The 144,179-nt window shown below is 40.2% G+C and overlaps 1 protein-coding gene across 3 annotated transcripts; it reads right to left on the bottom strand.

Annotated features, from left to right (window-relative positions):
* Nucleotides 1-39,364: 39,364 nt before the first annotated feature.
* Nucleotides 39,365-100,770, bottom strand: LOC128659971 (gastrula zinc finger protein XlCGF7.1-like). 3 transcript variants are annotated; one of them, XM_053713564.1, is made up of 3 exons: nucleotides 100,744-100,770; nucleotides 42,140-42,255; nucleotides 39,365-41,320 (listed from the first exon to the last, which is right to left on the bottom strand). In XM_053713564.1, exons 2-3 carry the CDS (start codon nucleotides 42,156-42,158, stop codon nucleotides 40,302-40,304), a joined length of 1,038 nt encoding a protein of 345 aa, XP_053569539.1. In that variant the 5' UTR covers nucleotides 42,159-42,255; nucleotides 100,744-100,770; the 3' UTR covers nucleotides 39,365-40,301. The 3 variants fall into 3 exon arrangements, with proteins under 3 accessions (XP_053569539.1, XP_053569540.1, XP_053569541.1); XM_053713565.1 differs by lacking the exon at nucleotides 100,744-100,770 and adding an exon at nucleotides 41,778-41,944 and having other exon boundaries at nucleotides 42,140-42,256; XM_053713566.1 differs by lacking the exons at nucleotides 42,140-42,255; nucleotides 100,744-100,770 and adding an exon at nucleotides 89,934-90,114.
* Between the last annotated feature and the right edge of the window lie 43,409 nt (nucleotides 100,771-144,179).

Here is a 144,179-nt window from a genome sequence, read left to right as displayed (position 1 = left end):
GAGGGGACAAATCTGTGTAATCCCCATTCCACTGACTGAGCATGCAGAGTTGCAGCGGTCTGAGATGTAGACGGGCAAACGGAACTATGTCCATTGCTGCTACCATTAAGCCGATTACTTCCATACACTGAGCCACCGAAGGGCGAGAAGTATAATAAAGAACAAGGCAGGAATTTAGAAGTTTTGACAACCTGTCCTCTGTCAGGTAAATCCTCATTTCTACAGAATCTATCAGAGTTCCCAGGAAGGAAACTCTTGTGAGAGGGGATAGAGAACTCTTTTTTTCGTTCACTTTCCACCCATGAGACCTCAGGAATGCCAGAACAATGTCCGTATGGGACTTGGCAATTTGGAAATTCGACGCCTGTATCAGAATGTCATCTAAGTAAGGGGCTACTGCTATGCCCTGCGGCCTTAGGACCGCCAGAAGTGACCCCAGAACCTTTGTAAAGATTCTTGGTGCCGTAGCTAACCCAAAGGGAAGAGCCACAAACTGGTAATGCCTGTCTAGGAAGGCGAACCTGAGAAACCAATGATGATCTTTGTGTATCGGAATGTGAAGATAAGCATCCTTTAAGTCCACGGTAGTCATGTATTGACCCTCCTGGATCATAGGTAGGATGGTTCGAAAAGTCTCCATCTTGAAAGATGGGACCCTGAGAAATTTGTTTAGGATCTTGAGATCTAAGATTGATCTGAAGGTTCCCTCTTTCTTGGGAACCACAAAGAGATTTGAATAGAAGCCTTGCCCTTGTTCCTCCTTTGGAACTGGGTGGATAACTACCATAACTAGGAGGTCTTGAACACAATGTAAGAATGCCTCTCTCTTTATCTGGTCTGCAGATAATTGTGAGAGGTGAAATCTTCCTTTTGGGGAAGAAGCTTTGAAGTCCAGAAGATATCACTGGGACACAATTTCCAACGCCCAGGGATCCTGGACATCTCTTGCCCAAGTCTGCCCCCTACTAGATCCGTTACCGGATCGGGGGCTGATCTTTCATGCTGTCTTAGCGGCAGCAGCAGGCTTCTTGGCCTGCTTACCTTTGTTCCAGGCCTGGTTAGGTCTCCAGACCAGCTTGGACTGGGCAAAATTTCCCTCTTGTTTTGTATTAGAGGAAGTTGATGCCGTGTTCGTCTTAAAGTTTCGAAAGGCACGAAAAACATAATTTATGTAAGAACTTACCTGATAAATTCATTTCTTTCATATTAGCAAGAGTCCATGAGCTAGTGACGTATGGGATATACATTCCTACCTGGAGGGGCAAAGTTTCCCAAACCTCAAAATGCCTATAAATACACCCTTCACCACACCCACAATTCAGTTTAACGAATAGCCAAGAAGTGGGGTGATAAGAAAGGAGCGAAAGCATCAAACAAGGAATTGGAATAATTGTGCTTTATACAAAATAATCATAACCACCACAAAAAAGGGTGGGCCTCATGGACTCTTGCTAATATGAAAGAAATGAATTTATCAGGTAAGTTCTTACATAAATTATGTTTTCTTTCATGTAATTAGCAAGAGTCCATGAGCTAGTGACGTATGGGATAGCAGATACCCAAGATGTGGAACTTCCACGCAAGAGTCACTAGAGAGGGAGGGATAAAATAAAGACAGCCAATTCCGCTGAAAAAATAATCCACAACCCAAATAAAAAAAATGAAATAATAAGCAGCAGAATCAAACTGAAACAGCTGCCTGAAGTACTTTTCTACCAAAAACTGCTTCTGAAGAAGAAAAAACATCAAAATGGTAGAATTTAGTAAAAGTATGCAAAGAAGACCAAGTTGCTGCTTGGCAAATTTGATCAACAGAAGCTTCATTCCTAAAAGCCCAGGAAGTAGAAACAGACCTAGTAGAATGAGCTGTAATCCTTTGAGGCGGGGACTTACCCGACTCTACATAAGCATGATGAATCAAAGATTTTAACCAAGATGCCAAAGAAATGGCAGAAGCCTTCTGACCTTTCCTGGAACCAGAAAAGATAACAAATAGACTAGAAGTCTTTCTAAAACCTTTAGTAGCTTCAACATAATATTTCAAAGCTCTTACTACATCCAAAGAATGTAAAGATCCCTCCAGAGAATTCTTAGGATTAGGACACAATGAAGGGACAACAATTTCTCTACTAATGTTGTTAGAATTCACAACCTTAGGTAAAAATTTAAATGAAGTCCGCAACACCGCCTTATCCTGATGAAAAATCAGAAAAGGAGATTCACAAGAAAGAGCAGATAACTCAGAAACTCTTCTAGCAGAAGAGATGGCTAAAAGGAACAACACTTTCCAAGAAAGTAATTTAATATCTAGAGAATGCATAGGTTCAAACGGAGAAGCCTGTAAAGCCCTCAGAACCAAATTAAGACTCCAAGGAGGAGAGATTGACTTAATGACAGGCTTGATACGAACCAAATCCTGTACAAAACAATGAATATCAGGATGATTAGCAATCTTTCTGTGAAAAAGAACAGAAAGAGCAGAGATTTGACCTTTCAAAGAGCTTGCAGACAAACCCTTATCCAAACCATCCTGAAGAAACTGTAAAATTCTAGGAATTCTAAAAGAATGCCAAGATAATTTATGAGAAGAACACCAAGAAATGTAAGTCTTCCAGACTCGGTAATAAATCTTTCTAGACACAGATTTATGAGCCTGTATCATAGTATTAAATACTGAGTCAGAGAAACCTCTATGACTAAGTATTAAGCGTTCAATCTCCATACCTTCAAATTTAATGATTTGAGATCCTGATGGAAAAATGGGCCTTGAGATAGAAGGTCTGGCCTTAACGGAAGTGTCCAAGGTTGGCAACTTGCCATCCGAACGAGATCCGCATACCAAAACCTGTGAGGCCATGCTGGAGCCACCAGCAATACAAACGAACGTTCCATTAGAATTTTGGAAATCACTTTTGGAAGAAGAACTAGAGGCGGAAAGATATAAGTAGGTTGATAATTCCAAGGAAGCGACAACGCGTCCACTGCTTCCGCCTGAGGATCCCTGGATCTGGACAGATACCTGGGAAGTTTCTTGTTTAGATGAGAGGCCATCAGATCTATTTCTGGAAGTCCCCAGAATTGAAAAATCTGAAGAAATACCTCTGGGTGAAGAGACCATTCGCCCGGATGTAACGTCTGGCGAATGAGATAATCCGCTTCCCAATTGTCTACACCTGGGATATGAACAGCAGAGATTAGACAGGAGCTGGATTCCGCCCATACAAGTATCCGAGATACTTCTTTCATAGCCTGAGGACTGTGAGTACCACCTTAATGATTGACATACGCCACGGTTGTGACATTGTCTGTCTGAAAACAAATAAACGATTCTCTCTTCTGAAGAGGCCAGAACTGAAGAGCTCTGAAAATCGCACAGAGTTCCAAAATGTTGATTGGTAATTTCACCTCCTGAAATTCCCAAACCCCCTGCGCTGTCAGAGATCCCCATACAGCTCCCCAACCTGAAAGACTTGCATCTGTTGAGATTACAGTCCAGGTCGGACGAACAAAAGAGGCCCCTTGAATTAGACGATGGTGATTCAACCACCAAGTCAGAGAAGATCGAACATTGGGATTTAAGGATATTAATTGTGATATCTTTGTATAATCCCTGCACCACTGGTTCAGCATACAAAGCTGGAGAGGTCTCATGTGAAAGCGAGCAAAGGGGATCACGTCCGATGCAGCAGTCATGAGACCTAGAATTTCCATGCACAAAGCTACCGAAGGGAATGATTGAGACTGAAGGTTTCGACAAGCTGAAACCAACTTCAGACGTCTCTTTTCTGTTAGAGACAAAGTCATGGACACTGAATCTATTTGAAAGCCCAAAAAGGTTACCTTTGTCTGAGGAATCAAGGAACTCTTTGGTAAATTGATCCTCCAACCATGTCTTTGAAGAAACAACACAAGTTGATTCGTATAAGATTCTGCAGAATGTAAAGACTGAGCAAGTACCAAGATATCGTCCAAATAAGGAAATACAGCAATACCCTGTTCTCTGATTACAGAGAGAAGGGCACCGAGAACCTTTGAAAAGATCCTTGGAGCTGTTGCTAGGCCAAACGGAAGGGCAACAAACTGGTAATGCTCAGAATCTCAGGAACTGATAGTGATCTGGATGAATTGGAATATGAAGATATGCATCCTGTAAGTCTATTGTAGACATATAATGCCCTTGCTGAACAAAAGGCAGAATAGTCCTTATAGTCACCATTTTGAATGTTGGTATCCTTACATAACGATTCAATATTTTTAGATCCAGAACTGGTCTGAAGGAATTCTCTTTCTTTGGTACAATGAATAGATTTGAGTAAAACCCCAGACCCCGTTCCAGAACTGGAACTGGCACAATTACCCCAGCCAACTCTAGGTCTGAAACACATTTCAGAAACGCCTGAGCCTTCACTGGGTTTACTGGAATGCTTGAGAGAAAAAATCTTCTCACAGGCGGCCTTACCTTGAAACCTATTCTGTACCCTTGTGAAACAATGTTCTGAATCCAAAGACTGTGAATCGAATTGATCCAAATATCTTTGAAAAATCGTAACCTTTCCCCTACCAGCTGTGCTGGAATGAGGGCCGCAACATCATGCAGATTTGGAAGCTGGTTTTGACTTTCTAAAAGGCTTGGATTTATTCCAGACTGGAGAAGGTTTCCAAACGGAAACCGTTCCTTTAGGGGAAGGGTCAGGCTTTTGTTCCTTATTCTGACGAAAGGAACGAAAACGATTAGCAGCCCTATATTAACCTTTAGATTTTTTGTCCTGAGGCAAAAAGGTTCCTTTCCCCCCAGTAACAGTTGAAATTATAGAATCCAACTGTGAACCAAATAATTTATTACCTTGGAAAGAAAGAGAAAGCAAAGTTGACTTAGAAGTCATATCTGCATTCCAATATTTAAGCCATAAAGCTCTTCTAGCTAAAATAGCTAAAGACATATACCTGACATCAATTCTAATGATATCAAAAATGGCATCACAAACAAAGTTATTAGCATGTTGAAGAAGTTTAACAATGCTATAAGCATTATGGTCTGACACTTGTTGCGCTAAAGCCTCCAACCAGAAAGTGGAAGCTGCAGCAATATCAGCCAAAGAAATAGCAGGTCTAAGAAGATTACCTGAACATAAATAAGCTCTCCTTAGAAAGGATTCAAGCTTCCTATCTATAGGATCCTTAAAGGAAGTACTATCCGCCGTAGGAATAGTAGTACGTTTAGCAAGAGTAGAGATAGCCTCATCAACTTTAGGGATTTTGTCCCAAAATTCTAATCTATCAGATGGCACAGGGTACAATTTCTTAAACCTTGGAGAAGGAGTAAATGAAGTACCCAGACTATTCCATTCCCTAGAAATTACTTCTGAAAAAGCATCTGAAATATGAGAAGTTTTAAAAGACCTTTTACGTTTACTGGAAGGAGGAATAACAGACAAGCCAAGTATGACGCAACATCCTCTGACGTCAAAAACGTCATTTTTGGCGCAAAAAACGTCTGTAACACACATACGTCAAAAAATGACGCAACCACGAACAAACTTCCGCGTCAACTATGGCGCCGAAAATGACAAAATTTCACGCCAAAGAAGTTCGCGCCAAGAATAACGCAATAAATTGAAGCATTTTCTGCCCCAGCGAGCCTAACAGCCCGCAGGGAAAAAAGTCAATTGAAAAAAAATTTTTAAGGTAAGAAAAAATTATTTATTCATATGCATTATCCCAGATAAGGAAACTGACAGTCTGAATGAAGGAATACTGATTATCCTGAATCATGGCAAATATAAGTTTAAACACATATATTTAGAACTTTACATATAAAGTGCCCAACCATAGCTTAGAGTGTCATAAATAAAATAAGACTTACTTACCTTAAGACACTCATCTACATATAGTAGATAGCCAAACCAGTACTGAAACGAGAATCAGTAGAGGTAATGGTATATAAGAGTATATCGTCGATCTGAAAAGGGAGGTAGGAGAAGAAATCTCTACGACTGATAACAGAGAACCTATGGAATAGATCCCCTAGAGGAAGACCATTGTATTCAAATAGGCAATACTCTCATCCCTCTGACATTCACTGCACTCTGAGAGGAAAACCGGGCTCCAGCCTGCTGCGAAGCGCATATCAACGTAGAATCTAGCACAAACTTACTTCACCACCTCCATGGGAGGCAAAGTTTGTAAAACTGAATTGTGGGTGTGGTGAGGGGTATATTTATAGGCATTTTGAGGTTTGGGAAACTTTGCCCCTCCTGGTAGGAATGTATATCCCATACGTCACTAGCTTATGGACTCTTGCTAATTACATGAAACAAATTAGTTTGTTTGGTCCTTAATTTATTAGACCTATCCTGAGGAAGGGCATGACCTTTTCCTCCAGTAATATCAGAAATGATCTCCTTCAGTCCAGGCCCGAATAGGGTCTGCCCCTTGAAGGGAATGTTGAGAAGCTTAGACTTTGAAGTAACGTCAGCTGACCAGGATTTAAGCCATAGCGCCCTACGCGCCTGAATAGCATAAGGTGAGTTCTTAGCCGTTAGTTTGGTTAAATGAACAACGGCGTCAGAAACAAATGAATTGGCTAGCTTAAGCGCTTTAAGCTTGTCAAGTATATCATCCAATGGGGTTTCTACCTGTAAGGCCTCTTCCAGAGACTCAAACCAGAAGGCCGCAGCAGCAGTGACCGGGGCAATGCATGCAAGAGGCTGGAGAATAAAACCTTGTTGAATAAACATTTTCTTAAGGTAACCCTCTAACTTTTTATCCAATGGATCTAGGAAAGCACAACTGTCCTCGACAGGGATAGTTGTACGCTTAGCTAGGGTAGAAACTGCTCCCTCCACCTTAGGGACCGTTTGCCATAAGTCCCGTGTAGCGGCATCTATTGGAAACATTTTCTTAAAAATAGGAGGGGGAGAGAACGGTACACCTGGTCTATCCCATTCCTTAGTAATAATTTCTGAAAACCTTTTAGGTATTGGAAAAACATCAGTGTAAACAGGCACTGCATAGTATTTATCTAATCTACACAATTTCTCTGGCACTATAATGGTGTCACAGTCATCCAGAGTAGCTAAAACCTCCCTGAGCAACACGCGGAGGTGTTCAAGCTTAAATTTAAATGTAGACATATCAGAATCAGGTTGAAGCATCTTCCCTGAGTCAGAAAAATCACCCACAGAAAGAAGCTCTCCTGCCTCAGCTTCTGCATATTGTGAGGGGATATCAGACAAGTGCTCTGTATTTTTTCTAGTCCCAGAGCTGTCTCGCTTTCCTTGTAACCCTGGTAGTTTGGACAATACCTCTGTAAGGGTATGATCCATAACTGTCGCCATGTCTTGTAAAGTAAACGCCATGGGCGCGCTAGATGTACTTGGCGCCTCTTGAGCGGGAGTCCCTTGAGCGGGAGTCAAAGGTTCTGACACGTGGGGCGAGTTAGTCGGCATAACTTCCCCCTTGTCAGTTTCCTCTGGTGATAAATCTTTTAAAGACAGAATATGATCTTTATAACTTAAAGTAAAATCAGTAAATTTGGTACACATTCTAAGAGGGGGTTCCACAATGGCTTCTAAACATAATGAACAAGGAGTTTCCTCTATGTCAGACATGTTTAAACAGACTAGCAATGAGACCAGCAAGCTTGGAAAACACTTTGATAAATGTAAACAAGCAAAAAATAAAAACGGTACTGTGCCTTTAAGAGAAACAAATTTTGTCCGAAATGGAAAAACAGTGATAAAAAGCAGTAAATCTTATGAAATTTTTACAGTGTGTATAATAGACTAACAGAGCATTGCACCCACTTGCAAATGGATGATTAACCCCTTAGTTTCAAAACCGGATCAAAAAAACGATATAAACCTTTTTCAACAGTCACAACAAACTGCCACAGCTCTGATGTGGCCCTACCTGCCCATATAACGATTTTGAAAGGCACAAAAACCCCTGAGAGGTCCCAAGTGTTCAGGAGACTCCTTCAGGGAAACTGGATGTCTCAAGCTGCAAAATCTGATGCGCATTTAGGCGCGAAAATAGGCCCCTCCCACCCTGTATTCACAGTGAGAGGGCCTAACAAAACTAACCCTAGGCAAAATCTAGCCAGCCATGTGGAAAAAACTGGGCCCCAATAAAGTTTTATCACCAATATGTATAAAAAAACGTTTAAAACACTTCCAGCAAACGTTTTATTTTTCAGCAATGTGAGAAAGTAATAAGAATATTACCTTTTACAGCAAGCATGATACAAGTCGTTATTAAATCACTGTAATCAGGCTTACCTTAAATAACTCCGGTATTAACAGCATTTTCTAGCATATTCTTTCTCTAGAAAAATTTAGACTGCACATACCTCATAGCAGGAGACCCTGCACGCCATTCCCCCAGCTGAAGTTACCTCTCTCTTCAGCTATGTGTGAGAACAGCAATGGATCTTAGTTACAACCTGCTAAGATCATCAAAGACCACAGGCAGACTCTTCTTCTATTTTCTGCCTGAGGCTAAAATAGTACAACTCCGGTACCATTTGAAAATAACAAACTTTTGATTGAAGATAAACTAAATAAACACCACATCTCTCTAGCTACTTCCTTTTTTGTCGAGAGCTGCAAGAAAATGACTGGTAGTGGCAGTTAGGGGAGGAGCTATATAGACAGCTCTGCTGTGGGTGATCCTCTTGCAGCTTCCTGTTGGGAAGGCGAATATCCCACAAGTAATGGATGATCCGTGGACTGGATACACCTTACAAGAGAAAAGGGGATCCCAGAGAAGCATTTACAACCATTTGTGCCATAATTGCACAAGCTGTTTCTAAATAATTTTAGTGAGAAAACTAAAATTTGTGAAAAAATAGTAAAAAAGTAAAACTATTTTTTTTATTTGATCGCATTTGGCGGTGAAATGGTGGCATGAAATACACAAAAATGGGCCTAGATCAATACTTTGGGTTGTCTACTACACTACACTTAAGCTAAAATTAACCCTACAAGCTCCCTAATTATCCCCTTCACTGCTGGGCATAATAAACATGTGGTGCACAGCGGTAATTAGCGGCCTTCTAATTACCAAAAAGCAATGCCAAAGCCATATAGGTCTGCTATTTCTAAACAAAGGGGATCCCAGAGAAGCATTTACAACCAATTATGCCATAATTGCACAAGTTGTTTGTAAATAATTTCAGTGAGAAACCTAAAGTTTGTGAAAAAATTTGTGAAAAAGTGAACGATTTTTTTTATTTGATTGAATTTGGCAGTGAAATGGTGGCATGAAATATACCAAAATGGGCCTAAATCAATACTCTGGTTTGTCTTCTAAAAAAATATATACATGTCAAGGGATGTTCAGGGATTCCTGACAGATATCAGTGTTATAATGTAACTAGCGCTAATTTTGAAAAAAAAATGGTTTGGAAATAGCAAAGTGCTACTTGTATTTATTGCCCTCTAACTTGTAAAAAAAAAAGCAAAGAACATGTAAACATTGGTTATTTCTAAACTCAGGACAAAATTTAGAAACTATTTAGCATGGGTGTTTTTTGGTGGTTGTAGATGTGTAACAGATTTTGGGGGTCAAAGTTAGAAAAACTAAATTTATGCTTACCTGATAAATTGATTTCTTCTATGGTAAGACAAGTCCATGGATTCATCCTTTACTTGTGGGATATTATCCTTCCCTACAGGAAGTGGCAAAGAGCACCACAGCAGTGCTGTCTATATAGCTCCTCCCTTAGCTCCACCCCCCAGTCATTCGATCGAAGGTACAGGAAGAAAAAGGAGAAACTACAAGGTGCAGAGGTGACTGAGTTTAAATCAAAAAATATAATCTGTCTTAAAATGACAGGGCGGGCCGTGGACTCGTCTTACCATAGAAGAAATCAATTTATCAATTAAGCATAAATTTAGTTTTCTTCTATAAAGGTAAGACGAGTCCACGGATTCATCCTTTACTTGTGGGATACAATACCAAAGCTACAGGACACGGATGAACGGGAGGGACAAGACAGATGGTTAAACAGAAGGCACCACTGCTTGAAGAACCTTTCTCTCAAAAATAGCCTACGAAGAAGCAAAAGTATCAAATTTGGAAAATTTGGAAAAGGTATGAAGCGAAGACCAAGTCACAGCCTTACAAATCTGTTCAACAGAAGCATCATTTTTAAAAGCCCATGTGGAAGCCACCGCTCTAGTAGAGTGAGCTGTAATCCTTTCAGGAGGCTGGGGTCCAGCAGTCTCGTATGCCAAACGGATGATGCCTTTCAGCAAAAAAGAAAGAGAGGTAGCCGTAGATTTTTGACCTCTACGTTTTCCAGAGTAGACAACAAACAAAGAAGACGTTTGACGGAAATCTTTGGTTGCTTGCAAGTAAAACTTCAAAGCATGAACCACGTCCAAGTTGTGCAACAGACGCTACTTCTTAGAGGAAGGATTAGGACACAGAGAAGGAACAACAATTTCCTGATTGATATTCCTATTAGTAACAACCTTAGGAAGGAATACAGGTTTGGTACGCAAAACCACCTTATCAGCATGGAAAACAAGATAAGGCGAGTCGCATTGCAATGCAGATAATTCAGAAACTCTTCGAGCCGAAGAGATAGCAACTAAAAACAGAACTTTCCAAGATAGAAGCTTAATATCTATGGAATGCATAGGTTCAAACGGAACCCCTTGAAGAACTTTAAGAACTAAATTCAAACACCATGGCTGAGCAACAGGTTTAAACACAGGCTTGATTCTAACTAAAGCCTGACAGAACGACTGAACGTCTGGAACATCTGCCAGACGTTTGTGCAGTAGAATCGATAAAGCAGATATCTGTCCCTTTAAGGAACTAGCTAATAACGCCTTCTCCAATCCTTCTTGGAGAAAGGACAAAATCTTAGGAATCCTGATCTTACTCCATGAGTAGTACTTAGAGTAGGCAAAGAGAATGACTGGGGTGGAGCTAAGGGAGGAGCTATATAGACAGCTCTGCTGTGGTGCTCTTTGCCACTTCCTGTAGGGAAGGATAATATCCCACAAGTAAAGGATGAATCCGTGGACTCGTCTTACCTTTATAGAAGAAAAGTGTGTTTTTTTCCATTTTTTCCTCATATTTTATATATTTTTTTATAGTAAATTATAAGATATGATGAAAATAATGGTATCTTTAGAAAGTCCATTTAATGGCGAGAAAATCAGTATATAATATGTGTGGGTACAGCAAATGAGTAAGAGACAAATTACAGCTATACACAAACACCGCAGAAATGTAAAAATAGCCATGGTCCCAAACGGACAGAAAATGGAAAAGTGCTCTGGTCACTAAGGGGTTAAAGGGACAGCAAAGTCAAAACTAAACTTTTATTAATTAAATTTAAACAACTTTCCAATTTCCTTCTATTATCAAATCTGCTTTATTCCCTTGGGGACCTTTGTGACATAGCATATAATGCACTATGGTGCGCTAGCTGCTGATTACTGGCACATACAAGCCTCTTGCCATTGGCTCACCTTATGTGCTCAGCTAGCTCCCAGTAGTACATTGCAGCTGCTTCAATAATGGATTCCTAGAGAATGAAGAAAATATCATAATAGAAGTGAGTTGGAAAGTTGTTGAAAATTATATGTTCTATTTAAATGATGAAAAACATTTGTGGTTTCTTGTAATTTTAAGGAAAAACAAAATGTATAGGACAGTGTCCCTTTAAGTCTGTGATCATGTGACATAAACAGCAGCAGCTGAAGGTGCAGAATATACTCACTAAGATCTTTACTAACAACAAGAATCAGTCACAGATCAGTGGGATAAACGTTCTGATGATAAACAGGTGCAGCTAATAGAAATAAGAAATGTATTATAAAATAACCTCATTAGAAATAAAATAATATGCAGATCACAAGATATTTATGATTAGATCAGTATATGTGATGAGACTGATACAACAGGGCCATAAGCTGAGTGCTATTTATTACTGGAGCAAATAGCAGCTTCAGACTAATATTAAATGAAAATGGTTTATCTGGGTTCTACAGTTAATTATAAACCTATAGGGAAATACAGGATTCTAATTGGCTGATACTTAAATTAAATTATTATGTATTAAATTGGGCTTTTTAAATGAAAGAACTTAATGTAAAATTCATTAACACAGCATGAAAAATATAGAAAACAAATTAAAGAAATTCAGTGGACTAAACTCAGTTTCTTATATTAAGTGAAATAATTTATCTTTATCATAACAAAATACAGAACAATATTTCTCATCATTTTATAAAACACAACAGTGTGAGGCTGTTAATAAAGATTTATGTCAGGTTTTGCATATTACCGTTTAGCAGAAGCTCTGTAAGTATGAAGTCTCTCTGGTTCCTCCTGTGATATCACTGAGTGTTACACAGATATTTATACTAATGTGGGAGTGTCACCTTTCTCTGTGTGACTCACATGAGTACAACTTGTCAGTTGGGAGACAATGAGAGGGTCACACCTGGACTTTTGTTCTCATATAGATGTCTATTGTCCCCTCTGGTGTCACATGAATACAGAGTCCCTGCCTCCCCCTCAGGGTGTGATTATCATATGGATAAGTAAGGAGGAAACAAATGGTTTATTTAAATGTGAGAGATTTTTCTGTTGTGTCTTAAAATATCTCAGGATACAGCATTATATTATGTTTTTATTGATCGAAATTGTTATTTTAACATAACTTAGTTGCAAACAGATGTATAATATTAACATGCTATTAGATATATATGAGATACAATGCTGAATATGTCAATACTAATAACTGACCCTTTTATTCTTTGTTAACTAACAGTATTATCTAATCTTCTCCTTTTTTAATCTTTCTAGGATAAATTATATTTCTTCTGACTATTTTATTCTACACATATACATTGCTGTACTCTGCAACTAACTGTGTGTTTTTGATTTTTTTTATTGTATTGCTATTATATTTAAATGAAGCCCCCATATGATATGGGATTTTTTTTAATGAGGTACATCTTGAGGCATACAAACAATATGTAAATCATATAAATCATTGCAATGTGATAAAGGTATCAAAACAAATACTACATCAGCACTGAGAAATTTCCACATTACTAGCTATAGTTATAAACATAAAATATAACAATTTTCACAGTTTCAAAGTAAAAGCTATAAGTCTGAAAAGAACTGTATATAAATAGTATGCCGATAAAATTCTAAACCCTCCGATCATCTGGTGAGGCCACTTATGGACCTCCAAAGCTTATAAGGCATTTTAAAATAGCGGTGGGTATGCTAGAAAAAAAGGAGACTACCCATGAGCCTCTAGTGAGAGATCTCATTTTATTTGTATTATGTTATACTGATAACAAGATGATAGAATAAAATGTTCTGATTAGAATGTGAAAGGTCCCCAAGAACAAAGGAGGTTATGATAGACCTCTTTAAGATAGAGATAGGCAACATTAAGGGGTAGTAAACTATGGTTATATAAAGTTGAGTTAAGATATTTGTAACTTGTATTTCAGGAGATTGTAAAGTATCTAGGTAGAGGATTTTTGTATGCAGATAAACATAAGGTTTACCTGCATGTGTGACCAGAGGGGAGTGATAAACAGCTCTAGGATAGTGGACAATTATGTAATAAGTAAGAAACGTATCATAGGATCAATTTGCACCAGGTAAATTAGAAATTAACCTAAGTGGTTCATATGTAATGTGAAGCCTGATAGAGTTGCGCCACATTTATCCTACATAAAAAACATCAGTTCTAGTTTAATAGGATCAGACAGGAGTTAGTGCGTGTAGGTAGTAAGAACTATAATGATTGTGTGATTAGTTCAGCTGACATGTCTTGGATGGAGGCTATGGATATACAAAGGACAGAGTACTTTGATGTGTCACAAGAAATATAAAGTATATGCCATATTAGCCTGGGATTACCGTATACAACTGGGAGTATTAAGCATTAAATAATCTCCAAATGTTAAATTGGTAACAGGGCGGGGCATAGTAGTTTATAAACCAAGATCATCATCCTACCACCCCAGGCGCAGGCAGCAGGACATGAAAATAGTCATTTAAGTTGTCGCCCTTTCAACTATTTACACTACTGTACCTTACGTTGTTAAACTTTATAGACAAATCATAAAAAATCATAACATATTCTGACCCCTCTTAAACTTGCAGTAAACAAGACTCTAAAAACATTTCAGGATCAAAGAACATCAATGAAAAGAACTTATTCTATGTCTCAGTAGCGTTTACTGTGCTATATAAAGTTATTTTTGGGACTGTTGCAACACACTACTATTAATACTTCAGTGACCCAAGAAGTAGGCTCAATAAATCTGAGCAAGATATGAGGCTACTTATTACTTGGAAGCCACGGTTGAAGAAACAGGCTTTGTATAGGATTAAAGCATAAGAACACAGAAGATCTCAGATGTTACCGAAAATAAACTGCTGATATATAAATAGCAATAAAAAGACATAATATATTATTTCAGCCAGTATATTGTACAGCCTTACAACAACAAAAAAGGAAACATTTAGTCTGAATATAAGGAGAGATATTATTCATCACGAACAGACATGAGGATTAGACTACCCCAACTATTCTGGTGAGGTGCAACCAAATCCGATGGCCATAACGCAAGTACAAAAGTAAAAAGATCAAAAAAATGTTAGCCTTAATCTCTTTGTAGGACTTGACCACAACCCGCCAAACTGGATCATCGTTAGTTAGGAGATTGTCAATAATCAAAATAATTTAAATACATCTTAAATAATTCCTATTTAAAACTAAATACATACTTACATATAAAATAAAACCTAAGTTAGCTACAATATACTATTGTAGCTATCTTAGCTTTTATTTTTATTTCACAGGTAAGTTTGTGTTTATTTTAACTAGGTAGACTAGTTAGTAAATAGTTATTAACTATTTACTAGTTATCTTGGAAGAAAAAAGGGGAAGAATTGCGCTAGCAAATGGGCTAGTTTATAATGCCAACTAGATACAGGTGATTTCTCCAAACACACCTTAAAAGACAATTTAAAAAGAATAGGAAAGCATAAATCCAGGAGATTATGCAATCTATAATTTGTGGCGCTAAAACAATTTTTAACTTAATATAAACTATCTGACTGAGTGATTGTAGATAATGTGCAATTAATGTGCCTATGTATACTTGATAAAATGTATAAAATATTAATAGTTTTAATTGATACAAAGAGGTATAGGGATACTTTGATCCTCACAGAGACTGTGGTATCTTAAATATCAAAATTCATATGGAAGATCTGTTCGCTATGTTGTATAGTTCAAAACATGCCTCAGAATAATTTATAACACAGTTCAAAAAAATATATTACATATAAAACACATTGATGATCATCTAAAAACAATTCATAAGTCACACATAAAAACCCTTTTCAAGCATAAAAACCTTTTTCAAGTGGTACAATTGGCATAAACATAGAAACCATAATATAAAAACCACAATGTATAAAACACAAAAAACAAAATTAACATGCAGAAATTAAAAAAGTCCGGTCTCCATAGAGGAGAAATTTCTTTAGATAAACTAAAGGTGTAGTAGACAAAAGACGATTCAGATGCACAGTATGTGTGCTGTGTAAAGAACAGAGAGTCTTTCAAATAAAAAGTCTTTTGGTTTTGAGACTCCAATCTCCCACGGCACAGATAACAAACTTCCTGTTGAACAAATGAAAGACAAGAGATCCTTGTCACAAGCAAATATAATCCAAATGTAAGGTATTTTATATTTACTTACACCAGAAAGGTTTGAGAATCTCCCGCAGTACGAAGGCTCACAGGCTCTGTACACTGCTTCCCTTTTTACAGCTCTGAGATTCAGTAACACTGTGGGATCGTCAGTCCTCTCTTAGGAGGTTACCAGAAACGGCAAAAAACAAACTTGCACTTCTCAGCGTCTACTGTTTCAACAGCTGATCTAGGTACGGTACGGGTCCTTAGAGGGACCAAAAAGAGCAACGCGTTTCGGCTATTATGCCTTTGTCAAGCTCATATCTTGCAGTGCAGTCCTATTCATTATATAGGGTGTTTAATTGATAGTTAAATCTATTAATGTAAACATATACGTTTGGTTGCTATTGCTATCTAGCAATGATCATGATGTTGTTGTTTATAAATTCATTGAAATAATATAAATTGATTTTTACTATTTACTAATTTAATGTTTTAGATGTTAATAAAGGCATAGAATTGGGACCGCTAACATTCTAATTTCATATAAAAGAGCACATTTCATGTAAATCTGATTTCATATAAAAGAGCATATTTCATGTATAGTAACCTATATGAAAAACAATGAAAAACACTAAAGAGGAAGATAAAAAATCGTAAAAATATATGTAACTCTATTTTGTTAAAAATGCCTTCTTATTATAGATACAGTCTTATTAAAAAATTCATATGGTCTGCTAAAAATATGAATACTATGCTTAAAATATTAACTAAAGAAATATATTAGTATTATTAATGAACAATCTTTCCTAAGAGAATTAATTTATATATAGTCATAAATAGTTTCTATTCTGAAAGAAAACAACCTAGGTCAAATTCTTGATTTAGCCCTTTAGGGGTTAGAGTCTGCATTTCAAAAATCCATTTTCTCTCTAATTTTAATAAACTTTTATGTATATCTATTCCTCTCCAGTTGTTTCTAACCTTTGTGATACCTGTATATTTTAAATGTTTAGTATTGGCTTTATTGCACTCAACGAAATGTTTCGGTATAGGGAGTTCCTGATTTCTTTCTTTATTATGATTCTCTATTGAAAGGATATGCTCCCTAATTCTATCCCTGAGGGGCCTTTCTGATTCCCCTATGTATTGTAAGCCACATTTGCATTCCAAGAGATAAACAACATTTTTATCTGAACATCTAATTTGCTGTGTAATTTTATAACTTTTTCCTGTGATATTTGATATTATTTCTTTTCTCTTTTCTGCATGTTTGCAGGATTTACATGTGAGGCACGGGAAAAACCCTTTTATATTTTTGCCTGTAAGATCTTGATCCCTATTAATTTCTTTCTTCTTTAATTCTGTTGGAGCTAGGATAGATTTGAAATTTTGCGATTTCTTATAACCCATGTTTGGATATTTAGTTAATAGATCCCCTAGTATTTAATCACTTCTTTGGACAGTCCAATGTTTCCTTATAATTTTTTCTATTAAATAATGATTTTGGCTAAATTTAGTTATAAAGGGAATAAACATTTCTTCACTATTTGTTGTTGTGTTCTGTATTGCATTATTTTTTATTTTTGTGTTAATAAGTCTTTTCTGTCTCTTCTTTTCACTTTTTCTTTAATTGCCACAATTTAATTTTCCTTGTAGCCTCTTGCTATAAATTTATCTTTTAGAAAATCTGCTTGTACTTCATAGTCTGTATCATTGCTGCAATTCTTTCGAATGTGTAGTAACTGTCCTTTAGGGATGTTCCTTTTCCATTTTTGGTGATGGCAACTTGTCTGATGTATGTAGTTATTTGCGTCGACGGTTTTGAAATGTGCTTTAGTATTTATAATGTTATTTGAGACATACATTTCTAAGTCTAAAAAGCTAATTTTCTCATTACTAATATCACTAGTGAATTTTAGATTTTTATTGTTTTCATTCATCTCTATCAGGAATTGTTCAAATTCCAAATGGCTTCCCTTCCAGACTAGCAGTATATCATCTATATACCTTCTGTAGAGGACCAAGTTTGCTAGTTGCCAAAAATTCTTTCTCCCATAGTCCCATAAAGAGATTAGCATAACTTAGGGCAAACCTGGTCCCCATTGCCGTCCCACAATGCTGTATGTAGAATTCTCCATTATAACTGAAATAATTGTGAGTTAAGATAAAATTAATACCTTCCATTATAAAAGATTTTTGCAATGGTTTCATGGTATCATCATTGTCTAAAAAGTGTTGTACTGCCTCTAGACCATCTTTATGGGAGATGCAAGTATAAAGCGAAGTTACATCGCAAGTGCGATCCAAAAATTGCTCTCCCATTTTTTATTTTCTAATAGTTTTAATACCTTGGTCGAATCTTTTAGATATGATGGTACATTTTTTACATACTTTTGCAGATACATATCAATATACTCTGATATATTCAAAGTTATATAGTTAATCCCTGATATTATTGGCCTACCTGGTGGGGCAACTAGGGATTTATGCATTTTGGGAAGGCAGTATAGTAATGGTATTTTAGGTGTTTGTAATAAAATATATTCTGTTTCTTTTTTGTTCAAAATCCCTAAAGGACAGTTACTACGCATTCAAAAGAATTGCAGCAATGATACAGACTATGAAGTACAAGCAGATTTTCTAAAAGATAAATTTATAGCAAGAGGCTACAAGGAAAATGAAATTGTGGCAATTAAAGAAGAAGTGAAAAGAAGAGACAGAAAAGACTTATTAACAACAAAAATAAAAAATAATGCAATACAAAACACAACAACAAATAGTGAAGAAATGTTTATTTCCTTCATAACTAAATTTAGCCAAAATCATTATTTAATAGAAAATATTATAAGGAAACATTGGACAGTCCTAAGAAGTGATGAAATACTAGGGGACCTATTACCTAAATATCCAAACATGGTTTATAAGAAATCACAAAATTTAAAATCTATCCTAGCTCCAACAGAATTAAAGAAGAAATGAATAGGGATCAAGATTTTACAGGCAAAAATATAAAAGGGTTTTTCCCGTGCCTCACATGTAAAGCCTGCAAACATGCAGAAAAGAAATAATATCAAATGTCACAGGAAAAAGTTATAAAATTACACAGCAAATTAGATGTTCAGATAAAAATGTTGTTTATCTCTTGCAATGCAAATGTGGCTTACAATACATAAGGGAATCAGAAAGGCCCCTCAGGGATAGAATTAGGGAGCATATCCTTTCAATAGAGAATCATAATAAAGAAAGAAATCAGGAACTCCCTATACAGAAACATTTCGTTGAGTGCAATAAAGCAAATAATAAACATTTAAAATATACAGGTATCACAAAGGTTAGAAACAACTGGAGAGGAATAGATATACATAAAAGTTTATTAAAATTAGGAAGCAAATGGATTTTTGAAATGCAGACTCTAAACCTTAAAGGGCTAAATCAAGAATTTGACCTAGGTTGTTTTCTTTCAGATTAGAAACTATTTATATATCTATATAAAACTAGAAAAATTGTCCCTTTTATAAAATAAATCCAAAATTAAAAGTAACATTCTCCTTCAGATATTCTTGTCTTTTTCATTATTATTATTAAATTCAAATAATAAAATACCCCAAAAACATCATTGCTATTTAAATAAATTAACTATCTTAGGAAAGACTGTCTATTAATAATATTAATATACCTCAAAAATATTATTGCTCTGATTTTCAAATAAATTAATTCTCTTACGCCTAGATTTAGAGTTTTGTCGGTAACGACCCGCGTAGCTAACGCTGGCTTTTTTCTGGCCGCACCTTTAAAATAACTCTGGTATTGAGAGTCCACAGAATGGCTGCGTTAGGCTCCAAAAAGGGAGCGTACAGGCATATTTAACGCCACTGCAACTCTCGATACCAGAGTTGCTTACGGACGTGGCCAGCCTCAAAAACGTGCTCGTGCACGATTCCCCCATAGGAAACAATGGGGCTGTTTGAGCTGAAAAAAACCCTAACACCTGCAAAAAAGCCGCGTTCAGCTCCTAACGCAGCCCCATTGTTGTCTATGGGGAAACACTTCCTACGTCTGCACCTAACACGCTAACATGTACCCGAGTCTAAACACCCCTAACCTTACACTTATTAACCCCTACTCTGCCGCCCCCGCTATCGCTGACCCCTGCATATTATTTTTAACCCCTAATCTGCCGCTCCGTAAACCGCCGCTACTTACATTATCCCTATGTACCCCTAATCTGCTGCCCCTAACACCGCCGACCCCTATATTATATTTATTAACCCCTAATCTGCCCCCCACAACGTCGCCTCCACCTGCCTACACTAATTAACCCCTAATCTGCCGACCGGACCGCACCGCTATTATAATAAAGTTATTAACCCCTAATCCGCCTCACTAACCCTATAATAAATAGTATTAACCCCTAATCTGCCCTCCCTAACATCGCCGACACCTAACTTCAAACATTAACCCCTAATCTGCCGACTGGAGCTCACCGCTATTTTAATAAATGTATTAACCCCTAAAGCTAAGTCTAACCCTAACACTAACACCCCCCTAAGTTAAATATAATTTAAATCTAACGAAATAAATTAACTCTTATTAAATAAATTATTCCTATTTAAAGCTAAATACTTACCTGTAAAATAAATCCTAATATAGCTACAATATAAATTATATTTATATTATAGCTATTTTAGGATTTATATTTATTTTACAGGTAACTTTGTATTTATTTTAACCAGGTACAATAGCTAAAATAATTACAAAATTACCTGTAAAATAAATCCTAACCTAAGTTACAATTAATGAGCAGTGAACAAGCGTGTGGACACACGCGAAACATGTCTGCAGTCAGTTACGCTGTAGCCTTTTTTCCTGTTTAATGGAGCCTCGTCTCCAACTTTGTTTTTATCCACTCCAATAAAGTTCCTGTTTTTAAGCTTACTGACCGATGTGTGTTTTCCCTTTATGGATGTCCCTGGACCGAGAGGTTGGTGAAGATTTGTGAAGACTCCTTTCTGTTAGCCAGGATCCTTTGTTTGGTATATACGTCATAAGTGTACGCCGGAAGCGGAGGCGTTAGGACCAGAGCTCCAGGAAGCATCACCGGACGAAGGACATGTGCCTACGCTGAAGCGAACGCAGCCTGAAGGCACGGATCCCTGGAAGTGGTAAGCGCCAACCTTCTTCTTTCTCCTTTTTGCTGTAAGTTACAATTAAACCTAACACTACACTATCAATAAATTAATTAAATACATTACCTACAATTAAACCTAACACTACACTATCAATAAATTAATTAAATACAATATCTACAAATAAATACAATGAAATAAACTAACTAAAGTACAAAAAATAAAAAAGAACTAAGTTACAAAAAATAAAAAAATATTTACAAACATCAGAAAAATATTACAACAATTTTAAACTAATTACACCTACTCTAAGCCCCCTAATAAAATAACAAAGACCCCCAAAATAAAAAAATGCCCTACCCTATTACCCTATTACTAAAGTTCAAAGCTCTTTTACCTTACCAGCCCTGAACAGGGCCCTTTGCGGGGCATGCCCCAAATAATTCAGCTCTTTTGCCTGTAAAAAAAACATACAATATTCTGTTCCGATCAGCCAATAGAATGCGAGCTCAATCTGATTGGCTGATCGGATCGGCCAATCGGATTGAACATGATTCTGATTGGCTGATTCCATCAGCCAATCAGAATTTTCCTACCTTAATTCCGATTGGCTGATAGAATCAGCCAATCGGAATTCGAGGGACGCCATCTTGGATGACGTCCCTTAAAGGAACCGTCATTCGTCGGGAAGTCGTCGGAAGAAGAGGACGGATCCGCGCTGGAGGTCTTCAAGATGGAGCCGGTCGTCATCGGATGAAGATAGAAGATGCCGCTTGGATCAAGATGGTTGCCGGTCCGGATCGCCTCTTCTTCCCAGATAGGATGAAGACTTTGGAGCCTCTTCTGGACCTCTTCAGCCGCCGGATGATGGATCGCCAGCCCCCGCTTGGGTTGGATGAAGATTTTGGAGCCAGGAACGATCGGTGATACCCGGTGAGGTGAAGATAAGGTAGGAAGATCTTCAGGGGCTTAGGGTTTATTTAAGGGGGGTTTGGGTTAGATTAGGGGTATGTGGGTGGTGGGTTATAATGTTGGGGGGGGGTATTGTATGTGTTTTTTTACAGGCAAAAGAGCTGAATTTCTTCAGGCATGCCCCGCAAAGGGCCCTGTTCAGGGCTGGTAAGGTAAAAGAGCTTTGAACTTTTGTAATTTAGAATAGGGTAGGGCATTTTTTTATTTTGGGGGGCTTTGTTATTTTATTAGGGGGCTTAGAGTAGGTGTAATTAGTTTAAAATTGTTGTAATTTTTTCTAATGTTTGTAAATATTTTTTTATTTTTTTAACTTAGTTCTTTTTTATTTTTTGTACTTTAGTTAGTTTATTTAAATTGTAGTTATTTGTAGATATTGTATTTAATTAATTTATTGATAGTGTAGTGTTAGGTTTAATTGTAGATAATTGTAGGTATTTTATTTAATTAATTTATTGATAGTGTAGTGTTAGGTTTAATTGTAACTTAGGTTAGGATTTATTTTACAGGTAATTTTGTTATTATTTTAACTAGGTAACTATTAAATAGTTCTGAACTATTTAATAGCTATTGTACCTGGTTAAAATAATTACAAAGTTGCCTGTAAAATAAATATTAATCCTAAAATAGCTACAATGTAATTATTCGTTATATTAGGGTTTATTTTACAGGTAAGTATTTAGCTTTAAATAGGAATAAGTTATTTAATAAGAGTTAATTTATTTCGTTAGAATAAAATTATATTTAACTTAGGGGGGTGTTAGGGTTAGGATTAGCTTTAGGGGTTAATACATTTATTATAGTAGCGGTGAGTTCCGGTCATCAGATTAGGGGTTAATGTTTGAAGTTAGGTGTCGGCGATGTTAGGGAGGGCAGATTAGGGGTTAATACTATTTATTATAGGGTTAGTGAGGCGGATTAGGGGTTAATAACTTTATTATAGTAGCGGTGCGGTCCGCTCGGCAGATTAGGGGTTAATAAGTGTAGGCAGGTGGAGGCGATGTTGTGGGGGGCAGATTAGGGGTTAATAAATATAATATAGGGGTCGGCGGTGTTAGGGGCAGCAGATTAGGGGTACATAAGGATAACGTAGGTGGCGGCGCTTTGCGGTCGGCAGATTAGGGGTTAATTATTGTAGGTAGCTGGCAGCGACGTTGTGGGTGGCAGATTAGAGGTTAATAAATATAATATAGGGGTCGGCGGTGTTAGGGGCAGCAGATTAGGGGTACATAAGTATAACGTAGGTGGTGGTCGGCAGATTAGGGGTTAAAAAAATTTAATCGAGTGGTGGCGATGTGGGGGGACCTTAGTTTAGGGGTACATAGGTAGTTTATGGGTGTTAGTGTACTTTAGAGCACAGTAGTTAAGAGCTTTATAAACCGGCGTTAGCCCAAAAAGCTCTTAACTACTGACTTTTTTCTGCGGCTGGAGTTTTGTCGTTAGATTTCTAACGCTCACTTCAGACACGACTCTAAATACCGGAGTTAGGAAGATCCCATTGAAAAGATAGGATACGCAATTGACGTAAGGGGATCTGCGGTATGGAAAAGTCGCGGCTGAAAAGTGAGCGTTAAACCCTTTCCTGACTGACTCCAAATACCGGCGGTAGCCTAAAACCAGCGTTAGGAGCCTATAACGCTGGTTTTGACGGCTACTGCCAAACTCTAAATCTAGGCCTTAGGAAAGATTGTTCATTAATAATACTAATATATTTCTTTAGTTAATATTTTTAACATAGTCTTCACATTTTTAGCAGACCATATGAATTTTTTAATAAGACATATATTTTTACGATTTTTTATCTTCCCCTTTAGTGTTTTTCATTGTTTTTCATATAGGTTACTATACATGAAATGTGCTCTTTTATATGAAATTAGATTGTTAGCGGTCCCAATCCTATGTCTTTATTAACATCTAAAACATTAAATTAATAAATAGTAAAAATCAATTTATATTATTTCAATGAATTTATAAACAACAACATCATGATCATTGCTAGATAGAAATAGCAACCAAACTTATATGTTTACATTAATAGATTTAACTATCAATTAAACCCCCTATATAAGGCATAGGACTGCACTGCAAGATATGAGCTTGACAAAGGCGTAATAGCCGAAATGCGTTGCTCTTTTTGGTCCCTCTAAGGACCCGTACCGTACCTAGATCTCAGCTGTTTTAAACCGTAGACGCTGAGAAGCGCAAGTTTGTTTTTTGCTGGTTCCGGTAACCTCCTAAGAGAGGACTGATGATCCCACAGCGTTACTGAATCTCAGAGCTGTAAAAAGGGAAGCAGTGTACAGAGCCTGGGAGCCTTCGTACTGCAGGAGATTCTCAAACCTTCCCGGTGTAAGTAAATATAAAATACCTTACATTTGGATTATATTTGCTTGTGACAAGGATCTCTTGTCTTTCATTTGTTCAACAGGAAGTTTGTTATCTGTGCCGTGGGAGAGTGGAGTCTCAAAACCAAAAGACTTTTTATTTGAAAGACTCTCTGTTCTTTACACAGCACACATACTGTGCATCTGAATCGTCTTTTGTCTACTACACCTTTAGTTTATCTAAAGAAATTTCTCCTCTATGGAGACTGGACTTTTTTAATTTCTGCATGTTAATTTTGTGATTTTGTTTGTTTGCGTTTTATACATTGTGGTTTTTATATTGTGGTTTCTATGTTTATGCCAATTGTACCGCTTGAAAAAGGTTTTTATGCTTGAAAAAGGTTTTTATGTGTGACTTATTAATTGTTTTTAGATGATCATCAATGTGTTTTATATGAAATATATTTTTTTGAACTGTGTTATAAATTATTCTGGGGCATGTTTTGAACTATACAACATAGCAAACAGATCTTCTATATGAATTTTGATATTTAAGATACCACAGTCTCTGTGAGGATCAAAGCATCCCTATACCTCTTTGTATCAATTAAAACTATTAATATTTTATACATTTTATCAAGTATACATAGGCACATTAATTGCACATTATGTACACTCACTGAATCAGATAGTTTATATTAAGTTAAAAATTCTTTTAGCGCCACAGATTATAGATTGCATAATCTCCTGGATTTATGTTTTCTTAAACTATTTACTAGCTACCTAGTCAAAATAAATACAAACTTACCTGTGAAATAAAACCTAACCTGCCTTACACTAAAACCGAACATTACAATAAAATAAATTAAATTACTAAAATACAATTTACTAAATTCCAAAAAAAACTAAACAAATTACAAAAAATAAAAAATGAAATTATCAAAAATAAAAATGAATTGCTCCTAATCTAACAGCCCTATAAAAAAAAAACCTAGTGTACACTAAAAACTGCCAATAGCCCGTAAAAGGGCCTTTTTGTGGGGCATTGCCCCAAAGATTTCAGCTCTTTTACCTGTAAAAAAAATCTAACACTAACCCCCAACGATCCACTTATAGTTATCTAAGTCCGGACATCCATCCTCATCCAGGCGAAGTCCTCATCCAAGCGGCAAGAAGTCTTCATCCAGACGGAATCTTCTATCTTCATCCATCCAGCACAAAGCTGGACCATCCTGAAGATATCCAGTGCGGAGCATCCTCTTCATAAGGTCGCTGCCATACACTGAAGGGTCCCTGCAAGTGACGTCATCAAAGATGGCGTCCCTTGCATTTCTATCAGCCAATAGGAATTGAAGGTGAAAAAATCATATTGGCTGTTGCAATCAGCTAATAGGATTGAGCTTTCATCCTATTGGCTGTTGCAATTAGCCAATAGGATTGAGGTCTCATCCTATTGGCTGTTCCAATCAGGGCATGTAATGAGACTGTCCCAATCATAGACTACTACAAACAAAAGACTGTGTGTATCACAATGTCCAATAAATGCTCTGTTAGTCCGGTAAGGAACAAGGCTTTGCCCCTTTTGTGATGTCACTACAATCGTTTCACCAATCACAGCTTGGCTTTTTCAAGGATGACTTCAAGATGGTCCTGATGACCTTTTATAGTCGTAACTCCACTTCTGATTGGGTCCTGGATTCTTATGCAGGTGTTTTGACAGAGTCCTCATGTCTTATTGATTTAATTAAGAAAAATACTTTTGCCACATAGCAAAAAATACATATAATTGGCATCTTGTCAAATACAATTCATTTATACATAATTAACAAACATAAAAATCAAATAAAACAAACATTCAGTAAAACATTATAAATCTAAAAGTACATGTGGGAATCAAACCTCTCTTCAGGGTTCAATTTAAAAAAAAAAATTATGTCTACATCCTGAGCTAACATGATAGTACTTAAGCTCCTTACTAGTCTTAGCAAATAAATAGGTTACACAGAAATATTCATAAAATGACATCTACCTGGAATTGAATTATGCTACTGTGATAGTCCGCCAGGATAGGCCGACCGGGAGTTCCAGGAGCTCGGCCAGCCTGAGAGGGGTTAGGCGGGTGTCTGTTGTGAGGCAGCCGACCGGGAGTTCCAGGAGCCTGGCCAACCTTGGAGGGTTTTCCCTGTCATACATCAGTTCTTCTCTTAACAAGTTTAGAACACAAAACAAGCAAACAAAAGCTTCCAGAGATTGTGGTTGCTCGGAGGAGCCCAAAACCACTGAGAAACAACAGGGGTGAGGTTGTAGGGGGGTAGGGGTTTAACGCTTGCAGCCCAGTATCCGTAACAACTCCCCCCTTCCATTTTAGCAGACCCGGCTAGATCCTTAATGGGTCACCCTGGGGCTGTCCGACGGTGGCCCCCCAACTTCTCGGATGATGGAGAAGGTTATCCCATCTCCCCTGCACTTGAGGCACCCTGGGGGGTTTCTGCTGAAATTTATCCCCCGCGCCCTGGGCGCAGGGATATTCACACAATCCAAAGTACCAAACAAGTTTGCCAAGGCCAGCTCCCAAACAGTTGCTCTCCCACAAGTTCCAGTGTCTTTAAGTTCCATGGCCATACTGCCTCCCTCTGTGACACTCTGTTGAGTACCGGCTGACCCAACCACAAACAAATCCAGTGCTGGTTTCCCAGCTATATTCCCACCCCAGACTGGAGGGTGAGGTTGCTCCTTGGTGGGGCAGGCAAAGCACAGGTGCCCAAACATGTGGCACCAACTGCATAAGCTTTTATCCTCCTTGCCCAAAGCAATGCCTGCCCCCGGTGAGAAATCCTCCTGGGCGCAAAAAGGGTAGAGATCATGCCCAGCTACTGGGGAGAGAGACAGGCTGTCTCTCCTCCTGGGAAGGGGATCTGCTGCTGGTGAGGGAGCCCGACTACCTCCGCTCCCTGAGAAACTGTGCTGCTGCTGGGGAGGGAGAATGGCTGTCTCTGCTCCCTGTATGGGGTTCTGCCGCTGGGGAGAGAGACCAACTATCTCTTCTCCCAGAAAGGGATTCTGCCCCTGGAGAGAGCTATCGATACCCGTCTCTCCCTGCAAGGCGTTCTGTGTAAGGGGAAGGAGGACGACTACCTTTGCTCCCGGGGGATGGATCTGCAGCTGGGGAGAGAAACTGACTGTCTCCGTTCCCTGCTCCTGGCTCTGCTGCTGGGGAGATAGACAGACTGTCTCCTCTCCCAGGAAGGGGTTCTGTGTAAGGGGAGGGAAGGACGACTACCTCCTCCCCCAGGGGATGGCTCTGCCGCTTGGGAGAGAGACTGACTGTCTCCTCTCCCTGCTCCTGGCTCTGCTGCTGGGAGAGAGACCGACTGTCTCCACTCCCGGGAAGGGGTTCTGTTGCTGGGGAGAGTTACCTACATCTGTCTCTCCCTGCAAGGGGTTCTGCTTAAGGGGAGGGAGGACGACTACCTCTGCTCCCAGGGGATGGCTCTGCCACTGGGGAGAGCGCCCGACTGTCTCCTCTCCCAGCTCCTGGCTCAGCTGCTTGGGAGAGAGATCGACTGTCTCCTCTCCCAGGAAGGGGTTCTGCAGCTGGGGAGGGAGGATGACTACCTCCGCTCCCAGGTGATGGCTCTGCCACTGGGGAGAGAGACCAACTGTCTCCTCTCCCAGCTCCTGGCTCAGCTGCTGGGGAGAGAGACCGACTGTCTCCTCTCCCAGCTCCTGGCTCAGCTGCTGGGGAGAGAGACCGACTGTCTCCTCTCCCAGGAAGGGGTTCTGAGTAAGGGGATGGAGGACAACTACCTCCTCTCCCTGGGGATGGCTCTGCTGATGGGGGGAGAGAGTGGTTGTCTCCTCTACTTGTACCTGGCTCTTCCGCTTGGGAGAGAGACAGACTGTTTCCACTCCCAGGAAGGGGTTCTGCCACTGGGAAGAGTTATTGACATCAGTTTCTCCCTGCAAGGTGTTCTGTGTAAGGGGAGGGAGGACGACTACCTCCTCTCCCTGGTTTACCAGAGCTGCTGCAGGGGCTGGGCAGAGGCCGGTGGCTCTCTGCCCTGTTGCCAGCACTTCTGCTAGGGTGGCCCCCTGGTCCAAGACCATAAGCCCGAAGCCAGACTGCTGATCAGGATCCAGCTGCCCTGGTTCCCTTTTTCTTTGTTGCCACTCCTCCATGGTTGAGCTCCATGAATCCCAGAGGGCTGCACCCCAGATCTGTATACCCTTGGCACGCTGCTTAATGAGATCTAGCAGCCTCTTGTATTCCTTGACCAGTGCCTCTTCCTGGTCAATTATAAAATCCAGATTGTCTAGTAGCCAGGATTCCTTCAAGAGATCCAGCAGTTCCTCTTGGAGCCCAGAGATATCCCCCAGACCCTGGTCCATCTCACTCCCAAACTGTGGGTCCTCTATCCTTTTTATAAATAGCAATCCAGGGCCACCGAAGCCAAAGCCCTCTGTGGGGGAGCCAACTTCCAGCCATGGCTGCGCTTGCATAGTGAGCTATTGGAGGGCCTGATAGCCGTCCTCCACCCACATCTCTTGCTGGACCAGTCTATGTAGAACAGATAGCCATTCCTTCTTTGGCTGTTTTCCCAGGAAATGTACTCTCACGGTCTGTCAAACCTGGAACCTTGTGTCATTCATGGGGAGGACCTTTCCATTGTCCCACTCCTATTGAATAGCCTCCCACCAGAGGTCCCGGTGGATCAGGTCCCTCTGTTCCAGCACGTCCTATTGGTAAATAGGACCATCCAGCTGTGCCAGCGCCTCCTGTACTCTCCTTAAAAATTTGACTTCCATAGATACCAGCTACTGTGGCCCTTCTCCTCTGTCAGCAGGAATTATGTGGAAGAAGCAGATCCCACTGCTGCCAGCCAATGTGATGGATACCATGGCTACCCCAACTGGGTAGCTCCGCCAAACAGGTCCTGCTTCCATACTAGTGACTGCAGCTATGTAGCTGGCAAGTGACCACAGCCTGTAGCCACCCCTGATGCCCAACAGCACCAGTACTCAGGATTCCACCCTGTGGCAGTCTCTGGCTACCCAGACTATGTAGCTCTACCAGAGGGTATTGCTCTGCCTGTAACAGGCTGCTATGTAGCCCAGGAAAGTGATTTTAACTGGAGCCCACCCAAATAACTAGACATACTAGCATTCAGGTGAAACAGGAACTCATTTTATTGAAAACACAGACTCCTTTTATACACAAAGCTCTTCTTGATAAGATACTGTACAATCCCACAATTTTCCCACCATTCCAGCCCCTCCAGACAGATCGGCACATCCATAGCAGCCACAGTCTCACAGAATCCCAGGACACAGAGGTGGCATTTCTGGGGTGATCCCGGGTGAGCGGTGGCACTTCCAGGGTGTCATTATAAAGTTATCTGTCCCCAGATGCCACAGTCCAAAAATCAGCATGATTTGTCACTGGGGACCGGAGATACAGCCCGTTGAAGTTATGGGGGTAGGGGTGTCAAAAAACCCTGGTTCCCAAAGGAGCTCCACTCCAGTAATTCCCCCACATCTTGTCCTCCCTAAGGGCTACTAATCCCCAAAAGAGCAGAGCTCTGGCGCACATGGTTGCTGGAGCGACCAGGGGTAAAATTAGCGTGTGTCCTGCTGTTCTGTGGCCAACCGGGAGTTCCAGGAGCCCGGCCAGCCTGATAGGGGTTAGGCAGATGTCTGTTGTGAGGTGGCCGACTGGGAGTTCCAGGAGCCCGGACAGCTTTGGAGGGTTTTCCCGGTCATAAATCAAATCACAAAACAAGCAAACAAAAGCTTCCAGAGATTGTGGTTGCTCGGAGGAGCCCAAAACCACTGATAAACAACAGGGGTGAGGTTGTAGGGGGTAGGTAAACTGTGGGTCCTCTATCCTTTTTATAAATAGCAATCCAGGGCCACCGAAGCCAAAGCCCTCTGTGGGGGAGCCAACCTCTAGCCATGGCTGCGCTTGCATAGTGAGCTATTGGAGGGCCCGATAGCCGTCCTCCACCCACATCTCTTGCTGGACCAGTCTATGTAGAACAGATAGCCATTCCTTCTTTGGCTGTTTTCCCAGGAAATGTACTCTCACAGTCCGTCAAACCTGGAACCTCGTGTAATTCATGGGGAGGACCTTTCCATTGTCCCACTCCTATTGAAGAGCCTCCCACCAGAGGTCCCGGTGGATCAGGTCCCTCTGTTCCAGCATGTCCTATTGGTAAATAGGACCATCCAGCTGTACCAGCACCTCCTGTACTCTCCTTAAAAATTTGACTTCCATAGATACAAGCTACTGTGGCCCTTCACCTCTGTCAGCAGGAATAATGTGGAAGAAGCAGATCCCACTGCTGCCAGCCAATGTGATGGATACCACGGCTACCCCAACTGGGTAGCTCCGCCAAACAGGTCCTGCTTCCATACTGGTGACTGCAGCTATGTAGCTGGCAAGTGACCACAGCCTGTAGCCACCCCTGATGCCCAACAGCACCAGTACTCAGGGTTCCACCCTGTGGCAGACTCTGGCTACCCATACTATGTAGCTCTACCAGAGGGTATTGCTCTGCCTGTAACAGGCTGCTATGTAGCCCAGGAAAGTGATTTTAACTGGAGCCCACCCAAATAACTAGACATACTACCATTCAGGTGAAACAGGAACTCATTTTATTGAAAACACAGACTCCTTTTATACACAAAGCTCTTCTTGATAAGATACTGGACAATCTAACAATTTTCCCGCCCCTCCAGACAGACCGGCACATCCATAGCAGCCACAGTCCCACAGAATCCCAGGACACAGAGGTGGCATTTTTGGGGTGATCCCGGGGGAGCCGTGGCACTTCCAGGGTGTCATTTTAAAGTTCTCTGTCCCCAGATGCTACAGTCCAAAAATCAGCATGATTTGTCACTGGGGACCGGAGATACAGCCCGTTGAAGTTATGGGGGTAGGGGTGTCAAAAAACCCTGGTTCCCAAAGGAGCTCCCCTCTGGTAATTCCTCCACATCTTGTCCTCCCTAAGGGCTACTAATCCCCAAAAGAGCAGAGCTCTGGGGCACATGGTTGCTGGAGCGACCAGGGGTAAATTTAGTGGGTGTCCTGCTGTTCTGTGGCCAACCGGGAGTTCCAGGAGCCCGGCCAGCCTGATAGGGGTTAGGCAGATGTCTGTTGTGAGGCGGCCGACCGGGAGTTCCAGGAGCCCGGACAGCCTTGGAGGGTTTTCCCGGTCATAGATCAGCTCTTCTCTTAACAAGTTTAGAACACAAAACAAGCAAACAAAGGCTTCCAGAGATTGTGGTTGCTCTGAGGAGCCGGGTGAGGCTGTATGGGGGTAGGGGTTCAACCCTTGCAGCCCGGTATCCGTGACAGACAGCTACCGGCTTCTATCGAATCCTCAAAAGTGAACTGTGATCTTAGGCCTGGCCTAAGATTACAGTGCACTTTTGAGACGTCGATACAAGCCAGTAGCCATTTAAAGACATATTTATATGATACAATCATATTCTTTTCATTGTCTATTGTTTAAGAAAATGAGTAGCCATTTACAGACTTATAGCCGGTAGCCATTTATAGACTTATATTTAAATGATACAATCATATTCTTATAGGTTCACAGAACATAGGTTGTAGTAAGTAGCCTGATATCCGTTAGTTATTGCAAAACAGGTATAGCTAGATCTAATCTACAAAATTACCAGTACATGAAAACCTAGCATCCTCACTGCTATTGCAAACAAACGGGTTAATTGCATTGGGGGGATTGGGGTGCATGGCTGTTTAGGGGACAGGATTTCAGAATGAGTTTAAAGGTTTTGGATGATGGTGATTAAAGGGACAGTCTACACCAGAATTTTTATTGTTTTAAAAGATAGATAATCCCTTTATTACCCATTCCCCAGTTTTGCATAACCAACACAGTTATATTAATACACTTTTTACCTCTGTGAATATCTTGTATCTAAGCCTCTGCAAACTGCCCCTTTATTTCAGTTATTTTGACAGACTTGCAGTTTAGCCAATCAGTGCCTGCTCCCAGATAACTTCACGTGCACGAGCACAGTGTTATCTATATGAAATACGTGAACTAACACCCTTTAGTGGTGAAAAACTGTTAAAATGCATTCTGAAAAGAGGTGGCCTTCAAGGTCTAAGAAATTAGCATATGAACCTCCTAGGTTAAGCTTTCAACTAAGAATACCAAGAGAACAAAGCAAAATTGGTGATAAAAGTAAATTGGAAAATTGTTTAAAATTACATGCTCTATCTGAATCATGAAAGTTCATTTTGGCCTAGACTGTCCCTTTAAGGGGTGCACCATCGTGAAAAAAAGCCCCCCCCCCATTTCATTCATTCTGGAGTCTCTGGCCTCCTGCACCTTTTATCATGCAGCAAAAACAGTAAAAAAAAGTTATTTTAAAATAAACATGGTTTCTGGCAACTTTGAAAACATAATTTATGTAAGAACTTACCTGATAAATTCATTTCTTTCATATTAGCAAGAGTCCATGAGCTAGTGACGTATGGGATATACATTCCTACCAGGAGGGGCAAAGTTTCCCAAACCTCAAAATGCCTACAAATACACCCCTCACCACACCCACAATTCAGTTTAACGAATAGCCAAGAAGTGGGGTGATAAAAAAGTGCGAAAGCATATAAAATAAGGAATTGGAATAATTGTGCTTTATACAAAAATCATAACCACCCCAAAAAAAGGGCGGGCCTCATGGACTCTTGCTAATATGAAAGAAATGAATTTATCAGGTAAGTTCTTACATAAATTATGTTTTCTTTCATGTAATTAGCAAGAGTCCATGAGCTAGTGACGTATGGGATAATGACTACCCAAGATGTGGATCTTTCCACACAAGAGTCACTAGAGAGGGAGGGATAAAATAAAGACAGCCAATTCCTGCTGAAAATAATCCACACCCAAAATAAAGTTTAACGAAAAACATAAGCAGAAGATTCAAACTGAAACCGCTGCCTGAAGTACTTTTCTACCAAAAACTGCTTCAGAAGAAGAAAATACATCAAAATGGTAGAATTTAGTAAAAGTATGCAAAGAGGACCAAGTTACTGCTTTGCAGATCTGGTCAACCGAAGCTTCATTCCTAAACGCCCAGGAAGTAGAAACTGACCTAGTAGAATGAGCTGTAATTCTCTGAGGCGGAGTTTTACCCGACTCAACATAGGCAAGATGAATTAAAGATTTCAACCAAGATGCCAAAGAAATGGCAGAAGCTTTCTGGCCTTTTCTAGAACCGGAAAAGATAACAAATAGACTAGAAGTCTTACGAAAAGATTTCGTAGCTTCAACATAATATTTCAAAGCTCTAACAACATCCAAAGAATGCAACGATTTCTCCTTAGAATTCTTAGGATTAGGACATAATGAAGGAACCACAATTTCTCTACTAATGTTGTTGGAATTCACAACTTTAGGTAAAAATTCAAAAGAAGTTCGCAACACCGCCTTATCCTGATGAAAAATCAGAAAAGGAGACTCACAAGAAAGAGCAGATAATTCAGAAACTCTTCTGGCAGAAGAGATGGCCGGAAGGAACAAAACTTTCCAAGAAAGTAATTTAATGTCCAATGAATGCATAGGTTCAAACGGAGGAGCTTGAAGAGCTCCCAGAACCAAATTCAAACTCCAAGGAGGAGAAATTGACTTAATGACAGGTTTTATACGAACCAAAGCTTGTACAAAACAATGAATATCAGGAAGAATAGCAATCTTTCTGTGAAAAAGAACAGAAAGAGCAGAGATTTGTCCTTTCAAAGAACTTGCGGACAAACCCTTATCTAAACCATCCTGAAGAAACTGTAAAATTCTCGGTATTCTAAAAGAATGCCAGGAAAAAAGATGAGAAAGACACCAAGAAATATAAGTCTTCCAGACTCTATAATATATCTCTCGAGATACAGATTTACGAGCCTGTAACATAGTATTAATCACAGAGTCAGAGAAACCTCTTTGACCAAGAATCAAGCGTTCAATCTCCATACCTTTAAATTTAAGGATTTCAGATCCTGATGGAAAAAAGGACCTTGTGACAGAAGGTCTGGTCTTAACGGAAGAGTCCACGGTTGGCAAGAGGCCATCCGGACAAGATCCGCATACCAAAACCTGTGAGGCCATGCCGGAGCTACCAGCAGAACAAACGAGCATTCCTTCAGAATCTTGGAGATTACTCTTGGAAGAAGAACTAGAGGCGGAAAGATATAGGCAGGATGATACTTCCAAGGAAGAGATAATGCATCCACTGCCTCCGCCTGAGGATCCCGGGATCTGGACAGATACCTGGGAAGTTTCTTGTTTAGATGGGACGCCATCAGATCTATTTCTGGAAATTCCCACATTTGAACAATCTGAAGAAATACCTCTGGGTGAAGAGACCATTCGCCCGGATGCAACGTTTGGCGACTGAGATAATCCGCTTCCCAATTGTCTACACCTGGGATATGAACCGCAGAGATTAGACAGGAGCTGGATTCCGCCCAAACCAAAATTCGAGATACTTCTTTCATAGCCAGAGGACTGTGAGTCCCTCCTTGATGATTGATGTATGCCACAGTTGTGACATTGTCTGTCTGAAAACAAATGAACGATTCTCTCTTCAGAAGAGGCCAAAACTGAAGAGCTCTGAAAATTGCACGGAGTTCCAAAATATTGATCGGTAATCTCACCTCCTGAGATTCCCAAACTCCTTGTGCCGTCAGAGATCCCCACACAGCTCCCCAACCTGTGAGACTTGCATCTGTTGAAATTACAGTCCAAGTCGGAAGCACAAAAGAAGCCCCCTGAATTAAACGATGGTGATCTGTCCACCATGTTAGAGAGTGTCGAACAATCGGTTTTAAAGATATTAATTGAGATATCTTCGTGTAATCCTTGCACCATTGCTTCAGCATACAGAGCTGAAGAGGTCGCATGTGAAAACGAGCAAAGGCTACCGAAGGGAATGATTGAGACTGAAGGTTTCGACAAGCTGCAATCAACTTTAGACGTCTCTTGTCTGTTAAAGACAGAGTCATGGACACTGAATCCATCTGGAAACCAAGAAAAGTTACCCTTGTCTGAGGAATCAAAGAACTTTTTGGTAAATTGATCCTCCAACCATGATCTTGAAGAAACAACACAAGTCGATTCGTATGAGATTCTGCTAAATGTAAAGACTGAGCAAGTACCAAGATATCGTCCAAATAAGGAAATACCACAATACCCTGTTCTCTGATTACAGACAGCAGGGCACCGAGAACCTTTGTAAAAATTATTGGAGCTGTAGCTAGGCCAAACGGCAGAGCCACAAATTGGTAATGCTTGTCCAGAAACGAGAATCTCAGGAACTGATAATGATCTGGATGAATCGGAATATGCAGATATGCATCCTGTAAATCTATTGTGGACATATAATTCCCTTGCTGAACAAAAGGTAAGATAGTCCTTACAGTTACCATCTTGAACGTTGGTATCCTTACATAACGATTCAATATTTTTAGATCCAGAACTGGTCTGAAAGAATTCTCCTTCTTTGGTACAATGAAGAGATTTGAATAAAACCCCATCCCCTGTTCCGGAACTGGAACTGGCATAATTACTCCAGTCAACTCTAGATCTGAAACACATTTCAGAAATGCTTGAGCTTTTACTGGATTTACTGGGACACGGGAAAGAAAAAATCTCTTTGCAGGAGGTCTCAACTTGAAACCAATTCTGTACCCTTCTGAAACAATGCTCTGAATCCAAAGATTGTGAACAGAATTGATCCAAATTTCCTTGAAAAAACGTAACCTGCCCCCTACCAGCTGAGCTGGAATGAGGGCCGCACCTTCATGTGGACTTAGAAGCAGGCTTTGCCTTTCTAGCTGGCTTGGATTTATTCCAGACTGGAGATGGTCTCCAAACTGAAACTGCTCCTGAGGATGAAGGATCAGGCTTTTGTTCTTTGTTGAAACGAAAGGAACGAAAACGATTATTAGCCCTGTTTTTACCTTTAGATTTTTTATCCTGTGGTAAAAAAGTTCCTTTCCCACCAGTAACAGTTGAAATAATGGAATCCAACTGAGAACCAAATAATTTGTTACCCTGGAAAGAAATGGAAAGTAAAGTTGATTTAGAAGCCATATAAGCATTCCAAGTTTTAAGCCATAAAGCTCTTCTAGCTAAAATAGCTAGAGACATAAACCTGACATCAACTCTGATAATATCAAAAATGGCATCACAGATAAAATTATTAGCATGCTGAAGAAGAATAATAATATCATGAGAATCACGATGTGTTACTTGTTGTGCTAAAGTTTCCAACCAAAAAGTTGAAGCTGCAGCAACATCAGCCAAAGATATAGCAGGTCTAAGAAGATTACCTGAACACAGATAAGCTTTTCTTAGAAAGGATTCAATTTTCCTATCTAGAGGATCCTTAAACGAAGTACCATCTGACGTAGGAATAGTAGTACGTTTAGCAAGGGTAGAAATAGCCCCATCAACTTTAGGGATCTTGTCCCAAAATTCTAATCTGTCAGATGGCACAGGATATAATTGCTTAAAACGTTTAGAAGGAGTAAATGAATTACCCAAATTATCCCATTCTTTGGAAATTACTGCAGAAATAGCATTAGGAACAGGAAAAACTTCTGGAATAACCACAGGAGCTTTAAATACCTTATCTAAACGTTTAGAATTAGTATCAAGAGGACCAGAATCCTCTATTTCTAAAGCAATTAGTACTTCTTTAAGTAAAGAACGAATAAATTCCATTTTAAATAAATATGAAGATTTATCAGCATCAACCTCTGAGACAGAATCCTCTGAACCAGAGGAATCATCAGAATCAGAATGATGATGTTCATTTAAAAATTCATCTGTAGGGAGAGAAGTTTTAAAAGATTTTTTACGTTTACTAGAAGGAGAAATAACAGACATAGCCTTCTTTATGGATTCAGAAACAAAATTTCTTATATTATCAGGAACATTCTGCACCTTAGATGTTGAAGGAACTGCAACAGGCAATGGTACTTTACTAAAGGAAATATTATCTGCTTTAACAAGTTTGTCATGACAATCAATACAAACAACAGCTGGAGGAATAGCTACCAAAAGTTTACAGCAGATACACTTAGCTTTGGTAGATTCAGCACTTGACAGCGATTTTCCTGTAGTATCTTCTGACTCAGATGCAACGTGAGACATCTTGCAATATGTAAGAGAAAAAACAACATATATATAAAGCAAAATTGATCAAATTCCTTAAATGACAGTTTCAGGAATGGGAAAAAATGCCAAAGAACAAGCTTCTAGCAACCAGAAGCAATAAAAAATGAGACTTAAATAATGTGGAGACAAAAGCGACGCCCATATTTTTTCGCGCCAAATAAGACGGCCACATTATTTGGCGCCTAAATGCTTTTTGGCGCCAAAAATGACGCCACATCCGGAACGCCGACATTTTTGGCGCAAAATAACGTCAAAAAATGACGCAACTTCCGGCGTCATACGTGAAACGGAAATAGAATTTTTGCGCAAAAAAAGTCCGCGCCAAGAATGACGCAATAAAATGAAGCATTTTCAGCCCCCGCGAGCCTAACAGCCCACAGGGAAAAAGTCAAATTTTAAGGTAAGAAAAAAGTTAAATTAAAATGCATTATCCCAAATATGAAACTGACTGTCTGAAAATAAGGAAAGTTGAACATTCTGAGTCAAGGCAAATAAATGTTTGAATACATATATTTAGAACTTTATAAACAAAGTGCCCAACCATAGCTTGGAGTGTCACAGAAAATAAGACTTACTTACCCCAGGACACTCATCTACATATAGCAGATAGCCAAACCAGTACTGAAACGAGAATCAGCAGAGGTAATGGTATATATAAGAGTATATCGTCGATCTGAAAAGGGAGGTAAGAGATGAATCTCTACGACCGATAACAGAGAACCTATGAAATAGACCCCGTAGAAGGAGATCACTGCATTCAAATAGGCAATACTCTCCTCACATCCCTCTGACATTCACTGCACGCTGAGAGGAAAACCGGGCTCCAACTTGCTGCGGAGCGCATATCAACGTAGAATCTAGCACAAACTTACTTCACCACCTCCATCGGAGGCAAAGTTTGTAAAACTGAATTGTGGGTGTGGTGAGGGGTGTATTTGTAGGCATTTTGAGGTTTGGGAAACTTTGCCCCTCCTGGTAGGAATGTATATCCCATACGTCACTAGCTCATGGACTCTTGCTAATTACATGAAAGAAATGACTGCCAAGCTCAGTCCACTGATGTCATCATGATCTGGGCTGCATATGGCATCCAATCACAAAAGGCTCACTAGTTGGATTGAACAGACTGATGCTATTCAGCAGAGTGCCTAGATGCAACCCAGATCATGATGTCATCAGTGGGCTGAGCTTGGCAGCCATTATTCATTTTAAATAACTTTTTTACTGTTCCTGCTGCCTGATATAGAAAAGGTGCAGGAGGCTATTTGCAGCTTAAACTAAGGTAAGACTTTATGATGACCAAGGTGAGTAGACTGTCCCTTTAACTCCTGCAAAGTCAGCTATAGAGCAGCAATTAACTACTGGGAGCTAGCTGAGCACATCTGGTGAGCCAATGACAAGAGGCACATGTGTGTAGCCACCAGTCAGCTCCCAGTAGTACATAAGTTTGATAACAAAAGGGAAATTAAAAAGTATCATAAAATTACACATTCTATCTGAATCATGAAAGTGTAATTTCTTATCAATTTAAGTAACAGAAAATGTCTGTGTATAAAGTCTTGCTGGTGATTATTAACCTGGGTTGGTGAAGATCGGGGGTTAATTTAATATTGTTTTACGTACTGTTAAAGGGACAGTAAAGTCAAAATTAAACTTAAATGGATTGTATAGGACATGACATTTCAATAAACTTTCCAATTGTCATTTATTATCAATTGTGCTTAGTTCTCTTAGTATCCGTTGTTAAAAAGTAATCCTAGGTGAACTCAGGAGAGTGCACGTATTTTTAGACAGCAGAGTTTGCAAGAACATTTATAGCTGTTATACAGTTACAAACACTGCTGTACAGTGCTAAATACACGTGCACGCCCCTAAGCTCATATAATATCAGCCTCCTAGGTTTACTCTATAACAAAGGATACCAAAAGAAGAAAGCAAATTAGATAATAGAAGTAAATTGGAAACTCATGATGTTTTCCTAATTATTCTGTGATATTGTGTGTTTAATTATACAAAAAACACAAAATACTGGTCTGGATTACAATCACTTTTTATTTGCATGAAAAAACATTGTATATCATTGTATAGTAAAAAGCAGCATTACATGATATATGCACACAATGGTATAAATATACCTAACACTTGTGCTCTTGATACAAAGGGATTTATCAGACATATAATGTTCCCTTTATATATACAGTATGTGCTATTATCAGTTCTTGTGGCTTCTAACTAACATGAAAACATCTAACAGACATAATATCAAGTTACAGAACATGACACACATATTACATACCCAGTATACATGTAGGTTATAGTAGCCATTTAAATTAAACTGATTATGATCACGTATGTACCGGTTATTGATATTGTGTCTCATTAAATAAAATCAGTTTCCCCTCAGTAATTCCTCTGGTAAATAACATGTACAATGCTAAGCATCTACTGCTATAAGAAAAGGTTTATCCACATAATGTGCATAGTAAATATATCTTCCAGATGTCAATCATTTGAGACTGATGTTCTTGTTTATATAATTGTCTAACACTCTATTCATATAAAGACTCCTTTATTCTGTAAATTTAATTATTTTCTCCTCTATGTAAATCAAACGTACAACTCCTAACACTGACATATTAATAAACAACACTGGGGTGCTTTGGTGGTGCATGGTTGTGTAAACTGGTCAGTATGAGGACAGATCTGTATATTCCTGTGTGGTATTTGGATTCTATCACATTTATATGAGAGAAATTGAGGTGCACAGGAGCACTTTAAATCTGGGGCTTTTATAACTGGGAATTAGAAAGTATTATTTACAATATCATCCTTTTTGATGCTTCTATTTAGAGAGTTTGTCCTCTTTAGGAAAACTGTAAACAGGTTTGTATACTGTGTATATATAAAGTTTGTATGTAAATATTTGGTGTTTTGTGGTACCGGATTTCAATAAAAACCTTTTTTCCACTTTCTAAACATGTGAAAGGTTTCTTCCCTTGTGAATCCATTCATGCTTTTTCAGATTTCTCTTTTCTGTAAAACTTTTCCCACACTCTGTACATGTGAAAGGCTTTTCTCCTGTGTGACTCCTTTCATGCATTTCCAGATTACTCATTTGTCTAAAACTTTTCCCACACTCTGTACATGTGAAAGGCTTTTCCCCTGTGTGAATCCTTTCATGAGTTTTCAAATGATTGATTCGTGTAAAACTTTTTCCACACTCTGTACATGTGAAAGGCTTTTCTCCTGTGTGAATCCTTTCATGAGTTTTCAGATTACTCTTTTCTGCAAAACTTTTTCCACACTCTGTACATGTGAAAGGCTTTTCCCCTGTGTGAATCTTTTCATGACTTTTCAGACAATCCATTCGTGTAAAACTTTTTCCACACTCTGTACATGTGAACGGCATTTCTCCTGTGTGAATCCTTTCATGCTTTTTCAGATCACTCTTTTGTGTAAAACTTTTTCCACACTCTGTACATGTTAAAGGATTTTCTCCTGTGTGAATATTTTTATGACTTTTCAGATGATTCATTCGTGTAAAACATTTGCCGCACTCAGTACATGTGTGTGGTTTCTCACCTGTGTGAATTTTGTGATGTTCTAGTAGATGAGACTTCCATCTAAAGCTTTTCTCACATTCTGTACATTGGAAAGGTTGTTCCTTTGTATGAATCATTTGGCTAGACTGTAGACTTTTCTCTTCTTTAATAGGTTTTGAAAACTCAGTAAATATATGTGGTTTATCCTCTGGGATAATAATTTCACTAGATAAGTCATAAATGTTGTCCTCTTGTTTGATGACTAAATTACTCTCTGTACATAGTGATTGCTTTCCAGTTCCTGCCAATTCACTATCTCCTTTAAATATCTGCTGTGATATCCCCAATGTTTGTGAATAGTCATTAGTGTGTAAGACTATTGGAGTTTGCGGTATCATTCTGATGCTTGCTGTAGTGAAGGATGGAGATGAACTACTGACGTGTTTGTCTACATAAAAAGAAATGGAATAAAGAAAAATAAGACTGTTTATTCTTTATAATATAATTGATCTCATTAAAAAAAAACATTTTTTATACTCAAAAATGTCTTCCGTTTTGTATTTTTAAATTCATTTACCTGTAAATCACAAATTAAAAAGGATGACATAGAATGTAAACATTACTACATCATAGTAACCTAAATTACTGATGAAAACAAGTTATAGGGCTGTATTAAACAAGGTGCGTGTGGATAATGGGAGCCAGGTTACATACAGTGCACATACAGTGCTGCCTGGCTCATGCACAACCAGTTGGGTGAGAATATGATGTCTTAATCATCACCGACTAATAATCAGTGTGAGATGTTTTGAGAAGCAGTGACCTAATGATAATCTTTAGCTTTTGACTGTGGTTCTTCTATTTATATAAACAGACAAAAACTGTATTAGTTTAATAATACTCACTGTAAAAATAAGCACACAAATCAGTGGTGGTTCTGGGGTGGGGAACACTGGGTGAGTTGTGGGTGTTCCATGAGCGAGGTCAGGGGAGGGGAAGGTGGAGTTGCCGGAGTTCTGAGTAATGAACCAGGTCTTGGGATGAGGTTAGGCAGTTGTTAGATATAATATGTCTAAAAGGACAGAAGGGGGAGTACTATTTATTACCCTGTTACTCAGCAAAATAGGAGTTGTTCCTTCTTTATAACGTCACTGACACAAATGTTCTAATAGATGCAGATATAAATATAATAGTTTATATTTGTTTAATGAGTGATCTATTCTATTTTCCCAGTAATTAAAGTTAGCATAATATCTATTTTACTCACCTAACACATATGAGTGCATGATGATATCAGGCTCCAATGTCTGTGCTCAGGAAGAAGGTTCCCTTATTCACTCCAGTTACATCAATACCTGATATCTCTCAGTGCTCTGGCCGTGTCTGTAAAAAGTATATTAAATGGTTTAGACAAATAATAATAAATAATGGTTCTGTTTAACCTCTTAACGACCAAGGATGTACCAAGTACATCCTGCAAAAACTTTGAGTTAGTGACAATGGACGTACCTGGTAGGTCCTTGGTCTTGAGCACTGGAAGCGATTGCAGTGATACCTCGATATTGAGGCATCCTGCAATATGCTTTTTTAAGCATCCGATGCAAAGAGAGCCACTCTGTGGTCCTCTCTGCACCTGTAGCGATGGTGCCGACCGTTGGTGGGTGGGAGCTTAGCAGGAAGGTGGGTAGGGGGCTGATCGCTACCCGGCATCCAGTTCCTGTATGTGCAATGTGCACGCTGGGTGTCGGGAACATGCAGGGGGCCTAAAGGGGTGTGTGTTTGCAGCAACCACTGCTATCAATGTTCCTTGGATTGTGAAGTGAGAGGCGGGGGGGAGAATAAATATCAAAGGCTCTGGAAGGGGGAGGGGGTATTGAGGGGGGGCAAAACCCAAGATGACAGCTAATAGGTAGCGGCGGAGGGTTAGAGAGCTGTTTGGGGGGAATCAGGGAGGTTGGGGGCTAAGGGGGGTCTATCATAGCTGAGCAGATATTAAAAAAAGAAACACTTTTATTTTAGTACTGGCAGACTTTCTGCCAGTACTTAAGATGGCTGGGACAATTGTGGGTGGGGGAGGGAAGAGAGCTGTTTGGGAGGGATCAGGGGGTGGGATGTGTCAGGTGGGAGGCTAATCTCTACACTAAAGCTAAAATTAACCCTGCAAGCTCCCTAATTAACCTTGTCACTGCTGGTCATATTACAAGTGTGATGCGCAGCGGCATTTAGCGGCCTTCTAATTGCCAAAAAACAACACCAAAGCCATATATGTCTGCTATTTCTGAACAAAGTGGGATCCCAGAGAAGCATTTACAACCATTTGTGCCATAATTGAACAAGCTATTTATAAATAATTTCAGTGAGAAACCTAAAATTTGTAAAAAAAATTAGTAAAAAAGTTAAACTTTTTTTTTTTATTTGATCGCATTTGGCCGTGAAATGGTGGCATTAAATACACGAAAATGGGCCTAGATCAATACTTTGGGTTGTCTACTACACTACACTTTAGCTAAAATTAACCCTACAAGCTCCCTAATTAACCCCTTCACTGCTGGGCATAATAAACGTGTGGTGCACAGCGGTAATTAGCGGCCTTGTAATTACCAAAAAGCAATGCCAAAGCCATATATGTCTGCTATTTCTAAATAAAGGGAATCCCAGAGAAGGATTTACAACCAATTATTCCATAATTGCACAAGTTGTTTGTAAATAATTTCAGTGAGAAACCTAAAGTTTGTGAAAAAATTTGTGAAAAAGTAAACAATTTTTTTTTATTTGATTTAATTTGACAGTGAAATGGTGGCATGAAATATACCAAAATGGGCGTAGATCAATACTTTGGTATGCCTTCTAAAAATATATATATATACATGTCAAGGGATATTCAGGGATTCCTGACAGATATCAGTGTTCCAATGTAACTAGCGCTAATTTTGAAAAAAAGTGATTTGGGGGACTTCCGGTGGGCGGAGCTACAGTGTGGAAGCATCTCGACAGAGCTCCGTGTTTAACTCTACACAAAACCTATATTTAAGCTCCACACTGGCTCCCAAACTTTTCCTTGGCTACTTTATTGCTTAGCCTGGAGGCATCGAGTACTACAGATGCAGTTGTTTGAGAGGCGCAACAACTTTTACCCTCACCACTGGAAGAACTACGCTGCAGACGCCGATCCCCATCTTGCCTACCCTCGTGGAGCTTGCGATCTTACCCGGCTGGTGTCCTGCTCACCTCTGCCTTTACCAACCCCTACACCGCTACCACTGAGGAGCGCACTACCATCTCTGGGGGACAAATAACTTTGCCAAGCTGCTGGCTGTCACTGGACCTCTGAGGGTGCTCTGGAGGGTCGGGGCTCCACTCTGGAGCAGGCCTCTAGAGACTCGCATGTGACACTGCTGAGGCTAGTGTTCGGAAGACCTGAGTTGTGTGCTGGGAGCTTACGCATCAGAGACAGAGCCACCTGTGTAGTGGCGAACCCCTCCCGACCCACAGAGACTCTGAATGTAAGTAGCGGCAGACGACAAAGTACGCAGTATTTTAATTTTTTTCAGCAGCCTGCTCACGATCGTTCACAACTACACTAAATGCCAGTGCTAACTTTGTAGATTGCAGCCTTCACTCATAGAGCACTGTGTGTACTGCCATACTGTAACTTTTAGCAATCTCCACATACTTTTCCTGCTGCAAGAGACTTTGCCATATACCCTAGGAACCCCAGCTCCTGTATTGCTCGCTTTTCTCTGCACCCCCTCTTCTTTTTTTTCATATCCGCTGACCAGATATCCAACGATAGAGGGGTCAATTTGTACCAAGTGGACAAGCAATAAGGGACTCTTATACTCTAAGGCCTGACCCTGCGCTGCTGCAACATTTACTCTGAAGGTGCTACACCAATATAGGACTACACTCTGCTGCGGTGCTTTTATACCGGGGCACTGAAGAGCTATACACAAAAACCCCACCTGTGCCATTTTGGGTTTACAGGAGGACTTCCGGTGGGCGGGACTCACGGCAAGCAGAGAGCGAATGTGTCGCGCAGACCGGGGAAAAGCTAATCCGCCAGTTCCAAGCCCTTGGCTGTTATTGGAGCCGGGCGTACGCGCCACAAGTCAGCCTGGAGCACCATTAGAGACCGGGTGCCGGTGCCGAGTAGCACACGCTGAAAGTGGCACACGAACATGAGTATATTGATACTCCGCCGAGCCTGTCATTTGCTTTGAAAGCTTTGTAGCTGAAGCAGCACCTTCTGACTGACACTGTTGGGGAGGAACACGCTGGAAACAAGCACATGAATGCTGCAAATAAAGATAATCTGATTCTGATTCTGTAATATACTTCGTGGTTGCAAAGTGTAAAGCTTAAAGTCTGGGTGAATAATATAAATAAGAGGTGACATTCTCTGCTTACTGGCTGTGGTAATAGAAGTGCCAGACAGCACATTAACCTGTATAAAACAAGGTTGTCAAGGATAAGGCTAGTTTTTCTAGCAACAAAGGAAGAGGAGGCTGCAAGGGTTAAGTGTTGCATGGAAATCTGGTGGCATAAATTGCACAAAGTGTATGTGGAAAGTATGATTGTTTTCATAGACCCCAGTGAAGCTGCACACTTTATAAGAGCAAACCAACAAACCCCTCCTTAAAGACTCTTGTATAAATTTGTCATGTTATTCTGCTGGCACGCTATGAAAATATGCTAATAACCTGAACTGTGTTAGCGTTGCTTGGAGTCCTAAATGATTCAGTATTACAGCACAGTACTCAGCTTCTACAAAAGTCCTAGTGAAGAGGCTCACAGTTATTTATTAGTGGCTGTTTTCTCTCTTTCCCCATTCTCTTGATGCTTATATATACCCCGTAAGGAACTTTAAATCACGTAACATTTAGCACAATGGCTAAGAAAGGAAAGTAAAAATAAGAAGCGAGGAATACAGGAAAAGCTTATAGAGCTGTGTGCGTGACTTTTATTGGAACTCTCTTAATTGAGACTGTGAAACTTGCTTTGTATAGAATCAATACTAGGAAAGATAAAAGGATAAATGTCTCAATAATTGTTGAAATCTTCCTTACTAAAGAAGAAGAAGTTCCACAATCTGGACATTCAAATTTCTCAGCCCCTAAGTCTGGGTGCACCAGGATTTAATTGTATAAGATTAAACCTCTTGTGGGACTGATAGTACCCAGTGAAAAAGCTGGCCATAGGCCTGTTTGATGCAGGAAGCTACAATAAATGTTTTGGATAAATAAGCCTTTGAAGTTACAGCTAAGATAGAGAGCACACAATACTGGAATAATGTTTTCTAGTCTAAAAAGCTTTTTGCAGTAAAATTCTAAAGTTATCTATACACTATGCATAGAATTATATTTTTATGTTGATGTTTATGGTTAATATTTTGAACAGTGTCCCATATATAATTGTTGACTGTTAATAGATTCAAACGAAAAGATTTGGGCCTCACTATAGTGGTGTAAAGAAGCCGATTAGTCTATGTGGGTTATCTTATTATAAACTGAGTATATATTCTTGAACTAAAAGGTCTAATCCTGATTGTTAAGTGATCTTGCTACATACAAACAAGAAAAACAGGATGTAGACCTGACTTATTACGGTTTACCTATCAGTAGGCCTAGCCTTTAAGATAATCCTGCTCTGAATAGATAGAAGAACTGCATTATTTGTATATATATTTTTGCCATTTATTTGGTCTCTACATAAGGGTTTATTACATTGTAAATATATTTTAGAGGCTTCACAGAGTGTGTCACTCATTTTCTATATAATATGCTATGCTGATCTCATGTACTATATCAAGATAGTGTAAATCTATGAAAAAAGCTATACAGAGGTTGACAACTATCGTATGTTAACCTGTGCATAGGCCTAGACTTTTAGGCCAAATACTTATTGTAATGTAACTTTGCTATCTGACCATAAGAAATCAAGGGCCTAGATTGCAAAGAGCTAAGGTTAGCTATTAGTAAATTTGCCTACTTTTCTATTAAAACAATGCAACAGTATTTGGTGCTTAAAAGTTACAAGATTTCCCCCTCACTACAATAGTGTGCACACTTTTTTTTCTTTTCTTTTTTTTCTCCACACATTTTTTTCTTTTTTTTTTTCTCTCTTACACTTTCCTCTCGAGGAACTGTAAAATCACCTATCACTATTAGACACTGTGATTCACCACTTCAGACACGCTGGTCAGAGGTTGTCTGCTGACCTTCAAATAGTCTACACCCGCTTTTTTTTTCCCCCCTTTTCGGGGGATTCCTCCCTTTCTTTTTCACTGTTCCACTTGTTTTTAACAAACATTCACTTCTTTCTCCCACATACACAGCCAATTCTCACCCAAGGGGAGTAGATCAACATAAATGGACAGATTTGTCCATAATTTAAAAGATAAATCACCAATAACTATGGCTAAAAATAGAGAGAGAAATAGGAACAAAAATGCTAATGAACAAACACAAGAGAGCTCAGAAAGCCTGAATGCAAAGCATGTTAATATAGATACACAATTGCTAATAAATCAGATATCAGCCCTAATGATGCCCCAGTTTGACACATTAAGATTAGAACTTTCAGTAGTTTCAAATGAAGTAAAACAATTTAATCAGAGGTTAGGAGAGGCAGAAAATCGAATCTCTGATTTAGAGAACCAATTGAGTATTAAAAGTAATATAATTGAGACACTCTCAGGGCAAATCACAAAATTACAAGAGAGAGTTGACACAGCAGAAGACAGATCGAGAAGGAACAATTTAAGATTTATAGGCATATCAGAAAAATTTGCAAATTCAGATCTAAAAGCATTAATTACAAAGGAAATTCCAAAACGGCTAGGAATACTAAGAGATGGCTCAGAAATTATAGTTGAAAGAGCACACAGATTAGGTTTCAACAAACAGTAGGTGACAGAAGATCGCCCAAATAGGTCTTTCTCCAGACCTGTAATAGCTAAATTTCTAAATTATAAAGATAAATTAGAAATCTTAAAACACTTTAAAAAAACTTTCAGAACCGCTAATGCTGGAGGATAGGAAGATTCTTATCTTCCAGGATTTTTATTTGGAAACTTCCAATAAAAGTAAAGTAATGTCCCACCTGTGCTCACAGTTTATCCAAAAAGGAATACAAGTGTTTGTAGTCTATCCTGCTATATTAAAGATAGGGGATAAGGAAGGTTTTAAATCTTTCCAGAACAGTGAAGAAGCTACACAGTATCTTGCTAAAAAATCATGAAAGTTATGATGATATATACCCAGATGGTGCTAAATGATATTTATTCCCCTTTGTTTTTCTTTGTCGTTTTTTTTTTTTTTTTTTCTCTCTCAGCCTTCTCTATTAATATAGATCTAATAATAGTAATAGGAGTAACTAAGGTGGTTATACCACCAATAAAACCTTCTAGAATAATAATATGGTTATTGGTTTAAAACAGTCACTTCATCTTACATCATGGAATGTTGGGGGGAATTGTTTCACCGATACAAAGAAAGATAATTATTAAACATCTTAAAAAATTTAATACTGATATTGCATTCCAGCAAGAGGTTAGATTATCCGCAGTGGAAGCAGCTAAATTGAAAATTAATTGGGTAAAAGAAATATTGGCCACACCATGCACAGAAAGGAAAAAAGGAGTCGCTATTCTGCTGAGTAAAAATTTGGACTATAAAATTTTAGAGGTCAAACTAGATGAAAATGCTTGCTTTCTTATAATGCAAATAGAAATTAGGAAGAAGATATACACTATATGTAATGTATATGGTTCAAATAATTTAGATATGGATTTTTGGGGGAAACTTCAGGCACTATTGCTGAACTACGTAGAGACAAATTTAATAATAGCCGGAAAGTTCAACCTAACGCCTAAATTTCCAATAGACAGGAAAAGCACAAAAGGCAGAGGGAAGGACTATAGAATAGCCAAGGAAATGAGAATTTTACACACATTTAAATAACACTTAAAGTATCTGATATTTGGCGAGTCCAGTACCCAGATGTTAAAAGATTTACATGCCTATCTAAATCACTATTATCACTCTCTAGGATTGATTATTTTTTAGTAGCTGATTGCATTCTTAAAATAGAATCTAAGACTGATATAAAGGACTTCGCAATCTCTGATCATGCACCCATCACACTAGAATTTTCTTTAGATGATATAAAAACTAGTAGCCATAAAAGAAACTCCTTTTATTTCCCCAAATATATGTTAAAAAAACTCATCCTTTGTAGCCATGTTAAAAGAAAAATGGCATATCTTACTAAATCTAAACAGAGAATATGAAGATAGATTAGAAAACCTATGGGAAACAGCAAAAGCTGTATTAAGGGGAGAAATAGTAAGTTTTATGACTAGATTTAGGAAAAAAAGAAAGGAGAGAGAAAAGCAACTTACTAACCAACTAACTAATATGTTCAATAGATATCTTCAGTGTGGCTCAAAGAATAATTGGTCAAAATATATCCAGGTGAAACAGGAGCGAGATCTATTCTATCTACGAGAAGCTACAAGAGAGGAACTTAAAAAGAAGGCAAAATATATGAAATTTGGGAATAAAACAGGTAGCTATTTAGCTAGACTAGTGAAATCTGAAAAGAAAAATAGTATAATATCCGCAATAAGAGTATATGACACACTCCTACATAACCCTACAGAGATTAATGAGATCTTTCATCACATATTCCAAAAATTTTACAGTGCATGTGAGGTAGATACTGTTAATAAGGAATGATTCTGGGAAACTATTGTAACCCCTAATTTGTCAGCAGATGAAATTGAAAAAATTAACTCACCAATTACAGAGGAGGAAGTAGAGGGAATAATAAATAAATCTAAATTAAACAAAGCCCCTGGACCAGACCAGTTCCCAGCCGAATTTTATAAAATATTAAATAAAGAAATCTTACCACATTTGACTAGATTATTTAACTACTACTACATAGAGAATAGTGCAATGTCAAGGAATTTTACTAGAGCTGTCACAATTATGATTTTTAAAAAAGGAAGGGATCCTGAGAGGGTAGACTCATACAGGCCAATCTCTCTACTTAATGTAGACTATAAGATTTTGGCTACTATAGTAGCAGAAAGATTAAAAAATATCATGGGTAATATTATACATCCCAATCAGGTGGGTTTCATGAATGGTAGAAGCTCTGTAGTAAATATTCGAAAAGCATGCATCATTATTGAATATTTTAAAGAAATATCGAATCAACCTGAAAAACTCCATAAACCAAATCAGGATGCAGCTATAGTAGCTTTAGATGCTGAAAAAGTTTTTGACGCAGTGCAGTGGGACCATCTTTTTACGTCTCTGCTTAAATTTGTTTTTTCAGGACCATTTGCGAACTTTATCAAAACTATTTATAATAATCCGGTTTCTACAATTTCGGTGAATGGGATAGAATCTGCAGAAATAACACTGGAAAGAGGTACCAGACAAGGCTGCCCCTATCTCCCTTTCTATTTAATTTATCGATTGAGTCGCTAGGGATTAAAATTCGCCAGGTGCTGCAAGGGGTTTTATGTAAAAATATAGAAGAATTTTTTTTATTATATGCGGATGATATACTGATTTTTCTAAGAAATAGTAAGTATAATATCCCAAAATTAATGGAAATAATAGAATTATATAGTTCTTTCTCAGGTTATAAAGTCAACGTTAATAAATCGGAACTCTTATGGCTCAACAAATATAAGGACTCGTATAAAAGCCCGTTCAAAGTCGTTGATCAAATTACGTATATAGGCATCAATCTAAGTAAGAATTCAAAATGTTGGTATGATATAAACTTAATTCCAATTCTCCAGAAAATATATCTCCAGCTAAATGCTTGGAAACATTTACCATTAACATTATCGGGAAAGATTGGACTAATTAAAATTATTATCTTCCCTAAGATCCTGTATAAATTACAGAACCTACCTCTTCTAAAGAAGGCAGATATCATATTGTTTAATAAAAATATAACAGAATTTCTATGGGGAAATAAAAGGAGAAAAATCTCATTAAAAATACTATCAAACTCAAAAGAATATGGGGCTATGCATTACCAGATATTGGGAATTATAATCTAGCATGCTTGGTCAAAATAGCAGCTGAATGGCTGATAGACAAAGGGCTCAATGATATATTGTTCGCCAGCTCAAACCTTCTTTTTCTCGCTGACACTCGCAGGGCTGCCCCGGTGCAATGATCGAAAAAAAGGGGCAGTCCCTGCGAGTTGCGAGATGGCACCTATTAAAAGTAATGGAGCTTGCTGGATAGGGAAACTTCGCTCCTTAGTGCGAAGTTAGCAGAGAGCAGGGGGAGCACTTTAAAATTAAAATCCTGCAGCCAATATAACTCACATTACGCTGCTTTCTGCTTATAGCATCTTACATTCGCTTATATGTTCGTATGCATTAGTTTTTCTATTGGGGTTATAAGTGTTCGTATTGTTTTGACAAAAGCTCGCCACCTTTTAGTTGGCGAGAAAAAACTGTGATATCTGCAATGCGAAAATCTTTATAGAATTACGCTGGGATTAGTGAGACATTTTCATATACGCCCATGGAACGCCCATGTTCAGCCCATTTTACGAAAAAACAACAATTACGCTTTGCATTTTGTATTTATAAATTCAAATTTCTGTGTGATTTTTGCACATTCAGTGTACTACAATTACGATTTACGCTGTGAATATTTCATTTGATTTATTCCTGTGTAAATTAGATACTAATTTTACGTTTTTGTTAACATACGATTTCTGGTGAAGAATTTTGTTACGATTTTGATGCACCTTAACAATACAATTTTTCCCTGCTTATTTTTGTGTGAATGATTCAAATATTTGTTTTGTATAATGTTTAAAATATGAATTTTGTTGTGCACATTTCATATGAAAATGCAGTATACGCCCCTTAGCGAGACACCCTGTTTTCAGGGTAAAAAATGGCTTTAGATCATTCCACAAGGGAAATAGAAGGACTGGCGAGCATTCTTTAATAATCTCGCCAGCTCAGAGAGCTTTCAATCATCGAGCCCAAAGAATATTTTACAGATAAATTATTAGAAGAAGAGATTGTGAAACCTTATATACTAAGAGCGTTATTACATACGCAAATTAAAGATATCCCACAGAATATCAAAAATTTCAGTTCATATTTTGGCATTATAAAAGCTTGGCAACAATACTGGAAGAAACTAAAAGTTAATTTTACAGAATCCAATTTTTTAACAATAACTGGCTATCCTCCGTTTCCAGAAGCATTAAAATCTGCAGTATTCCATAGATGGAAAAGAAAGGGTTTAATAAGTATTAGTCAAATGATCAACTTTACTTCAGATATAGCACAGATTAAAACATTTGAAGAGCTAAGAGGTGAATTTGACCTCCCTAGCAAAGATTTATTTGCTTACTTACAATTAAGAGACCTTGTCAATAAATTATTACATAATCAAAATAATGAATGGGGTTGGCCTTCACTTACTCATATTCTGGATCTATGCAAGATGGAAACATTTTCTATAAAAAAAAATGGTATAAGGAGTCATTAAAACAGGAGGGCAACTTATATCTGCAATTGATCACCAAGAAATGGCATCTGAAGGGATTAACAGAATTTAATGAAGAATATATACAAAATAGCATTATGAGAATTAATAAGATCTTCATCTCTACCAATTTTAGAGAAGCACACATTAATATACTAAATCAAACATATCTTACTCCTTCTGCTATGACAAGACGGATTAGCAAAACACAAGATGAATGTGTCAAATGTGGTAGCAGGGGGGCTGATATTGTGCATTACTTTTGGGAATGCACATTAGTTAGACAATACTGGAACAAAATGAGTTTCTGGCTATCGAGGATATTAAAAACAGAGAAGAAAATCTATCGAGATCTAGTATTCATTTTGTTCCCTCCGGATAAATTTTTTTATTAATAATAAGGAATTTATTGAATAAGCTATTGGGGTGGCTAGGTTCTTATTATTGAAAACATGGATCTAGAAAAAACTGCCTGCTATAGCTGAAGTAAATAATCATATCTTTAAACAAATGACTATAGAACAATGTTTACTGGAGATAGATAAAACCAATGAAGTTGAAAGATTCTTTAAAAAATGGGAAATATTTATATATTCACAGTCATTGGATATGAAAAAGAAAATTATTTACCCACTTAGATCTACAGAGTACGTAATGAATGCAATACTCAGAAATGAATTACCCCTGGTATACTAAGTTAAGAATAAGAGAAGGCTGAGGACATTGTAAATATTATTTTTTTCTCTCTCTTCTTCTTTCTTTTTTCGCATAGTATGTAACAACAATCTTATCCATTTAGGGAAGAATTAACTGCTTTTTGTGTTATTGAGGAAGGAATTGGGTTTGGGGGATTGAGATGTCATTAAATTTCTTTATGTAAGCCCGTGGTAAACTGGCTGGTGCATAAACCAGAAGGAAACTTTTATGTTATTATTTTATTAGTTCAAAATGTATATTTACAACCCCTAAATATGTAAACTTGAGATGTAATACCCCCCCACCCTTGACTATTTCCTTTGTTTCTTTTTTCTGTACCCTTCATGAATTTTTTCAATAAAAATATATATAAAAAAAACCCCACCTGGGCCTCCGCCTGCTTTGATTTACTGCCCTTTGGTGATACATCATACAACACAGCCTCTGGCAGGACCTATAACTTGCACCTCTGCTGTATGACACTGCAGCACACTGGGATACAACTTTCATTCTACAGGCTGGACTCTACACTGTGCAGGTACTATAGTTCTTCACTTGCCATCCACCAATAGCTGGATCTGCCCTTTTCCAAGGACTGTGACAACAGGAGATAGGAACCCTTGAAGTTCAGTGGTAGTGTCTCTACTCCCCCTTTCCCGCTCTATGGTCTGGAGCGGGTCATAACCTCCTTCCTTTTACCGTCAGTGTCCAGTAGTGACTTATTCCCTGAGGAGAGATACACTGCTGCCTACCAACGCATTGGCCTCTCTTTGATTGCCTTACTCATCTATATGGACAAATTTCTGACTGCTCCTAAAATGTCGAATAGATATAAATCTCAACAGGAGAAAAAACATAGGCAACCCCCAGACCCGAACCAGCATGTCTCTCCTACAAAATCTGCTGCTACCCAGGAGACTGAAAGTTCCAACTCGGGAGAGCAACACCTAAACTCTCTATTATTGTCCAAGCTAGACATCCTACAAAAGGGTATGGATAATCTAACGTCTGAAGTTAAGCAATTTAACTCCCGGTTGACAGGAGCAGAGCAGAGAATATCTGACCTGGAAGATAGCCATCACACCTCCTCCATCCAGGTTAAAGAATTACTCCAACAAAATAAATAGCTGCACCAAAAAGTGGATGATTTGGAGAATCGCTCACGCAGGAACAATGTGCGCCTGGTGGGACTTCCGAAATCTGTCCGGCCATCAGAACTACTGTATTTTGCCGAGCATTCTCTTCCTAACCTACTGGGTATCCCTGCAGAATATATTCCGATGAAAGAAGAAAGAGCTCACCGAATTGGTGGGGATAGACCATTGACAACAGGGAAAGACACTCCCCCTCGTGGGGCGATGATTAAATATCTCAACTTTCAGTCTAAAATCCAACTCCTCAAAGCATATAGAAAAGTTGAACTACTACTGTATGATGAAAAGAGACTCTACATTTTCCAAGACTATTCTTCAGAGGTCGCTAAGAAAAGGAAAGACTTTTTCCCATTATGCAGCTCCCTACATAAAGAAAAAAGTCAGGCTATCCTGCTTTTTTAAGCACGTCTAAAACTACGCGCCCGACAAGGCTTCAAATTCTTTGACTCACCCAGAGAGGCTCAAGACTTTCTGGACCAGGAAAGAGACATGTCTGACTGCCCCTCCCCAACTTGGAGAGACTCTCCTGGTTGACTTGACTAATAATTTTGCTGCCTACCTTCAGGTTGCTTAGTCTGGGTACTGATTTTATACCTCAGACTCTTCTTCTGACGAACTCAAGAAGATTTCTAGATGGATAGGTATTGTATTGCAATGTTCAGGACTGTTGCTGTTAATGTCCCGATTGTTATTTGTATTTTTGTTATGTTTTTGATGTATATGTTGCGGCTATGTGTCTCTTACTTACTACCTGACATGAATGTAGAACATTATCATCAAGTATGTCTCCCCCCCCTCCCTATTATAGCAACTTTTATAGGGGCAACTTATATGATGTTGATTATGTTGCTGCTATGTGTCTCTTACTTACTACCTGACATGAATGTAGAACATTATCAAGTATGTCTCCCCCCCCTCCCTATTATAGCAACTTTTATAGGGGTGACTTATATGATGTTGATATATCTATACCTTAACAGCCTGAAAGCTAATGCACCCTCTGGCCAGGCTTCATTTCTCCCCATGGGTGGATTTGGGTCACCTATCGGTGAGTTGAGAGGTTGTCAGTATCTACTCCCATTAAGGTTTAAATGTCCATAAAAATAATCTCGTGGAATGTGGGGGGAATTAATTCCCCTATTAAGAGGATAACCCATCTTAAAAAGTTGCAGGCTCATATCATGCTCCTGCAAGAAACCCACCTGACAGCTGTAGAGCATGATAAACTTAAAGCTAATGGGTATCAGAGGTCCTTAGTGCCCCTTACAATAGTTCTAGTAGAGGAGTAGCCCTTTTTATATGACAAGGCCTAGACTATGAGTTGGGAGATGTGATAACAGACCCGGAGGGTAGGTTTCTTATTGCTAGAATCAAGTGGCAGGGAGACTGGTACACCTTATGCAATGTATATGGCCCTAATCACAGAGCGCCCACATTTTGGAGTTCACTAACCTCCTTGGTGGCTCAACATCTAGACACTAAGCTCATCATAGCGGGCGATTTTAACTAGGGCTGCAACTAACGATTATTTTCATAATCGATTAATCGGCCGATTATTTTTTCGATTAATCGACTAATCGGATAAAAAGAGAATCAATAATAGTTTTCTATGTTTTAAATAAAATCCACATAATGAGTGTTACAAATATAAACTTCAGACTAAAACTTTACATTAACACAACTGTTTCTTCAATTTTTAAGCAGCAGAGCACAGTTTTATAATTAAACAAAACAAAACCACAAACTGTTTGAAAAGAGGTAGAACTAGAAAGAGTTAGACTATCACTGTTAATAACATTTTGTTATTCACTATTTCAGAAACTTTGCATTGAAATGCAAAAATCTCAACATGTCCACATGCTTCTGGCTAAGGCTGGTTCTCCGTATGCAGCTATAATTCCTGCAGCAGAGAAAAGGCTGTTTAGGTGTATAAGTAGGGTTTTGCCAATTTCACCAAAGTGGGATATTTATCTTTGTTAGCTCTTCGCCAATGCTAAGTGTTTTCTACCTTGGCAAGGGGCCTCTCAATAAAGTAACCCTTGACTTCATTCTAACATAAAAATATCTTGAATATCTATACACAATGGTAAATAACCAGCTATAAGGTTAGGGGAAATATCTAGTCCGCTCTAAAAATAACAAATATAAACTTATAAAGGTAGAATCTGGTACATATTATCACAATTTATTAAAAATATAAAAAAAACAATAAAAAACAAAATCAGAAGCGCTAAGGACTGTATATCAATAACTGGACAAAGCCTTACACATTTATTTATACAGTACATATAATCAGCAATAGCAAGCAATACGCTAATAATTGTGTAAACAGATAAAAGTGCACATCAATGTAAATAACTCCCATCAATCTAGGGGCAAGGTGTAAACAACAAGCTTGGCACTATATCATGAAAAGCATAGTTCCAAATCACCAGATTTAATATAAACAATCCAAATGATGACGATTATAGCTGGGTTGCACATAAGCCAGGGGTAGTTGTAAACGTATACTGTCCTGAAAAAGTGAAAAGTAGACGTCTGTAGATGTCCTTTAGGCTAAAGACATAACCATAAAACACAATACCATGTGCAGGAGCTCATTGGAGTGAAGCAGCTGGTGTTGTGCACAGACCAACTAATTGCAAACCAACTAATCGATTCATCGATTATGAGATTCGTTGACAACTATTTTCATAATCGATTATTATCGATTATGACGATTAGTTGTTGCAGCTCTAATTTTAACCTTACGCCAAACCCAGTCCTAGACAGATTTTGAGAACCGACCAGCTCCCGACTGCCCCAGAAAAAGAGAGAAATGACGGTTTACCCCACCAAAGTATTTAATACCTTATACAACTCATTAGGGGTCCAAGATGTATGGAGGAGACATAACCCTGCAGGCAGAGACTATACCTGTGCCTCTCGTGCACACAATTCCCTCTCACGAATAGACCTCTTCCTCACCTCCGCCTCATTAGAATTCCTGGTCACAGAAACTAAAATTGCCAACATTACCATTTCTGACCATGCACCTATTTATCATTTACACCAACCCCTCATCCGACGAATAAGAGACTATTCAGATTTCCAACTCACCTTATAAAATCTCCTGACTTTATAATGTACCTAACGAGACAATGGGACGACTTTTTATCTAACAATAGGGCGCACCTGTCAACCCCAATTCTTTTCTGGGAAACGGACAAAGCTGTTCTCAGAGGCGACATCATTGCCTACTTAACCAAACAGAATAGACTCCAAACTGGCAAAGACGAACACTACAACACCCAACTAACCAATACATATACTAAATATTGCCAAGTTCCTACCGCACAGAGTAGGTCTTCCTACTTTGCGGCAAAGAAAGAGAGGGGCACCTTACAAAATACCATACGCAGAGATAACAAAAATCAAGGCTTTTTTCTAAGGCATGGTAATAGGTCTGGTAGATTTTTGGCCTTGCTAATCAAGATCAAACAGGCAAACAGGGGAGTGCTGGTGATTGAAACCCAAGGCGACCTAACTAGTGATAAGACTGCTATAGTCTCAGAGTTCACAAGATATTATAGCAACCTTTATCAGTCACAACCACCTCAGGTAGATGCACAACACAAATTCTGGGAGGGACTTGTCCTTCCTAAAATCACGGAGGAGCAATTAGAGATCCTAAATGCCTCAATAACTCAACAGGAAGTGGCCCATACTATTAAATCTCTTGCTCTCGGGAAAACACCTGGCCTTGATGGGCTTCCGACTGAATTTTATAGGATGCTCTTGGACCAAACGGTCCCAGTGCTCACCAATCTATTTACCCACTACTTTACAGGCCAACATACCCCGTCGGCTAGTTTTTCGGCAGCCAATATCTCAGTAATACATAAAGAAGGTAGAGACCCCACTAATCCAGCGTTATATAGACCGACCTCCCTTCTGAATGTCGATTACAAGTTGTTAACCAAGCTCCTAGCTAACCGTTTAAAAACTATACTCCCTCATGTCCTGCACCCAGATCAGACAGGCTTTACTCCAAGACGCTCCTCTGTCACGAACATTCGGAAAGTTCTCCATGCAGTGTCACGCCATTGGCTGCCCAAGCAGGAAGGAACTCTTTCATCTCTTCCGGAGGCCTTCCTGCTATCCTTGGATGCAGAGAAGGCCTTCGATAGGGTAGAGTGGACTCATCTTTTTTGCTCCATGGAAACCTTTGGTATTTCAGGCCACTTTACCGCCTTCCTTAAAGATATCTACTCTAGTCCGGTGGCATATCTCATGATTAATGGTCTTTACTCTCCCCTGATCCCTCTGCACAGAGGGACTCGCCAAGGCTGCCCTCTTTCTCCCCTCCTTTTTAATTTGGCGCTGGAACCGTTGGCAGCTCGTCTTAGAGGTATCTTCCCGGGTATTTGCATTAACTCCCATAGACTCCAGGTATCCCTGTATGCGAATGATATGCTACTTTTTATTTCAAATCCCCAACTTCATGTACCAAATATCCTAGACATGATTGAATTGTTTGGACAATTCTCGGGATACAAAATTAATATCTCGAAATCAGAAATTTTATGGCTACACCATAAATCTAATGCCCACACAGACTTATATACCTTTCAAGCGGTAGACTCATATTTAATAGTGATGTCGCGAACATAAAATTTTCAGTTTGCGAACGGCAAACGCGAACTTCCGCAACTGTTCGCGATCGGGCGAACCAGGCGAACCACCATAGAATTTAATAGGCAGGCGAATTTTAAAACCCACAGGGACTCTTTCTGGCCACAACAGTGATGGAAAAGTTGTTTCAAGGGGACTAACACCTGTACTGTGGCATGCCGGAGGGGGATCCATGGCAAAACTCCCATGGAAAATTACATAGTTGATGCAGAGTCTGGTTTTAATCCATAAAGGGCATAAATCACCTAACATTCCTAAATTGTTTGGAATAACGTGCTTTAAAACATCAGGTATGATGTTGTATCGATCAGGTAGTGTAAGGGTTATGCCCGCTTCACAGTGACAGACCAAACTCCCCGTTTAACGCACCGCAAACAACCGCAAACAGTCTATTTGCATGACATCCATCCATTTTTCTATAACCCCTTAAGGACAAGGCCATTTTTCAATTTCTTTCCCTTAAGGACCAGGGCTATTTTTACATTTCTGCGGTGTTTGTGTTTAGCTGTAATTTTCCTCTTACTCATTTACTGTACCCACACATATTATATACCGTTTTTCTTGCCATTAAACAGACTTTCTAAATATACCATTATTTTCATCATATCTTATAATTTACGTAAAAAATATGAGGAAAAAAATGAAAAAAAAAAAAACACACTTTTTCTAACTTTGACCCCCAAAATCTGTTACACATCTACAACCACCAAAAAACACCCATGCTAAATAGTTTCTAATTCTTGTCCTGAGTTTAGAAATACCCAATGTTTACATGTTTTTTGCTTTTTTTGCAAGTTATAGGGCAATAAATACAAGAAGCACTTTGCTATTTCAAAACCACTTTTTTCAAAATTAGCGCTAGTTACACTTGGACACCGATATCTTTCAGGAATCCCTAAATATCCCTTGACATGTATATATTTTTTTTTAGAAGACATCCCAAAGTATTGATCAAGGCCCATTTTGGTATATTTCATGCCACTATTTCACCGCCAAATGCGATCAAATAAATAAAATCGTTCACTTTTTCACAAACTTTAGGTTTCTCACTGAAATTATTTACAAACAACTTATGCAATTATGGCATAAATGGTTTTAAATGCTTCTCTGGGATCCCCTTTGCTCAGAAATAGCAGACATATATGGCTTTGGCATTGCTTTTTGGTAATTAGAAGGCCGCAAAATGCCACTGTGCATCACACGTGTATTATGCCCAGCAGTGAAGGGGTTAATTAGGGAGCATGTAGGGAGCTTCTAGGGTTAATTTTAGCTTTAGTGTAGTGTAGTAGCCAACCCCAAGTATTGATCTAGGCCCATCTTGGTATATTTCATGCCACCATTTCACCGCCAAATGCGATCAAATAAATTTTTTTTTTACATTTTTCACAATTTTAGGTTTCTCACTGAAATTATTTACAAACAACTTGTGCAATTATGGCATAAATGGCTGTAAATGCTTCTCTGGGATCCCCTTTGTTCAGAAATAGCAGACATATATGGCTTTGGCGTTGCTTTTTGGCAATTAGAAAAGCGCTAAATGCTGCTGCGCATCACACGTGTATTATGCCCAGCAGTGCAGGGGTTAATTAGATAGCTTGTAGGGAGCTTGCAGGGTTAATTTTAGCTTTAGTGTAGAGATCAGCCTCCCACCTGACACATCACACCCCCTGATCCCTCCCAAACAGCTCTTTTCCCTCCTCCACCCCACAATTGTCCCCGCCATCTTAAGTACTGGCAGAAAGTCTGCCAGTACTAAAATGAAAAGGTATCTTTTTTTTAAAGCATATTTACATATGCTGCTGTGTAGGGTCTCTCCCTTAACCCCCAACCTCCATGATCCCCCCCAAACAGCTCTCAAACCCTCCCCCTCTACCTTATTTGGTGCCATCTTGGGTACTGGCAGCTGTCTGCCAGTACCCAGTTTATACAAAAAAATATTTATTTTTTTATTTTATTTTTTATTTTCTGTAGTGTAGCTTCCCCCCAAAAAAGAACATCCCCCCACCCCTCCCAGATCTCTTCGCAACTTATTAACCCATTCCCTCCCCCCTTTCTCCCACTTAGAAGTTTTTTTATTTTCTGTAGTGCAGAGGTTCCCACCCGCTCCCTCCCTGTGCACGCGCCCGCCCGCCCGCCACGAAACGCACACGTGTGAAGGAAACTGACTGCTATTATTTCACAGTCAAAAAAGTGTTGTTTTTTTTAAATGTACACTACTGTTACACCAGATATGAGTGGTGGCACTGGGAAAGTGGGCACAGTATACGCTGTGAGCCTGACACACACACGCTGGCAGGCAGGCAGGCAGGCAACTGCAATTAGATTACACAGGAAAAAAAAAAAAAAAAGCAGACTGATGTTCTAGCCCTAAAAAGAGATCAAATGAGTCCTTCAGGACTGTAGTGGACACTGAATACACTAGCCTAGCTATTGATTTCCCTATTAAATCAGCAGCAGCTACACTGTCCCTCCTCTCACTAAGAATGCAGCTTCCAAATTAATCTAAAAAGGATGCTGTCCAGGAGGTGGGAGGGTCTGGGAGGGAAGGTCTGTTGCTGATTGGCTGGAATGTGTCTGCTGACTGTGAGGTACAGGGTCAAAGTTTATGCAATGATGATGAATAGGGGGCGGATCGAACATCGCATATGTTTGCCGTCCGCTGCGGACGCGAACATGCTATGTTCGCCGCCGGGAACTATTCGCCGTTGAACTATTCGCGACATCACTAATATTTAACCTACCTAGGTATTCACATATCAGCAAATCCACAGCAATGGTATTCTCATAACTTTTCCCCCTTGATTAGGCAAATTAAGCAAGACCTGACCACTTTGCAAAACTCGCTATCTTTAATAGGTAGAGTCCACATCATTAAGATGATTCTCCCCAAACTTTTGTATCCTTTACAGATGCTCCCCTTACTACTCAGACGGAAAGACCTGGCCTACTTAAATGTTATAGTCCGAAACTTTCTTTGGCAAGGTGGTAAACCGCGTATAGGAATTCATAAATTATATCTCCCCTATTCGCGAGGGGGACTAGGCTTACCAAATTTCTTATATTATAATTGGGCCTCCTTAGCAAAATTGGCATTGGATTGGAAACTAAATACGCAGCACTTCTCTAGTACTCATCTGGAACAAGCCTTGCTGCCTCAAATATCTCCCTCCTTTTGCCACATGCTGCTCTATCTGAATTGCCAGTGAGTATACAGCATCACCCTATGTTTAGGGATGTGATTTTGGGTTGGAGGGCTATGACCAGTACATTGGCATGGGATCCTGCCCACACGAAATACTTCCCTATTGTTGGAAACTTGAGATTCCAACCTGGCGTGTTGTACCCCATCTTCCGTACTTGGAGAGATACTAAATCTGTTCTACCTTTTGATGTTGTTTGTAGAAAATTTCTAATTCCTTATACTAACAGATTTGCCTATTTTCAAGCATGACACTGCATAAACCACATTTCACATAACTGTAAGTCGTTCTGGCTGTCTTCGCCTCTGACTCGCACCATTGCACACTTTCAGGCACATGACTTTTCACCTATTTATCAGGAGCTACTAAGTATCAGGGCCTCTACTATGCTGACACCCCTCTTTAACACTTGGCATAGGAAACTACCTAACTGACCCTCAGAGAAAACTATACTTGACAGTCTTACTCTCACCTGGACTGCGATTCTAGCGGCTGACCTCAGAGAATCACAGATACGGGTTATATACCAAGACTACATTACGCCCATGAGACTTAGTAAATGGAGAACACACTTTTCAAATGTGCGTGGTAAATGCTCCTACCTAAACCCTGACTTTCTGCATTACATATGGTACTGCCCCAAGGTTCGCAAATTTTGGAACCAAGTTTCATTTTGGCTTTCCAAGATCGTAAAAATCCCCATTGCACTCACACCCCTGCAGGTGCTATTTTTAAATCAACTATCAGCCCCAAAACAAGATAGGAAATTCCTTATAAATGTCATATTGCTGGCAAGGAAATGTATTTTTAGAAAATGGCTTCACAACAGAGCCCCGTCCATTGGCTCTTTGAAACAGCTGCTATTGAAAACGCTGTTGTTTGAACAGTATGACACTTTGTATGATGTTAGGGTGAGGGTAGCTTGCTTCATTATGAAGTGGAGGCTCTTCCTAGAGTCTTTAGATCCCCGACCCCAAGACAGATATTATACCCATTCAAGAACACTATATATATGCTTGAAGCGAACCTCAGGGGCGAATGGAATGTCTGGTAGAGAAGATGGTGGAGCAGGGGGTGAGGGGAGATGGGAGAGTAGCTTTTACCTCTTTTCCAAGTTCACTTAATGTTCTTAAGGCTAGAATTGTTATTTGATGTGACACATGACAAAGTTTGTTTTGATGTTTAATTCTGTCATCTCGCAGATAATAGAAAAAAGTATTACCCTGGGATCCATGTTAGGCCTAGGGTACTTTATATCTCAAAGGTTTTATATAATAATTTTAAAAAATGGTGCAACAGGTACTACTACAACTACCTGCCCCACAGGTGGGGAATGTCTTTTGGGACTCTTAACCAACTAAGTATGTTTTCTGCAATTATGCAACTATGTAACGGATTTACTGTGACTGTGTAAGTTGGATTATACTTTTGTGTACCTGATGCTGAAAAAAATAAAAGTTAAAAAAAAAAAAAAAGTGGTTTGGAAAAAGCAAAGTGCTACAAAATTTAGAAACTATTTAGCATGGGTGTTTTTTGGTGGTTGTAGATGTGCAACAGATTTTGGGGGTCAAAGTTAGAAAAAGTGTGTTTTTTCCATTTTTCCCCCATATTTTATATTTTTTATAGTAAATTATAAGATATGATGAAAAACAGAATTTATGCTCACCTGATAAATTTCTTTCTCTTGTGATGTATCGAGTCCACGGATTCATCCATACTTATGGGATATTCTCCTTTCCTACAGGAAGTGGCAGAGAGAGCACCCACAGCGGAGATGTCCATATAGCTCCTCCCTTAGCTCCACCCCCCAGTCATTCGACCGAAGGCTAGGAAGAAAAAGGAGAAACTATAGGGTGCAGTGGTGACTGAAGTTTTTTAAATAAAAATATACTACCTGTCTTAAATAGACAGGGTGGGCCGTGGACTTGATACATCACAAGAGAGAGAAATTTATCAGGTAAGCATAAATTCTGTTTTCTCTTGTAAGATGTATCGAGTCCACGGATTCATCCATACTTATGGGATACCAATACCAAAGCTTTAGGACACGGATGAAGGGTGGGACAAGACAGGTACCTTAAATGGAAGGCACCACTGCTTGAAGAACCTTTCTCCCAAAAATAGCCTCCGAAGAAGCAAAAGTATCAAATTTGTAAAATTTGGAAAAAGTATTAGGCAAAGACCAAGTCGCCGCCTTACAAATCTGTTCAACAGAAGTCTCATTTTTAAAAGCCCATGTGGAAGCCACTGCTCTAGTAGAATGAGCATTAATTCTTTCAGGAGGTTGCTGGCCAGCAGTCTCATAAGCCAAACGGATGAAGCTTTTCAGCCGAAAGGAAAGAGAGGTAGCCGTAGCCTTTTGACCTCTCCGTTTACCAGAATAAACAACAAACAATGAAGATGTTTGACGGAAATCTTTAGTTGCTTGTAAGTAGAACTTTAAAGCACGAACCACATTAAGATTGTGCAACAGACGTTCCTTCTTTGATGAAGGATTAGGACACAGAGAAGGAACAACAATCTCCTGATTGATATTCCTATTAGAAACAACCTTAGGAAGAAACCCAGGTTTGGTACGCAAAACCACCTTATCTGCATGGAAAACTAGGTAAGGTGAGTCACACTGTAAAGCAGATAACTCAGAAACTCTTCGAGCCCAAGAGATAGCTGCTAAAAACAAAACTTTCCAAGATAGAAGCTTAATATCTATGGAATGCATAGGTTCAAACGGAACCCCTTGAAGAACTTTAAGATCCAAGTTTAGGCTCCATGGCGGAGCAACAGGTTTAAATACAGGCTTGATCCTGACCAAGGCCTGACTAAATGCTTGAACGTCTGGAACATCTGCCAGACGTTTGTGTAAAAGAATAGACAGAGCAGATATTTGTCCATTAAAGGAACTAGCTGATAATCCTTTCTCCAATCCTTCTTGGAGAAAGAACAAAATTCTAGGAATCCTAATCTTACTCCATGAGTAACCCTTGGATTCACACCAACAAAGATATTTGCGCCAAAACTTATGATAGTTTTTCCTGGTAACAGGCTTTCTAACCTGAATCAGGGTATCAATGACTGACTAAGAGAAACCACGCTTTGATAGAATCAGGCCTTCAATCTCCAAGCAGTCAGACGCAGAGAAATTAGATTTGGATGCTTGAACGGACCTTGGATTAGAAGGTCCTGCCTCATTGGCAGAGTCCACGGTGGAACAGATGACATGTCCAGCAGGTCTGCATACCAAGTCCATACATACATACTCAGAATCACTGAACCTCTTCCTGCTTGATTCTGGCAACCAGACGTGGGAGGAGAGAAAACAATGGAAATACATAAGCCAGATTGAAGGACCAGGGCACTGCTAGAGCACCTATCAGTACCGCCTGGGGATCCCGGGACCTGGACCCGTAACGAGGACGCCATCAGATCCAATTCTGGTGTGCCCCATAGCTGAGTCAGCTGGGCAAATACCTCCAGATGGAGCTCCCACTCCCCCGGATGAAAAGTTTGACTACTTAGGAAATCCGCCTCCCAGTTCTCTACCCCTGGGATATGGATTGCTGAGAGATGGCAAGAGTGATCCTCCGCCCATCGGATTATTTTGGTTACCTCCATCATCACTAGAGAACTCCGTGTTCCTCCTTGATGATTGATATAGGCTACAGTCGTGATGTTGTCTGACTGAAATCTGATGAATTTGGCCGCAGCTAGCTGAGGCCACGCCTGAAGCGCATTGAATATCGCTCTCAGTTCTAGAATGTTTATCGGGAGGAGAGATTCCTCCCGAGACCATAAGCTCTGTGCTTTCAGGGATTTCCAGACTGCACCCCAGCCTAGCAGGCTGGCATCTGTCGTTACTATGAGCCACTCTGGCCTACGGAAACACATTCCCTGAGACAGGTGGTCCTGAGACAACCACCAGAGAAGAGAATCTCTGGTCTCTTGGTCCAGATGCAGATGAGGAGATAAATCTGCATAATCCCCATTCCACTATTTGAGCATGCATAGTTGCAGTTGTCTGAGGTGTAGGCGGGCATAGGGAACTATGTCCATTGCAGCTACCATGAGTCCGATTACCTCCATACACTGAGCCACTGATGGCCGAGGAATGGAATGAAGAGCTCGGCAAGTGATTAAAAGTTTTGATTTTCTGACCTCCGTCAGAAATATTTTCATTTCTACCGAGTCTATCAGAGTCCCTAGGAAGGAAACTCTTGTGAGAGGGACGAGAGAACTCTTTTTTATGTTCACCTTCCACCCATGAGATCTCAGAAAAGCCAACACGATGTCCGTGTAAGACTTGGCTAGCTGGAAAGTCGACGCCTGAATTAAGATGTCGTCTAGATAAGGCACCACTGCTATACCCCGCGGTCTTAGAACCGCCAAAAGGGACCCTAGCACCTTTGTGAAAATTCTGGGAGCGGTTGGCCAACCCGAAGGGAAGGGCCACAAACTGGTAATGCCTGTCCAGAAGGCGAATCTGAGGAATTGATGATGATCTCTGTGAATAGGGATATGTAGATACGCATCCTTTAAATCCACGGTAGTCATATATTGACCCTCCTGGATCAGAGGAAGAATAGTCTGAATAGTCTCCATCCTGAAAGATGGTACTCTGAGGAAATTGTTTAGAATTTTGAGATCCAAGATTGGTCTGAAAATTCCCTCTTTTTTGGGAACCACAAACAGGTTGGAGTAAAAACCTAGCTCTTGTTCCGCTCTTGGAACTGGGCGGATCACTCCCATGTTATGTAGGTCTTCTACACAGCATAAGAACTCCTCTCTCTTTGTCTGGTTTGCAGACAATTGAGAAATGTGAAATCTCCCCCTTGGGGGGGAGTCTTTAAAGTACAGAAGATATCCTTGGGACACAATTTCTAAAGCCCAGGAATCGTGAACATCTCTTGCCCAAGCCTGAGCAAAGAGAGAGAGAGTCTGCCCCCTACTAGATCCGGTCCCGGATCGGGGGCTACCCCTTCATGCTGTCTTAGAGGCAGCAGCAGGCTTCTTGGCCTGTTTACCTTTGTTCCAAGCCTGGTTAGGTCTCCAGACTGATTTGGATTGGACAGAATTCCCCTCTTGCTTTGCTGCAGGGGAAGCTGAAGCGGGACCACCCTTGAAGTTCCGAAAGGAATGAAAATTATTTTGTTTGGTCCTCATCTTATTTGTTTTATCCTGAGGGAGGGCATGGCCTTTCCCTCCAGTGATGACTGAAATAATTTCTTTCAGTGCAGGGTCTTTCCTTTGAAAGGGATGTTCAACAATTTAGATTTTGATGACACATCAGCAGACCAGGACTTAAGCCATAACGCCCTGCATGCTAAAATGGCAAAACCTGAATTCTTTGCCGCTAATTTAGCCATTTGGAAAGCATCATCTGTAATGAAAGAATTAGCCAACTTAAGGGCCTTAATTCTATCCATAATATCCTCTAATGGAGTCTCCACCTGAAGAGCCTCTTCTAGAGCCTCAAACCAGAAAGCAGCTGCAGTAGTTACAGGAACAATGCATGCAATAGGTTGGAGAAGAAAACCTTGATGAACAAAAATTTTCTTTAGGAGACCCTCTAATTTTTTATCCATAGAATCTATGAAAGCACAACTGTCTTCGATAGGTATAGTTGTATGCTTAGCAAGCGTAGAAATAGCTCCCTCCACCTTAGGAACAGTCTGCCACGAGTCCTGTATGGTGTCAGATATGGGAAACATTTTCTTAAAAACAGGAGGGGGAGCGAACGGAATACCTGGTCTATCCCACTCCTTAGTAACAATAGTCACAATCCTCTTAGGGACTGGAAAAACATCAGTGTAAACAGGAACCTCTAAATTTTACACAATTTCAAATATATCTCATCTACTAACTGACTGGTCTAGGACACGTATAGTCTTAGCAGGAGACTTTAACATAGATATACAATCACTGATGAAACACACAGCTAACCTGCAATCTAAAAAGAAGAATAGACAGAAAGGGGTAGCTAAGAACATAGGGGGGATGCTCGAGCAGCATACGCTGCAGGACACTTGGCAAGTACTTAATGGGGATGCTAGAGACACCACATTCTACTCATCGGCACACAACAGTTACTCGAAGATAGATTATGTGTATACGAGTCAGATACTGCAACCGATATTACAACATATAGAAATTCTTCCGTGTGTATGGTCAGACCATTCAATTACTAAACTATGTCTAGGGGACCTACTGGACCCAAAGAGAACAAAATCATGGACTTATGATCCGTCTTGTATTAAAAATCCGCTCGTAAAAGATAAAATTCTTAAGGATCTAGAGGAATATTGGCAGATTAATGTAGATACCACGAATAACCCTATCATACCATGGGCGGCACATAAAGCAGTGATTAGAGGTATATTAATTAAAGAAAAGACAGCAGCCAGGAGACAGCACACCCTACTCCTGAAACAATTATACTCGGAGATTACTTCATTAGAGAGGGCACATAGAATAACTAAATCCCAAGCCACATTGACGCAATTGCAGAACACTAAAAATAAGCTACAAACCATACTAAATGAACAATCCGTCAAAGCGGCACACAGACTGAAAACAAACTACTTTATCTTCTCAAATAAACCTGATAGATATCTAGCGAAAAAAATCAGAGACAATTATCAGGCCTTATCAATACCGAACATACAAAACTCGAAGGGACGCATGACATCCCACCCACAGGAAATTGTTGACACATTTGCTCACTTTTATAGCGACTTGTATGATGGGACTAAAGTGCAACACTGCCCTTTGACGGAAAAAGTATTTGATTCTTTTTTACATAAAGCAGACCTGAAACCAATTTCTGAGGAAGATAGGGAGGCCCTGAACGCTAAAATTACACCTGAGGAGGTACGAGCTGCCATTAAAGATCTTAAACCTAGCAAAGCCCCAGGTCCAGATGGATTCCCAGGGGAATATTATAAAGCTTTTAGAGATATACTACTGCCTCACTTGGTGGTATTTGCCAACCACATTATGGAAGGGGGAGAAATACCTATAGAACTGCTTCAGGCTAGGATAGTGGTGATCCCAAAACAGGGAAAGGACCCCCATTTTTGCGCTAATTATAGACCGATTTCCCTTATCAACCAGGACCTTAAGATAGTTACTAAAATACTAGCTAATAGACTGAAACACATCCTGCCCTCAATCATACACCCTGATCAAGTTGGATTTATCAAGGACAGGGAGGCCCCCGACAATATACGTAGAATGGTGTCGGTTATTAACTTTCTTCGGGACAGGGGGATGCCTTCTCTGATCCTATCTTTGGATGCGGAGAAGGCATTCGACCGAGTCGACTGGAAATATATGTTGAGAGTGCTGTCACTAATGGGTTTTGAGGGACGGTTTATGAAAGCTATTGAGGGATTATACTCGACACCCACGGCTCAGGTCAGAGCAATCGGACACCAGTCTGAGACTATACATATACTTAATGGTACACGACAGGGATGCCCTTTATCACCCTTAATCTTTTCGCTATGCATAGAACCCTTAGCTGCATATATACGCAATTGTCCTGATATCTGGGGACTGGAAGTAGGGAAGATACATCATAAAATTACCTTATTCGCAGACGATGTGTTGCTCACCATTACGAAACCACTCATCTCGTTGCCACACGTATATCACGCCATACAATTATTCTCCCAGATATCGGGGTATAAAATTAACGCAGACAAGTGCGAAGCACTCCCCCTATCGTTACCCAAACATACCATGAAGGCAATTGAATCAAATTTTGACTTCAAATGGGTATTAGACGGGCTCAAATACCTGGGGATAAAGCTGACTACTCACTCTTCTAAATTGTATGCCACAAATTATTTTCCCCTTTACAAAGCAATTAGGTCAGACATAGGAAGGTGGAGGAAAATGGGATTCTCCTGGTATGGAAGGCTGTCTGCTGTCAAGATGACGATCCTACCCAGAATCCTCTATCTGTTCAGGGTCCTCCCAATTAAAGTTATCAGTTCAGACTTAGAGAATCTCCAAAAAGACATACACAGATTTCTGAGGGATAATAAACACCCGAGGATCCCACACCAAATCCTGACAAGACATAGACAACTGGGGGGGGTGGGAGCTCCTAATTTGCATGATTATTATACAGCAGCTAGACTAGCGCAAAACTCAATACTTGGGAGAAGACAAAAAGATGTTCTCTGGCCTGCCTTGGAGGCTGCTATGGGGGCAATGGAGGGACCCGAGGATATCCTCTGGGGTAACATAAAGAATAAGGACCCAGAGATCTATCATAATAAATCCACAAAATTGGCCAAACAACAATGGACCAAGATACAGCGGATAGGGAAACTGATGCCCAGACAAACCCTGATAATACCACTAAAATACTTGATAAATGAAGAGTTTATATACCATATCAAAAAATGGGAAAATAAAGGCTTATACAGGGTGGCAGATATATATTCACAAGGTAAATTACTGACCTTCACACAGCTTAGACAGAAGCTAGAACCTATTCAGATACACTGGTTCCTCTACTTGCAGATCACATCAGCTATACAAACATATATCGGTAGGGCCACAATACACAGTCAAAGAACGACTCTCGAAAATTTATGTTTAGCAATCAACAGACCCAAGAAAGCAATATCTAGATTATACATATCACTACAGGAAACTAAATACACAACTAAATCTACATTGCTACTAAATTGGGAGGAAGATATTGTAAGAGAGCATACGATTGACGACTGGAATGATATATTTCATTACGCTAGTAAGGGCCTCATTAGTGCAGACCTCAGAGAGAATGTACTGAAGACAACCTTTAGATGGTACTTAACACCAATGAAAACATCTCATATGACATTAGGAAACTCTAGATACTGTTATAGGGGATGTAAAGTTAGGGGATCATATCTTCACATGTGGTGGGATTGCCCTAGAGTCCAAAACATTTGGAAGAAATTGTCTTTAATGCTCAGCACCCTGTTAAGCGAAAGGATCTCTCTTACACCAGCTCAGGCGCTGTTGCATGAGACACTTCCGAGACTAAACCCACATATAAACACTTTCATTCGAATCCTATGTACCACCACAAGAATAGCTATAGCTAAATATTGGAAAAACGAGGCGCCAACATGGGCAGAGGTCCTCAACAGAATACAGATGGTTTATTCGATGTACGAGACAGCAGCATTTATTCAAGACACAGGGCCTACATTCCAGAAGATCTGGTTTTACTGGATAATCAGGGAAGGTGAGGGGACAGGGTAGAGGAGAAAGGCGAGAATTTCTTGGAGGCAGACTGGTGCTGATTTGACATAGGAGACTACCCAACAAAAGGAAAATTGATGAGAGAGCTACTAATAGCCATATAAATAGGTACTAGGTTGGGGGGCACCCGTGACTCCATTAGTTTGATTTGTTGTAATACAGGAGTTATTGAATTGTGTTTATTTGTTCTATTTAGATAAATGATATTACTGAAATTATAAGAATATTACCCCCCAAGATTATATACTTCCAATATGAACTGCAATAGCCAAGGACATATAAAAGAAGTAATTGAGGGAAAAATATGAAAATGAGAGAAACCTCCATATGCTTTGAGATAGACTGCAGCAAAGGTAGTAGATTAGATTGACTGTTGATATTTTATGAATAAATGATTAAGGCCAAAGTTAGAAAGCTTCAATGGCAAACCTGCTCAAGGAATGGTCCCTAGGAGAGTACTACGAGATCCTTAGAATACAACTATGAGTAAGGTACTAGCTACTCTGCTGCTGAAAGCTCCTTATATTCTTTTTTATGAATCTTATGCTGTTTCTTTTGTCTTTCTCATTGTATGTCACATGTAATGTATCAGATGTATATGGAGGAGGTTTGTGGTTTAATAAAGAATATTTTATCTAAATTTTACACAATTTCTCTGGGACCACTATAGGGTCACAATCGTCTAGAGTAGCTAATACCTCCTTGAGCAATAAGCGGAGGTGTTCAAGCTTAAATTTAAAGGCCGTCATATCAGAATCTGTCTGAGGGAGTGTCTTTCCTGAATCAGAAATCTCTTCCTCAGATAACAAATCCCTTACCCCTACTTCAGAACATTGTGAGGGTATATCGGATAGGGCTAATAAAGCATCAGACGGCTCAGCATTTGTTCTTAACCCAGAGCTGTCACGCTTTCCTTGTAAACCAGGCAGTTTAGAGAAAACCTCTGTGAGAGTTTTATTCATAACTGTGGCCATGTCTTGTAAAGTAAATGAATTAGACGCACTAGAGGTACTTGGCGTCACTTGTGCGGGCGTTACTGGTTGTGACACTTGGGGAGAGCTAGATGCTAAACCCTCATTTCCTTCTAACTGAGAATCATCTATTGCAATATTTTTTAGTGCTAAAATATGCTCTTTATAATTTATAGACATATCAGTGCATGGGGATATTGCCAGCCTTTTCTAGAAATAACACAGTCTGTCTAGAAAAAAATAGACTGAACATACCTTAATGCAGTTTAGCCTGCAAACTGTTCCCCTAACTGAAGTTTTCCTGTACTCTTCAGCCCTTGTGAGAACAGCAGTGGATCTTAGTTACAAAATGCTAAGATCATCATCCTCCTTGCTGAAATCTTCATCCCTTTTCTGCCAGAGAGTAAATAGTACACACCGGTACCATTTAAAATAACAAACTTTTGCTTGAGAAAATATAAACTTAACATTTTTGTCACCACACTCACTTTGCCCTTCGTAGCAGTTAAGCAGGCAGAGAGAATGACTGGGGGGTGGAGCTAAGGGAGGAGCTATATAAACAGCTCTGCTGTGGGTGCTCTCTCTGCCACTTCCTGTAGGGAAGGAGAATATCCCATAAGTATGCATGAATCCGTGGACTCGATACATCTTACAAGATAAATAATGGTATCTTTAGAAAATCCATTTAATGGCGAGAAAAACGGTTTATAATATATGTGGGATAAATGAGTAAGAGGAAAATTACAGCTAAACATAAATATACACCACAGGGAAAATTTTATCTTATATCATAAAAAGTGGTTACTACACAAAAGGCTGTTGCTATGTAATAGACTATACCATTATGAGACTATGTCAGAGTCACAACGAATAACATATTAGAATATTGTCATGTTCCAAGTAAGACACTATTTTTTGTTGTCTTTGGTAATTGATTGCTTATATAGCATACTATAATAGGTTCTGCAGATTTTTAGAGAATTTTTTAGAGAATTTAATTAGTTTTAAAACAATGCTATAAATAAAAATTGCTGTTCATCACATTAAATGTACAATGGTATACCCCAATTAGGGTGTGGATTCTGTTCAGATTGTTGATTAGGTCTTGTTTATTTTAAATATGGCAGTTGAGAGTATGTTTGTATAGCCTGATGAAACAGTGTGAAACACTGAGAAACGCGTTGCTGTTGTTTTAAATTTGGAATAAATTTTATTATATTTTTACTCTCTACCTGCTGCATCATCATTTTTTTGGCCTAGGCCAATTTTATATCACTACCATTCATTTGGCTTTTTTGGGACTTTCTGGTATGAACCACATTGGATACTGACTGACTCCCATTATACCATCTTGGATTTCCCTGGACTCTCCCTGGTGAGACGAGGAATCCCACCTGACGACATCCCTTGAAAGAGGTCTACCGGACGACGTGGGGTTCCGGTCTGCGAATACTGCACATTAGTGCCTCACACTGTGTGAGTAAGATTCTTGTGACCCAATTGTTGCTGTTTTTATTATCTTTATGATCTGCACCATGTGGCGCCCTCTATCCTTTTCTTCCTAAACATAAACACAGCAAAAATGTAAAAATAGCCTTGGTCCCAAACAGTCAGAAAATGGAAAAGTGCTGTGGTCCTTAAGGGGTTAAACTATGAAAATTGTGGGTTTTCCCATCAATAGAATTATAAGTGCACACTACAGGCTTCATAAACCTGACCCTGCTACATATCTGCCCCTAGTAAGTCTGCGCAGGGTTGATAAGATCATATAAAACAATACAACAAACAATTTTTATGCAAACTATATTTTTATTTAAAGTGAAGGTAAACTTTGGTGAATGAAAGCCCGTTTTTTAAAAATACTATTAAAAACAGGGGCACTTTAATTCATCAAAGTTTACAAAGCAGCCGTTTTGTAAAAAAATTACTTTTTTTTCTTTTCACTGCTACAGCAGCTTCCCCCACCTAGAGATTCTCTATTCACACGGCAGCAATGACTAATCCGGCTTCCTCCAATCACAGCATGGCCTCAGGCAATGATTACCCTGGGGGGGAAGCTGTGATTGGAGGAAGCAGGATCTTTATGCCCCAGATTTCTTTTGATGATTTGCAATTCCTGAATCAAAACTCTATCTATAAAAGAAATGCAGACGTTGATTAACCCCTTAGTGACCGAGGACGTGCAGGGTACGTCTGAAAAAAAAGGCAGTTAACGCCTGACGACGTACCCTGCACGTCCTCGGCTAAAGTGAGTGCTGGAAGCGATCAAGATCGCTTCCAGGCACTATTACAGTACTGCAGGGATGCCTCGATGTCTGGGCATCCCTGCAGTGCTGTTACGGAGTGCCGGGACCGGAGCGATCACTCCCCCTTGAGTGATCACTTCCGGTTTTGCTCCACGTGGAGCCCGGCAGTGCAGCAGAGCATCGGAAGCGATCGGACACGCTTCCGATGCTCTGCTAGTGTGCTAAGTGCCTCGGTGGGTCGAGGCACTTAGTTAGTATATAAATAAAATAAAAAATGGGAAAAATAAAATAAAATATAAAAGCCCCACATATAGCGCCCCCCCCCCCCCCATGAGGCTTCCAAAATGGCGATGCCCGGTGCATCATGGGGCATCTGGGGGTGTCCCTAGCCTGTCTCACCATAGGGGCAAGCTAGGGTCACCCAATCTGAGCCTTCTTAGAAAAAAAAAATAATAATAATAAAATACCCCATTTGTCTGATCATGTCAATATTTGTAAATATTGACTCTGATCAGTGTGGATCTCCCTCCCTCTCCTCACTTGCCATTTTGTTGGAGAAAGAGAGAGACCTGTATTTTAGCAGAGAGAGATTTATTTCTTTTATTTGTTAAAAATTTTTAAATCCAAAGGCTCTTTTCAGAGCCATTAACCCCTAGCTTGCCAGTGATCACTATAAATCACTGGCAGTAGCACAGCTGCACTTTTTTTTGCTGTCTGTGCATTTTTTTAGGGGTTAATTTTTGTTGTTGTATTTTTTTTTAAAAACTCAAAGGCTCCTTTCAGAGCCATTTAGCTAATTTAATTTAATTTAAAGACTATTTAACCCCTAGCTTGCCAGTGATCGCTATACATCACTGGCATTAGCATAGCTGTACTTTTTTGCTGTCTGTGCATTTTTTTAGCGGTTAATTTTTGTTGTTGTAATTTTTTAAAAACCCAAAGGCTCCTTTCAGAGCCATTTAGCTAATTTAATTTAAAGAGTATTTAACCCCTAGCTTGCCAGTGATCGCTATAAATCACTGGCATTAGCATAGCTGTACATTTTTGCTGTCTGTGCATTTTTTTAGGGGTTCATTTTTGTTGTTGTCATTTTTTAAAAACCCAAAGGCTCCTTTCAGAGCCATTTAGCTAATTTAATTTAATTTAAAGAGTATTTAACCCCTAGCTTGCCAGTGATCGCTATAAATCACTGGCATTAGCATAGCTGTACTTTTTTTTAAAAAAACCCAAAGGCCATTTAGTTAATTTAATTTAAAGAGTATTTAACCCCTAGCTTGCCAGTGATCGCTATAAATCACTGGCATTAGCATAGCTGTACTTTTTTTAAAAAAAAACCCAAAGGCCATTTAGTTAATTTAATTTAAAGAGTATTTAACCCCTAGCTTGCCAGTGATCGCTATAAATCACTGGCATTAGCATAGCTGTACTTTTTTTAAAAAAAAAACAAAGGCCATTTAGTTAATTAATTAATTTTGGTTTTCTGTGACAGATACAAAAATGTCACAGAAAAGATATAGTGTTGAGGAGGCGTATGCCATCCTTGCGTCAGAGTCAGATGCCTCTATGTCTGACTCAGACCCCAATTTTGACCCTGCCATATGCTCAGACACATCATTAGATGCAGTCTCAACTGATAGTGATGTATCTGTGGCTGCTAGCCCCCCTGCCAGCCCCCCTGCTAGAAGGAGGAGTGTTGCTGCCATTGCCGCTGAGTGGGTAACGCCTCATCTCCAGAGGCCAGATATCCCACCCTTCACAGCAAATGCTGGCATAAATATAGATGTGGCAGGTTTTAGCCCCCAACAGTTTCTGGAGGTGTTTCTGGGTGATGATGTATTGGGGAACATTGTTGCCCAAACTAATTTATATGCCCATCAGTACCGTGCTGCAAAGCCTGAAACATATTTGGCAAAGCAGCAATGGGCCCCCATCAATGTGCCAGAATTTAAAAAATTCTGGGCATTGACTATGCTGATGGGCATCATAAAGAAACCCTCCGTTCGCTCCTACTGGAGCAGTAGCCCCATCTGCTCTACCCCCATTTTCTCCCAGAGTATGTCGAGGCAGAGATATGAAATGATTCTTCATTTCATGCACTTCAGCGACAACAGCCTGTGCCCCCCTAGGGAGCATCCCCAATTTGACAGGCTGTATAAAATCCGCCCCCTGATTACCCACTTTTCTGCCAGGTTTGCAGAGGCTTATACACCTGGAAGGAATATATGCGTTGATGAATCCCTGATGAAGTATAAGGGAAGGCTGGGATTCAAGCAGTATATTCCTTCCAAGCGCTCCAGGTATGGGGTAAAGGTGTATAAGCTCTGTGAGAGCGAGACTGGGTATACTCAGGCCTTCCGGGTGTATGAGGGAAAGGATAGCCACCTTGACCCTCCAGGTTGCCCAGAACATATGGGAACCACTGGCAAGATTGTCTGGGACCTGATATTACCCCTAATGAACAAAGGGTATCACTTGTACTTAGACAATTTTTATACAAGTGTCCTTTTGTTCAAGCTACTGTATTGCTTTGATACAGTAGCTTGCGGTACTATTAAAAAGAACCGCAAAGGTTTCCCAGGACAACTTGTACGCACCCGGCTACGAAGGGGGGAGACCTCTGCTCTGTGCCAAGAGGAGCTGTTGGCACTGAAGTACAGAGACAAGAAGGATGTATACCTTCTTACCACCATCCACACAGAGAGGACGGTGGCGGTCTCTGTACGTGGCAGAGCTGAGATCATAAGGAAGCCAGTGTGCATCAAGTCTTATAACAGACATATGGGTGGGGTTGATCTGGCAGATCAGCTGCTGCAGCCCTACCTAATTATGCGGAAGACAAGGGCCTGGTACAAAAAGGTTGCAATTTACCTAATGCAGATTGCAACCCACAACGCTTTTTTGTTGTTCAAAAAAGCAAACCCCGGAATGAAACTGACTTTTTTACAATTTCAGCTCCAGATCATTTCGGGGATTTTGTACCATGATGCACCTGCTCCCCGGGCGGTGATGGGAGAGAGCAGAGTTGGGGCTACTCATTTTATTTTTAAAATCCCCCCTACTGCCGCAAAGCAGAGACCACAAAAAAAATGCAGAGTCTGTACCAAGAGGGGGCAGAGAAGGGACACTGTATATCACTGTCCTGATTGCCCTGGACAGCCTGGACTCTGCATTGGGGACTGCTTCAAGCGGTACCATACAATGGTCAATTTTTAAAAAATAAATACATTTGCTGTTATTTTTTTTTTTGTTATGTTTACTGTTAAATTTTTTGTTATTTTTTTACTTTTAATGTGCCAGATTTTTACATTTCACTAATATATTTTTTTTTCTAAAATGGGGCTGTTCTTTTTTTTTTTTTTTACAAAAACCCCTGTCAAACCTATGCATGGGGACATAGGTGTACTCAGGGTGCCTAGCAGAAAACAACCTGTAGTATTTTTTTTGCACTAACTTACAACAGTCTCTCCTAAATCATAGTCAAAAAGCAATGTGTGTGTAAAAATGAAAATTGAAAAAATGCCACCATACACTTTCTCCAATTTTTTTAGCTAAAACAGTTACTTCAAATGCATCAAAGCACACCATATACAATACCTTGGGGTGTCAACATTTCAAAAATATGCACATTCATGGCAATAAATAAAAGTGGGGTTTACAATAGGCCCCAAACTAAAGATAGGCCTATCAGAAGAAATACTCTCACTTAATAACTAAAATCACAAGTCATAAAATTGTAACATAACCTTCCCAAAATCCTGGCAAACCTATGCATGGGGGGCATAGGTGTACTCAGGGTGCCTAGCAGAAAACAACCTGAAGTATTTTTTTGCACTAACTTACAACAGTCTCTCCTAAATCATAGTCAAAAAGCAATGTGTGTGTAAAAATGAAAATTGAAAAAATGCCACCATACACTTTCTCCAATTTTTTTAGCTAAAACAGTTACTTCAAATGCATCAAAGCACACCATATACAATACCTTGGGGTGTCAACATTTCAAAAATATGCACATTCATGGAAACAAATAAATTGGGGTATGTTAAAATACCCCCAAAAAGACAATAGGCAAAGAAAATATGTTAAATGTGAAAAAAAAATCACAAACGCATGTTGGACATTTGGCATTACACCCCCCGAACAAGCCAAGAAACTTATGCATAGGTGGTATCACTGTACTCAGGAGATGTTGGTGAACACATATTGGGGTCTTCTTTGGCAGTAACACATAACAGGAGCTGAGAATTCATGTCTAAAGTACAATGTGTGTGAAAAATAACACACAAAAAATGACTGCCTAATAGTCTGACAAAGAATTAGTGCATGGAAAGTGTTAAAATACCAGCATTTGAAATACCCTAGGGTGTCTACTTTTCAAAAATATATGGTTTGATGGGGGTAAATTACATTGGCCGGCTTCAGAAATGTCCTACATAGGACATGGGTGCATGGGATGTGAAAATTCCAAGTTGAAAAACTGGAATGCGCCCCCTAAAAATAAGGCCTTTTAGCCCCCAGAGAACCCGACACACCTATACATGGGGGGTATCACTGTACTCAGGAGATGTTGTTGAATACATATTGAGGTTTTTTTTGGCAGTAACACATAACAGGGACTGAGAATATATGCCGAAAGTACAACGTGTGTGAAAAATAACACAAAAAAAATGACTACCCAAAAGTTTGACAAAGACTAGTGGTTGAAATAGTGCATGGAAAGTGTTAAAATACCAGCATTTGAAATACCCTAGGGTGTCTACTTTTCAAAAATATATGGTTTGATGGGGGTAATTTACATTGCCCGGCTTCAGAAATGTCCCAAATAGGACATGGGTGCATGATGACAGATGTGAAAATTCCAAGTTGAAAAACTGGAATGCGCCCCCCTAAAATTAAGGCCTTTTAGCCCCCAGAGAACCCAACACACCTATACATGGGTGGTATCACTGTACTCAGGAGATGTTGTTGAATACATATTGAGTTTTTTTTTGGCAGTAACACATAACAGGGACTGAGAATATATGCCTAAAGTACAATGTGTGTGAAAAATAATGCAAAAAAATGACTACCTAAAAGTTTGACAAAGACTAGTGGTTGAATTAGTGCATGGAAAGTGTTAAAATACCAGCATTTGAAATACCCTAGGGTGTCTACTTTTCAAAAATATATGGTTTGATGGGGGTAATTTACATTGGCCGGCTTCAGAAATGTCCCAAATAGGACATGGGTGCATGATGACAGATGTGAAAATTCCAAGTTGAAAAACTGGAATGCGCCCCCTAAAATTAAGGCCTTTTAGCCCCCAGAGAACCCGACACACCTATACATGGGGGGTATCACTGTACTCAGGAGATGTTGTTGAATACATATTGAGGTTTTTTTTGGCAGTAACACATAACAGGGACTGAGAATATATGCCTAAAGTACAATGTGTGTGAAAAATAATGCAAAAAAATGACTACCTAAAAGTTTGACAAAGACTAGTGGTTGAATTAGTGCATGGAAAGTGTTAAAATACCAGCATTTGAAATACCCTAGGGTGTCTACTTTTCAAAAATATATGGTTTGATGGAGGTAATTTACATTGGCCGGCTTCAGAAATGTCCCAAATAGGACATGGGTGCATGATGACAGATGTGAAAATTCCAAGTTGAAAAACTGGAATGCGCCCCCTAAAATTAAGGCCTTTTAGCCCCCAGAGAACCCGACACACCTATACATGGGGGGTATCACTGTACTCAGGAGATGTTGTTGAATACATATTGAGGTTTTTTTTGGCAGTAACACATAACAGGGACTGAGAATATATGCCTAAAGTACAATGTGTGTGAAAAATAATGCAAAAAAATGACTACCTAAAAGTTTGACAAAGACTAGTGGTTGAATTAGTGCATGGAAGTGTTAAAATACCAGCATTTGAAATACCCTAGGGTGTCTACTTTTCAAAAATATATGGTTTGATGGGGGTAATTTACATTGGCCGGCTTCAGAAATGTCCCAAATAGGACATGGGTGCATGATGACAGATGTGAAAATTCCAAGTTGAAAAACTGGAATTCCCCCCCTAAAATTAAGGCCTTTTAGCCCCCAGAGAACCCAACACACCTATACATGGGGGGTATCACTGTACTCAGGAGATGTTGTTGAATACATATTGAGGTTTTTTTTGGCAGTAACACATAACAGGGACTGAGAATATATGCCTAAAGTACAATGTGTGTGAAAAATAATGCAAAAAAAGGACTACCTAAAAGTTTGACAAAGACTAGTGGTTGAATTAGTGCATGGAAAGTGTTAAAATACCAGCATTTGAAATACCCTAGGGTGTCTACTTTTCAAAAATATATGGTTTGATGGGGATGCTGCTGAAGACATATTGGGGTGTTATTTGGCAGTAACCCTTAACGTTCTCAGTAAATGTATTCTTGAATTGCTATTTTGTCAAAAAATCACCACTTTTTTTTTTTTTTCAAACTTTGGCATAGATTGGTGGTAAAATAGTTGCATGGAAAGAGTCAAAATACCCCATGTTTAATAAAGTGCTACTTGTACTTATTGCCCTATAACTTGCAAAAAAAGCAAAGAACATGTAAACATTGAGTATTTCTAAACTCAGGACAAAATTTAGAAACTATTTAGCATGGGAGTTTTTTGGTAGTTGTTGAAGTGTAGGAGATTTTGAGGGTCAAAGTTAAAAAAGTGTGTTTTTTTCAATTTTTTCGTCATATTTTATAAAATTTTTTATAGTAAATTATAAGATATGATGAAAATAATGGTATCTTTAGAAAGTCCATTTAATGGCGAGAAAAACGGTATATAATATGTGTGGGTACAGTAAATGAGTAAGAGGAAAATTACAGCTAAACACAAACACCGCAGAAATGTAAAAATAGCCTTGGTCCCAAACAGACAGAAAATGGAAAAGTGCTGCGGTCATTAAGGGGTTAAAGAAAATGTAAAAAGCATCTGGCCAGAGTAACTCCATATGGAAGTTTACAAAATGATGCCAGATGTCATTATATCTACCTTAGTTACATGAATACTACTGTGATCAGGATTTAAAATCTTTATATTGTTCATCCTCTAATATAATTACCCTTAAATATTAATCTTCCAGATCTATACAACATAATGGTAGAAAATCTCTTTAAGTGGGGCCATATCACAACGTTACAAATATATTATAATCTTTATTTTCTATCATTTATATGAAACAATATTTTCTCCTGAAATAAATATTAAATATCAGTTGTTTAAATAGAAGTTACATTGGATACTGCAGTATTGGTATTGTACTTCCTACTAATTCTCACTGTCAGACATTTTGTCATGTGCTCTACCCACAGTCCTTTAGCTTCTCTTGGTCAATACTGAGTCGTCTTAAAACACATTGCAAGGGGGTGTGGGAGAGAGAGGCCCTAAAATGTTCATTTCAATTGGTATATTGGTTAGAGATAAGGAAAGGAAGCCTGTTTAAATAGAGCAATAACATCATTAGTTATGTTCTACTGGCAAAGCTCAGTCCATTTAAAAAAGGACCATAAAATATAAAATGTGAATTTCAAAAGATCAGTAAATTATTTTTCCTGATATTTTTTTCTGCCTCTGTACCATGTGACAGCTATCAGCCAATAACAGACTCATATTTTTATATAACGTGAACTCCTGCATATGTTAAGTAGGAGCCGGAGCCTCAGGTCATTTAAAGGCTGTGTACAATTTAATAATGAAAATAAATTACAAACAGCAAACAGTTATTTTACATAGAAATAAAGCTAAAGCTGAAATTTCCCATACACTTTATACTATTTTATACACCGGTAAAACAAGTCATTAGAAACACATTAAAGGGACAGCAAAGTCACAATTACACTTTTATTATTCAATTTAAACAACTTTCCAATTTCCTTCTATTATCAAATCTGCTTTATTCCCTTGGGGACCTTTGTGACAAAGCTTATAATGCCCTATGGTGCGCTAGCTGCTGATTAGTGGCACATACAATCCTCTTGTCATTGGCTCACCTTATGTGCTCCGCTAGCTCCCAGTAGTGCATTGCTGCTGCTTCAATAAAGGATACCTAGAGAATGAAGCCAATATCATAATAGAAGAATAGTGGAAAGTTGTTTAAAATTATCTGTTCTATTTAAATAAATAAAATACATTTTGGGTTTCTTACCTAAGATGGCAGAAATTATTTAAAAGGTGGAGGGTTAGAGAGCTTTTTGGGAGGGATCAGGGAGGTGGGAAGATAAGGGGTTAATCATACACTGAAGAAAATAATAAATAAAAAAATGGTCTAAAACTGCAGACTGTCTGCTAGTACCTTAGATGGGGCGACCAGTGGGGGGAGAGGAGGAAACAGAGCTGTTTGGGAGGGGTCAGGGGGTGGGAAGTATCAGGCGGGAGAGCAATTTCTACACTAAAGCTAAACTTAACCTTACAAGCTACATGATGTAAATAATTTTAGTGAGAATCCTAAAGTTTGTGAAAAAGTTTTTTTTTATTTATTGCATTTGGCTGTGAAATGGTGGCATTTACTATACGAAAAGGTGCCTAGAACAATGCTTTGGGTTGTCTACTAAAAATATATAGTTTTATATAGGTAAATAAAAAAAGGCTCTATTTCTGTTTAAATGTAGTGATGGCAAAATTGCTAAAAATGCTCTGGTCTTTTGGGGAAGATTTAGTCTGAAATGACCGGTCCTTAAGAGTATGTATATATAGTGGTAAGATTGTGCAATCCTATATATATATAATTGCACAATCTTACCACTTCCAAATGTGCCACGGTGCACTGCTAACAAATGTCCATATCCTCCAAAAAGCAGGCACTCACTGGGCTTTGTAAAAAATATATTTTATTAGTCCATATTAAAAGACAAACGTTTCGGCACTAATTTGCGCCTTTGTCAATGTCACAAAAATCAGCAAAAAAGGTGCAACTAAGCACCCAAAATCAAGGAACATACATTTAAAATCTTACCCCTTAAATACATCAAGTACTCACAAGCTGTGCCGCCATCCATTAGCACGCTCGTTCAAACATCCAACACTGACGTCACGCTGACACGCTAGACGTGCCTAGCGTGATGATGCATAGCACGACGTTGTCATAGCAACGTCAGGAACAACACATCGGCGCGTCTACCATATGTCAGGGACACCCGGAGCGATAATGCGCATGCTTAGAGACAAGTTTCTCATAGGGCGCAACAATAGCTAATGGCAACAAGGAAGTAAATAACAACATTGCCGCTAAATAGTCACTACGAGTGTTACCAACATATGGATGGATGGGGGCTACTTAGATTGCATGCTTAATGTCACTGCAACAAATGCACGATCACATTTAATAATGACGGCTCATAAAATAAAGTAAACTTATATAAGGCCATCAAATCAAGCCAATGCGAATACTGATAATCAGTTAAAAAACTGATAATCAGTTAAAAAACATGGCTAAATTGTGAAGCACAAAAACTGCAGGAAGCCTATATCAGCAGGATCTAAACAATGATGGCTCAGTGCTGCAGACTATAATGTAAAAAAATGCTCAACAGCGTGTGCTGATGACAAACAATACCACATATTTCAGTTTGGTTATACCTCAGGCCCCTAGGAGTATGGTAAAGATTCATTGCAGAAGTGGACACCCTAAGACTCTCAATGTTACGTAGGCAGAGGGTCAAAAAATCATTAGTAAAAAGGGCTAAAATCCAGTGAAGTATTCAGACATCGTGGAGCCAGTGTATCTAACCTGTGTATCCACCTGCTTTCACATTGGAGTAATTCTTTAGCTCTGTCTCCACCCCTCGGATTGGGTGGTACGTGATCTATTAGCATGGATCTGATGCTGGACACTGGATGTTTAAAGTGTACACAGTGGTGTGCCACTGGCTGGTCAGATTCACCACTCTTCAAGGCCTCGCGGATGGCGTAACGATGATTGGCCATCCTGTCGCGGAAGGAGGTGGTCATTTTACCTATGTACACATTGGAACACGGACATATAAGCATATAGACCACGAAAGTGCTGGTGCAACTGAGGCAGTGATTAATCTTGTACCGCTGGTTCCTGTGAGGATGTTGAAAGGAATCTCCTTTAAGCATGCTGTTGCATGTAGTACAGCTTCCACAAGGGAAGCAGCCCTTCTTTGACGACTTTAACCAAGTCTCTTTTTTGTAGTGGTCAACTGGGTCAGATTTAACAAGGATATCCCTCAGATTTCTGGCTCTACGATAGACCAGTCTAGGGGCAGTCATCTTCCGAAAAGGTAACATGGGATCAGTCCCAACCACAGGCCAGTGGCGACGTACAGCTCCAGTAAGACGTTCACAGCCAGGTGTGAACGTGGTGATCAAATTAAGTTGTTCCGCCTTGTCCTTTGTTGAAATCCTAGTATCATGTGTAATATGAGAGTTCAGTAATTTATCCTGAATTCCACTTATCTCGTCTTTAGGATAGCCCCTTCTACTCAGTTTTTTGCCCATTTCATTGAGTTGAATCATTTTTAGGGGTGTCTCGCTGTTGTTTCTCAGCACCCGGGTGAGTTTGGAGGTGAGAACATCCTTACACATATATATATATATATATATATATATATATATATATATATATATATATATATATATATATATATATATATATATATATATACATATATATACACACATATATATACACACACACACACACACACACACAGGTGGTCCTCGGTTCGCGCTGGATCAATTTACGCCATTTCAGAATAACAACCTTTTTTTCCAGTCAAATGACTGCTTTTGAAATGCATTGAAAAGCAGTGCACTAATTAAAATAGCCAGTAGGTGGAGTTGCCCGCTTGTGTTGAAGCAAAGTTAAGCAAGCTTAACAGCCTGAAATGAATCTGTGTACACAGAGCAGACCAGAGCTATCGAGCAACAAGATCTAGCAGCCACTTCCCTATTATCTATCTGTCCAGCTGCTTGAGGTGAGGGTGCCTAACTGCCTATTAATCACTGCAGATTCAAATGCATAGAATAGTTGCAGACCCAATATTATCTAGAAAGAAAAATCAGAAAAATACAAGTAAAAAAACGTTTTTGTTCATTAAACTTAGTTTGATGATACAGTCTGTTGTGTGATTAATAGCAAATGTTTTTGTTCATCTTACAGTAATTTAAATAATATTATTCTGTGTTGTGTAATTATTTGATACTGTTTATCAGGTTGTTTAGCATTTAAAGTCTTAATTTCAAAGCTTTAAAAATAATGTATTAGATGTTACTTATGACAATTTTGAGAGGAGCCTGGAACCTAACTCCCTCACTTCCCATTGACTTACATTATAATTTACAACTGTTTCGATTTACAACCATTCCTTCTGGAACCAAGAAAAAAAAAAAAACAGGCAAAAAATAATGCCATTTTCGGCCAAAATATTTCTGCGACCAAAATTTTGGTGCATCCCTACTTAAAACAATTATAAATATCAATATACTGTATTATTCTTCATTTAGTTCTATGTAACAGAATCATATTTAACAGGGGTTTTTTTTTTACCAATTATCCAAATAAAGTATAGTCCTAGAAAACTCATTATATGCAGAACAGTAAGTTAAGTAATAAACTTAAACAGCAGCTCTAGGCAAGCATCAAATTTGAAACATGCTACACAATAATTTTACCGAAAATAACAGGCAAAAAAACGAAAACCGAAATAGCTAAAAATGCAATTTTCGGCCAAAACTTTCTGCGGCCCAAATTTCGGTGCATCCCTAGTTATCAGCTAAAGCAAAAGGCCATTACTCCTTACTAATTCTTCTTGACCTGTCAGCAGCTTTTGACACAGTTGACCATCCTCTCCTCCTAAAAATACTACATTCATTTGGCATCTGAGACACAGCCCTCTCCTGGTTTGCATCATCTCTTTCAAACCGCTCGTTTTCAGTTTCCTTTAACAACATATCTTGTGATCCTATGCCTCTCTCAGTTGGAGTACCACAAGGCTCTGTCTTGGGCCCCTTGCTTTTCTCTCTTTACACATCCTGCCTTGGAAAACTTAGTGTCTCCTTTGGATTCCAGTATCACCTATATGCTGATGATACCCAAATCTATCTTTCCTCTCCTGATATCTCTCCCTCTTTACTCAACCAGATTTCTGACTGCCTCTCTGCAATTTTCTCTTGGATGTCTTCACACTACTTCCAACTCAATCTGTCCAAAACTGAGCTGCTTCTTATCCCCCCCTCTTTGAGACATCCAACACCTTACATTTCTCTGATAGTTGAAGACTCTATTCTCAACACCTCATCCCAGGTCCGCTGCCTTGGGGGTCACACTAGACTTAGAACTCACATTCAACCCACATATACAAGCGCTTACCAAATCCTGCCATTCACACCTACGCAAGATTTCCAGAATTCGTCCCTTCCTTACTCAAAAAACTACAAAAATACTTATTCATTCCCTCATCCTGTCACGCATTGATTATTGCAATCTACTCCTAAATGGCCTTCCAAAACACTGCCTCTCCTCCCTCCAATCTATTATGAATGCTTCAGCTAGACTCATCCACCTAAGTTGACAATCTACATCAGCTGCCCCACTCTGCCAGTCTCTACACTGGCTCCCCATACACTCCAGAATACAATTTAAAGTATTAGCCTTAACCTACAAAGCACTCAACAGTCTAACTCCCAACTATATTTCCTCTCTCATTGTGAAATATTCCCCATCCCGTCCTCTTTGATCAACCTCTGACCTACATCTCTACACTCCTGTTACCTCTACGTCCCACTCCCGCCTCCAAGACTTCGCACGTGCTGCTCCTGTCCTCTGGAACTCTCTCCATTAGACTGTCTCCAACCTTGTACAGCTTCAGACGATCCTTGAAAATCCACCTATTCAGAGAGGCTTACCATCTCTCCTCCATCCCGCATCCGAACCAAACTAATACATGAACTGCCTGACTCACTGCTGCAAATACAACCGATGTGACAAGCTACCCCAACCTTATGTCTCTGCACCCTAAACCTATAGACTGTGAGCTCTCCGGAGCAGGGCCCTCTTCCTCCTGTACTAGATTTGTTTTGTTAATTTTTGTATTTTATCACAAATCTTTGTCATTGTATACCCCTATCACTGTACCCAGCACTACGGAATTTGGCGGCGCTATACAAATAAATAATAATAATAATGTATAGGGGAGTATAGAGCACAGAGGCAGTAAATGACATAAAGTGCTATTAGACACAATGTATTGTCTGTACCTGATCACATATAACAGCCAATGACACTAAATACTGAGCATGGGATAAATTAGCATCACTTTCTCTGGTCTCATTTATACTAATAAAGGGACCGCGTAAAGCTGCACAATATACAGGGCACTACACAACTGGCTGAATGCTGCTGTAAACACAATATAGTAACACATTTGTACATAATAAATTATTAGCAAGAGATCTGCTAAACTAGATTATTCCATCAGTTCAGTAGCCCAGAGAGCTGAGTGTGCCAGGGTGTATATATCTATAGTTACACTCTTATATCAGGGCATTATAGTGACAGGATCATGTAGTATTATCACTATACACCCTGCAAATCTATGTGTTTAAACCTCACAAAAGGGTTAAATCCACAGGTTCCTATGTAGCAGTTAATGTTGATTTAATCCTCCTGTAGCCCATGTTTAATGCATATATGTTTTTTGTTCAAAATCACTTTTCATTCTCCGGCTGATTTGAAATGGCCGCTAGACCCCTCCTTTCCCTGACGTCATCCTAAATGAATGCCCTCTTGAAAATAACTGCTCCGTGTCAAGCAAGCTCGTGTACGTCTTTTGTGCATGCGCATTGTATTTAAGAGTTTAGTCTCACAGCGCCAAGTGCAAGCTCCTTTGAATTCTCCCTTGACTTCTAACTTGACTGCATAACCCCCCTCACAATTACTCTGCCATACGGTTCCTCCCTACAAAGCAGCCATGTCACGTAACACACAATACTTGCAGCTATACAAATGGCATGAGCCAGACACCATGGGGGGAGCTTAATAATATTGCCAGTAATTAATGCAAATGTCAGAATTCACACACTGGTAGCGCCAAGTGCAAACACCTTGCACATCAATAGAAAATAAAATGCAATGCATGTACTGGTGTCTTTAGTACTAGATACAGAACTGCACAATGTCAGACCACACACAGCCCAACCACTATAGTGTAATGTTACACCAAGATATTTCTGTCACAGCCTCAGTCCCCATACATAATTCTATAAATGACATTAGGACTGCAACTAACGATTATTTTCATAATCGATTAATCGGCGGATTTTTTTTTTTCAATTAATCAGATTATTAAAAAAAATCCTATATTTAAAATAAAAAACACATACTGAGTGTTATAAATATAAAATTCAGACTAAAACTTTACATTAACATAACTGTTTGTCCAATTTTTGAACCTGCAGCAGAACACATTTTTCTAATCAAGCCAAAAAAACCACAAACTGTTTCAAAATAGGTAGAACTACAAAAAGGTAGACTATTACTGTTAATAGCATTCTGTTATTCACTCTCTCAGAAACTTTGCATTGAAATGCAAAAAATGTCAACATGACCACATGCTCCTGGCTGAGGCTTGCTCACTTTTTGCAAGCTATTTGGCCTGCAGCAGAGAAGAGGTGCTCAGATGGTGTTGAGGTGCCTGAGATGCATAAGTAGGGTTTTACCGATTTCACCAAGGTGGGATATTTTGTTAACTCTCCACCAATGCAAGGGGCCTCTTAACAAAGTAAGCCTGGACTTCATTCTAACATAAAAATATCTTTATTATTTATATGCAATGGTAAATAACCAGTTATAAAAGGTTAGGGGAAAAAATATCTAGTCCGCACTTAAAATAACAGCTATATACTTATAGAGCTTGAATTTGGTACATATTACAATTAATTCAAAATATATATATATATAGAATTAAGTAGAATGTTACCATTCAGTGTCAGTGAGTGGAAACAGGCGTTACTCAAGTAAATGCGCTAGTCAGAGGTATGAAAATCTCATAGAGCAGCTATGAAGGTACAAATATTGTATGATAGACTAAGTCTATACAATATAGGAAAAATAGGAGTCAAAGGGTAAACAGCGCTTATGGAGATTCTTAAAAACTGAATAATATTAAAATCTCGGCAGTGTTGGTGGGTAAAGAAAACAAAAAAAAAAAAAAAAAAAAAAAAAAAGGGAAGAGAAGTATATGAATATACGTATATATATTAGAGTCTTTGATAGGATATTGGAATCCTAGTGTAATGAAGGCGTAATAGATACCCTTACCAAAAGTTACCTCAATCCTATGAGGTAAGTTTGCCGCATTGGAGGATGTATCTAGTGGTTGAATGAATCCTGGATGTTCTGGTCTGTATAAAATCGCTGCCTCTTGGAGTAGAATGGGATGTGGGTCCCCTTTGTGCTGGTTTCTTTAGGAAACTTCCTAAAGGGAAATTTTTTTGTATCTGCTGACACAACTCTAAGGAAAATGAAGAAAAAATAAGAAAAGAAAAAAGAAATAAGTACCCTGTAACCACGTCACCTGCTCTGACATCCTAAAGTTCATACCAAGACAAGAAAACCAAGCTCCAAGAGGCAATAAATACAGGAAGTTTCCTAAAGAAACCAGCACAAAGGGGACCCACATCCCATTCTACTCCAAGAGGCAGCGATTTTATACAGACCAGAACATCCAGGATTCATTCAACCACTAGATACATCCTCCAATGCGGCAAACTTACCTCATAGGATTGAGGTAACTTTTGGTAAGGGTATCTATTACGCCTTCATTACACTAGGATTCCAATATCCTATCAAAGACTCTAATATATATACGTATATTCATATACTTCTCTTCCCTTTTTTTTTTTTTTTTTTTTTTTTTTGTTTTCTTTACCCACCAACACTGCCGAGATTTTAATATTATTCAGTTTTTAAGAATCTCCATAAGCGCTGTTTACCCTTTGACTCCTATTTTTCCTATATATATATATATATATATATATATATAAAAAAAAAAAATCAAAAAGCACTAAGTACTGTATATTAGTAACAGGACAAAGCCTTACACATTAATCTATACAGTACATATAATCAGCAATAGCAAGCGATTCGCTAATAATTGTGCAAACAGATAATAGTGCACATCAATTCAAATAACAAATCCCATCAATCTAGGGCATGCCTCCCAACATTTCAAAATTCAAGAGGGACAACCCCCCCCCCCGGCAAAAAGTTTAAATGTGGTGGGCGGGGCTTAAAAAATCATAAGACCAAAGTAATATAAATAAAATTCTAAATAAAGTCATATATTTTAATACACTTAGGCAGCAAATCAAACACAAGCTCAAACCATTGGTATGGCTATGTGAGCTATGTATTTAATTAGCCTTTGCAAAGTCATTGCTAAATATTTTTATCTTAATTGGACATTTAATAATACATTCTTTAAAACTGCTCTCTGCATTCCCCATTAATATTCTAGATTCTGGCCTTTAAAGTCAGCAAAAATGCACAGTAGCACACTACATAGCATACACTTATACAGGTAGATACACACACACACTACATAGCATACACTTACACATGCAGATACACACACACTACATAGCATACACTTATACATGCAGATACACACACACACTACATAGCATACACTTATACATGCAGATACACACACACTACATAGCATACACTTATACATGCAGATACACACACACTACATAGCATACACTTATACAGGTAGGTAGATACACACACACACATTACATAGCATACACTTATACATGCAGCATACACTTATACCTGCAGATACACAGACACTACATAGAATACACTTATACATGCAGATACACACACACACACACACTACATAGCATACACTTATACATGCAGATACACACACACTACATAGCATGCACTTACACATGCAGATACACACATTACATAGCATACACTTATACATGATGCAGCATACACTACATAATATACACTTAAACATGCAGACACACACACACACTACATAGCATACACATACACATGCAGATACACATACACACTACATATCTTACATTTATACATGCAGACATACACACACTACAGAGCATTAACTTATATGCTATGGCAAGCACATTAGCTGTCAGTCTGCAGATGCCACTGTTCGTTACCCTGGTATTAGCACTGCTCATTGTATAAAACTGAAGGCATGCTAGTATTATCACCAGTTAGACGTCATCACTACCAAAGGTAAGTTAGAGAGGTCACCATTACCCGTGGTCAGAGTGTATATAGCCTTCTTACTCCTGCTTAGCCCACACACCACTCCTTTTTTTCACAGGGAATCTAACAGGTATCTAACCCTGTGAGAGCAAAGCCAGCTGCTTTTTTTTTTTTAATGCCTGGGGCAAATCGGGACAGATGGCTAGCAACCCGGGACAGGGGGACAGACCCCTAAAATCGGGACTGTCCCGCGAAAATCGGGACAGTTGGGGGGTATGATCTAGGGTTAGGTGTAAATAACAAGCTTGGCACATATCATGCAAAGCATAGTAAAAAAATCACCTAATTTAAAGTGAAGGTAAAGTTTTCCTGTTTTTTAAGCTTTATTACATTACGCATATGCTATATAGTATGATCGCTATTTTTTTTTTAAGTATTGCAATATATATGATGGTATATAAACTATTCTTATTTACTCACGCTTCCATTATTAGCTCCTCCCTCCATGAATTTCCTTGTTTTTCACCCTATTACGTACAGAGTGGTCCCACCTGCTCTATACGTACTTCAAAAGCGCGTTCTTGCTTGCCGGAGAATTTGCGCATGCGCAAACGCTTCTCCATATATTCTATTTGCGCCTGCGTGAGTCACATTCTATTGCGACCTTATGCTTGCTTTAATCTGCGCAGGCGTGAAACGGGAGCGAACCCGGCTTGAAATGTAGAGCAAGTAACCCAAAACGCATGCGCAGAAGGACAAGAACCCCAAACGCATGCGCAGAAGGACAAGAACTGTTGTGACGTCAAATGACGGCCGCCTAACGGCCAGAGTTACCATTGGATGATGCACAAACGTGACCGGAGAGTTAAAAAAAACAAAAAAAAAACGGGTTGTTTGGGAAACGGAACGATATAGAAAGAAATAAGGTGAGAACTGTGTTAATATATTAAATTATAAAAAATCATGAATTAAAGTACCATTATTTTTATTAGTATTAACATTAACTATAATCGAATCCTGCTAAGTTTACCTTCACTTTAATATAAACAATCCAAATGATGACTCCTATTTTATTTCTGGTTTGCACATAAGCCGAGATTAACTGTAAATTTATACTGTTCTGAAAAAGTGAAAAGTAAAGTTCTGTAGACGTCCTTTAGGCCAGTGATTTTCAAACTTTTTTAAATCACACACTGTAGCCTAATACTGTATATATATATATATATATATATATATATATATATATATATATATATATATACACACACACACACACTGTAACTGTGTGGTCATGCCATGCCTCCTACAAACTATACATGACATATTGACATTCATTCACAATTAATCATAATGATTGTCTGTGAATGAATGTCAATATGTCATGGTTGTAAATGATGCCTGATGAGCCTGTCACAAACCTCCCAATATTTCAAAATTTGAAAGAGGGACACCCCGCTGGCTGGAACTGTTCTGGAGGAGGAGCCAAGCTGCGCCAGCATGCATGGGGGAATGAAGTGTTGTGGCGTACAGAGCCGGCACTAGACACGTGTCGTGGGGGTTCCTTCCAAGTGTGAGCACGGGTCGGTGAAAGCGAGCTGCCACTGCGCTGTTACCCTCAGTCATCATCTCACTCAAAACAAAAAAATGGCCCAGAATAAAAAACAAGCAAAATTTAAAAAATATGTCACACTGTTGTCAGTCTGCCGCGGCACACCTGAGGATCTCTCACAGCACACTAGTGTGCCACGGCACACTGGTTGAAAAACACTGCTTTAGGCTAAGGGCATAACCATAAAACACAATACCATATGCAGGAGCTCATTGGAGTGAAGCAGCTGGTGTTGTGAACAGATCAACTAATTGCAAACCAACTAATCGATTATGAGATTCGCTGACAACTATTTTAATAATCTATTATTATCGATTATACTGATTAGTTATTGCAGCTCTAAATTACATTGTGCAGTTCTGTATTTAGTGTAACACTGAATAATGAAATAAATATATTAGGTTTAATGTCCCTTTGAAACCGACCCTGCTACACAACTGCCCCTAGTTAGTCTGAGCAGGGGTGATAAGATCATGTAAAACAATACAAGTGTTGCTAACAAACTAATATAACAACCCCTACTCAGTAACAAGGTCAGATTGGCTCCTACAAATAAGGCAAACTATGACTGGGCGCCACTCTGCGCTAGTTACCGGGCGCCCCTCGATAAAGCAGGGATGATAATGTTCGGATTGGGGGTGCAGTGTGTATTAACCCTTCACTGGAACAGAGCGCCACACAGTATGTATTAACCCTTCACTAGCACAGAGTTTATTAACCCATTCACTAGCACAGAGAGCAGCACAGTGTGTAATAACCACTTCACTATTATTATTTAACCCCTTTGCTAGCACAGAAATCTGCACAGTGTAACCCCTTAACTAAGAAAGAGCTGTACAGTGTGTATTAATTCCCTTAACCATCACAGAGAGCTACATTGTGTATTAATTCTTCACTAGCACATAGAGTTGCAAAATCTTTAGTAACACTTCACTAGCACAAAGAGCTGCACAGTCTGTATTAACCCTAAATTAGCATATACAGCTCAGTGAGTATTAACCCTTCACTAGCACAGAGAGCTGCACAGTGTGTATTAACCCTTCACTAGCACAGAGAGCTGCACGGTGTGTATTAACCCTTCACTAGCACAGAGAGCTGCACGGTGTGTATTAACCCTTCACTAGCACAGAGAGCAGCACAGTGTGTATTAACCCTTCACTAGCACAGAGAGCAGCACAGTGTGTATTAACCCTTCACTAGCACCGAGAGCTGCACAGTGTGTATTAACCCTTCACTAGCACAGAGAGCAGCACAGTGTGTATTAACCCTTCACTAGCACCGAGAGCTGCACAGTGTGTATTAACCCTTCACTAGCACCGAGAGCTGCACAGTGTGTATTAACCCTTCACTAGCACAGAGAACAGCACAGTGTGTAATAACCCTTCACTAGCACCGAGAGCAGCACAGTGTGTATTAACCCTTCACTAGCACAGAGAGCAGTACAGTGTATATTAACCCTTCACTAGCACAGAGAGCAGTACAGTGTATATTAACCCTTCACTAGCACAGAGAGCTGCACAGTGTGTATTTACCCATTCACTAGCAAAGAGAGCAGCACTTTGTAAATAAACTCTTCAATATCACAAAGAGTAACATAGTGTATTATCCCCTTCCAGAGTTCATTAACCCTTCATTAAGACAAAGAACAGCACAGTGTGTATTAACCCCTCCACAAGCACAGAAAGCAGCACAGTGTATATTACCCTCTTCCCTAGCATAGAAATCAGCAGTCTGAATTAACCCCTCTACACAGAGATCAACAAAGTGTATATTAACCCATTCACTAGCACAGAGAGCTGTGCAGCTTGTATTAACCCCTTCGATAGCACAGAAATCTGCAGTGTATAACCCCTTCACTAAGAAATAGCTGTACAGTAGCTCTTTAAATTCCCTTAACCATCACAGAGAGCTACATTGTGTATTAACCCTTCATTAGAACATAAATATGTAGTTGGTATTAACCCTCCACTAGCAGAGAGAGTAGCACAGAGTGCATTAACCCTTCCCTACCACAGTGTGTATTAACCCTTTCACTAGCACAGTGTGTATTAATTCCTCACTACCACAGAGAGCAGCACAGTGTGTATTAACCCTTCACTAGCACAGAGAGCAGCACAGTGGGTATTAACCCTTCACTAGCACAGACAGCAGCACAGTGGGTATTAACCCTTCACTAGCACAGAGAGCAGCACAGTGGGTATTAACCCTCCACTAGCACAGAGAGCAGCACAGTGGGTATTAACCCTCCACTAGCACAGAGAGCAGCACAGTGGGTATTAACCCTTCACTAGCACAGAGAGCAGCACAGTGTGTATTAACCCTTCACTAGCACAGAGAGCAGCACAGTGTGAGTTAACCCTTCACTAGCACAGAGAGCAGCACAGTGTGTATTAACCCTTCACTAGCACAGATAGCAGCACAGGGTGTATTAACCCATTCACTAGCACAGAGAGCAGCACAGTGTGTATTAACCCTTCACTAGCACAGATAGCAGCACAGGGTGTATTAACCCTTCACTAGCATAGAGAGCAGCACAGTGTGTATTAACCTCTTCATTAGCACAGAGAGCAGCACAGTGTGTATTAACCCTTCACTAGCACATAGAGCAGCACAGTATGTATTAACTAGGGTTGCCACCCGTCCCTTAAAATACAGAACACTTATAAGTTACACATATTGCAGGGTGTGCAGGGAGGATATGAATAGTGCTGTCCAGAAACACAATAAATGTTCCTCCCTGCACACACTGCAGCATGTGTAACTCATAAGTGTCCAGGAAAACATGGCTGAGGTGGCAAACCTAGTATTAACCCTTCACTAGCAAATAGAGCAGCACATAGTGTATTAACCCTTCCCTACCACAGAGAGCTGCTCAGTATGTATTAACCCCTTCATTAGCACAGAAAGCAGCACAGTGTGTATTAACCCTTCACAGAGTTAAACAGCACATATTATCCCATTGCCTGGCACAAGCAGGTAAATAACATACAATAAAAGAATAACAATTATAAACTCTTTACGAAGACTAGAAAGTAACTAAAACGTTTTATCACACAATTACACACAGCCTGACTCACTCACCCAGCAACAGCTGCACAGGAAGTAAATGGGAGGGGAACAAAGGCCAATTCAATACTGAACTACATCTCCCAGAACACATGCTGAGAAGTCACATGTTAATCAGCAGCCAATGAGACAAAAGAAAAGATGCAACCATTTCAAAGACAAATTGGATGCTTTTTAACTTGTTTAAATGCTGCAAATTCATAGAATTAGTAACTGAGCACATTGTCACTGTCATATCCTCTACTAGTGCATTACAGCTACACTATATACATAAAGCTACACAATATACATACAGCTACACTATATACATAAATAGGCTTACCATAATTTTTAGAGGTGAAACTGGGACCACCTGGTGCGGTGCCAGTGGGGGTGTGGTCAGGAGCGTGGTCAAGGGGGCGTGGCAATTACCGGTCCTTTTAAAGTAGTAGCTTTTATGTGTGTAATGTTTGTGGATACTCTACCCTTCCTCAGTCAAACAAGTGAATCACACAGTTTAAATAGACCATAACACCACCCCCTTGTGAAAAAGGCACCATTACGTTGTCATGGCAAATAAATCATTATTCTAAATTTCAGATTCTAAATAATGCCAAATATCAAACATAATTATCACTTTCATAATTATCAATTTCACAATTTAATATCTGCAGTGTAATATGTGTTTTATGTGTCTAATTAAGGAACAGAGCCAAATACTCATAAGGCATAAATACAACATTGAATGAAAGTAAAAAAGAAACACCTGCTAAAGCTGTTTAAGAGGCTACTCTATACCATAATGCAGGAAGATTACAGCCAAAATGATATCCTGCATGAAGTAAAGCAAGATCCAGGCCAAAAATCCTGCCTGTCTGTACTTCCTAGTCATACCCATATGATTCCCCTAAAGGTGTATTACCGGCAATGTCACCAGGGGTCGGGGGGTGGGGGTGGGTGTTAAATTCTTAGAAAAATAAACCAAGTAGTACTACAAAATTAAAAAAAACCTATGCTGCTCACTCAGCCTGTATTACTAAATGTAAACTTTGAAGGACACGAACGTTAAGCTAAGCAGGGCTGTATGTAACAAAGTACCAGCACTCAACTATACTGGAGAGCCACACTCCAGTCATTTTGAATAATGTGTCCGGGTTTCAGGCGGTCTGAAACCCGGACACATGATTTGAAACCTGGAGGTGGCAACCCTACTGGGACAGAATGAACAACTGGGTGGGACACTGGGACAGCGCCTCCAAACCGGGACAATCCCAGTAAAAGTGGGACTTCTGGTAAGCCTATACATAAAGCTACACAATATATATTAGCACTTTCACTAGCACTGAGCAGAACTGCAGTTTGTATTAACCCTTCACTAGAACATAATATGTAATGGGTATTAACCCTCAACTAGCTCAGAGAGTAGCAGTGTGTATTAACCCCTTCACTAGCACAAAGAGCAACAGTATATTAACCCCTTCATTTTCACAGAAGGCAGCACAGTGTGTATTAACCCTTCACTAGCACAAAGAGCAGCACAGTGTGTATTAACCCTTCACTAGCACAGAGAGCAGCACAGTGTGTATTAACCCTTCACTAGCACAAAGAGCAACAGTGAGTATTAACCCTTCACTAGCACAGAGAGCAGCACAGTGTGTATTAACCCTTCACTAGCACAGAGAGCAGCACAGTGTGTATTAACCCTTCACTAGCACAGAGAGCAGCACAGTGTGTATTAACCCTTCACTAGCCCAGAGAGCAGCACAGTGTGTATTAACCCTTCACTAGCCCAGAGAGCAGCACAGTGTGTATTAACCCTTCACTAGCCCAGAGAGCAGCACAGTGTGTATTAACCCTTCACTAGCACAGAGAGCAGCACACAGTGTGTATTAACCCTTCACTAGCCCAGAGAGCAGCACAGTGTGTATTAACCCTTCACTAGCACAGAGAGCAGCACAGTGTGTATTAACCCTTCACTAGCCCAGAGAGCAGCACAGTTTGTATTAACCCTTCACTAGCACAGAGAGCAGCACAGTGTGTATTAACCCTTCACTAGCACAGAGAGCAGCACAGTATGTATTAACCCCTTCACTGGCATAGAGAGCAGCACAGTATGTATTAACCCCTTCACTGGCATAGAGCTGCACAGTGTATATTAGCTCTCTTAACCAGCACAGAGAGCATCACTTTGTGAATCGACTCTTCAATATCACAAAGAGTAGCAGAGTGTAGTATCCCCTTCCAGAGATCATTAGCCCCTTCACTATAAAAGAGAGCTGCACAGTGTGTATTAACCCTTCACTAGCACAGAGAGCAGCACAGTGTGTATTAACCCTTCACTAGCACAGAGAGCAGCACAGTGTGTATTAGCCCTTCACTAGCACAGAGAGCAGCACAGTGTGTATTAACCCTTCACTAGCACAGAGAGTAGCACAGTGTGTATTAACCCTTCACTAGCACAGAGAGCAGCAGAGTGTATTAACCCTTCACTATCACAGAGAGCAGCACAGTGTGTATTAAAGGGACACTGTAGTCAGAAATTAAATCATTTTAATATTGTTATATACATAAAAATATATATTTTTCTAATGTACATTATTTACCAAATATCTTGCCTTAATTAACAATCGCTGTTTAAAAAATTAAATTTTTCCCAACCTACTTCTAGCTCTTCTCAATCCGTGCTGACAACTGCAGTTGGAACATGGCGTCTTTGGTGAGTATTGCGCATGCGCGAGTTAGCGCATCGTCCCCGCAAATGTCAGCATATGAAGTGAGAACAACATTACTGCTTTCCTTCAAATGCACATGCCTCAAATTAACTGGTGTGGGTAACTTCGGCTTCTAGCGTTAGCAATGCGCATGCGTGACTTACTAGATTTGATACGCAGGCTTATTAGGTAGGGTTAGGTGGCTAATTATATGCATGACATTGATCTGCAATTGGTCAAAGTGTTCGTATACAGACAATGCAGAAAACAGTGGGCTGGAAAAGGTGACGTCATGGCCGGGTAATGTACATTAAAAATATAAGGTTATAATGCTTCGTTTTTGAAAAAATATAGATTGGCAGATGTTATTAGATAAATCTTAACCAAAATATGTGACTATTGTATTTTGAAAAACGGAAAAAACAGTAATCCTTTAACCCTTCACTAGCACAGAGAGCATCACAGTCTGTATTAACCCTTCACTAGCACAGAGAGCAGCATATTATGAATTAACCCTTCACTAGCACAGAGAGCATCACAGTCTGTATTAACCCTTCACTAGCACAGAGAGCAGCACAGTGTGTATTAACCCTTCACTAGCACAGAGAGCAGCACAGTGTGTATTAACCCTTCACTAACACAAAGAGCAGCACAGTCTGTATTAACCCTTCACTAACACAAAGAGCTGCACAGTGTGTATTAACCCTTCACTAGCACAGAGAGCAGCACAGTGTATATTAACCCTTCACTAGCACAGAGAGCAGCACAGTGTGTATTAACTCTTCACTAGCACAGAGAGCTGCACAGTGTGTATTAACCCTTCACTAGCACAGAGAGCAGCACAGTGTGTATTAACCCTTCACTAGCACAGAGAGCAGCACAGTGTGTATTAACCCTTCACTAGCACAGAGAGCAGCACAATGTGTATTAACCCTTCACTAGCACAGAGAGCTGCACAGTGTGTATTAACTCTTCACTAGCAGAGCAGCACAGTGTGTATTAACCCTTCACTAGCACAGAGAGCAGCACAGTGTGTATTAACTCTTCACTAGCAGAGCAGCACAGTGTGTATTAACCCTTCACTAGCACAGAGAGCAGCACAATGTGTATTAACCCTTCACTAGCACAGAGAGCTGCACAGTGTGTATTAACCCTTCACTAGCACAGAGAGTAGCACAGTGAGTATTAACCCTTCACTAGCACAGAGAGCTGCACAGTGTGAGTTAACCCTTCACTAGCACAGAGAGCTGCATAGTGTGTATTAACCCTTCACTAGCACAGAGAGCTGCATAGTGTGTATTAACCCTTCACTAGCACAGAGAGCAGCACAGTGTGAATTAACCCTTCACTAACACAGAGAGTTGAACAGCACTAAGTATCCCATTGCCTGGCACAAGCAGATGAATAACATGCACTAAAAGAACAACATTTATAACAATTATAAACTTTTTAAGCAGACTAGAAAGTGACTAAAAAGTTTTATCACACAATACACACAGCCTGACTCACTCACCCAGCAGCAGCTGCACAGGAAGTAAATAGGAATGGGAGGGGAACAACAAAAACCACGGCAAGGGTCTAGCTGCAGTCTGGAGCTCCACTCAGACAGGAAATATGTGACCTCCACTCAAAGCTTTTTTTTTTCTTTGCTTTTTTTTTTAAATTAACTTTAATGTAACAAACAACCTATAGACAATCATTCTGAAAATGAAACATTTTACAGCTTTCTTGTTCTTATTCAGAAAAGGTAAAATGTATGAAGTGGCAAGGATGGCACCAGATTGTTTGCCTTAAAAAGCATTAGGTCAAGCTGAAAATTTGTCTATTTTATAAATGGGATTAAAGCCCTGTATGTATCTACACAGAAATGAGTGACCCAAATAATTTTAATCCTTTTAAAATACCAATTGCTTATTCAGAAAAGGTAAAATATATGAAGTGGCAAGGTTGGCACCAATTTGTTTGCCATAAAGAGCATTGGACGAGGCTGATAACGACTGTCCCATGAAGAGGCTCACGCCTTGTATATTCCACACATAAATGAGTGGCGCAAAGGATTTTAACCCTTTTATAATATCAGTTACTTATTAGAAACAATCAAAATTGTGCCAGGTTTGCCATCTGTTTATTGCAATATAAGATTATTTTTTTTATAAAATGTAAGTTTGTTTAGGTTTTTGGAAAGTGTATTATTTTATTTAAACTAAAAATAACTGTAGATATCTTTATTTTACAAATTGTAATCAGTTGCTGAATAAGAAGCTGACTGATTAAGAAGACAACTTCAGCCTTGTACATTTTGCAGCTTTCTTGTACTTAATGTTCATTCACAGTGGTTACCTTATAAATGACAGTCACAGTGCTTACCTTATAAATGACAGTCACAGTGGTTACCTTATAAGTGACAGTCACAGTGGTTACCTTATAAATGACAGTGACAGTGGTTACCTTATAAGTGACAGTCACAGTGATTACTTTATAAATGACAGTCACAGTGGTTACCTTATAAATGACAGTCACAGTGGTTACTTTATAAATGACAGTCACAGTGGTTACCTTATAAATGACAGTCACAGTAGTTACCTTATAAATGACAGTCACAGTGGTTACTTTATAAATGACAGTCACAGTGGTTACCTTATAAATAACAGTCACAGTGGTTACTTTATACTGACAGTCACAGTGATTACCTTATAAATGACAGTCACAGTGCTTACCTTATAAATAACAGTCACAGTGATTACCTTATAAATGACAGTCACAGTGGTTACCTTATAAATAACAGTCACAGTGGTTACTTTATACTGACAGTCACAGTGGTTACCTTATAAATGACAGTCACAGTGGTTACCTTATAAGTGACAGTCACAGTGGTTACCTTATAAATGACAGTGACAGTGGTTACCTTATAAGTGACAGTCACAGTGATTACTTTATAAATGACAGTCACAGTGGTTACCTTATAAATGACAGTCACAGTGGTTACTTTATAAATGACAGTCACAGTGGTTACCTTATAAATGACAGTCACAGTAGTTACCTTATAAATGACAGTCACAGTGGTTACTTTATAAATGACAGTCACAGTGGTTACCTTATAAATAACAGTCACAGTGGTTACTTTATACTGACAGTCACAGTGATTACCTTATAAATGACAGTCACAGTGCTTACCTTATAAATGACAGTCACAGTGGTTACTTTATAATGACAGTCACAGTGATTACCTTATAAATGACAGTCACAGTGATTACCTTATAAATGAGTCAGTGGTTACCTTATAAATGACAGTCACAGTGGTTACTTTATGACAGTCACAGTGATTACCTTATAAATGACAGTCACAGTGGTTAACTTATAAGTGACAGTCACAGTGGTTACCTTATAAATGACAGTCACAGTGATTACCTTATAAGTGACAGTCACAGTGGTTACTTTATAAATGACAGTCACAGTGATTGCCTTATAAATGACAGTCACAGTGGTTACTTTATAATGACAGTCACAGTGATTACCTTATAAATGACAGTCACAGTGGTTACTTTATAAATGACAGTCACAGTGATTACCTTATAAATGACAGTCACAGTGGTTACTTTATAAATGACAGTCACAGTGATTGCCTTATAAATGACAGTCACAGTGGTTACTTTATAATGACAGTCACAGTGATTACCTTATAAATGACAGTCACAGTGATTACCTTATAAATGACAGTCACAGTGGTTACTTTATAATGACAGTCACAGTGGTTACCTTATGAATGACAGTCACAGTGGTAACCTTATAAATGACAATCACAGTGGTTACCTTATAAGTGACAGTCACAGTGATTACCTTATAAATGACAGTCACAGTGGTTACCTTATAAGTGACAGTCACAGTGGTTACCTTATAAATGACAGTCACTGTGATTACCTTATAAGTGACAGTTACAGTGGTTACCTTATAAATGACAGTCACAGTGATTACCTTATAAATGGCAGTCACAGTAGTTACCTTATAAATGACAGTCACAGTGGTTACCTTATAAATGGCAGTCACAGTGGTTTCCTTATAAGTGACAGTCACAGTGATTACCTTATAAATGACAGTCACAGTGGTTACCTTATAAGTGACAGTCACAGTGGTTACCTTATAAATGACAGTCACAGTGATTACCTTATAAGTGACAGTCACAGTGGTTACTTTATAATGACAGTCACAGTGGTTACCTTATAAATGACAGTCACAGTGGTAACCTTATAAATGACAATCACAGTGGTTACCTTATAAATGACAGTCACAATGGTTACCTTATAAGTGACAGTCACAGTGATTACCTTATAAATGACAGTCACAGTGGTTACCTTATAAGTGACAGTCACAGTGGTTACCTTATAAATGACAGTCACTGTGATTACCTTATAAGTGACAGTTACAGTGGTTATCTTATAAATGACAGTCACAGTGATTACTTTATAAATGGCAGTCACAGTAGTTACCTTATAAATGACAGTCACAGTGGTTACCTTATAAATGACAGTCACAGTGGTTACCTTATAAGTGACAGTCACAGTGGTTACCTTATAAATGACAGTCACAGTGATTACCTTATAAGTGACAGTCACAGTGGTTACCTTATAAGTGACAGTGACAGTGGTTACCTTATAAGTGACACTCACAGTGATTACTTTATAAATGACAGTCACAGTGGCTACCTTATAAATGACAGTCACTGTGGTTACCTTATAAATGACAGTCATAGTGGTTACTTTATAATGACAGTCACAGTGGTTACTTTATAAATGACAGTCACAGTGGTTACATTATAAATGACAGTCACAGTGGTTACTTTATAATGACAGTCACAGTGGTTACCTTATAAATGACAATCAGCATAATCCACTGTGAATGAACATTAAAGTGAAGGTGAAGTCTGGCATAGTCGCTCACAACGTTATACAGTAAATATAAAATGAGATAGATGTTCATTCATGAATTTTCATACTACTTGTCTAAAATTGAAATTTTCACCTTACAAATCGCCGCCGTTTTAATTCCATAGTCCGCCTGCCATCTTTCTAATAATGATTGACAGTTTTTAACGCTGTTATAGCCAATCATAGTTTGCACCCCGGGGCATTCAGCCCTCTTTTCCTCACGTCACTTGTCACTACTGCGTATGCGCTCTACAGATGCTTTCGTCAACCACATCATGCTCGTGCACAATATGCACATGCGTTTTATGGCTTCAACATTCTTTTGATAATTTGAATCACATACTACGATTGATCGCATTCGCATTTGGCTTCATGTATTGTGCACAAGCTTTTTAGTGATGTAGAATAAGGAAGTGGTGGAGGGGAGGAGTCCCAAGAACAAACGGAGGTATTATATTTTTACTAATTATAAATTTTTTAATTTTTTTTATTGAAAACTGAGTTAGCGACTTGAATAAATACATGTCACACTTCACATTGATGCATTCCATTTGCATTAGATTTGACCTTTACTTTAAGAACAAGAAAGCTGCAAAATGTTTTGCTTTTAGAATGATTGTCTATAAGTTGTTTGTTACATTAAAGGGATCCTAAACACCTCGTCATTCAAGAAATCCTCAAAATAAATATAAAGTGTGTGCAGCAACAACCTCCATACTCACAATATAATGGGCATCTGATCTGTTATTATACTATTTTACCCTTTGGAACTTTTCCTCTAAACTGTAGCCTATGTGTTAGATAGGGAGCCGCCATGTTGTAACGCACGTTAAGAGGAGATATGCGGTCACGTGATGCGCTCGTCTGTGTTGCCGGAAGAGCCTGTGCATAGGAGGTTTTTTTTTCTTTGAAGTTGGTTTACATTAAGTGATGGTAAATTCGTATGTATTGCAAAACATATTCTAGATGCTCTTACTTTAACTAGCAGATCGATGTGCTTACATTTAAAAAATAAACTTTTTTACTTTGTTATTCCGTTTTTATTAGGGTAACCGTACAGTCTAATAATCTGCCTCTCTCTATATTTTTCACAGGGGCAGCTGTGATTGACATTGGTTTTAGCCAATCATCAGCTCACCATGCGCCCCATGTGAAATCGGACCTGCACGCTCCCGTGCTCTCAACTAACTCATTGCTATGGACTGCGCATGTGCAATTCTTACGCTAATTGCGCATCTCTAAATGATAACACTAATAATAATAATGAGTATTATCATTTAGAGATGCGCAATTAGCGTAAAAATTGCGCATGCGCAGTCCATAGCAATGAGTGAGTTGAGAGCACGGGAGCGTGCAGGTCCGATTTCACATGGGGCGCATGGTGAGCTGATGATTGGCTAAAACCAATGTCAATCACAGATGCCCCTGTGAAAAATATAGAGAGAGGCAGATTATTAGACTGTACGGTTACCCTAATAAAAACGGAATAACAAAGTAAAAAAGTTTATTTTTTAAATGTAAGCACATCGATCTGCTAGTTAAAGTAAGAGCATCTAGAATATGTTTTGCAATACATACGAATTTACCATCACTTTACTTCAGAAGCGCTTCCTCTCAGACTAAGCTACAGACCCATAGTACAGGCAGCTTAGAGAAATGAGCGACTGGTTCACACAGCACCTCTAGTGTACAGCTCAGCAAGGGATAAGCACTTTCTCTTGATAGTGAACTGAGTGCCAGTGAGGGAAAATGTTATTCACATATGTGTGCTCGCTCACAGGGGGGATGACGTGCGAACCAAGAATGTGCCCAGCCTCCTTGTCACTGTCTGGAAGCGATCGCCATAGGAGGGGGAAGATCGCCTTTAGATTTAAAATATTAAGGTAGACATCATTTAAATGCAAAATGGTCTATGCTGTATTGCTCAGTATTGGCAATTATATATGATAGCAAACGTATGTTTAGTTCATTGATGGCAAGTGTTAAAGGTCCCTTTAAAGTTCATTAAAAAAAAAAAAAGCTTTGAGTGGAGGTCACATGTTTCCTGTCTAGAGTGGAGCTCCAAAGTAGTGATGTCCAGTTCATGAACGAATCGTTCTTTTGAACCGGATCTTTTCAGTGAACTGTATGAATCAGTTCACCAGACTGAACTGATTCGTTTGCAAACAGTTCACTTCCTGAGTCTGCAGCAGCACTGGTAATACGATCCTAGAGTGAGTTCTGCTCTGCTAACTCCTCCTTTGCAATGAATCACACAGCAGAATCTCACTCTAGGATCATATTACCAGTGTTGTTGAATCAGTGAACTGTTAGCTAACTTTTTTGCAATGAATCAGTCTGTTAACAGTTCACTGATTCAAAAGAGTATATTTTGTTGTTCAACCCATTCAGCATCCCATGTTTGTTTATATATATATATATATATATATATATATATATATATATATATATATAATTTGTTGTTCTTCCTCTATATCTAAGCTAACTTTTACTTAGCAACAGCTACAAATTATATATATATTTGTAGCTGTTGCTAAGTAAACATTAGCTTAGATATAGAGATAGCTTGTAGTCCCAGTACACAGGAGTCGACTGTCACACACTCACACAGTCAGTGACTCATGATTCAGGAATGAATCAGCACTGCAGGAAACGGATCTGCAAATCTGCGGCTCTACAGTTCACCTACTGAACATGAGGTAGAGCCTCTACCTCATGTTCAGTAGGTGAACTGGTGAATCGGTTCATGAACCGGTTCAGTTAATCGAACCATTCAAAATGAACCGATTTACTCAGAAGAACCGAACTTCCCATCACTACTCCAAAGTAGTCTAGCTGCAGACTGGAGCTCCACACTAGACAGGAAACATGTGACCTCCACTGACTCTAGACAGGAAACATGTGACCTCCACTCAAAGCTTTTTTTTAAAATCAACTTTAATGTAACAAACAACCTATAGACATTCATTCTGAAAATAAAACATTTTGCAGCTTTCTTGTTCTTCTTAATGTGCACTCACAGTGGTTTATGCTGATTGTGATTTATAAGGTAACCACTGTGAGTGCACATTAAGAAGAACAAGAAAGCTGCAAAATGTTTTGTTTTCAGAATGATTGTCTATAGGTTGTCTGTTACATTAAAGTTGATGAAAATAAAAAAAAGCTTTGAGTGGAGGTCACATGTTTCCTGTCTAGAGTGGAGCTCCAGTCTGCAGCTAGACTACTTTGATGTATTCTGGGAGATTGAGTTCAGTATTGAACTGCTCTTTGTTCCCCTCCCATTTACTTCCTGTGCAGCTGCTGCTGGGTGAGTGAGTCAGGCTGTGTGTATTGTGTGATAAAACGTTTTAGTTACTTTCTAGTCTGCTTAAAAAGTTTATAATTGTTATAAATGTTGTCCTTTTAATGCATGTTATTCATCTGCTTGTGCCAGGCAATGGGATACTAAGTGCTGTTTAACTCTTTGTGTTAGTGAATGGCTAATACTCACTGTGCAGCTCTGTGCTAGTGAAGGGTTAATACACACTTTGCTGTTCTCTGTGATAGTGAAGAGTTAATACACACTGTGTAGCTCTCTGTGCTAGTGAAGGGTTAATACACACTGTGCTGCTCTCTGTGCTAGTGAAGAGTTAATACAAATTGCACAGTTCTTTGTGCTGATGAATGGGTTAATACAAAGTGCAGCTCTTATCAGTGCTAGTGAAAGTGCTAATATATATTTTGCAGCTTTATGTATATAGTGTAGCTGTAATGTACTAGTAGAGGATATGACAGTGACAATTTGCTCAGTTATTATTTCTATGAATTTGCAGCATTTAAATATGTTAAACAGCATCCAATTTCCCTTTGAAATGGTTGCATATTTTCTTTTGTCTGATTAGCTGCTGCTTAACATGTGACATCTCAGCTTGTATTCTGGGAGATGTAGTTCAGTATTGAACAGCTCTTTGATCCCCTTTTATTTACTTCATGTACAGCTGTTGCTGGGTGAGTGAGTCAGGCTGTGTGTATTGTGTGTTAAAGTAAAATAACGTGAAGACAGCTGTTCCAAATTAATAAGGTTATAATTGTACAATTAAACATATTACAACAAAAATGACAACCAGTCACTTTACAGTAATACAGAGTGTGTGTGGCGCGCAGCATTAGATAGCAACAATGTCTCTCTTTTTATAGGCCATGTTGGGTGTTTCTGAGAATCTTCACATTAAGCACTTCGTGGTCTTCTTCTTATCCTGTCCATACAGACTTGGGTGTTGTTCCTAAGACTGAAAGACTTAGGCCTAGATTTGGAGTTCGGCGGTAGCCGTCAAAACCAGCGTTAGAGGCTCCTAACGCTGGTTTTGGCCGCCCGCTGGTATTTGGAGTCAGTGATTAAAGGGTCTAACGCTCACTTTTCAGCCGCGACTTTTCCATACCGCAGATCCCCCTACGCCATTTGCGTATCCTATCTTTTCAATGGGATCTTTCTAACGCCGGTATTTAGAGTCGTTTCTGAAGTGAGCGTTAGAGCTCTAACGACAAAATTCCAGCCGCCTGAAAATAGCAGGAGTTAAGAGCTTTCTGGCTAACGCCGGTTCATAAAGCTCTTAACTACTGTACCCTAAAGTACACTAACTCCCATAAACTACCTATGTACCCCTAAACCGAGCTCCCCCCACATTGCCGCCACTCGATTAAAATTTTTAACCCCTAATCTGCCGACCGCCACCTACGTTATACTTATGTACCCCTAATCTGCTGCCCCTAACCCCGCCGACCCCTGTATTACATTTATTAACCCCTAACCTGCCCCCACAACGTCGCCGCAAGCTACTTAAAATAATTAACCCCTAATCTTCCGACCGCAAAGCGCCGCCACCTACGTTATCCCTATGTACCCCTAATCTGCTACCCCTAACACCGCCGACCCCTATATTATATTTATTAACCCCTAATCTGCCCCCCTCAACGTCGCCGACACCTGCCTACACTTATTAACCCCTAATCTGCCGAGCGGACCTGAGCGCTACTATAATAAAGTTATTAACCCCTAACCCGCCTCACTAACCCTATCATAAATAGTATTAACCCCCTAATCTGCCCTCCCTAACATCGCAGACACCTAACTTCAATTAGTAACCCCTAATCTGACGACCGGAGCTCACCGCTATTCTAATAAATTGATTAACCCCTAAAGCTAAGTCTAACCCTAACACTAACACCCCCCTAACTTAAATATAATTTACATCTAACGAAATAAATTAACTCTTATTAAATAAATGATTCCTATTTAAAGCTAAATACTTACCTGTAAAATAAATCCTAATATAGCTACAATATAAATTATAATTATATTATAGCTATTTTAGGATTAATATTTATTTTACAGGCAACTTGGTATTTATTTTAACTAGGTACAATAGCTATTAAATAGTTAAGAACTATTTAATAGTTACCTAGTTAAAATAATAACAAATTTACCTGTAAAATAAATCCTAACCTAAGATATAATTAAACCTAACACTACCCTATCAATAAAATAATTAAATAAACTACCTACAATTACCTACAATTAACCTAACACTACACTATCAATAAATTAATTAAACACAATTGCTACAAATAAATACAATTAAATAAACAAGCTAAAGTACAAAAAATAAAAAAGAACTGTTACAAAAAATAAAAAAATATTTACAAACATAAGAAAAATATTACAACAATTTTAAACTAATTACACCTACTCTAAGCCCCCTAATAAAATAACAAAGCCCCCCAAAATAAAAAATTCCCTACCCTATTCTAAATTAAAAAAGTTACAAGCTCTTTTACCTTACCAGCCCTGAACAGGGCCCTTTGCGGGGCATGCCCCAAGAATTTCAGCTCTTTTGCCTGTAAAAGAATAAATACAATACCCCCCCCAACATTACAACCCACCACCCACATACCCCTAATCTAACCCAAAACCCCCTTAAATAAACCTAACACTAAGCCCCTGAAGATCTTCCTACCTTGTCTTCACCATACCAGGTTCACCGATCCGTCCTGGCTCCAACATCTTCATCCAACCCAAGCGGGGGTTGGCGATCCATCATCCGGTGCTGAAGAGGTCCAGAAGAGGCTCCAAAGTCTTCCTCCTATCCGGCAAGAAGAGGACATCCGGACCGGCAAACATCTTCTCCAAGCGGCATCTTCGATCTTCTTCCATCCGGTGCGGAGCGGGTCCATCTTGAAGCAGGCGACGCGGATCCATCCTCTTCTTCCGTTGTCTCCCGACTAATGACGGTTCCTTTAAGGGACGTCATCCAAGATGGCGTCCCTCGAATTCCGATTGGCTGATAGGATTCTATCAGCCAATCGGAATTAAGGTAGGAATTTTCTGATTGGCTGATGGAATCAGCCAATTAGAATCAAGTTCAATCCGATTGGCTGATCCAATCAGCCAATCAGATTGAGCTCGCATTCTATTGGCTGATCGGAACAGCCAATAGAATGCGAGCTCAATCTGATTGGCTGATTGGATCAGCCAATCGGATTGAACTTGATTCTGATTGGCTGATTCCATCAGCCAATCAGAAAATTCCTACCTTAATTCCGATTGGCTGATAGAATCCTATCAGCCAATCGGAATTCGAGGGACGCCATCTTGGATGACGTCCCTTAAAGGAACCGTCATTAGTCGGGAGACAACGGAAGAAGAGGATGGATCCGCGTCGCCTGCTTCAAGATGGACCCGCTCCGCACCGGATGGAAGAAGATCGAAGATGCCGATTGGAGAAGATGTTTGCCGGTCCGGATGTCCTCTTCTTGCTGGATAGGAGGAAGACTTTGGAGCCTCTTCTGGACCTCTTCAGCACCGGATGATGGATCGCCAACCCTCGCTTGGGTTGGATGAAGATGTTGGAGCCAGGACGGATCGGTGAACCTGGTATGGTGAAGACAAGGTAGGAAGATCTTCAGGGGCTTAGTGTTAGGTTTATTTAAGGGGGGTTTGGGTTAGATTAGGGGTATGTGGGTGGTGGGTTGTAATGTTGGGGCGGGGTATTGTATTTATTCTTTTACAGGCAAAAGAGCTGAAATTCTTGGGGCATGCCCCGCAAAGGGCCCTGTTCAGGGCTGGTAAGGTAAAAGAGCTTGTAACTTTTTTAATTTAGAATAGGGTAGGGAATTTTTTATTTTGGGGGGCTTTGTTATTTTATTAGGGGGCTTAGAGTAGGTGTAATTAGTTTAAAATTGTTGTAATATTTTTCTTATGTTTGTAAATATTTTTTTATTTTTTGTAACTTAGTTCTTTTTTATTTTTTGTACTTTAGCTAGTTTATTTAATTGTATTTATTTGTAGGAATTGTGTTTAATTAATTTATTGATAGTGTAGTGTTAGGTTAATTGTAGGTAATTGTAGGTAGTTTATTTAATTATTTTATTGATAGGGTAGTGTTAGGTTTAATTATATCTTAGGTTAGGATTTATTTTACAGGTAAATTTGTTATTATTTTAACTAGGTAACTATTAAATAGTTCTTAACTATTTAATAGCTATTGTACCTGGTTAAAATAATTACAAAGTTGCCTGTAAAATAAATATCAATCCTAAAATAGCTACAATGTAATTATAATTTATATTGTAGCTATATTAGGATTTATTTTACAGGTAAGTATTTAGCTTTAAATAGGAATAATTTATTTAATAAGAGTTAATTAATTTCGTTAGATGTAAATTATATTTAAGTTATGGGGGTGTTAGTGTTAGGGTTAGACTTAGCGTTAGGGGTTAATACATTTATTAGAATAGCGGTGAGCTCCGCTTGGAAGATTAGGGGTTAATAATTGAAGTTAGGTGTCGGCGATGTTAGGGAGGGCAGATTAGGGGTTAATACTATTTATGATAGGGTTAGTGAGGCGGATTAGGGGTTAATAACTTTATTATAGTAGCGCTCAGGTCCGCTCGGCAGATTAGGGGTTAATAAGTGTAGGCAGGTGTCGGCGACGTTGAGGGGGGCAGATTAGGGGTTAATAAATATAATATAGGGGTCGGCGATGTTAGGGCAGCAGATTAGGGGTACATAGGGATAACGTAGGTTGCGGCGGTTTACGGAGCGGCAGATTAGGGGTTAAAAAAAATATGCAGAGGTCAGCGATAGCGGGGGCGGCAGATTAGGGGTTAATAAGTGTAAGGCTAGGGGTGTTTAGACTCGGGGTACATGTTAGAGTGTTAGGTGCAGACGTAGGAAGTGTTTCCCCATAGGAAACAATGGGGCTGCGTTAGGAGCTGAACGCTGCTTTTTTGCAGGTGTTAGGTTTTTTTTCAGCTCAAACAGTCCCATTGTTTCCTATGGGGGAATCGTGCACGAGCACGTTTTTGAGGCTGGCCGCGTCCGTAAGCAACTCTGGTATCGAGAGTTGCATTTGCGGTAAAAATGCTCTACGCTCCTTTTTTGGAGCCTAACGCAGCATTTGTTTGAACTCTCGATACCAGAGTTAATTTTATGGTGCGGCCAGAAAAAAGCCCGCGGAGCGTTAACAGCCCTTTTACCGCCAAACTCCAAATCTAGGCCTTAGTTTGCACACACAGCAGTAAAATAGCTGAACACAAGTGAAATGTAACTGCTATAGTCAGCCCATATTCTAACACATGAGAAATATATACAGAATTAAAAATATTTTTCCTTAACATGTGTGATAAAAAGTTTTAGTCACTTACTAGTCTGCTTAAAAAGTTTATAAATGTTGTTATTTTAATGCATGTTATTCATCTGCTTGTGTCAGGTAATGGGATAATAAGTGATATTCAACTCTTTGTGTTAGTGAAGGGTTATTACACACTGTGTAGTTCTCTGTGCTAGTGAAGGGTTAATACATGCTGTGCAACTCTCTGACCTAGTCTAGGGTTAATACACACTGGGCAGATTTCTGTGCTAGTTAAGGGTTACTATTTAGTGGGCAGATTTTTGTGCTAGTGAAGGGTTAATGCAAACTGCTGCTCTTTGTGCTAGTGAAGGGGCTAATACAAGCTGCACAGCTCTGTGCTAATTAAGGGGTTAATTCTTGCTGGGCTGCTCTCTGTGCCAGGGAAGTAGGTTAATAAACACTGTGCTGCTCTGTGCTAGTGAAGGGTTAATAAACACTGTGCTGCTCTGTGCTAGTGAAGGGTTAATACACATTGTGCTGCTCTCTGTGCTAGTGAAGGGTTAATACACATTGTGCTGCTCTCTGTGCTAGTGAAGGGTTAATACATACTGTGCAGCTCTCTGTGCTAGTGAAGGGTTAATACATACTGTGCAGCTCTCTGTGCTAGTGAAGGGTTAATACACACTGTGCAGTTCTCTGTTCTAGTGAAGGGTTAATACACACTGTGCAGTTCTCTGTGCTAGTGAAGGGTTAATACACACTGTACTGCACTGTGCTAGTGAAGGGTTAATACACACTGTGCAGCTCTCTGTGCTAATGAAGAGTTAATACACAGTGTGCAGCTCTCTATGTTAATGAAGGGTTTATACACACTGTTCAGCTCTGTGCTAGTGAAGGGTTAATGCACACTGTGCTGCTCCCTGTGCTAGTGAAGGGGTTAATACACACTGTGCTGCTCTCTGTGCTAGTGAAGGGGTTTATACACACTGTGCTGCTCTCTGTGCTAGTGAAGGGTTAATGCACACTGTGCAGCTATTTGTGCTAGTGAAGGGTTAATACACCGTGTACTGCTCTCTGTGCTAGTGAAGGGTTAATACATACTGTGCTACTCTCTGTGTTAGTGAAGGGTTAATACACACTGCTGCTCTCTGTGCTAGTGAAGGGTTAATACACACTTTGCTGCTCTCTGTGCCAGTAAAGGGTTAATACACACAGAAGCACAACTGTAGCACAAGTTATGTTTATGAGTTAGTCATTTACAGCAGCTAGACACAGGGGAATAAGATAAAACGTTATATAAATCAGTATTAGACACTGAGGGGGCGATTTATCAAGCTGAGGCGGACAGGGGCGCACATACATGTATTCAGTATCTAGCACAGAGGGGCGCACAGTAACTAGTAACCTCCCATAGTTTGCCTTATTTGTAGGTGCCAATTTGATCTTGTTACTGAGTAGACAAAACATTATGTTAATTTCTTAGCAACACTTTTTAATTTTTTTACATGATCTTATCCGCCCTGCTGAGACTTACTAGGGGCAGATATGTAGCAGGGTCAAGTTTATAAAGCCTATAGTGTGCACTTATAATTCTAATAATTTGGAAAACCCATCATTTTCATAGTTTAACCCCTTAAGGACCACATCACTTTTCCTTTTTTTGACCGTTTGGGACCAAGGCTATTTTTACATTTTTGCAGTGTTCGTGTTTTAGCTGTAATTTTCCTCTTACTCATTTACTGTACCCACACATATTATATACCGTTGTTCTCGCCATTAAACAGACTTTCTAAAGATACCATTATTTTCATCTTATGCGCCCTGCTGAGACTTACTAGGGGCAGATATGTAGCAGGGTCAAGTTTATGAAGCCGGTAGTGTGCACTTTTAATTCTAATGATTGGAGAACCCACAATTTTCAGAGTTTAAAGAACAGTCTAGTCAAAATTAAACTTTCATGATTCAGATAGGGCATGTCATTTTAAACAACTTTCAATTTACTATTATCATCAAATTTGCTTTGCTCTCCTGACATTCTTTATTGAAAACAATTTCTAAGCCCTTGAAAGCTGCCTCTTATCTCAGTGCATTTATATAGGTTTTCAAAGCAAGACACTGCTAGTTTGTGCATGCCATATAGATAACACTCAGCACTGATTGGCTAAAATGCAAGTCTCTCAAAAGATCTGAGATAGGGGGGTGTTCTGCAGAGGCTTAGATACAAGATAATCACAGAGGTGAAAAATATGGAATTAGATATCTGTCAAAAAGGCAGGTGTGTGTGTGATTCTTTATCATTGTACCTAAATTGTAACATACAAATATTTAAATGCAATTTTTTCCCTTCTTAATATAAGGAGAGTCCACGGCATCATTCCTTACTGTTGGTAAATACTGAACCTGGCCACCAGGAGGAGGCAAAGACACCCCAGCCAAAAGCTTAAATACTCCTCCCACTTCCCTCATACCCCAGTCATTCTTTGCCTTTCATCACAGGAGGTTGGCAGAAGATTCAGAGTAGTTCCTTAGGAAGGGCCCTTTGTTATGGGACTGGAGTTTTAAAGGGCCATAATACCCAAATGTTTAAACACTTGAAAGTGAGGCAGCATATTAGTATAGCAGCATATTGTCTGTCCCGGGACAGCTGAAAGGATGAGCCTCGTGCACTCTCATGTTATTTCCTTATTCAGTGAGAGAGAGAGAGAGAGAGAGAGAGAGAATTAACAAGTGCATAATAAAAATACAATATCACCTACTCTGAATTCCAAATAAGCAGTAGAGTTTTTTTCTCCCATTTCCGGCTCCCTATCATGTGACAGACATCAACCAATCACAGACTATGTATAGCCTGTGAGCTTGTGCACATGCTCAGTAGCACTTTGTTCCCCAGAAGGTGTATATATAAATATTGTGCAATATTTGATAATGGAAGTATAGTGTCTAGAAACTGCAAGTTCTTTTTTTTCTTCTCTTTTTTGTGATTGTAAACAACTTTCTAATTTAATTCTGTTATCTAATTTATTTTGTTCTCCCGATATCCTTTGTCAAAAAAGGATACATAGGTAGACCCAGGAGCTGCCGATTGGTTGCTGCACATTTATGCCTCTTGTCATTGGTTCACCAATGTGTTTTTTTAGTAATAATATACATGTATATGCCGGTACCCAGTACACATTATCCAAATGTAAAAAAAACAGTTTTGAATAGGGTTCGGCATGAATTTGGAACACCATTGATTAACAATCTCTAAGCCATATGGTATACTTTATCAGCAATATTCTCAAATAACATTACATTTAAAAAAAAGAAAAAAGCAGACCTATTTCACCTTATAACCTATTACATCATTCTCCTTCAGGAGTATTCTCCCGAAGAAAAGGTGCTTAAACATATTCAATCATAAATAAACCAACTAAACTAGAGGTAGCTCGACCTTAAGTTTATCGGAAGGGTACAAGGAACCACTTATTCTAGTTCTCTTATTTGTAAGAAGAGTGGGAGAAGAGTGAAATTACATTGAAACCTTACCAATTAGAGTACAGGTGGGTCGGGGGAGAATAGAGGGAAAAAAAAGAGGGGAAAGGAACATACAATCCTCTGTATCCTATTCATTTATTCCTAGATTTTGTAGGGGGATCAGAAGCTGCTTTTGTGAGTTACTTGTATATAATTTAATAAAATCCAACCATTTTAAGGCAAATCTGTTTTGCTGCGTTTCTGACTTGTTAGCATTGTCGAACTGTTCTATTATAAGTTGTGATTGTAATAGAAACGTTAAATTGTTAATAGTTGGTTCCCTATTCTTCTTCCGGTTTTTTAAAATAAATCCTAAATCGTTGTGTGAATAAAGTCAGCATTGTATATCTTGTCTCTTGCATTCATTAAGAACAGGATGTGTTGTAGCTCTATCATGATATGGGTGGATAGCACCTTATTTAGCCAAAATTGTGTACATTTCCAAAATTGTGGGATTTTCAGACAGCTCCAGAACATGTGGACCAGGTCAGCCTCAAAAGAGCTATACCTGGGGCATAAATTTTGTGACATGGGATACCATTTATTAATTCTGGCAGGAGAGACATATATTCTATTTAGAATTGTAGAATGAGATTCCCACCACATTGTGGAAAGAGTAGCATTCTCTACAGATATAATACTATGTTTCACTTTATCTACATCTAATATTGGAATAGCTACACACCATTTTGAACAAATATCAAGCACATTAAGCTCACCCAGTTCTGATAGAATAATTTTGTACCAATAGCTGATAGAGTGCAATACCCTATTTATATAAAGAGAGGCCCATTTTTATGCCTAGGTGTGTCCATTCCATATTACAGTCTTTTATTATTTCAAAATACCAATCCCAAACTTGCAGATATGCATAGAAATCTGTATACCTAAGTTTAAAGCGTTCTTTAAGGTCTTCAAAAGTGTGTACCCTAAAATTTTCAACCTCCTTAAAATGAACTAGAAAGGATAGCCCAGAGGAAGCCCATCTGTTAAATAGTTTATTATTGAGGCCAGGTATAAACCATGGATTTCTCGTAATAGGTAGTAAGTCAGAGATAAAAGGATTACATTTTAAAATAATCCGGATTGACTGTCAAGCTTTAATGATATGGTATATAGTACATTTTTTCTTAATCTTGTTCGTGATAGATTTACTGGGGCAGTGCAATAAGGCACTTAAAGGAAAGGGTAAGTTAACTTTTGTTCCACTTCTAATAACGCAACATAGTTCCCACCTGTGAGCCAATCCATGGCTACTTTTGCTAGACAAATGCTATTGTAGATAGGAAATATAGGAAGTGCAATCCCCCAAATTGTCTTAATTGAGCTAGTTTATACAAAGCTATACGCTTTCTACCAGTTCCCCAGATAAATGCCCTAATACAGTGATCGAGGAATTTAACATCTTTTTTGTTATAAGAATAGGAATATTTTGCATCAAATACAAAATTTTAGGTAACACAATCATCTTGATTAAATTGATTCTTGCAGTAATCGTCAGTGGGAAGGATGGCCCATTTCATCAGATCTGTTTTAATTTTTGAAAATATAGGAGGATAGTTCATATTGTACCAATTTAAAGAATTTATGCTAATTTTGATTCCAAAATATGTTAGAGGGTTTTCTGCAATTTTAAAAGGGAGTACATAATCCGTCTGTAATGGCTTTCTTAGCCATAGTAGCTCTGACTTGGTTACATTAATTTTGTATCCAGAGAGAGATCCAAATTCGGAGATTATATCTAAAATCTTAGGTATCTCTACTTGGGTGTTGTCGAGGAATAATAGCAAGTCATCTGCATAGCGTAATAATTTAAGACACTTATCTCCAAGAGGGATCCCTTTTAATTTTTCCCTAAGCATTATAGCCAATTGTTCAATTGCAAGGTTAAAAAGAAGGGGAGAGATTGGGCAACCTTGTTGCATTCCCGTGGTGACAGGGTAGGGTTTTGTGGTTGAGCCATTTACCAGTAACATTGAAGATGCATTCGCATATGTAGCCCTAATACAATTTAAGTATTGATCTCTAAAGCCGAACATTCTCATAGTATAAAATAAATGGTCCCAGGTGATTGAGTCAAACGCCTTTTGAGCGTCGACAGACAATATGGCAAAATCATGGCAACCTTTACAATTGAGGATGGTGAGAAAGTCTAGCAAAATAATTTGTTTTTGTATATTTGCAGAAAGATTCCTTTGTGACATAAAGCCGACCTGATCCACATGAATCAAAGAGCCAAGGATTGGTTTAAGCCTATGCACTAGAATAGTTGTGAATATTTTATAATCAGCATTTAGTAATGATATTGGGTGATAAGAATCAATTGCTTCAGGATCTTTGCCCTTTTTAAGAATCAGAGTAATTTTAGAGGCAGAAAAACAGGCTGAGGGAGTTATTCCATTGCAAAAGTAATCATTAAATAAATTCACAAGGGGGGTGTTTATCTCATTTCTATAAACTGCAGGTTCTTTCGGAATCATAAAGGTTTATTTTGACTTGAGTGTCCCTTTTTAAAGATGCCTGATTCAGATAGAGCATTTCTTTTTAATACACTTTAAATTAACTTATTTTATCGGATGTGCTTTGTTTTCTTTGTATCGCTTGTTTAAAAAGAATATGCACATATCCTACACTAGTGGGAGCTAGCTGCTTATTGGTCTGAACAATAGAGAGGAAAGAACCTCCCAAAAGGCTGCACATATAGCACTCTATGCCTGGACTTGTTTATAGAGAAAGTGGGAAAGTTAAAACATAACTTTTAATAAGATATTTTAAAATAAAGGATCAAATTAAAATCAAACCAAAGAACTGGAGGCCCCTTTCCTCTTATTGATAATTAGCCTTTGATATGTAGATAATAATGATAGGAAAGTGCACAGGTAGGTTAACTAACTCCAAGACCACTAGCTGGAAATTCCACTGAGAATAGAGTTACTGGTAGAGAGCTATCTATATTTCTACAGACAATATTATTTTTTGTTATTAATATAACACAGATCAGAGCTTATAGTATTGTATCAGGTGATACTGTCATGTTGTGTAACATAAGTTAGAGGTATCAGTAGTGTTTATACAATTTTGATGTTAGTTTGTTTATACAAACAAAAACCTTTTATTTATATTGTCTTGGTACTTAACATCGATTCAAGCCACTTTAGAATCATTGTTTTATAGCAGTGTTAGTCCTTATATGTGCTTGTACTGTAAAACCTAGCTGTTTTAGACTGCGGTGTTAAATACTTAGGTATTGGGTGTCTAAACTTTATTATATTTTGTTATTAGTATAACACAGATCAGAGCTCATAGTATTGTAACGGTGATACTATCATGTTGTGTAACATAAGTTAGAGGTATCAGTAGTGTTTATACAATCTTGATGTTAGTTTGTTTATACAAACAAAAACCTTTTATTTATATTGTCTTGGTACTTAACATCGATTCAAGCCACTTTGGAATCATAGCAGTGTTAGTCCTTATTTGTGCTTGTACTGTAAAACCCAGCTGTTTTAGACTGCAGTGTTAAATACTTAGGTATTGGGTGTCTAAACTTTATGTTGCTGCAATCAGCATAATCATACAGTTTAAGTAATCATAATTATGTCAGACTTGGACTCCCCAGGTGAGAAAGTGCTCGTTTTAACTTTCTCTGGTTTTAATTATATTAACACAGGCACAATAATAGCGCTGTTCTAATAATAGAGCTACGCTAAATATTAGCGTCCCTTTATTGCCAGAGTTAAGTATACATAATGTGGGTTTGAAGTTACTGAAACCTTCCTTTTCTTTAATTATCTTGTTTTACCGGTATGTTTTCCGGTTCATAGGTTCCAGCCAACAAGCTGCTCTATATGTTGTAAGCTGATTTGGCAACGAATATTTGCCAGTTCGTTTTTTATTTGTTATAATTTTCCTAGATGGTCTGTTATAATACCGGTGTGTGTGTGTGTCCGGTGTATATTATATTCATAGGAAAATATTAAGGATTAATTTTAACCCCAAACATATATAGCTAACTGTTAACTCTAATGTTGGTATCACAAATAAATATAACCACTTGTATACTGATAATAATTAAGGTGGAAATATACTAGTAAATAGCTCAATAATATTTTGAGATTAGTAAAAGCGTAAAAATAAGCATTATAGTTGCCGCTTAATGCGGTCTCAGTATTACAGCTGAATTTGTGAGCACCCTGGCTGTAGAGATCAGCGGTCTGAGCGTTGCGGTAGTCACAACAACTAGATAGATTAAGCTAGTAAGTTCACTATTTTACAAATTTGTATAAGATTTGCCCGCCTGTGCAGGCCAACAGTTCTGGTTAAGATTTAAAATAAATAGAGCTCCCCTAAGCTCTATAACCCCCTGACGCGTTTCGCCCGTATAGGGCTTTTTCAAAGGCCTTAATAAATGCCCTAATACAGGCCTAATAAAAGGCCTTTGAAAAAGCCCTATACGGGCTAAACGCGTCAGGGGGTTATAGAGCTTAGGGGAGCTCTATTTATTTTAAATCTTAACCAGAACTGTTGGCCTGCACTGGCGGGCAAATCTTATACAAATTTGTAAAATAGTGAACTTACTAGCTTAATCTATCTAGTTGTTGTGACTACCGCAATGCTCAGACCGCTGATCTCTACAGCCAGGGTGCTCACAAATTCAGCTCTAATACTGATACCGCATTAAGCGGCAACTATAATGCTTATTTTTACGCTCTTACTAATCTCGAAATATTATTGAGCTATTTACTAGTATATTTCCACCTTAATTATTATCGGTATACAAGTGGTTATATTTATTTGTGATACCAACATTAGAGTTAACAGTTAGCTATATATGTTTGGGGTTAAAATTAATCCTTAATATTTTCCTATGAATATAATATACACCGGACACACACCGGTATTATAACAGACCATCTAGGAAAATTATAACAAATAAAAAATGAACTGGCAAATATTCGTTGCCAAATCAGCTTACAACATATAGAGCAGCTTGTTGGCTGGAACCTATGAACCGGAAAACATACCGGTAAAACAAGATAATTAAAGAAAAGGAAGGTTTCAGTAACTTCAAACCCACATTATGTATACTTAACTCTGGCAATAAAGGGACGCTAATATTTAGCGTAGCTCTATTATTAGAACGGCACTATTATTGTGCCTGTGTTAATATAATTAAAACCAGAGAGAGTTAAAACGAGCACTTTCTCTTGTAAGGTGTTTCCAGTCCACGGATCATCCATTACTTGTGGGATATTCTCCTTCCAAACAGGAAGTTGCAAGAGGATCACCCACAGCAGAGCTGCTATATAGCTCCTCCCCTAACTGCCATATCCAGTCATTCTCTTGCAACTCTCAACAAGCATGGAGGTAGTAAGAGAGAAGTGGTAAAAGGTAGTTGTTTTTTTTTCTTCAATCAAAAGTTTGTTGTTTTTAAATGGTACCGGAGTCGTACTATTTTGTCCCAGGCAGAAAATAGAGAAGAATCTGCCTGTGATTTCTATGATCTTAGCAGGTTGTAACTAAGATCAATTGCTGTTCTCACACATGACTGAAGAGAGAGGTAACTTCAGCGGGGGAATGGCGTGCAGGTTATCCTGCTATGAGATATGTGCAGTTAAAAATTTTTCTAGAAGATGTGAATGCTAGAAAATGCTGCTGATACCAGATTTATGTAAGGTAAGCATGAATACAGTGATTTAATAGCGACTGGTATCATGCTTATTTTTTGAGGTAATACTCATAGATTTTCAATATAAAACGTTTGCTGGCATGTTTAAACGTTTTTATATATACTTTGGTGATAAAACTTTATTGGGGCCTAGTTTTTTTCCACATGGCTGGCTTAAATTTGCCTAGAAACAGTTTCCTGAGGCTTTCCACTGTTTTAATATGAGTGGGAGGGGCCTAATTTAGCGCTTTATTGCGTAGTAACTTTTACAGACTGAGACATCCAGCTTCCTCCAGGAGTCCCCTGAATGCTATAGGACCTCTCTTAAGGGCTCTTAGGCTTTCCAAAATCGTTTGTTGGGGAAGGTAGGCCCACAGCAAGGCTGTGGCAGTTTGGTGTGACTGTTAAAAAACGTCTCGTTTTTTTTTAATCCGTTTTTTGAACTAAGGGGTTAATCATCCATTTGCAAGTGGGTGCAATGCTCTGTTAGCTTATTATACACACTGTAAACATTTTGTTTGATTTACTGCTTTTTTTCACTGTTTTTCAAATTCTGACAAAATTTGTTTCTCTTAAAGGCACAGTACCGTTTTTATTTTTTGCTTGTTAACTTGATTTCAAGTGTTTTCCAAGCTTGCTGGTCTCATTGCTAGTCTGTTTAAACATGTCTGACATAGAGGAAACTCCTTGTTCATTATGTTTAGAAGCCATGGTGGAACCCCCTCTTAGAATGTGTACCAAATGTACTGATTTCACTTTAAGTAATAAAGATCATATTCTGTCTTTAAAAAATTTATCACCAGAGGAATCTGACGAAGGGGAAGTTATGCCAACTAACTCGCCCCACGTGTCAGACCCTTTGACTCCCGCTCAAGGGACTCACGCTCTAATGGAGCCAAGTACATCTAGTGCGCCCATAGCGTTTACTTTACAAGACATGGCGGTGGTCATGGATAATACCCTGTCAGCGGTATTATTCAGACTACCTGGGTTTAGAGAAAAGCGAGACAGCTCTGGAGTTAGAAGAAATACAGAGCATACTGCCGCTTTAAGAGTTATGTCTGATACTCCCTCACAATATACAGAAGCTGAGGAAGGAGAGCTTCTTTCTGTGGGTGATGTTTCAGACTCAGGGAAAAAGATTCAACCTGATTCTGATATGTCTACATTTAAATTTAAGCTTGAACACCTCCGCGTGCTGCTCTGAATGACTGTGATACAATTGCAGTGCCAGAAAAATTGTGTTGATTGGACAAATACTATGCAGTGCCGGTGTGCACTGATGTTTTTCCAATACCTAAAAGGTTTACAGAAATTATTACTAAGGAATGGGATAGACCAGGTGTGCCGTTCTCTCCCCCTCCAATTTTTAAGAAAATGTTTCCAATAGATGCCACCACACGGGACATATGGCAGACAGTCCCTAAGGTGGAGGGAGCAGTTTCTACCCTAGCTAAGCGTACTACTATCCCTGTCGAGGACAGTTGTGCTTTCTCGGATCGAATGGATAAAAAGTTAGAGGGTTACCTTAAGAAAATGTTTATTCAACAAGGTTTTATTCTACAGCCCCTTGCATGCATTGCCCCAGTCACTGCTGCTGCGGCTTTCTGGTTTGAGTCTCTGGAAGAGGCTTTACAGGTAGAGACCCCATTGGATGACATACTTGACAAGCTTAGAGCACTTAAGCTAGCCAATTCTTTTGTTTCTGATGCCATTGTTCATTTGACTAAACTAACGGCTAAGAATTCTGGTTTTGCTATTCAAGCGCACAGGGCGCTATGGCTTAAATCATGGTCAGCTGACGTTACTTCAAAGTCTAAGCTGCTTAACATTCCCTTCAAGGGGCAAACCCTATTCGGGCCTGGTTTGAAGGAGATCATTTCTGATATCACTGGAGGAAAAGGTCATGCCCTTCCTCAGGATAGGTCCAAATCAAGGGCCAAACAGACTAATTTTCGTGTCTTTCATCAACTTCCTCTAATGCAAAACAAGAGGGAACTTTTGCCCAGTCCAAGTCGGTCTGGAGACCTAACCAGACCTGGAACAAAGGTAAGCAGGCCAAAAAGCCTGCTGCTGCCCCTAAGACAGCATGAAGTATCAGCCCCCTATCCGGTAACTGATCTAGTAGGGGGCAGACTTTCGCTCTTCGCCCAGGCTTGGGTAAGAGATGTCCAGGATCCCTGGGCGTTGGAAATTGTATCCCAGGGATATCTTCTGGACTTCAAAGCTTCTCCTCCAAAAGGGAGATTTCACCTTTCACAATTATCTGCAAACCAGATAAAGAGAGAGGCATTCTTACACTGTGTTCAAGACCTCCTAGTTATGGGAGTGATCCATCCTGTTCCACAGGAGGAACAAGGACAGGGATTTTACTCAAATCTGTTTGTGGTTCCCAAAAAAGAGGGAACCTTAAGACCAATTTTAGATCTCAAGATTTTAAACAAATTCCTCAGAGTTCCATCATTCAAGATGGAGACTATTCGTACCATCCTACCTATGATCCAGGAGGGTCAATACATGACTACAGTGGATTTAAAGGATGCTTATCTTCACATTCCGATACACAAAGATCATCATCGGTTTCTCAGGTTTGCCTTCCTGAACAGGCATTACCAGTTTGTAGCTCTTCCCTTTGGGTTAGCTACAGCCCCAAGAATTTTTACAAAGGTTCTGGGGTCACTTCTGGCGGTCCTAAGACCGCGGGGCATAGCAGTGGCCCCTTATTTAGACGACGTTCTGATACAGGCGTCAAATTTCCAAATTGCCAAGTCTCATACGGACATAGTTCTGGCATTTCTGAGGTTGCATGGGTGGACGGTGAACAAGGAAAAGAGTTCTCTATCCCCTTTCACAAGAGTCTCCTTTCTGGGAACTCTAATAGATTCTGTAGAAATGAGGATTTACCTGACAGAGTCCAGGCTATCAAAACTTCTAAATTCCTGCCGTGTTCTTTATTCCACTTCTCGCCCTTCGGTGGCTCAGTGTATGGAAGTAATCGGCTTAATGGTAGCGGCAATGGACATAGTGCCGTTTGCACGTCTTCATCTCAGACCGCTGCAACTATGCATGCTCAGTCAGTGGAATGGGGATTACACAGATTTGTCCCCTCTACTAAATCTGGATCAAGAGACCAGGGATTCTCTTCTCTGGTGGCTATTTTGGGTCCATCTGTCCAAGGGAATGACCTTTTGCAGGCCAGATTGGACAATTGTAACGACAGATGCCAGCCTTCTAGGCTGGGGGGCAGTCTGGAACTCCCTGAAGGCTCAGGGAACGTGGACTCAGGAGGAGACACTCCTTCCAATAAACATTCTGGAACTAAGAGCGATATTCAATGCTCTTCAGGCTTGGCCTCAGCTAGCGACAATGAGGTTCATCAGATTTCAGTCGGACAACATCACGACTGTGGCTTACATCAACCATCAAGGGGGAACAAGGAGTTCCCTAGCGATGTTAGAAGTCTCAAAGATAATTCGCTGGACAGAGATTCACTCTTGCCACCTATCAGCTATCCATATCCCAGGTGTAGAGAACTGGGAGGCGGATTTTCTAAGTCGACAGACTTTTCATCCGGGGGAGTGGGAACTCCATCTGGAGGTGTTTGCACAATTGATTCATCGTTGGGGCAAACCAGAACTGGATATCATGGCGTCTCGCCAGAACGCCAAGCTTCCTTGTTACGGATCCAGGTCCAGGAACCCCAAGGCAACGCTGATAGATGCTCTAGCAGCGCCTTGGTCCTTCAACCTGGCTTATGTGTTTCCACCGTTTCCTCTGCTCCCTCGTCTGATTGCCAAAATCAAGCAGGAGAGAGCATCAGTGATCTTGATAGCGCCTGCGTGGCCACGCAGGACTTGGTATGCAGATGTGGTGGACATGTCATCCTTTCCACCATGGACTCTGCCGCTGAGACAGGACCTTCTACTTCAAGGTCCTTTCAACCATCCAAATCTAATTTCTCTGAGGCTGACTGCCTGGAGATTGAACGCTTGATTTTATCAAAGCGTGGTTTCTCCGAGTCAGTCATTGATACCTTAATTCAGGCACGAAAGCCTGTCACCAGGAAAATCTATTATAAGATATGGCGTAAATATCTTTATTGGTGTGAATCCAAGGGCTACTCATGGAGTAAGGTCAGGATTCCCAGGATATTATCTTTTCTCCAAGAAGGATTGGAGAAAGGATTGTCAGCTAGTTCCTTAAAGGGACAGATTTCTGCGCTGTCTATTCTTTTGCACAAGCGTCTGGCGGATGTTCCAGACATTCAGGCATTTTGTCAGGCTTTAGTTAGAATCAAGCCTGTGTTTTTAAACCTGTTGCTCCACCTTGGAGCTTAAATTTGGTTCTTAAAGTTCTTCAGGGGGTTCCGTTTGAACCTCTTCATTCCATAGATATCAAACTTTTATCTTGGAAAGTTCTTTTCTCCTACATTGGTGTGTCCGGTCCACGGCTTCATCCTTACTTGTGGGATATTCTCTTCCCCTACAGGAAATGGCAAAGAGAGCACACAGCAAAAGCTGTCCATATAGCCCCCCAGTCATTCTCTTTGCCGCTCTGAACAAGTAGCATCTCCACGGGGATGGTAAAGAGTTTGTGGTGTTAGTTGTAGTTTTATTTCTTCTATCAAGAGTTTGTTATTTTAAAATAGTGCCGGATTGTACTATTTACTCTACAACAGATAGTGATGAAGATTTCTGTTAATAGAGGAGTATGATTTTAGCACCAGTAACTAAAATCCATTGCTGTTCCCACACAGGACTGTTGAAACCAGAGAACTTCAGTTGGGGGGAACAGTTTGCAGACTTATCTGCTTCAGGTATGACCAGTCTCTTTTCTAACAAGACCCAGTAATGCTAGAAGACTGTCAGTTTTCCCTTATGGGACCGGTAAGCCATTTTCTTAGACTCAGTAACAGAATTAAGGCTTACAAATTGGGCTCTATGCTGGTTGACACTATTGCGGGCTAAATCGATTAGTTTTTTATCATATTATATGACAATTGGAGTGTTTTTTGTGAATTGAAACACTTTTGGGAACTTTTATTTGCGCCTGGCAGTTGTTTAGACGCCTAATCTAGTCAGAAAGGCCCCTTCACTCTGATATGCAGAGGGAGGAGGCCTCATTTTCGCGCCTCAGTTGCGCAGTTACTTCCATAGGCAGTGCATGCAGCTTCATGTGAGAGGGTCCTGTGACTGAGAATAGGACTCAGGGAGGCTTAATTCTGTGGTGAATCACCCCTAAGGAAGGTAAAAGCCGCAGCAAAGTCTGTGGCAGGGACTGTAGTGTGTTTAAACCGGTAAATTGAACTATTAGCTCCGGTTTGCTCATTTAAGGGTTTAGAGACTTGAAATTTGGTGTGCAATACTTTCAAAGCATTAAGACACTGGGGTGTAAATTTCAGAAAGATCGGATATTTCTTTGATAGTTTTTTGAACATTCAGAAATAAAGTGTGCTCTTTATAACGGTTTTGTTTAAAATTGTTTTTCTTGCATTAATAGCCTGCCTAAATCTGTCTAACATGTCTGTACCTTCAGATAGCATATGTTCTGTGTGTATGGAGGCCAAGGTGGTACCCCCTTTAAATGTATGTGCAAATTGTGCCATGGCGTCCAAACAAAGTAAGGACAGTACTGTCACATTTAATAAGGTTGCCCAAGATGATTCTTCTAATGAAGGTAGTGGGGATAGTTCATCATCCTCTCCTTCTGTGTCAACACCAGTTTTGCCCGCGCGGGCGATACCTAGTACATCTAGCGCGCCAATGCTGTTACTATGCAGCAATTAACAGCAGTAATGGATAATTCTATAGCAGCTCTTTTATCCAAACTGCCAGCATTTCCCAGAAAGCGTGATTGCTCAGTTTTAAATACAGAGGATGAGCATGTAGGCGCTGACGATAATTTATCGGTTATACCCTCACATCAATCTGAGTTGGCAGTGAGGGAGTCTGTCTGAGGGAGAAATTTCTGATTCAGGAAAAAATTCTCAGCAGGCAGAACCTGATATCGTGGCATTTAAATTTAAGCTAGAACATCTCCGCGCCCTTCTTAAGGAGGTGCTAGCTACTCTTGATGATTGTGATTCTTTGGTAATTCCAGAGAAGTTGTGCAAAATGGACAAATTCTTAGAGGTCCCAGTGCACGCTGATGCTTTTCCGATACCCAAGAGGGTGGCGGACATAGTGACTAAGGAGTGGGAGAAGCCAGGTGTACCTTTTGTTCCACCTCCTATATTTAAGACAATGTTCCCCATTGTCAACCCCAGAAGGGACGCATGGCAAACGGTCCCTAAGGTAGAGGGGGCAGTTTCAACGCTAGCCAAGTGCACAACTATTCCTATAGAGGACAGTTGTGCTTTCAAAGATCCTATGGATAAAAAATTGGAAGGATTGCTTAAAAACAAATTTTTGTTCAGCAGGGTTTCCTTCTTCAACCAATTTCGTGCATTATTCCTGTCACCACGGCGGCGTCTTTTTGGTTCGAGGAACTAGAAAGTTCGCTCCAAAAGGAGACTCCATATGATGAAGTCATGGACAGAATTCACGCACTAAAGTTGGCTAATTCCTTTATTTTGGATGCCGCTTTTCAATTGGCAAAATTAGCGGCGAAAAACTCAGGTTTTGCAATAGTGGCGCGCAGGGCGCTTTGGCTAAAATCTTGGTCGGCGGATGTGTCGTCCAAAACAAAATTACTGTACTTAATATTCCTTTCAAAGGTAAGACCTTTTTTGGGCCAGAATTGAAGGAGATTATTTCAGACATCACTGGGGGAAAGGGCCATGCCCTCCCACAGGATAGGCCTTTCAAGGCTAAGAACAAATCTAATTTTCGTTCATTTCGCAATTTCAGAAACGGACCAGCTTCTAACTCTGCAGCCTCTAGACAAGAGGGTAACACTTCCCAGCCTAAACTGGCATGGAAACCATTGCAAGGCTGGAACAAGGGTAAACAGGCCAAGAAGCCTGCTGCTGCTACCAAGACAGCATGAAGGGGTAGCCCCCGATCCGGGACCGGATCTAGTAGGGGGCAGACTTTCTCTCTTTGCTCAGGCTTGGGCAAGAGATGTTCCGGATCCCTGGGCACTAGAAATTGTCTCTCAGGGGTATCTTCTAGAGTTCAAGGAACTTCCTCCAAGGGGAAGGTTCCACATGTCTCGCTTATCTTCAGACCAGATAAAGAGACAGGCATTCTTACATTGCGTAGGAGACCTATTAAAAATGGGAGTGATAAACCCAGTTCCAACAGCGGAACAAGGTCTGGGTTTTTACTCAAACCTGTTTGTAGTTCCCAAAAAAAGGGGAACCTTCAGGCCAATTCTGGATTTAAAAATTCTAAACAAATTCCTCAGAGTTCCATCATTCAAAATGGAAACCATTCGGACGATTTTTCCAACAATCCAGGAGGGTCAATATAAGACTACCGTGGACTTAAAGGATGCGTACCTGCATATTCCTATCCACAAAGATCATCATCAGTTCCTGAGGTTCGCCTTTCTGGACAAACATTACCAGTTTGTGGCTCTTCCGTTCGGTTTAGCCACTGCTCCCAGAATTTTCACAATGGTGCTAGGGTCCCTTCTAGCGGTCCTAAGGCCGAGGGGCATTGCTGTAGCACCTTACCTAGACGACATTCTAATCCAAGCGTCGTCCCTTTCCAAAGCAAGGGCTCATACAGACATTGTTTTAGCCTTTCTCAGGTCTCACGGGTGGAAGGTGAACATAGAAAAGTGTTCCCTGTCCCCATCCACAAGGGTTCCTTTTCTGGGAACAATAATAGATTCTGTGGAAATGAAGATTTTTCTGACAGAGGTCAGAAAGTTAAAACGTCTAAACGCTTGTCGAGTTCTTCAATCTATTCCTCAGCCTTCCATAGCTCAGTGCATGGAAGTAATAGGACTAATCGTTGCAGCAATGGACGTGGTTCCTTTTGCTCGAATTCATTTAAGACCATTGCAACTGTGCATGCTCAAACAGTGGAATGGGGATTATGCAGACTTGTCTCCCCAGATTCAAGTAGACCAGGTAACCAGAGACTCTCTCCTCTGGTGGTTGACTCAGGATCACCTGTCTCAGGGAATGAGTTTCCGCAGACCAGAGTGGGTCATTGTCACGACCGACGCCAGTCTCTTAGGCTAAGGCGCGGTCTGGGACTCTCTGAAAGCTCATGGTCTATGGTCTCGGGAAGAGTCTCTTCTCCCGATAAACATTTTGGAACTGAGAGCGATATTCAATGCGCTCCTGGCTTGGCCTCAACTAGCGAAGGCCAGATTCATAAGATTTCAGTCGGACAACATGACGACTGTAGCGTTCATCAATCATCAGGGGGGAACAAAGAGTTCCTTGGCGATGAGAGAGGTATGCAAGATCATCAAATGGGCGGAGGATCACTCCTGCCATCTGTCTGCAATTCACATCCCAGGAGTAGACAACTGGGAGACGGATTATTTGAGTCGGCAGACCTTCCATCCGGGGGAGTGGGAACTTCACCCGGAGGTCTTTGCCCAGTTAACTCAACTATGGGGCACTCCAGATATGGATCTGATGGCGTCTCGTCAGAACTCCAAGGTTCCTCGCTACGGGTCCAGATCCAGGGATCCCAAGGCGACAATAGTGGATGCATTGGTGGCGCCCTGGTCATTCAATCTGGCTTATGTGTTTCCACAGTTCCCTCTCCTTCCCAGGCTTGTAGCCAGGATCAAATAGGAGAAGGCCTCGGTGATTCTAATAGCTCCTGCATGGCCACGCAGGACTTGGTATGCAGACCTGGTGAATATGTCATCGGCTCCACCATGGAAGCTACCTTTGAGGCAGGATCTTCTAGTACAAGTCCATTCGAACATCCAAATCTAGTCTCTCTGCAACTGACTGCTTGGAAATTGAACGCTTGATTCTATCTAAGCGTGGGTTTTCAGATTCGGTTATAGATACTCTGGTTCAAGCCAGAAAACCTGTGACTAGGAAAATTTACCATAAGATATGGCAAAAATATATCCGTTGGTGCGAATCCAAGGGATTCTCTTGGAGTAAAATTAAAATTCCTAGGATACTTTCTGTTACAGAAGCATTAGTTATTTTGTTGTGAAGAGCTTATTTCCCAGCAGCAATGCCTGAACCAGCAAGCCAGCGCCTAAGAAGGGCTCCAAGAAAACCGTAACAAGTATCATTTCATAAAGAGTTAACTCTTTTTTCAGCTTTTAGAAACTATTGTCTAATCACCTCTGGAGCCAGACTGCTAATTGATAAGATGAACTTGTAAACTTGTTATCTTAAGTACTGTAATCCTATTGTGGCCTGTCAAAGGACAGTGCTCTCTATCTAAATGTGTGATGGGGGATTTTGTGCTTCCCCCCCTCTCCCCCTGGGAGTGCCCTGTGTGCATGTAACCTTAATAAAAAGCAGGCTGGGCATCCCAGTCCTGAGTTCTTGTTTGACCCTCAATCGCAGCGTTGACTCGTTTTTGTGGGCAGAAGGGTATCCTAGCGGTACTGCAGCTAAGGGAGATTATTCTATATTTGCGAGACTCATATAGAATACTATGGAAAGCAGCTTCTCCCCTCTTTAGCAATAGGGATCCAGGCTACTAAGCGGTCCATCTCTCAGCGAGACTAAGGGTAACCGTAACATTTGGCGGCAGCGGCGGGATTTTCCTGGATTTCCTAGGAGAGGTACAGAACGGATGGAGAGCGCTTACGAAAAATTGAAGCGTACAACCCAAAAGGATTTACTTGAAAGCAGAGGGGGGTACGCCAGCAACCGGCCGAGGAGAGAGCTGATCGCAGAATTGACCGAACTGGATCAGAGCTTCACAATGGCGGAAACACCGACCACGATTAGTGACGAAAAAACCAGGATTGTTCGGGAAAGGCTCTCATTATACGGGCCGAACCCCTCCATGGAATTGGTACAGCAGTTGATGGCAGAGGCGGACGAGGATATACGAGAGACTCGAGCCCACGAACTCAACCTAGCGAATGCACACCGCAATGCTGAAGCCCCGCAGGTAATCATCCCTGTCGAAAATGCTGGGAGGCCCAAGATACCCTATGCAGCATTTCGACCCTTCCTAGAGAGCGAGACAGGGATTGATGAATATTTGGCGGACTTCGAAAGGCAATGTGCCCTGCACCAGATTCCCAACAGAGAGTGGCCCACGATATTGTCTGGGAAACTATCCGGGCGAGCCCTGGAAGCCTTTCGTACTCTGGGTGCTGAGGAAGTGACACAGTATGAGCTAGTTAAGGAGACACTGTTGCGACGGTACGCTGTAACTCCGGACACGTATCGCCGACAGTTTCGGGGCACGGAAAAGAAGCCTAACGATACCCATATGGAATGGGCGCACCGAATGCGGAGAGCGGCAAATCACTGGCTGAGCGGAAGTAAAGCGGTGACTGGGGAGGAAATTTTACAATTGTTTCTCTTAGAACATTTTTATAATGGCATGGAACAGCAAGGGAAGGAATGGCTGCGAGACAGGCGGCCTTCTACCTTAGAAGAAGCAGCCAAATTGGCCGATGAACATTATGACTCCCGTCTTCACGAACCCATGAACTACCGAGCTCCAGCACGGGTCGAACCCAGAGAGGTTTACCGTGCACCCCCTCGTACTGAATTCCGAGCCCCGGTGCCCACAAGGCCCGTCCGACACTCAGGACCACCCAATAACAGCTCTGAGCGTCCCAGACCGACTTGCCACCGATGCAAGCAACCAGGGCATTTCATGGCTAGCTGCCCCCTTAATACGCACCAGACACCCAGGAATTACAATTACCCCTCTGGGTCCTATCGTCCGGCCCGGGCCCTCTGTGTTAACCAAGAGGCCCCTATGGAGGGATATGTGGGGCCGCTTCACGAGGCAGACCCTGTATATGCTGCCTCAGATAACCGCCAGCACCATCGGCAGAGGGTATGGCTCGAGGGGCGATCTACCGAGGGATTGCGAGACACAGGGGCTACTATCACGCTGGTACAGAGTCATTTGGTGCCAGAGCACAAGCGATCCGGACAGACTGTGGCCGTTAGAGTGGCGGGGGGGATGTGTACAAAATTCCAACAGCTAAAGTGCATCTTGATTGGGGAGCGGGAAAGGGGGCTGTGAACGTGGGCCTAATGGATAATTTACCTGCCGAAGTACTACTGGGCAACGATTTGGGCCCCATGACTTCTGCCTATGCTCCAGTATGCAACAACGAGGCGGACCCAGTGACTACACGGGCCCAAGCCCGGACGGAGCGAGAGCTCTCACCAGTGCGGGAGACACAGGTAAGACCTACCCCGACCTTGCCTGACAGGTTAGGCCCCATACCCTGGGACACCCCAGATGCTTTCGAGGCAGAGTCTAAGACTGACCCGACCTTACAAAAGTACCGGGAACGAGCAGAGACCGGAGGGGGCGGGGCAGATAACGAAACATTCTTATGGGAAAAAGGGAAACTATACCGCTGGACAGAGAAAAGGGGACAGCGTAGGCGACAGCTGGTAGTGCCCCACAAATACCGTCAAGAAATCCTCAAAATAGGCCACGACATCCCCTTAGCAGGCCACCTAGCCGTTACCCGTACCCTACACCGCATTACTCACACGTTCTTTTGGCCAGGGGTGCACGCTGACGTTAGAACTTACTGTAACACCTGCGATGTGTGTCAACGAGTAGGAAGGCGAGGCGATCACCCTAAAGCCCAGCTAGTAAATATGCCCATTGTAGAGGAACCCTTCAGCCGGGTTGCTATTGACCTAGTGGGACCACTGGCTACCCCTAGTCCCTCCGGTAAGCGATACATTCTTACCGTAGTGGACTACGCTACCAGGTACCCAGAGGCTGTCGCCCTATCCAACATACAAGCGGATACGGTAGCGAATGCACTAGTACAGGTGTTCTCCCGGGTAGGATTTCCAAAAGAAATCCTATCCGACCGAGGCACCCAATTTACGGCTGAATTGACCCAACAACTCTGGCAGGTTTGCAAAATTAAGTCCCTCCTGAGCTCCCCATACCACCCCCAGACGAACGGGCTGTGTGAGAGGTTCAATGGGACCCTCAAGCAAATGCTCAAGACGTTCACTCAGGAATACCGAGACTGGGAACGCTTCCTGCCGCACCTCCTATTTGCTTATCGGGAGGTGCCCCAGGAAACGACAGGGTTCTCTCCCTTCGAGTTGCTCTACGGAAGAAAGGTACGGGGACCCCTAAACCTGATCCGGGAGCACTGGGAGGGAGAGATGGAGGCTGACGGTGTCCCCATTGTGCCATATGTGCTGGAACTCAGGGACCGAATGGAGCAATTAGCCAAATCCGTGCAGGCTAATCTCCAGTTGGCCCAGAGAAGACAGAAAGTATGGTACGATCGGGGGGCCCGAAAGAGAATCTTCACCATAGGACAAAAGGTGTTAGTACTTAAGCCGGTGAAGACAGACAAATTGCAGGCGTCCTGGCAGGGTCCCTACCAGATCGTAGAGAAAAGGGGAGACACCACTTATGTGATAGCTAGCTGCCACGACAACAATCTTAGAAAGACATTCCATGTAAACATGCTCAAGGAATATTTTGAGCGGCCAGAGAACGTGACGGCCGTATGTTGTTCCCCTCAGGAAGACCCCGACAGTTTACCCATTCCAGACCTATTAGAAAAGAGCCTCCCCACAGGTATAGTGGCGCAGGTTCAGATAGGGGACCGACTTAGCCCCACTGAAAGGGAGCAGCTCAACCAACTCCTCCAGTCTAAACACCTCACCTTCTCCCCGAAGCCAGGGTACACTACTTTAACCACCCACCAGGTAGATACTCCGGGACAAGCTCCCTTGCGCCAGGCTCCGTACCGAATCCCCGAAGCAGTTAGGACAGGAATGAAGAAGGAGATCGATGAGATGCTCCAGCTCAGGGTAATTGAGCCCTCCGATAGTCCCTGGGCCTCCCCAGTTGTCTTGGTGCCCAAGAAAGATGGGACCACCCGGTTCTGCGTAGACTATCGGAGGCTCAATGAAAATACCGTGACGGACGCTTACCCTATGCCCAGGGTAGACGAGCTACTCGATCGTATAGCCAGGGGAAATTACCTGACCACTATTGACCTCTGCAAAGGTTACTGGCAGATTCCCCTGGCCCCGGAGGCTATCCCCAAGTCGGCATTCGTCACCCCATTCGGCTTATATCAGTTTAGGGTAATGCCGTTTGGGATGAAGAATGCCCCAGCTACATTCCAGCGCTTGGTGGATAGGCTCCTGGATGGCTTCCAGAGTTTTGCTTGCGCCTACCTGGACGACATAGCGATCCACAGTGAGTCCTGGGAGGACCACTTAGCTCATGTGGGAATGGTTCTGGATCAGATCCGGGCTGCTGGCCTGACTCTGAAGCCAGAAAAATGCCACTTTGGGATGGCCGAGGTACAGTACCTGGGTCACCGGGTGGGGTGTGGAAAGCAGCGACCAGAGCCGGCCAAAATAGAAGCTGTCGCCAATTGGCCCACCCCCATCACTAAGACTCAGGTCCTAGCCTTCCTGGGCACGGCAGGGTACTATAGACGGTTCGTACCAGACTACAGCACACTTGCCAAACCCCTGACTGACTTGACCAAGAAGAACTTACCTCGACAGGTCCTGTGGTCTCCCCACTGTGAAACGGCTTTCCAGGCTCTCAAAAATGCTCTAATTAACGCTCCTGTCTTGGCGGCCCCAGCCCTTAACAAACGTTTTATCGTCCATACAGATGCTTCCATGTTCGGGCTGGGAGCCGTCCTCAGCCAAGTAGGCGAAGATGGAGGGGAGCATCCAGTTGCCTACATCAGCCGGAAGCTCCTGCCCCGCGAAGTCAGCTATGCAGCGGTCGAAAAGGAGTGTTTGGCTTTGGTGTGGGCATTAAAGAAATTGACTCCCTATTTATATGGTCAGGAGTTCACTCTGGTCACCGACCATAACCCGTTGGTGTGGCTGAACCGGGTCTCTGGAGATAACGGCAGGCTATTACGTTGGAGCTTATCGTTGCAACCCTTCAATTTCACCATTACTTACAGACCTGGGAAACAGAATGGCAACGCCGACGGGTTGTCCAGACAAACCGACCTCAGCCCCGCATAATCAGCGGTCTGGACAGCCTTAGTCTGCCCCGAAAAGGGGTCAGACCGTGTCTGCCAGAGTGTTCCACAGAAAGGGAGCACTGTTACAGAAGCATTAGTTATTTTGTTGTGAAGAGCTTATTTCCCAGCAGCAATGCCTGAACCAGCAAGCCAGCGCCTAAGAAGGGCTCCAAGAAAACCGTAACAAGTATCATTTCATAAAGAGTTAACTCTTTTTTTTCAGCTTTTAGAAACTATTGTCTAATCACCTCTGGAGCCAGACTGCTAATTGATAAGATGAACTTGTAAACTTGTTATCTTAAGTACTGTAATCCTATTGTGGCCTGTCAAAGGACAGTGCTCTCTATCTAAATGTGTGATGGGGGATTTTGTGCTTCCCCCCCTCTCCCCCTGGGAGTGCCCTGTGTGCATGTAACCTTAATAAAAAGCAGGCTGGGCATCCCAGTCCTGAGTTCTTGTTTGACCCTCAATCGCAGCGTTGACTCGTTTTTGTGGGCAGAAGGGTATCCTAGCGGTACTGCAGCTAAGGGAGATTATTCTATATTTGCGAGACTCATATAGAATACTATGGAAAGCAGCTTCTCCCCTCTTTAGCAATAGGGATCCAGGCTACTAAGCGGTCCATCTCTCAGCGAGACTAAGGGTAACCGTAACACTTTCCTTTCTCCAAGAGGGTTTGGATAAAGGTTTGTCTGCTAGTTCTTTAAAAGGACAGATATCTGCTCTGTCTGTTTTGTTGCACAAACGTCTGGCAGCCGTGCCAGATGTACAGGCGTTTGTACAGGCGTTAGTCAGAATCAAGCCTGTCTACAGACCTATGACTCCTCCATGGAGTCTAAACTTAGTTCTTTCAGTTCTTCAAGGGGTTCCGTTTGAACCAATACATTCCATAGATATTAAGTTACTATCTTGGAAAGTTCTGTTTTTGGTTGCTATTTCTTCTGCTAGAAGAGTTTCTGAATTGTCTGCTTTGCAGTGTACTTCACCCTATCTGGTATTCCATACAGATAAGGTAGTTTTACGTACCAAGCCTGGTTTTCTTCCTAAAGTGGTTTCCAACAGGAATATTAACCAGGAAATAGTAGTTCCTTCTCTGTGTCCGAATCCAGTTTCGAAGAAGGAACGTTTGTTACACAACCTAGATGTGGTCCGTGCTTTAAAATTCTATTTAGAAGCAACAAAGGATTTCAGACAGACATCATCCTTGTTTGTCGTTTATTCTGGTAAGAGGAGAGGGCAGAAAGCTACTGCTACCTCTCTCTTTCCTTTTGGCTGAAAAGCATCATCCGATTGGCTTATGAGACTGCCGGACGGCAGCCTCCTGAACGAATTACAGATCACTCTACTAGAGCTGTGGCTTCCACATGGGCCTTCAAGAACGAGGCTTCTGTTGATCAGATCTGTAAGGCAGCGACTTGGTCTTCTCTGCATACTTTTGCTAAATTTTATAAATTCGATACTTATGCTTCTTCGGAGGCTGTTTTTGGAGAAAGGTTTTGCAAGCTGTGGTGCCTTCCGTTTAGGTTACCTGACTTGTTCCCTCCCTTCATCCGTGTCCTAAAGCTTTGGTATTGGTTCCCACAAGTAAGGATGAAGCCGTGGACCGGACACACCAATGTAGGAGAAAACAGAATTTATGTTTACCTGATAAATTTCTTTCTCCTACGGTGTGTCCAGTCCACGGCCCGCCCTGGCTTTTAGTCAGGTTTAAATTTTTTTATTTCTGTACACTACAGTCACCACGGCACCCTATAGTTTCTCCTTTTTCTCCTAACCGTCGGTCGAATGACTGGGGGGCGGAGCCAGAGGGGGGGCTATATGGACAGCTTTTGCTGTGTGCTCTCTTTGCCATTTCCTGTAGGGGAAGAGAATATCCCACAAGTAAGGATGAAGCCGTGGACCGGACACACCGTAGGAGAAAGAAATTTATCAGGTAAACATAAATTCTGTTTTTTTGGTAGCTATTTCCTCGACTTGTAGAGTTTCCGAGTTATCTGCCTTACAATGTGATTCTCCTTATCTGATCTTCCATGCAGATAAGGTAGTTCTGCGTACCAAACCTGGGTTTTTACCTAAGGTGGTATCTAATAAGAATATCAATCAGGAGATTGTTGTTCCATCATTGTGTCCTAATCCTTCTTCAAAGAAGGAATGTCTATTACACAATCTTGACGTGGTTCGTGCTTTAAAGTATTATTTACAAGCTACTAAAGATTTTCGTCAAACATCTGCTTTGTTTGTTGTCTACTCTGGGCAGAGGAGAGGCCAAAAGGCTTCGGCAACCTCTCTTTCGTTTTGGCTAAGAAATATAATCCTCTTAGCTTATGAGACTGCTGGCCATCAGCCTCCTGAAAGGATTACAGCTCATTCTACTAGAGCTGTGGCTTCCACATGGGCCTTTAAAAATGAGGCTTCTGGGGCAGAGTTTGCCTTCAGCCATGATGGAGGCTTTTCCTTGAGGCTCCGTATTTCAGTCAGGGGAGATGAGCCACCACCCGCTTGAAACTTATCCTAGAGGACTCCTGGAAGGACATATAGCACCATGAATAAGCGGTGCTGCAGGGAATCACCTTTATACACCCCAACTCTATAGCTACAGCCTCTTACCGAGGGCGCAGGAGACTGACCGCATCCGCCATCTTACCTCAGCACATGGGCTGACTCAGCGGCATACAGTCAGGCAGCGAGTCGCAGCGACCTGCAACACAGGAGGGGTATCTTGCTTCCAGGGAGTGAGTATGCGACACCGTTACACACACCGTACCTCCTCACTGACAAACCCCAGACCATTTTTAAAGGGGCGCACAGGCTGCAGGACACTAGTGAGCATAAGGGCTGCAGAAAATATAAGCAAAGAGCCCCCAAATCTATCCTCAGCACAGCCCACAGAAGAGCGAGCCCAAACTCAGGGGTAATGTGAGGGGGCACAGAAGAAACCACAATCAGGCACCCTCTCAATTAAGGGCAGGTAGCAAGAAATCAGCCTCATAGAGGTTGGGCCTGGATTTTGGGATTATAGCACTCTCCACGTGGCAATCACTACTGGAGCTCATATTTTTCAAACATGGCCATTTCCATAGCCCCCTTCCACACCCTCAGGACACTCATTAGGGGATAGCTGAGAGAACCCTACGCTATAAAAGGAACCAAACACATCATCAAGCCCCAAAGGGGTCCCAAAATATTGAGGCCTGTAGGGGAATTTACAACAGTTTTGCTCCCATTTGACTTTTTCCTTCTCTCTACATACAGCCAGATTTGATTTTTCTGAAGATTTTCACATTTCTAATATACGCCTGCCATCTTGTGGATGATAGTGATATTACACACAGAAGATTTAATTTTTCCCAGCAACTTTTCACTACTAACAAAAGCCTGCCATCTAGCGGATGTGGATAATATTGCACTTAGATGATCTAAACACACAATTTAAACCCAGGAAAGAAAAGGAGACACAACGAAACCGAAATTAACCCTCCTATCACCACCAAAGAGTAACCTCTCACAGAAAATACACGCCAAAATAATAAAATGGCTGCAAAGAGACTGAATAAATCAGAAAATGTGGGGGGGGGGGAAACACTCCAGTTACCTCCTACTTTAAACAAACACAGAATGAAAATCCAGCTGAGCTCAACACTGAAACCAGGGCATCAAATGAAGTTACACCAACAGAGTCTAACCCCATAGATGATAACACTCCTTTGACCAGAGCGGATTTACATCTACTTGTAACTAAGCATGATATCACCAGCAGTTTTGACAAGTTATGGGCTAAAATGGATGCCATGCATACTTCCATGAACGAGAGCTTAAATGATATTAAGAAGGATATGTCAGACCTGGGGGCGAGGGTGGAAACCCTGGAAGATAATAATGACAACATTGTAGAGGATGTGGAGATGGTGGTCCAACAGGTATCCCAACAACAGCTGGTAATTAACGAATTGCTGGATAAGTTGGAAGACATGGAGAACAGGAGTAGGAGATGTAACATCCGTCTCAAAGGTATACCGGAATCAGTAACCTCTGAAGATCTACCCTCCTACCTTCACCAGCTGTTTTGTGCGATCACTGGAGTGGATACGTCCACAGAAATCTAAATAGAAAGGGCTCATAGAGCTCTTAAACCTAAGCCCAGAGCTGATCTTCCACCCAGGGATGTTATCGTAGCTTTCCTGAGATTCCCTGAAAAAGATAAGATCCTCAGGGATGCAGCAAAACAACCAACCTTCAAATTTAGGGGTAATGTGGTTCACTTTTTCCAGGATCTAAGTACCAGAACTTTACAAAGGCGGGGAACCCTGAGACCCCTCACTACACTTTTACGGAAAAACCAAATCCAGTACAGGTGGGGATACCCATTCGCTCTCTACATAACTAAGGACAACAAATTATTAGCAATCAGAGATGCAGAGGGGATTCCAGACATCTGTGCAGCCTTGGACCTGGAAACACCCCCACTACAGGGACCCTCACCATCCATGGAGACACCAAAACCACAAAGGATTCCCCTAAAGTCACAGAGATCTCAATGGGCTAGGATTCCTATGAAGAAACCCAAGAACACCTGACCAGTTCAGCCTGAATCTTTGAACTTACTTCCTCTTTGTCCCGCTCGGGGTTATTTGGTTGGGGTGATGTGAAGATAAACTCCTAGAGCTCCTGAACCGAAGAATGAAGCAACCCTTTGTCAGTAATATGTTATTTTTTTCAGAAAATAGTTATGTTCTTTGTTAGGTTAATGCCTCATATAGTAAATAGGGGTTAACTCCCATAATAGTTATTTAATGTCACACGGATTTCTAGACAGATAATCTGGAACTTATGTTTATGTTTATACTGTTATCACTGCTCTCCTTGAAAAACCTCTTTTGGTTTGTTTGCCTTAAGCACCTCGCGGGAGGATAGGTGGCACCTCCTCAGACCCTGAAAGCTCCCCTAGAGTTATTTATGTTTTGTCAAGAAACAATTTTTTTGTTATTTATGCCAGGTTTAAATACAAGGATTGACAATATGATGTATAACATGATTAACCTGTATTATTTTTTTTCCCTTCTCTATCAGACTATCTTCTTCTCTACCTCTCTACCCTTCTCCTTACTCTCATCTCCGAAGAGACTACAAAAGCTCCTGTCACGTAGAAGCTGGGCAGAAACCCTTATAGGAGCCTTAGAGTTAATAAAACAGGATGGGTCCAATACGCTGTACCAGGTAATTAAGATTACACCAACACATAGGGACCCCAAGATACTTACCAAACACTTTGATGGCTAGCACTAATATCACACTCGTCTCACACAATGTGAGAGGCCTTAATTCTGACATGAAAAGAAGAAAGGCGATGTCACAATACAGACTCCTAGAGGCTAACGTTATATTTCTGCAAGAGACTCATTTCACGTCCTCTCAGGTACCGAAGTACTGGGAGAGACCGTTTCCTTTACATTACCACTCGACGGTTAACCAGAAAAAAAGGGGGGTGTCTATTCTTCTACACTCCTCTCTGAATTTCCATCATACTGATTCCATCATAGACAGGGAGGGTAGATACCTCATCAATAAAGGCACTATTGACGAGGTGGAACTGGTCTTCTGCAATGTTTATGCTCCGAATGAGCATCAAGAGAAGTTCTTCACTAACTTATCTTACATTCTCACTAGTTGGAATACAGCTAGGATTTTCCTAGCAGGCGACTTTAATGTCTCTCTATATCCACAGACCCAAACCTCAAACATTCAACTTACTGCTACCCAACATAGAATGAATAGAAAGGTTAATTCAATTTTCAAGACTATGGCAGGTCACAACTTATTGGACACATGGAAGGCATTATATGGCACTACAACCGACCACACATTTTTTTCTACAGCACATCGCAAATATTTTCGCTTAGATTACATCTTCGTAAGTCAGATTCTGATAGTAAATATGGTGTCTTCCTCTATTCACCCATGTGTGTGGTCCGACCACTCAGTAGTCCTACTAAAGATGAAAGCTATTCTCCCTTACAATAATGCCAAAAGTTGGACGTTTGACCCTTTAACACTAAAAAACCCAAACCATAAAGAGACGGTGCTTAAACACATGGAGGAATATTGGAATCTTAACACGAACACAATAGACAATCCTATACAGGTGTGGGCAGCTCACAAATCAGTCATAAGAGGGATATTGATTCAAACTAAATCACACGCTAAACGTAAAGCAAAAACACTTTTTAACTCACTCCAGCTAGAAATAGCAAACCTGGAAAGACGTCATAAACTCACTGGCTCGACTAGTCTATATAAAACACTACAGGACAAACGACAGGCTCTTGACAAGTTACTCTCTGACTAATCGACCAGAGCTGGGCTTAGACTTCAATCTAAATACTTCCTATATGCCAATAAACCGGACAAATTTATGGCTCATAAACTTAGAAATAAAATCAGTGACATGTCTATCCCCTCCCTCTATAATTCGCAGGGGGTCCTGACTTCAAACCCCAAAGATATAGTTGACTCATTTGCGACCTATTATGGAGCCTTATATGACGGACAGAAAGTTAATAAAACAAAAGATTAGCCAACAAGAACTAGACTCACTAGATGCTGACATTACAGACAGAGAGGTTTTAGGGGTCCTTAAGGATTTAAAACCAGGCAAAGCTGCGGGCCCTGATGGTTTTCCAGGTGACTATTACAAATTATTCAAACCGACCCTCACCACACAAATTGTCCAGTTCTGTAACTCCATCCTGAGGGGTTGTCCGATCCCACCCGAACTTTTAGACGCTAAAATTATAGTCCTCCCTAAACCAGGTAAAGATAAGACGCTATGTCAAAATTACAGTCCCATATCCCTAATAAACCAGGACCTAAAAATTTTCACAAAGATCCTGGCTAATCGACTTAAACACCTACTTCCTAGATTGGTCCATCCGGACCAAGTGGGCTTCATTCAAAACAGAGAAGCTCCAAACAATGTTAGGAGAATGGTGTCCCTGATAGATTACATACATGAAACGAAAACGCCTTCTCTGCTCCTCTCTCTGGATGCAGAGAAGGCGTTTGACAGAGTGGACTGGACATATATGCAGGCAGTCTTAAATAAGATAGGCATTTCTGGGGAATTTATGAGCGCAATTCAAAGCATTTACTCTACCCCCTCAGTGAGTGTGAAAGCCATGGGTCACCAATCGGAAAGATTTGCAGTCCTTAATTGAACCCGTCAGGGATGCCCCTTGTCCCCTCTACTGTTCGCATTGTGTATAGAACCTCTGGCCCAACATATTAGAAGATCCCCCGATATAACAGGTATTAAAATAAAACAGAGAGAATACAAACTCACACTTTTCGCAGACGATATCCTCCTCTCCCTGTCAAGGCCACTAATAACCCTGCTGAACCTCTACCATACCCTTAACTCCTTCTCTTCAATATCAGGTTATAAAGCTAATCTAGAGAAATGTGAAGCACTGTCTATGCACCTCCCAGACCATGCCAAAAAGCTGATAGAGGCTAACTTTGAATTTAAATGGGCCAAACACCTACTCAGATACCTAGGGATTAATCTTACCAAAAACTCAAAAGAACTATATAGTGCAAATTACCCCCCCCCATGTACAAATCTATTAGACAAGATTTGAACAAGTGGAGTAAGCTAAGATTCTCATGGTTTGGTAGACTGTCGGCAGTCAAAATGATGATATTACCAAGGATCCTGTACTTCTTCCGCACCTTACCGATTAGAATACCAGCCCCAGACTTAGACGACCTCCAAAAGCGTATAAATAATTTCATAAGGGGAAGCAAAAAAGCTAGAATTCCTACGGCAATCCTTACCAGGAACAGAAAATTGGGTGGGGTGGGGGCTCCAAACTTAAACATTACTACCAGGCAGCTAGACTGGCACAGACAGCCCTTCTCAACGACCCCGACGAGGACATTATATGGACACAACTGGAATCAGACATCGCGGGGCTTATCCCGCGCGATATGATTCTCTGGGACCCAAAACGATGCCTTAGTAGGAAGCGACGCGAATACCCTGTGACAGACTTCATGATCAAACAATGGTCCAAGTTGACCACCTCCTTGGCTCTACTTCCCCAACACTCCATCAAAACCACACTCACATGCCTAGTTAGTCAGGAATTGGTCCCCACTTTACAGAAATGGG

Source organism: Bombina bombina, chromosome 5 (assembly GCF_027579735.1).
Source record: "Bombina bombina isolate aBomBom1 chromosome 5, aBomBom1.pri, whole genome shotgun sequence".
NCBI classification, from domain to species: domain Eukaryota; kingdom Metazoa; phylum Chordata; class Amphibia; order Anura; family Bombinatoridae; genus Bombina; species Bombina bombina.
Note: the sequence above shows the minus strand (reverse complement) of the source record. Positions and strands in the feature narration are given on the sequence as shown.